Genomic DNA, 118372 nt, shown 5'->3' with positions numbered 1-118372 from the left:
TTTGGGTCCCTGCGCCACTCTAGTAAGTACCTAAGTAAGTAAGTACTTACTATAATTATGTTCAGGATATACCTACCTAGAGGAATCTTTCTCTCATAACTTGTTCTAGATTTACCTTGTGCAATATAAATAATAAATAACAATGCATTTATGTACAAATTAATATCCAATTGAAACGGACATGTACTTTGTAATCAACAATGTGGTGTTTATAATAATATATAAAATTAATATTAAGTAAATACCATATTTACTCCAAACGCAATATCAGTTGATTAGTTAACAACGCGTCCATTAATGTATTAGAACTTCAATACATTACTCTAATAGGTAATGTTGAACACACTGAAATAATATTAAATTAACAGCATGTTATAAATTATAATAATATCTAGTATCTACCGTAATTGAAAAGGGCGTAGGGATGTGACGACCCCATCGCCCACGGTTGGAATATCTATTGTCTATATGTATTGTGTAATAAATATTCCATCGGTGCAGTCAGTCAACCCGCAGGACACCTTATGGCGGGGTGTCGGGGAGCAGCGACCCCGCGGGAACTGAGTGCGCCTGGGGGATGCCCCTGTCTTCATCTCCGGCTTGCCTTCACCGGCCGGCCAGAGTGGAGTCGCGAGAGTTTTTAGCTCGAAGGGTGGATGCGAATCGTAAGTGGCGAGTGGGCACGTGATGCTGGACCCTCAGGGAGCGCGTGATCGTCGTTTAAAGTCCAAGGACGCCTCTCCACCCTTAGCTGCTCACAATATGTTGCCCCCTTGTCGCATCATTGCAGTGACTTATTTCGGGGACCCATACAGTGAGAGGGCGAGTCACCACCTGCCAACATATTTTTACTTTCATTTAGTAGAAAGGCAGGTGCTCCGTGCAATAGTTCCCAATAGTCCCCAATTACCGGCCCATTTAACATCCCACTCCATAGCCATTATTTTGTTTTCCATACCTCGAAATAGTCCTACATCGGCCGCGGACTGCCCAGGGCTGTATCTCTATAGGGCAATCATGGGCAGGCTGCGGCTGGTGTCCCACAACACAGTAAAGTTCTCTAAAGGATCTCTGCGTGTTGGATCTGTGTCCCCACGTAAGCCTTCCAAAGGACCGAGTACCTTCCTTATGATGGTAGTGATGGTACCCGAGTATTATGGAATTAAATATTTTTTTACGTTAGATATGTTTTTCTATTACACGAAATTGATATACCTATAATAATATATGTTTTTAGCATGTATCGTGACAGATTTAGGGTGGGAGGCATTGACCATGTACCTAGGAGGTGTTTGGGTCCGTCTTGTGAGAATGTTACTGGATATTTAAACCTAGCTGGGCTCCGCGAAATCACCCGCGTGGCTGCGCTCCTGTTGGTCTTAGCGTGATGATATAATAGGTATAGCCTATAGCCTTCCTCGATGAATGGGTTATCTAACACCGAAATAATTTTTCAAATGGGAAACTCGTCAGCTTTATAATATTAAGTTTAGATTATAGGAGAAATAATTAGTGGAAGTATTATTTTTTATGTTATATGACCAGGCAAACGAGCAGACGAGTCACCAGGTGTGATCATTGTCTTGCACCCACAATACCAGGCGTATAGCGAGTGAATTGTTAGCCATTACGGATGGTAGTTATTATCCCAAATTATAAGCAATTAATTATCTTGGTACAGTGGTTGACATGTGAGCGTAGTACCGAGGGCTACTGGTTTCGATTCGCGGTGGTGACGAAGAAAAAAAAGTCTGCATCAGGTAAGACACAGAAGGCTGATCACCTACTTGTCCATAAGCGTAATATGTACCACGGGCGAAGCCGGGGCGGACCACTAGTTAAAAATATGTAGGTACATTATGTGAAACCACAAACGGATAATGTGACAAATGGCATTTAGCTTATTGCATTTATAAAATAACAGAATTAAAATTGAAATAACTTATTTAATTAAACCTACAAGTTAATTATTATTATAATTGCTAATCAAATCAGTAATTAATTAAAACATATTATACCTATAGGTACATAGTTAACTAAAATTTACATAGGTCAACGACATAACAATATGTACCTAACTGTGATTTTAAAATAGCCGTGTTTGTTTAACTGCATGTACCTAATCTAAAGTAATAATTAAGTAAGTGCAAAAATATAAACATTTTTTCTTTTCTTTCTGTTAATGTCTGAAATTTAAAATACTTATTCTGTATAAGACTTTCACTCGAGTCTCGAAATCAATAATATTGTAGAAAAGTACATAAATAATAATATATAGATAATTTTTAAACTTAGAATTCCTATGAAATGCCAATTAGGTACGTGGCAAAAACGTCTTATTTACACCCACGTGAAACAGTCGCTAATTAACAAAATAATATACGTCCGATATATACCTATATCCAGCTCGGAGCTCCTAGGTTGTTACAAGAATATGGCTTCGAAATAGGTACACAATAAGAAAATTCTTTTTTCAGACAATTTTTCAAAATTTTAAGGCTTTTCTTAGCGAATAGTTAGCGACGTGTGTAATACTATCTAATTGCTTTATAGATAGTATCGGTCATTGCACGCTAAAAATGAACTAATTTTACTATAATATTGTATTTCTAGATTAATTTTATGAAATTAATAATGAACACATAGATATCATACAGTTGATAACAATCTTTATCAATATAGATCAATCTCTATCGGGGAAAATTAAGGTAGTATCGCGTATAAAGTGAAAGAAAAAAAACAAACAGTAGGTAAACGTAAATCTTAGGAGATCGATACCTCAGCGTCCAGCGATCATTGAAAAATTGGGCTGTGCATAGGTTATAAAAAGGAAAGAAAACATGCTACGAATTGAGATTCGCCGTCGTTTTTTTAGATTATCAGTTAAAAACCGATGTGAGAGCCGAGAGGAGGTTCCTACCTTCCTACTAAACATATACATCATCAGCTTTACTGAAAATATCAATTAATAAAATTATATTATTTTTATATAAGAAGATACCTAAGTACCTAATTTATAAATATGTGCATTGTACATACATTATATAGTTTATGATGATATTCTATAAAAAAAAAAAACACAAAACAACCGAGGGCGCCTCTAAGATTCTGAGCGAAAATGAAAATAAAACATTTTTTGGAACAACATTGTAGCTAGGTAGGTACGTACCTTCAATCATAATCACAATATGATAATGCAAGATTGTAACAACAGGTAAAATATATTATACAGTACTCCAAAAGTAATAATGCGCATAGAAATCTTCGCCTCTGTTCGGAAACTGTCATACCTACCTATTCCCGGAGCGTTCAAAGACGATATGTATATATATCGAGTGGTTAAATGCATTTTCTTCATGCATAATTTAGTAAAATTATGTTTTTGTGCTAAAAGAGATTAACATTGATTTGAAAGTAACGGTTTTGTTTAGATAATTCCTTGTAAGTAAATAGCGAGGATAACCCCACGATTGCGAATATAAATTATCTTTGTTGGATTGATTTACTTGGAAAATTTTATAGTAGGTACTTTTAAAGTGTCTTACTGAAACTGGTGTAATGATGGAAGAAAAGAAGGTTAAAATAACACAAGATTTATATTGTAAAAAATATGGTTTTCAAAAACAGGTTTACATTTAAATCATAGAAATCTAATCATTAAAATCTCAGTTCGAAAGTATTTACAGTACTGATCATTCCACAATATTATTACAATTACATATAAATAAAAAAACACAATGAAAATCAGTGTTATCTTTATTTCTGACATTGTAGATACATCGGAACTTTCATTATGCTCTTCTCTCTCATTTTCACTTTCCCTACTGCTATCACCTGTTACACCAGGGTAGAAGCCTTTAAGAATAATAAAAAGTGAAAAAAAAATCGCAGTAGGATGAAACCCATTAGAAAATGAGGAAAATATGATTAAAATGTAAGGAAAAATAAATTACTTATTACGGTCAATCCGAGTTCGGGAAGTAGGATTGAACTTTTTTCTGTAGGACTTGTAGTTTTGTCGGAAATCGAGAGAAACCATTTTTTTCTCTTAAAAGCTCCCCCCTCCCACTTCCCGAACTCGGATTGACCGTAATCTATTTTTCCTTATATTTTTATGATATTCCGGCCCTCCTTTTCTAATGGGTTTCATCCTACTGCGATTTTTTTTTGTTTCAAAAATTATCTACCCTGGTATGTATGTGTAAATAATCATATCATCGATTAATTCAATTCAAATTTAAAAACAAAACGGAGAAGGGTATGTAATATGTAGCAGCTCTATATAATTCCATACAGAGAGAACACGTGCAGTCACTGCCAATATTTAAAGACGACTGGCGGATATATTGTGAGTTTTTTGACTGAGAGGCTACCGTCACCTACCGCCCGAATTGTTTTTGATTGTGTATCATTTATTTATTTATTTATTTATTCATTTATTCAGGAAAACATTTACAATTCTTAAATACTAGACAGTTAAAAAGAAGAAAAAAACAAAATACACTTAAAATCTAAAATTAAATTAAATAAAAATGAATACAAGAAATGTTCCCTGAAAAGGTCTTGGCTCAGCACATTGTCATAGTTCTGAGAACCATAACGCTGATATTCTGCCAAGACCCATACCATACCCGTACCATACATAAAATATAAATACTATAGATAGTGTGAGAACAATATTAGCATATAATATAATAGAAAAAAGTAAGTTGGTTTATACAATAAAAAAATAAATGAATAGATAGTTACATAAAAGTGATATGAATAAATAATATATATAGATAATAAATAAATAGTAGATACATAAAATACCGATCGGATAGTATAGCAGTAAAATTTGAACAGATTTAGGTATAATAAGATAAAAAAATGGTTTCTCGTAGTAATATAAATCTATTTTTGATTTTGCATGTTAAGCAAGTGGATTTTGTACATTTTTTTAAAAGAGTACTTTGAGCACACTTGTTTAATTGGCGGAGGGATATTGTTCCAACACTTTGTAGCACAGTACTTAAAGCTACCACGGAAAGCTTGCGATCGATGCAGAGGGACTGAAAGTGCGCTAGTTGCGCTCCTTACTGGGTTCCGACCATTATCTTTTCTCCATCTTAATTTTTCGTACAGATACGAGGGACGCTTGGATTTAAACAGGTCAAAAAGTAGACAAGCCAAATATAGATCTTGTCTACCTTTCATGTTAAGCATTTTGGCAGTGTTTAAAAATGGTGTTATATGTGATCTCGGAGGGACATTAAAGCAGTACCTAACACAAGCATTCTGTACTCTCTGAATAAGACGTTGCGAACGTTGAAGCAAACAAGGGCCATACACATTTATGCAATAATTCAACTTAGATAGAACTAGAGATTCAGCTAAAAGGATACGGAGATTAGTGTTTAGGTAAGGCCGAAGTTTGTAAATAACTTTTAATCGGTAGAAGCAACTACGCACAACTTCAAGGACATGACTTTCAAATTTTAGATGTTTATCGAAAGTAACACCTAAATTACGAGCCTCATTTACCTTATGTATGGGAAAATTTTCAATATAAAGAGAAATGTTAGAGTTCTCTATTGCTTGTACTTGTCGCCTGGAGCCAACAATCATGTATTTCGATTTATTAGGGTTCAACACTAATGAATTATTATAAGACCAATTTGATACAGCACTTATCACCGTGAATTGACTTCTGTTGTTTGGAGCTCTTACGATTCAATGATTCGGGTGTTTTTGGAAATACGACAATTAGCGAAGATCTGCATTCGCATTGCAAGATAATTGAAATTTTGCAAGATAATTGAAATTGAAGATGCGCATGCAAATTAATAAATTTTGGAGTACTGTACTCAATTTTACATTGTTGTTGACCATTTGTTGACAATTATTTGATAGCAAGGGCTATTTCAGCGTACAGCTATGTCAAAGACAAAATCTATTCACTTAATTAACTCGCATGATATTATCTCACATGAGCCGATATTAATTTTCGAATGTCGAAATAGACGATAATATATTTGAAATTATTACCTATTTGTTCCAGTGATACGCCCCATATGCAATTTGCATGCCCGTTTTGTTGAGTGTAATATAAATGTATAACTCATTTGTACATGTAGAATGAAATTGGGACATTATGTCACTAGGTTGTAATTAGGAAAAATATTGTTTCTCTATATTATTTTCCAAGAATCCGTTATTTGTTATGGCAATACATAAATATCAGAAATTATTTTATTTAAATCTTATTGATGGTCACTACATTCTCGTTAAAGTAGTGGGATCCTAAATCTCTTTCTAAACAAGTATACCTACCTAGGGGAGAGCGGGGATGAAAGTCACATTTTTTTCTTTTTTTATGTAACTTCCAAAATACGTTGTTTAGGAATGATATTTGTATACCAAAGGATAGTGTAATTATTCTGGTACAAAATAAATAAACGTATTTTTGCATAATATTATCAGTTGTAGAAATATTTTGTATTTTCACTCCAAAGAAAAATGTGACTTATAACCCCGGGTCAGGGATGATTGTCACAATGCCTAGGGTAGGTAGTCACATACTAAATAACAGGGAATTTATAAATAGAAAGTCACTTTTTGGTCTTATAATTTTACGGAATAGTTTTTAATTAAGAACTCTTAACCTAATGAAACCGTAGACAGTCTTTATTTCAGTCTGAACATTAAGAATCACAATTTTAGCAAATGTAATTTATTTATTATATTTATTTATTTATAACTCTTTATTGCACAAACTAAAATATGACAAAAATAACATTAATACATAAGAAAGGCATAGTTTGTACAAGAGGCGTCCTTATTGCTAAGCAGCAATCTCTACCAGGCAACCTGATGGAAAGGAAATGTATGAAGTTAATAGGATAGTGCAAAAAGAAGAAAAAATTTAGTAGACCAGATGTGCATGTTTCGTGAGCCCAAAATATACAATCCTGGCATTGTACCCAAACCTCTAGATTTGCTTGCTGGGTATGGCGACAAACAGACTAAGCAGAAATCTTCATTCTCTTTCTCTTCTTCACTGTTGTCAGATTTCTTCTTGTTTACATTAGATTTAGAAACCTTCTTCTCTTATTTCTTCTCACTCAATACAAGTTTTGATACTTTCTTTTTCTTAGCATCTTGCTCCTTCTTTTTCTCTTCTAAATAGGTCTTTTCCGGTATATCTGTCAGAATGGCCAATTTACATTTTCTTTTATCATCTTGCTGTGACTTGCGTGGAGGTGCTTTTGGTAGTGGTTTCAAAATAAGCGGGGATACGTTCAGAGTAGATTTTACACCACTAAGACCTGGTATTGCTAGGGGCTCCCGGGTTCTTACTCCACTTGGACCTTGTATCGCCAGAAGCTCATTGGGAACTTGATTCTACAAAGATTCCCCTAGCATCGGACTTTCTATAAAATTTTCTGGCGTTAGGATAGATGGACTTCCAGCAGGTTTGTTAGGGCGATTTTCCGGTGTTGATTGAAAATTAACGGCTGAAACAAACAAACTCAAAACGCAAATAAAGTCAGCTCGCATACAGGGGGCTGGTTGTCACATGTGACAACCAGCCCCCGAAAATTTGTGACAACGAGCCCCATAACACGTTTTAGAAAAATAACATTGAAAATAAATTCCGATCAATGAATATCTAAAAAACTATACTACGATATTATAAAACACATTTCATCATCATCAAATGAACTGAAAGATTATTACTGTAAAACAAGAACGTATACTTACGAGGTTCGACACAGCAGCACAAAAATTTACTTTTGCTATGCGAAAACAATAAACACGTGTGAAGCCCTCACGGCAGATCGGGGCGGTCTGACGCGAAGTGGGGACAGCGTTGTCACTATATCGCTTTTGCCACGCTGTTCAACAGACTTATTCGATAGTTCAGTTTTGTGTTAAGAGCGCTGTGACAACCAACCCGTGAGACAACCAAACCCGGTCTCCCCTACTAGAAAAGCGACCCAAGTTACTTCCTATAAAATGTTAAAGAAAGCATACATTATGTAGGTAGTTTACTTTCATCTATTTACTACGCCACATTCAATAAATTTGATAGAAATAAAGTTTCGCTTAAATGTTGATAGAATAATATCTACATTTAAGACTGAAACTCACAGTGCACTAATATATTTAGAGAAAACTTTTGGTAGTCTTGAATAAATTGATGGATGAGGAACATTGGATAAGTTTTAGATTTAAGAAATTGATTCATTTTTATTAAAAAAATAGATGTTATAGAATCAGGAAAAGAATTAGGAAGAACTAATATTAATTGTTCCAAAAATTATAAGAAACGTACCTTCACGTAAACGAAACCAAAATATTAACGACACGGAAGTAAATGATCTGATAAAAGTAAAATACCTTTTAAATATGAACAAAGAAATCAAAACATGTTATGTATGGGAGTCAAAAATGCAGGAGTTGAAAAAGATACCAGCAATGTGAAATGGATAATAGCAGAGGGAAGAAGGCTAGGTAGGTACTCATCTATACTTATAATAAATCTGTAGAGAGGCCAATTCTGTACATGAAATATATTTAAAAAAAAAACTATGAAGGGGTGATAAGGGATCGCTACTGATGCCAAAAATGCAATCAGTAAAATTTTTGTCTGTCTGTCTGTCTGTCTGTCTGTCTGTATATTCGCTATAGAAACAGAAACTACACGACGGATTTTAACCAAATTTGGCACAATTATTCTTCATACTCCTGGGCAGGTTATAGTAAAAGAATCATGTAAATCGGTGTAGAAACACCAAAGTTATACATGAAATACGCTATAAGTCATCGCGCGTGAATTACATGCCATAAGGATTATTTTTGTGTATCAGTTGCCGCGTTCGACGCGCTTCGCGGCGGGAGCTATAAAAAGGCGGCGGGTCCGCACCCGTTTCGCGTTGTCACGGCATCACGTGTGAACGGCTGAACCGATTTCGATAATTCTTTTCTATTATATTCCTTGAAGTACGAGGATGGTTCTTATGTAGAGAAAACGTATCTAAATATGTTCCACGGGCGAAGCCGGGGCGGACCGCTAGTTTCTATAATAAAACTGGGTCGAAGGAAGAAGGCTTTTAAGGATTCCTTTGTTGAAAAGGAAGAAAATTTTCCACGATTTTCACTGAAGAGTGTGGAACAGCCTTTAATTTTTCTAATGACTCTAAAAATATTTTGTGTTTGATGGTGAAGTACACCATACATAAAGATAAGAAATTTAATAGATTATCGTTTATTGCTGAGGTAAGTACCTACTAAGTATAGAGTAGGAACATCTCAGCCTATTTTATTGTTTTATTATTTGTTAGAGGAGACACAGTTCTCAAAGTGTCGGCGGTGTTACGTTACAATAAAATAAAAGCCTTTAGTTGGCATAGCTTTTTACGTTTTAATGATTCGCGAAAATTGCACCAAAAATAGCTAACAATATGAATGTAGTTAATGTTGTGTTGGTCTTGATAAATAGTTGTCATAGCTGGGAAATATCCAATATAACACCTATGGTTAACATTGGAATTCTGATTGTAGATAAAAGCTCGACCTCTGTAAATTCATAGACTACAAGCCCGCATAGGACAAAAATATGGGTCAAATGAACCACCAGGGGACATATCTAGAACGATAGCAGAGCAAAAAATAATAAGATTCATCACTATGCCGTCACTTGTAAGCTGTCCAACTGAGTGCAGATGAGAATTGAAAAGTACAGGTAGACTCGGTAAATTTTGGTCATATATTTTTGTACGGCATTCTTAACCATCGATAGATCCATTAAAAATAATAAGAAACCGCTCAGTGCCGTACAAAAATGTGGGTCCACCAAGTCGGAATTTTTATTTAATTTCCGAGAGTTACCGGGGGTAAATTTGGTCATTTGACCATGTACGGCATCTGTGTCATACTATTGCTATACTGCTTTTAATCCATTATTCCGCAACGCCGTACAAAAATCATGGGGACAAGGGGAAAAAATCGAGAGATGCAATCCCCTCTCTTTCCCCACTCCAGGGGGTCATTTGACTAAGTACGGCTTCGGTTCCAAAACATTATCTAGCACTCAAAAGTACTATTAAAAGCAATGCCGTCAAAAAATAATTGTTCTTTTAAATGTATACCAATAATCATCTTAATTTCATCGAATTCTTGATATAAAGAGCTGTAAGGTCATTTGACCCTGTACGGGAACTTTTTTTTTAACATGATATTGTAAAATTCAATTGTTGTATAGTATTGCCGTTCAAAAGAAACCGTTCTAAAAAAAGTTATAGAGAAATGCAAAACCAGAAATTTTGTTAAAGTTTAAACATCGTAGATTAATGAAATATAATAGTTTTCTACATTTTATCCGTTGTTTTAAATAGTATTAACATAGATAAATTAGGAAAAAACGATGCCGTACATTTTTGTGCAGACCACATCTTTTAGGCTGATGAAAGCGACGAAAGCTACAATTTTAAGAGTGCTTTATGGCCATTTGATACAGTACGGCATTAACATATTTTTACCCAACTACGGCAAAGCAAAAGGAGGGTTATGGTTGTTTACAGGTCATGTATGTATGTTCATCTATTCCCTCGTAACTTCTAAACTACTTATCAGAATTCGACAAATGACATATCATTAGAGGCGTCTGAATTGTTCACTGGATAACCAACGACCAGCTAGCTAAAGGCTATATGGGGTTTCACAAAATCTAATGTGGCGCCCTCTAGCGGACAAAACATACAGAGTAAAAAAATAAAGTTAAGATAAATATGCAGTGTTTGGTATCATTTGAAAGCGCTTTACTTGTACATTTTGAATATGTATATATTACTAGCATTTGCTTGTGACTTTACCTGTATTCATGGACTGATTGCATATAATTCACATCTTTTCGTTCATAGCTTTTTTATTAGTTCATCAATTTAACGGAGTCCATTCCACCTGACTCCGACTTTCCAAGGTGATAATTAACCACCTCGAGCTTCTTAATATTAATGTATATTTATATTTTATTATAAAAATACAAAGCAAACATTTCGTTATATGGATTTTTTTCTTTTTCAGATTTTTCCCCTTTGAACCAACGAAAATGTACGGCACATGAAAAAATATTATCTATGCATAAAATACTTTAAAAATAAATTTATTTCGTGTTGTGTCAAATGACCCCCTGGAGTGGGGAAAGAGAGGGGATTACAACTCTCGATTTTTTCCCCTTGTCCCCATGATTTTTGTACGGCGTTGCGGAATAATGGATTAAAAGCAGTATAGCAATAGTATGACACAGATGCCGTACATGGTCAAATGACCAAATTTACCCCCGGTAACTCTCGGAAATTAAATAAAAATTCCGACTTGGTGGACCCACATTTTTGTACGGCACTGAGCGGTTTCTTATTATTTTTAATGGATCTATCGATGGTTAAGAATGCCGTACAAAAATATATGACCAAAATTTACCGAGTCTACCTGTACTTTTCAATTCTCATCTGCACTCAGTTGGACAGCTTACAAGTGACGGCATAGTGATGAATCTTATTATTTTTTGCTCTGCTATCGTTCTAGATATGTCCCATGGTGGTTCATTTGACCCATATTTTTGTCCTATGCGGGCTTGTAGTCTATCAGACAATGGGCAAATTTCAATTTAATTCAAATTTCAGCATATTTAGAATTAATTGTAAAGGAAGCACAAAATGCAGATTTTGTAATTGGAACACAAATGTCGTTAAATCAAGAATGAGAAAAGTGAAACTTATTACTGACTTAAATTAGTGGTACCTATTTTAAATATTAGAACGTTTGTCAACATGTCGAAGAAAAAACAAAACCGCAAATATTTATTTATTATGTCATTGGTTGCTTTGGAATACAGGAACAAGTAAAAAAAGATATCAAAACCAATCAATCATCCGGGTTTTCTTAAAAAAGTAACAACATCCAAGATTTACTATTCATCACGAAGAGATAGCTGGTGCGGAATATTCAAGATACAATAAATAGCTCAAACTCGGCGCCGTGAGCTGTGTAACATGGATAACTTCTTAAAGAAGGGCTGAATCTTGTAAGACATCTGTAACGACGGCGAGCACTGTAAGGAGGCGACTTGTCTCACCAAATTTCGTGGCTATTGCAATACGGCTCCTCCTTTCACCGCTATTGGTTTCACGCGGGTAAGCTCCGCCAATGACGCCTCGGCTTTCCCCACTCGACGACAAATTATTAAGATTACGCATTTCTAAATCAACAAAACTCTGTTTCCACACGATTAAGATGATAAAAAGCAGCTCACGTATGCCCATCAGCCCATGGATAAGCTCGACCTACAATATGCTCATGACAAGATTTTCTTTTTTGTCATCTTCGTTAATATGAAGAATATAAGTAGCTCCAGTCGGCTCCATGTCCACGCTGAAGAATCGGCTAGCGTTAGTTTGTGTCGACGGCGCCACGCTTCAGTCGTATCGCCGAGCGCTTTTCACGGTTAGAGCTCGGCGCGCTTACACGTCCGCTCGTCCTACGTACACGAAACGCGTTCAAAAGTTTTGCCGCGTTCAAGTGAAAACAATTTTCTTTTGACATTTAATCCGGACATGGACATTTCTGAAACCCTTTGTGTTAGAGCTGTGTTTGAGTGAACAAGGATTTTTTTGTTTATTTTTATCGGACTACGGCAGAGGATTTAACTGAGTTTCCCAGGAATCGTTCGAGCTAGGTAAGGAGAAACTTTCTCTTGCGCTTCAAATTTTATAAGCTTCTTACTGTTACAAGTGGCTGCTAGTTTATTTTAGTAGGAATTTATTTGGCTAAAATTAGAGAAACTTTGTTTTCTTAAGCTTTGTAGGCGTAGATACCTATTATAGAGTTTTGATTTTATTAACTTTATTTAAGCTTTTCTTTTTAATATACAAGCAAGCCTCTTGGTTTTATATTTCCTATTCAATAAATTTACCTTATAATTATCACAAAGGTCGTATTATCTTTATATATTGTAATTATGTTAGTGGGTTAAGCGATTTATATGTGTGTATGTTATTTCGTCGACTTGCATATTCTTCACAACTACATATTGTCGTACAGTCACCGTTTTTCCTTACGTATCACTTGAGTAAGAATTTTTTAACATAACTAATCTAGCATAATGTATAGCGTCATGTTACAATGAATGAAATACCGGTAAATTATAATAAAGTTTGTTGACCTTTCATAAAATATTTTCTTTTGAAATCACTTTGCTTGAAAAGTTTGAAGAATTTACAGTCGCTGTATGTCAGGGAATATTTACCTAAGCCATCATAAAAATACACGTAAAAGTTTAATTTGAAAAAGAAAGTTACAATATAGTACAATATAAAAAAGTAAATAACTATTACAATTGATAACTTTTAGTTTCAGTCATTCCTAAATGATAGATACCATTAAAAAACAATTACAATTTATAATAAGATATTGAGAATAAGATGATTTTTACTGGACAAAAAATTACTATATATATACATATATATAGACAGAAGAATAACATATTTATTTGCGGATCACAAAAGTTCGTAAATACGACATGAAGCACTTTAAAAAGTTGGTTTTAGTTGGACGGGAACTTTCCTTCGTCATATTAACATGAAATCTTAATTGTATGTACCTATCAGTAAAAACTAATAAAACATCACGGATAATTCAGTATCAAGGATTCGTTACCTACTTGAAAAAAGGAAGGATAGGACGCAATTAATTAACATTGTTACAAAAAACCTTCCACAATAAACAATATACCTACTTGGACAACACGTTCATATTAGTAAAAATGTTATAAGACTTGCAATACCTAATAAGCGATACATACCTATACCTAACTACTCCAAAGTAGTTATAAAAGTATAATTCTGATCGATAAAATTACATATGATAAATATTTTTTATCCGAACCCAGAAATTTCAATGGAAGCGTACGTTTCATTTCAACGTTGTTTGCACAGAAGATTTATATTTACTTTTTTGAGAAAATACAGGAAATAAATTTAGTACATTTATATAAAGTAGGTCGTTGACGTATTGTACATGCAACTTGTAGGAAATAATAATGAAACGTGAGGATTTGTGCAATCAAATAGGTATATTCTCAACTATCTTCCGGCCGCTTTATAACACTGATACAGAAAAATTAGATCAGTTTTATATGTAATGCAAAATTATAAACTATATTACAAAATTTATTATATTGTATGAAATAGTTCACTATTGATTTTATAATTAGTTATTCAGTTCATTTGATACTTTTGGTAGATATAGAGTAAGCAACATTTAAAATAAACATGAGTTTGTATATCTGCTTAGAATTCTTATTGTAATTTAAAATATACATAATTAGTATTCAAAATCATATTGATTTCTCTCAACCCTTTACAGGGTTTTCAGAATATTAATACTTTATTCCACTAACGTAATATTTAATTCGAAAAAAAAAGCAGTTAGTAATCCTTATTAAATATACAGGGTTACTTGTAAAACACCAGCCACCTCGCAAGACAAGATAGCTAACATCATAAGTAACAAAATTTGTTCTTCGACTTTTGGCATAACGCAATAAATTATTTTGAAATGATTTTTTTAAAGTTTTTATTGTACTCTCCTAACATTTGTAAGTCTATGTTCTATTCATTATCGAAAGGACGACGCGACGCCTCCTTTCCCCTCTCGTTCGCTTCTTGTTTACGTAATTTTTGGGATGCGCGTACAGTTTATAATATTCAAACGGAAAATTAAATGAATATTTTATATTTATTTTTGTATGAAAATAAAATCTAACAAATTATCAAAAGTCGAAGAACAAATGTTGTTACTTATGATGTTAGCTATCTTGTCCTGCGAGGTTGCTGGTGTTTTACAAGTAACCCTGTATACGGCCGTTTTCATAATTAAAAGTAAGATGAGAAATACTGTCCAACATAAAAAAGCTTCATACTCTACGTGCTGTATCTTCGTTATCTTTAAAATAGTAAATGCCATATTATTTCTGCTGCCAATAGAGAAAAGATATACTTTACTAAAAAGTTAAATGTTGCCAAGACAACCAAACCATGACTTGCACCACAAATAAAACCGACAAAAAGTCGTCATTTTATGTTTTATAAAGCCTCGCGCTAGAGCTGGCTTCTAACTCTACAATCCCTTACTTGCTAAACTCTACCTTATTCAAACTCGGGCTTGATCAGCAGTACTTGTATTATAGAAGATCTGTTAGCAGTGCATATTTTTTATTATCTACATTAGTTGCTCAGGGTTCAAAAAAAAAAACAAAAAAAATCGATAGAAAAGATGCAAGAAGCAATGCTACGGCACTACTTAGCTTTTCGGGAGCTTTGATTCAAGCGCTTCGCTTGGCTTGGCTTGGCCCTTTCCAGTTTATTTACTCGCTAACTTTGTTACTTATATGTTTTATTTAAGCAATATATAGATAGTATTAAAATACACACATTTTTTTAATAAATGCTATATTCGATTTCCATAAAATTAAATGTCTTTCCCCTTTCACAACTCGTAGCAGCGGATAGAATAGATATGTAGTTGCTGTCTGGATTACCTTTAACTGAATTCTCTTTGAGCATAATACGGCTGTAAATGTGTTTAGAGTTTCTGAAAAATACGTTAGTCAAACATCCGTTGAGACAATTATCGGATTTTGTGAAGACATACGACATTTGGATAAATGTCTGCTATAGAAAACACATTTTTAATGTAATATTTCAGTTCAAATATCTTCGGATTTCTAATTTTACAGCTGAATTATTATTGTTCATTATAACAATTAAAAGTATTAACTCCTACCTGCAGTTAAATATGTTCATGTAATAATTGCTAAGTAAGTAGGTAGTGTAACGTAAGCGCGTGGGCGATCAAGTTCTCAGTTTATTATACCAATTAACAAGGGAGAATATAAACAAAATTTTTCGCTATTAATTGCTACTTAAAACTAATTTAATTTATATTTATTGCGATAAATTATAATCGATAGAAAAATATATGCACGTGGCGCGTGTAATATTGTTTTGTAGTGACATGCCATAAGCCATTAATATAAGCCTGTTTAGATTTTCAAAGATTATTACTCTAGTATCAAAGGGCATAATATTAATAAAGAGCTTAATTGATATTTTTATCTAATCCCATTTCGTATAACAACTATTAATCTGATTTTATGGAAGTTCATTGGTATTAGATTTTTTACATTACGTTGTTACGGAAATGAAACGTAACAATATTATCATAACAAATCATTGTAACAAATAAATTACGGTTATGATAATATTTAAAAATGATAAGTTTTACTATGAAATGTTTTAATTTATGATTATTATGGATTTAGTATTAATTAAATTGTAGAAATAATTAGAAATCAGGACAAGGGCTTCTCCAATAATAATCGTAAATAAAAAAATGACTAAAATGATTGAACGTTTTAATTAATTTCAATATTACTACTTCAATAGAATGTCATTAAAAGTGTGAATATAATATGCTATACATGCACATTCACTATTCAAAAAGTTGAACACCACATTGAATGTGATTCGCAAAATGTGACTATAAAACAAATGAATATGAAACATCGCACGGTTAAATAAACGGGAAATAATGATTTCGACGAATGTTTACATAATTTAAAATCAAAATTGCCCTTTCTACTTGACAGTCCACAGCGATTCAATAATATAAACTGCAGGCAGGCTGTCGAAAACACGCCTGATTAAAACATTTTTGTGATGCTCATTTTGTTTCTATCTAAATAATATCACGTCAGTTAAAAAAACTTTGTACCTACCGACGACTTAATTAGGATACGTTTTAATAATAAACATCGGTATCTGTAAGGCATAATTCAAATTGCCATAATATTAATTGGTACCATTTTTCTGACAACAATTATGACGATAAAAATATACTCGTAAATTGGAATCTTTTATATGGTATTTGCTGGAAATTTATCTTGAAGGGATTCAATATGTAAGAATACTTTAAATCGCAAAAGCAAATTGATGAAGCGGAAAGTTTATTTTATTACATATTAAATGTATCTATTTTCCTAGAAATACGCTGTTTTATTCATATATCCATTATGGATTACCAACTGCATGTGTAGTAATTCCTAGTCATTCAAGATTGTTTTCGAATATTATGATTTATAGATATGCTTGTGCATATTTTGAAAAAATAAATAAAAATTATTTGGGTATTTTTATAATTCATAACTATACAATGTGTAGTTAATAAATTATAAACTACTATAATAATACGTTTATTATTATCCTATATATTATTAATTATATTCACTTAAACAGCTTTTTTTTATTTTCATTTTTAGCAAATTCACATTCCCAATTCACATTTGCTTCACCAAAATCCACCCATTCATTCGGACGACTGTAGCAAATTTTCGTTCCAAACGCACGAGGGATCCCATACTGGCTATTTTTTGTATTGGATTTATGCAAGTTTTAAAAAGCTAATCCGTTCACCATTAGGGTTCGCCACCCGCAATGGTGAATTCAGAATTATATCTATAGCGTAGGTTGTACATTAACACCGTCGCACTCGACAATCACCGTGGCTCTACAAGCTTACTAGATGGAACATCCCTTAATTAGCCTGTAATAGTATAGTGTAATGATAATAACTTTTTTAACCGACTTCTAAAAAAGGAGGAGGTTCTGAATTTGGGCGGTATATTTTTTTAAGTAGGTATATCAAATATTTAATTATTTATTTATAAATATATTAAGTTTTCAGTCAAAAGCTGTTTATTTAGGAGGGAAAGTTCAATTTCACGTGTATTATAGCAACTCATTTGCACTAGGTATAGATAGTTAAGCTTTGCGCCGAAGGGCATGCGTTAGGAATATTATGTAGGTAATTTGAGTAGGTACCCATGACTGTAAGCAGATATATTATGTGAAATCAACCCTAATTAGTAGCACGTCTTCTCTTCTTTCTTTGAATCGCAAAATGTGTTGGTAAGCGCATAACTCGAGAACGGCTGAACCGATTTCGATAATTCGTTTTTTATTATATTCCTTGAAGTACGAGGATGGTTCTTATGTAGAGAAAACGTAAATTTGTACCACCCGCTAGTAATATATAAATGTAATAACTGGAAATCAAGTTGACCACCAGTTACATGCTATATTTGTGTTAGGCGAAGATGCCCAGAAATTCCTTTTTTATCTATGATATAAAAAATTATATAAACCTACCCGGCTTTAGGTATTAAAGCCGGGTAGGTTTATATAATTTATATATATATAATGACGTAGGTAAATATATTTTATTTCCTACTATCACACATATTATGGATCTGGATATTATTATGATAACATCATCAAAATTTGCACCAAATCGGTCCAGAATTTAAAAAAAAATACTTGGTTTATCCCTATATCGTGTGCATCAATTGGTCTGTGTGGTTTACCAACCCTATAAAAGTTATGCTACCTCTATTCGACTATTTGTAAAAAAATACCATACAGTCGAATCATCAATCATTATTTTTTTTGTGAAAAATCGTCGCCGAATATTGAGAGTCCGCAAACTTTATTTTTGCAAAAAAATACGCGTGTCTATTTTTACAAAAACGACTTACAGTGGTATATGATCCACCCTTTCAAAATTCACTTTATAATGAAAAAGAAGTGTACTTTTTTACAAAAAAAATACTTATGAAATGGACGAAACAAAAAAAAACAACAAACAGTCGAGTTAAAATCTCCCTTTTTGAAGTCAACTAGCAACAAAAAGATGGATTATATTCTTATACCTATAGGTATATTTCGTTTGAACAAAATCAACGTGTTAATAAGTCGCTTAACAAATACCCTTGTTGGCAGAGCCAGTAGCCGATGGCGCGCGGTCGCCCGGCGACTGTCCGCTGAACGTGCGAGCAGGCGGTACGATGAACGACATATCAGCAAGCTCGTACGCAGCTGATACCCGCAGGATGCAGCTTTTCTCGCATCCCCATGTTGGCCATCGAGTAAGTACTTACTATTTTTAGGATTCGAGAATCTTGCAGATACCTATGTAGTACTGGGAACTATTTGTTATGTCAAGGAGGATCTGATCCGATTATTCAAGAGAAATATGCATGATATATTCATATTCTCCTGGGAAGGAGCGGTTAAGTACTTGGAGTGCTTCTTCGTTGGAGTTCACCTATTCGTAGTCAATACTCATATTGTAACAACTAAACTGTCTTTTTAAGCGATGGATTTCCCAAATAGGAAAACTGAGCTTTTAAATTTTATTGTTAAAGAAGTAATAAAGACTGCTTATTTGAATATGCGGATCATTGAAGTAAGTATTGTAATATTATTTTAAAAGTATCTTTTTTCTGTTTTAGTAATTTCTTTTTTTTTTTCAAAAAAGCACAAACACCACCTTCAAAATTAATAAAAAATTAATAAATAATCAAAAATTAATTCGAACCTCGCCTGTCTGGTAGTTGTTTTCTTTTTGCAGTATTTACATTTTGAAGTTATTGCATATTTTTATCCAAGCGGATATAAATGTAACAATTTAAATATAATAAAAAGCCGTTCTGGAGTTAAGTGGTGGAAGATAGAGAAATAAGATATCTTATATTTTAATATAAAATGGATATTCTATTTGCGTTTATTGCACGTGGGCGTTAAATAAGAAGTTCATAATATTCAAAGCGCCTTCACCTCCAAAGCACTATTTTGTAAAATTACGTTTACGCAAAGATCCATTAAGTTATCGATGTACAAATTTAGCATCTTTATGCTACCAGTATCTGGTGAAGTTTTTGGGAACGTCGGTTGTGTCGCATGTAGCTGAAACCGCGGGAAACAGCTAGGTATAAATTAATTGTAATCTGTAACAATGGACTGTTACGTGTGACTGACGTGCGCCATAGCCAGCCTAGCGCTGGCTTTGTGCATAATGCACTAAAAACTTTTTGCCTGATAATATCTGCGTTCCTTTCTTGTATAATAAATTCTATCAATGCTGGATATATGAATTGATACCTATGATTTGGTTTCAAGGTACTGAAAACTTACTAAAAATGTCTAACACCTTTTTTATCCTTATTTTTATCACTTGTTTGAAACACCGCTTGTAATCATTTATTTTGTTTGTTTAGTGTCTTGTTAAATGTTACAAAATATAATTACATCAAGTTGGATTTCAAGGTTAGATATTTTATTTATATTATTTTATGAAAAACATTCTAATCTATATTTGCATCATTGGGTGTATCGCTAGGGTAATTAGTACTTCCATGTTTTTAGATATATAAGAAAAGCAAATATTACTATGACAATAATATTTACTTTAAAATTTAAAATAACTTTTTGATTATACACAAAAATATCAATCAGTCAATAGTTTAAGCAGCTAATTTGTGATCAGACGGTCCTGAGAAACAGTATTGCGTACCTTAGGATTATTTTTGTCCTCGACCTATTTTTTAAACTTGATAGAACTAATTACCTACCTTCCTACTAGTTCCCTGGACGAGATCTCTACTAAATGATAAGGCCTCTTAATACACTAAACTGTTTCAGATTTGTTATTATTTGTCATTTAAAAACTGTTTCTTTAATCATAAATGTCTGAAACCACAACTAGGCTCATCAATGGCAAAAGTTAATCAATTTTTTCATGTCGAACTCGCTATTATCGTCGCATCATACCTTAATAATTAATTATCAAGATAAAAAATCTAATATCAATTGAAGTCGGAGAAGTGTCAAGGTTAGAGTGGAATAAAACTGTTTTAGTAGGAGGTGCAAGTTCTAGATATTTGTCTTTTTAATCGTGTCCCTTTAATCACGGCGAGTGAAGTCTGTTTCACAAAAAATCAACATCAAAACGTAATAATAAGAATATACCGTAAAATCTTTAAACAAAAACCTTTTCTAAAAATATCAATCCATATATTAATTGAAAATGTTTACTCAGAGTTTAGTATATAATTTCATAAAATATGTGAACATAGAAATACAACCTCTCGACGGTATACGGATCATATTATATTAACCTTTTACGTCATGGCTAGAAATATTGTACCTATGTATATCTAATGCAACTATTTGCAACCCGGTAATATTATTTTACATTTTTGCTTCTACGACAATTTTGATAATAAAGCATTGTTTGCATTATTTTCTTTATGCTTCATTATTACATTTTAGTGCAGTACATTTCCTTCAAGTAGATACACGGCCGTCACGTAGGCGTAAAGCGTATTAAAAATTATTTGCAAATATTGTTTACAAAACAAAAACAGTATTAAACTCTCCATAAATAAGTTTAAAATTCGATGCGAAGACTATAAGATCTACCTATTAATAGCAACCCACATAAAATCTATCTATAGAGACTAAATTATTAACAAATAAGTATAAGACTCGCATTTTCCTGAAATTCTAAGTAGTGATGTCAACGTAAGTCGTAAACTCTTCGAGGGTTTCATAATTCTGCAATAAGACACCGATAATTGCCTTTGTACATATTTCAATGGAACTATTAACGATCAACTGATATTTACTGAAGTGGAGGCGCAAACTTAAAGATGCCGGCATTTCGCGTCTTTCAATAATTCTTTATACATATATTTTATTTGCAATTGTTTCTTAAACAACATAAAATACAAAAGATGCTTTTTAAGTTCTTAAAAACAGTAAACTACAGTAAACTACATTTAAATGATATAAAAAATAAATACTACAGTCTACACTTGCCAGAGAAAAGACATAAATTTTAAAACCATAGAATACCTACCAATAGGTACCTTAAATTTCCATTAAGATGAAAATAACATCAGACAACTCGAAACAAGTGGATGAAATTAATGAGGCAAATATCTTAAATTGGAATCTGCACAAATCTACTTATGACTACAGCTTACGTAGGCTCCTACGAGTTAGAATTCTTATTTTCACAGCAAGGATCACATGTTCCGATATGTATTTTCTATTTAATATGTTTTGCACGCTTTATACGAATTAGATCGAGTATCTGAAACGAAGTTTTCCGTACGATATGCACATGATTAAATCCTGAACTAGACCCATCCCGGATTCGCACGGGCTAAGCTATTTACGAGGCTTAAAAGGGGATATAAACTATCTGTGCGCAAAATAAACGTACAAACTTCCAGATACACATTAATAATAATAGCACTGCTAGGTACTACACAACGTCATCGTATTTCACAAAGTTTTCCAATGCGGATAACGAATGTTGGTGATGGAAAGAGCACATGTTTTCGTTTACACTTTATCAAATTAAAGTTTGTTGAGAATTTCCAAAAATCTCTGGTAATTAGAATTGAGATTTGAGATATAACTTAGTTATAATGAAATAAGTTTCTGCCCATGACTATATGCCATGTGATTATACAAAAATATTAATTTCAGAGAATATCGCTACTTTGCAACTTATGATACTGAAATTTATGAGTGTTCATTGCAAAAATGTACCTACTCGTAAAGTTCAAAGTTACAAATTTGACCTCGAATTGGTCACACATATAAAGAAATAGAATGGATGGACGAAAATAATGATGAATTTTATAATTTAATACTCGATTATTTCATATTTTAAAAAGAAAAGATTTATCGAAATATAATTCGTACATAACTAGTAGGTACATACACATTCACAAGAGCCGAAGTGAAGCGGCAGCAGTTTTCTAATTATTATTAGAATATTATTATCGCTAATCTCTAGCTTCTATATTGAAGAAGAGTGATTATCGCATACATGTATTGATATTCAGAGCGCGGTAAATGTATGACAACTTTAATAATAATACAACCGCTATGACGTTTCGTGGTCCGAAGCTATCAGCATGAACTTTTGTTATCAAGTGACTTCGTCACTGAAAATTACATCACCGACCTTGTTTATTTGACTTTGCTTGCAAATAACAACGAAAGTATGTATTAAATATAATTATTAATAAGAGAAGTGATTTTTATCCTAATCAATGAATGAGTGTGTGAATGTTTTTATTAGATAATAATATTGTGATGTATATTTTTTATTCGGTTGTTGATTATTATTTTTACAGTAAGTAAGCAAGTTATAAACTAAGTATATTTACTTATATACAATAAATGGTGGACGACTATAGGTATATAAATCAAAATGAACTTGAAAAAGATAGCCCGTTAAAATAAAAATTTGTTGGAACAGGGATTTCAATCATCATCAATATATTTTTTATGAAGCAAAGACGCTAGTATTCAAATATAATTTGCATAAATCTCCAAAACGAATTCGCTTAATATAAACATATCTTTTCACACATTCGACAGATATCAGAAGCAGTATCAGCAATATCAAATACGTTATTAAAAACACGTTGAATTTATTACAATCATATAAATATGGATTTGTTTGAAAACCTATCTATCACTTTAAAGATTGTTTATTTATCTTTAATAAATGTGAAATTATAAAAATCTTTCAAAATTTCATAAAATGTAGTATGTGCTATGTAGGCAGATATTTGTGCACTAACAGCCGTACAAATAAACGAGTTATAACATTTTATGAAAAGAATAAACTAAGAATAAAGAAAAATCATACAAATAAACACGTAATAAATGAAACCTAGTATAACTTCGTAATAAGTATTCATACTAATGCTATTTCGTCCTTATTCCGGCTACCACCCTAGTATAAGTCTGACATAACCGAGTTATAATCTATCTTTTAGTACATTGTGCTGTGTTTTACAAGTTTTAGAAGCAATTTTCAATCTAAATTTAAGATAATAGCAATGAGAGTAATACGTGAAGTAGAAAAAGTTGAGCAAATAAATAATTTCATTACGTACCTATTGAAATGGAAAATTTTGTATGAAATGTCAAAATATACGAAATTATGAAAAACCCTTTTGATATTTAAAATGATTTATTTATTTACAACATGCGCCAAACCATACATACATAAAACTTATTTCTAAACTTATCACAATAATATAAAGTTTCGTTGAAAATATAAATCTTCTAAGCCTGGAGTTGTATGTTTTGAGTACCAGTTATTTGGCAACTCTCTATCTCAAGGTGGGTTTATCTTCTGTTCTTCAGATATTGGATAGCGTTCTTTTTCATTTGCTTGCATATTTAATGATATATTTAAATTATTTCCAATAAATATTTAAAAAATAAATAGACAAAACATCGTATGATGAAACTTCACAACAAATTCGACGAAGTCAAACGAGCGTCAAAATGACAGCACCAAGGCATAACCGTAGACAATTTCAATGTTTTTCATAATTTTGTGAATGAATTGCTACGTTGCCGCTTCGCGCCTATTGCATAGCGTAAGCATAGTTACATCGACGTTATTCCAAATTTATTTGTAAGAAATTATGACATCCTTATTCTTTATTTATTCTTATCATATCTATTCATTGCATAAGGTTTGCATAAGCAAGTTTTTATTTGTACGGCTGTAAGTGTGTAGGTAGGTATATTATTTTCAAATAACAGTATTATAAGGTTGTTTCGCCAAATATTAGTTTAATAGATTTGTTTCATGAAAAAAAAAAACTATATTTTGGTCTAAAGAAGGAAAATTTAAATAATTCGCGACACATAGTAGAAACATAACAATAATTTGTGATAAATCCATAAAAATAGCAGTAGGTAATTAAAGATTTTGATTCGCGGGTTAAGAGGGACGTGACAGGTCAAACACTGATTACGGTATACTTGAGTTATATCGCCTTGTTATTATCAGAGTTTAGGGAAAAATCTCAACAATAATACCGTCCACGCCTTTAATTTATACGCTTGATTGTAATAGATAAGTATCCTACCATGTCTTATTAAGATATATTTTTGTTTACAACAGTTAAAATAAAGTGTTATATTCTGGAGGCGAGACAGACACAGGCCCAATTAAAAATTATCTGTAATTAGCACTTTGTTTTGTGCATTCGTTTTAATTATTGTTGACCTATCGATTTGGAATCTGTTATGTTGTGAAGATAATTGCTTTGTTTCATACATTTATAGCTTATATTTTATGTATTTGCATTTTCTTTGTCTGCATTTGAAGTTATCACAGCAAAGACGGTAGACGATCGTTTCTCTTTATATGTATATGAAGAAAGAAGTGTGCATTTCGGACCTATAAAATGGGTACCTAGCTGATGTACCTATTGACTCTATAATATTATGATGCCACCGATCTGCCACGAATTACAGTTTGGACTTGGTGCTCATTAAATAATGTAGACATTTAAATTATTATATTACAGTTGATAATTAAGTAACGGTAATATGAAAAACCCCTTGACACTGGCACTAATATGAAAATTAAAATGATTAAGTGAAGAATTACATTATCAGTCGACCGTGACACAAGTTCATCATGAGACGAAATAGATCGTTAATAAGATATCAGCTATTTACGACTTAATGTGATTAAAAAATTAAATGATGAAATAAAGAGCAAAACAATATCAATAAATTCATCTGTATTATATAAACGTAAATAACAAATAGAACAAATATAGACATAGTTATTAACACAGAACATATAAAGGAGGACCTCCTTTATATTTATATTTATGAACATCAAATGCTTTATTAGACAAGTGCCGATAATTTTTGAAACAAAAAAAATCACAGAAGGATGAAACCAGCATAGGATTTGTAGTTTTGTCGGAAATCAAGAGAAACGATTTTTTAGCCTTAAAAGCTCCCCCCCTCCCACTTCCCGAACGCGGATTGACTGTAATTTATTTTTCCTTTAATTTTTATCATATTCCCCTCCTATTCTAACCAGTTTTATCTTACTGTGATTTTTTAAAGGTTTTTATCATTTTGGACGGGATTGGCACTGGTCTATATTATATGATATATCCCATCGCATATCTAACCTCAATAATTGTTGCAATACCTGCTGCGATAACAAACTAAGAATATTGTTGACAAACAATGAATTTGTATTTGATCATAAAAATATTACAACTACGAGACGATTATTAAATGTTCGACGTACAAATAATATAAACACTTGAGTTTATTTTTATCGTAGCCAATCAACACGTCACGAATATGGTAAAATGTTGGTCAAAGGCAGCCTTTGTTCGAACGGAACTAAGCTGGTGTCGATTTGATAAAATATTGCTTCAGTATAAGAAAAAATTAAAGTATGTTCTGCAAGTCGCGCTGCGTTTGCATAATACGAAGTACGAACTTATGTTTGAGCGATGCAGGGCTACCTAAATTGAGTTTTCAACAAGTTTTAGTTATTGAAACTACAGCTAGAGTTCGATTGTTATTTACAATATCCACAATCCACGTGTATGTATAAATTACGAGTAAAAAACGGAACCAAAATTAATCGAATGTTACCAATTAACGTATGTCATTCTCTAAATTTCTTATAACTGAATCAGCTTTGAAGCGCAGTCATGCAAACGTAACACATACCTAGTTAGAGATGCTTGCTGTATTAGTAAGGATTATTGCCACTGAAGACAGAAAGCTTTGCAATGCTTGGACGATAAGCAATTAGCATATACATTTATGATTTAAACTTTAAACTTACCTAATATTTAAATACAATTTCAGTTAATTAGTCTTATACGACTTTAAATCTATATTAATTAAATACAGTAAAGCCGATAAGATTACATTGTTTATTCTTTTAATTTATATAACCAATCTTTATGTACAGTTTTTTCCATATTATACTTTATAACATTGAATACAATGCAAAACATACCTACAACAGTATAAAAATATTATCAACGCCAGAAACAATCAATTTATAATTTTAATATAACATTGTTAGTTATAAAGAAAAAAAATGAATGTAAAGGCAGCCCTAGTATTTGTGTAACTCAGCTGGTCAGAGCACGCGGGCGACTCAAATGGCTCCCTGTAATTCGAGCCGTTCTGTGACAAATGTGAAAAGTATTGCATTTTTTAAAGTGTGCCGTGCTCGACTGCCGTCAGAGCCGGTCTCCCGTTTCATGATTGCACACCATATAATTCGTCGTCTGCAATTTGTAATCGATAATCATTTTGTTTACTTGTGATTTAATTTTAATAGCCTGTGTAGCGAAATTGTATTCGCCAAGTATTTAATATTTATATAGCATTTGAGATGCCACTGCAGATGGAGAGCCCTTGTATCTTGTCTATGAATAGCATTATGTTTCTATTAAAACTGGGGAATGGAAGCTAATTACCCAGTTTACGTATACTAATTGTTAAGTGCTACATTGTGAAAGTTATATTAATTTAATCCTGACTATTATTTTACTAATGAACATGAATTTATTAACAAATGTTACATCGGTACTATAATTTAACGTTATCCGTGCATATTGGGTAGATCTTAGAATTGGCCAACATCTATTTTTCATACCCCTAAGTGATAAGAGTAAGCAGAACATAGTGTGCCGGGACAGTAAATTGTTGGCCAACATATAAAAAATAGATACTTTCCTGACTGTAGTATTCATTACATGTTTTCGAGTAAGACAGATAAACTTTCTTTTGGTATAAAAGCCTAATACGGTATAACCATAGCGCCACTATTTTATTTTCATACATCAATATTACGAGCAAATAAACTAACATTCAACTAAAAATTGTGAATTACTCCGCAAGAATTTTCTATAAACCAAATAAACGCCGAAAAAAAAATAACCATAAAAATCAGAAGAGGAACTGCGGAATTTTAATATTTCACTTTACAAATTGCACAAATACTAAAATATTTTATATAAAATTTGTTTAACTGAATAATGGATACTAAATCCGTTAATGGATTGGATTATTGTTTATGATACACAAGAAGAGTGTTATAAACTAGCTTTTTTCCGCGATGTTGTTTCTATTGCACGCCTCATAAGCGAAGCGTTGAGGTGGGTACTACTGTCACTTCGCGCAAAACATCTGATTTTTCAAACTTAAAATGTCTTTATGTATCATACATTGCACTTGTAAGATAATACATACACACACATATTAAGAAAAAACACTATTTTTAACGTTCATGATATTTTTGATGTCATTTTTGTTATTTAAACTAGTTAAAAAACAGTTTAAAAAAGTTCTGTCTTGGACGTCCGTGTGTCTGTATGTGCGGATCCTTTTTCTTGTTAACACGATAGCGACCGAAATACTTTACTAATCGAGTCTTTTTTTTTCTCTTACGCTTGAGTATGCTCAGGAATAGAACCCTTTCATTTTTCAGGGTCTGATTCGATGTGGTTTAATTGTTATTAAATAAACAAAAATAATAATTAATAAATATTTATTAAAAAAAAATTATGAGGCGTGCACTTTTGGATTTTCCAAATTATTTAGTTGTGCTTTCACAGCTTATGGCTCTCCATAAATAAAAAGATTGGAATAAAAATTATAAAATCATAGGTTTTACGAACATCGTGTTGACTAGATTGTGATATTATTTCTTTTCATAAAAACAATGCGGTAAGTGTAAAGGTGTAACTGAAGGCATTGTCACTAGATTGCGAGGTTTACATGATTTTTATTTTTATTTTTGAATGAATACAAAGTTTTAAAATTATTTTTAAAAAGAAGTCAATTGCGAATTTGCCCTATGGTTAAAACTCGTAGACTAGTTTTAATAATGATAATATCAATAATTACATTAGTAAATATATTCCTGCAGATTGATGGAATTTAACAATTAAATTTCTTAATTGCATTCTTATTGCAGTTCAGTTAATAAATGTGATTATTTGTATACTTATTGTAAATTTTAAACTACTTTACAATAAGCAATAATAAATAATCACATTTTAAAAATAAACAGCTGCCAAACGTAAATTGTGTTGTTAACATTATCACACCTAGCTCCATTAAATTTTCTGATGCAAATGAACTGAAACTTTAATAAGGTTTATCTGTAAAAACCTTCCAGAGTTCATTTGAAATAATTATGTTCATGTAATAAAGCATATTTTGGTGTATTATTCAATTTTGCAGATTTGAAAATTAAAGTTATTATAAAGATATTCAGAAACTTTCAATTTGACTTGATATTTAAATAAACACTTAACAATGGTTACTTAGTTTTTCAACCGTAATTGTTCCCAATTATGTTCGACGGATGGCTCTCAATTCTTTCACAGATTACTCAAGTCTTGTGTATTTTTTCTTAAATAAGTTCTTTACTGTATAAAATATATTGGTACCTATTACACAGTAGAAAATTAGAAATATAAGACTCAGGAACAAACTGGCTCTTTAAAATTCATCGCTTTTTATTGACTGTTGAAAAATATGTATAAAAGTAATATAACATAGAGGTAACATGAAACATAGAGGTTTTGTTGGTAAAACATGTATAAATGAAAATAAATTTGATACTGTTTTATTACATAGTTAACTACTTACATTTATTAAGCTGATGTATGATAAACATTTTGGATACCTTTAAACTAAAACATTAAGAATTACTCAACAACTTATTTCACGAGTACTTTTGAATACTCCCCAATACGTCATACCGATTACCGGTTTAGCTTCGCTGATTCGTTGCAAGTATCGATAGAATAGCGTCTGTCTGTTAACTTATCGCTACTTCCCGAAAAACCCCGAGGCGAAAGGGTTGAAAGGAAATAATTAGAAATGTTTGATTTTTATTATTTAAAACATCAGACGTGTTTTTTTTAACGAGAATGACTGGCGCTTTCGCGAACTGAAGAAATGTACTTTAATTATAGTACTTGGATGTAAATACAGTGTCAATGTACCTACGCCATTTTCCTTTCAAAGGAAAATATTATACTTAGACTTACGATGATAGTGTTTCAGAAGCAGAACTATTTTATGATTAAATTTATGTAGTACCTACTTGCAATTGTTGCAAATATTGTAACTTACTGAGTAATATGTGCAAGATAACCCCAATAAGGCGTTTAAAATAAAACTATTAATAGTTATTTACGATTAAACTAAATAGATATTGGGCGAGATATTCCATCAAAATTGTCTTATATATAATATTATATTTTTAACTAAATTTTCTCAGCTTCCATCTCCTTAGAAATGTTCGGTATAGGCGCCAGTGAAAGCTTTCTCACAAATCAGAATAAATTAGCCTTTAAGCTTAAGCTAGCTCGATTTAAAACCTTGGAGCGCACGTGTGTTCGAACATATTAATGTTTGTGCAATTGTTCGGAATATTCACAGATCGTGGGTGGCCTGCCACATTTTTACATACATACAAGCAAGCAACTTTTATTTGAACTTGTGCAACCGAAATTCGATCTTACGAGGTGCTGTAAAGGGTCAAATAAGTGGTCGCCTTTTGCAGGCTTTGCTATTCAGCAGCTAATTTGACCGTTTCAAGTGCCTACACTGCACAATGGACCTATTTCACGAGCGGGTTGACTTTGTTGCGTATCTTACTTTTTAATACGAGCGAATATTTGATGCGGATATACCTAGTGGATGCTAAACTTAAGTATACAATAACTTACATAGTAACTTTTGTACAATTATTACTATCGATTTTTTCTAAAATGAAATAGCCAAATAGGTAGAAAAATTGTAAAGTCGCGCATCGATATATTCCTGCACACGTTATTTGTATCTTTTTTATTTACATTTTACTGCGTTAGTCGGAAAACATACATGAGTTTTATAAATTGTTAGCAATTAAACGATCATATTTTCGACGAAATGTTGTTTTTTCATTAAATACTACCAAAACCAGTGAAAATAAATAAAAGTATTCAAACGACTTTAAAAAATGGATTAAAATGAAACTGAAAAAATGAGAATGTTAACATTGAATATTAATAGTTAGTATTTTAGTTACATTATAGTTCGTATTAATAATGAAGTTGTTAATTTCGACAAACAACATCCTATACCGTTGTAATTTCAGATATACAATACTATTGTACCAACTATTTCATGTTTTATTTGCATGTTAATTTATTTTGTTAGATAATATTAACTATAATGAATACAAGCGTTTAATTAATTAGTTTTATGATGTGGCTCGGCTATCCGGAATTCAGTGTAGTTTTGTAATGTAATAACATGTAAAAATTAGGATTAATATTATTCTATTCTATATTCAGGATAGGTACGTAGGTGAATGACACTGAAATTAAAAATATGTTTAGATGATATTTAAAAGAGTGTGAATACAAGTCTTGAACTGGACGGAATTCTCAAATACTCGATTTGAGATTGTGGGCTTCGAAACATCCCATTAATTACATTGCTATTTTGGTTTAATCCTACCCCGCGAGCGTCTCCACGGTGCGAACATTTTTCATACAAAGTGTTTTAATTTACTTTATTCGAAATACTATTGGAATCCGATTATTGTATCAAAGGCTTTGTTCTAACTGTTCACTGACGTTCATTCGCACGACTTTAATTTATGCATACTAATTAAAATTTATTGTAATAATTATTGTCAAATTTTACATTTGACAATAATTCGAAGTGAAATTAACTTTTCTATTAACATTTGAAATGTTATATAAACGAATCACTTGTAGATATAATAATTCATTAAATAATCCTAAACTATGGAACTCCTTACCACTTAAGATAAGACTTGCTCCCTCTTTACCCTCATTTAAAAACCTTGTTCGGAAACATTTTCTTTTATCAGCCTTTAATTCGGAATAGTATATTTATTATATGTATTTACATTTATTAGTATTATAGAATGTATTTTATATACTTTATGTAGTTTTATGTATGTATTATCATTAATTATTTATTTATTTTTCTATTATGTATATATATTATGTAAGGTTATTTATAGTATAGTTATTATACATGTATGTATAGTTATTTATGTGCATAATATAATGTACTTTTTGTGTAAGTATCATACTTTTTTATTTTCATGTTTATATTTAAATTCTAATTTTATTTACAAAATTTTATGTATTGAATATTTCGCTTTTTTACCGCTTGGTTGCCTGGCAGAGATCACTGCTTAGTGATAAGGCCGCCGATTGTACTACATCTTTCTTGTACCATATTTTCTTCTTATTGTTTCCTATTATTAAGTGATTGTATTACAATAAAGTGTAATAAAAAAAATAATCCGTTGTCGCTGGACATCCGCAATTAATTCAGCTTGTTTATATAGTAAAGAACATTTGTTTATAAACTTTGTCCCGACACGCTGACAAAGTAAACCTTAAAGTTTTTGAACCTTGCCGGTCTGACAGCGAGAAATGTCTATGTGATTCGGTTAGGTATAAAATTGATAACATAACAATATTTACACCATCCAACATTATTAGAAAGTCGTTCCTTGACCAATATTTCTTTATATAGAAAGAGAAATGACCTGCCAGCGACATATCGCGTTAATACACCAATTCAAAAGTTTTTCGGACGAGAATTTTTCGAGTGTCACGATGCAGCAAATAAATATCGGCCGTGAATCGAAGAAATGAATCGATCTCGCTCACATGTAGATGATTCCGAAATTTTATCTCTCTCTCCCTAATAGCCGCCTGACAAACATGTATCAGCGGTTAATAGGTGCGCTGCAGCAGCTGTTGCGAACAAATCAGATCGGATATAACTGCCACTGTCAAAAAGCTAATACGCCGGCGTGCATTACAAGACGCAGCGGAGACGTTTTCTCATTATTGTCGTTTCTGTGCTCCATTAATATCGTTTGTAAACTATTTTCATGAATCAAAATTAAAATTTCATATTGACTGTTCAGTGAATTAATATTAAATTATACATTTAAAAGTAATTTCAAACAAAAATATAAAAATTATATACATATTTTATCTGCTTCAATCTTGTGTATAATTTTATCGTCACAATAATTTTTCACACATGCGCAAGTAGGCACAATATAGTTTGAGCGCGTCTAATTATATACGCACCAAGATATTTTTGTTCCGTAATCGCGTTGTTCTCATTGTTTAGACCAAACTTACAAACGTAGCTCAAGGAGGGTAGACTGTTCATTCAAGATTGGAAAAAGCATCCAACGTATTTAAAAATAGATATTGTCGAGTATTTATTGGCTATCTCTTCGTGATTCGATTTAATATTAACATTAGAAAAATATCGTATGCACGTGTTTATTCGATGGCTAATTTCTCCAAAGGCTTAAGGATCGTGTCGACTTAATGCAGCTAATACGGACGCGTGTGTTCAGATTTAAATGAGATAAACATTATTGCATGAATAAGAGCGTCGTTCACTTTTTATGGGAATCATTTCTAGCTCTACCTACAGCATACCTCAAAGCATATCTCGAATGACTTTAATATTACAGACAACACAAATGTAGTCTGTGGTTTTCAGGTATTAATTCACGGAAAGCATTTCATTCAATTTTACTTACCGGCAATAGAGTTCGTTTTTGTAAAATTGTGCAGTGAGACCACCGCAACAATTGGCAATCTACGTTCAACAGAAACCTTTGATCAGATTAATATCTGCGCCGAGTGCTATTGATTTCGATACTCCGATAATTTGCTTCCTGTATCTTTTTTGGCCTGCACTTACGAACTCTATTCTTTTTCAACGCCGTGCCGCGCGTAGATTTCCCATGCAATTCGATATTGGCGGAAAAGCGAATGCACTATTTCCGTGTATTAAATACGGCTTACTTGTGAGGCAATTCGGTCGATAAATGTTCAAAAAATACAAAAATCCTACACCTGTGTTAGATTAGTATCATGTTCGAGAGGCAATTGGCGGTCAATCAACGCGAAATGTTTGTCAGAACGTTATGCTGTGTTTTTACCGTTGTTTTTTTATTGTAGGAGCTTTCGATTCACGCTGTTTCTACACATGAGCTGCTCAAGCCAAAAGAGGAGCCGTCTTACAGCCTGGCTTCGCCGGAACATTGCTCCGTGAACCTCTCCCATTCAGGTTAGTAGTTTTTAATATAAGTGTAATTTTTAATTATAGTTAAATAATCTATGATCACACAGATATAGTAAGAAGAGGAAAGTTTTAGTGGATTTATTGTTATATTTTTAAAATATTACCGTCGTTCGTTTTATTATAGGTATTCATTTAACTTTTTTTTATTAATGAGGTAGATATTTAAACATTTTATCATATAGTCTACCTCTATTCTTTACATTAAATACATTTATATTATCCACAAAAACGTAGGAAATCGTCAAAATAAAACATATTGAAAAAAAAAGTCTAGCTAATTAGACAAACGATATCAACATCACCGAAATAGAATCCTTTTAATAAAGTGAGAGTGAAATTACATAATCACTTATTAAATGCGATAAAAAGCGGAGTAGGCATCGATACCGGCACGTGCCGTCAAGATGGGGCTGATTCTGCTAAGATTGAGTTACCAATCCTGGGGTTAATAGAGCATTCGACGATAGATATTTAATTACACTGCTTAGGTAACTAAATGGAGAAACAAAAAACGCATATTTTTCCTTTATACGTACTTATGATTTAATTGCCTATTGAATATAATATATAAGTTACTTATGAAATATATTTTCGTAATTGATTTTAAGAAATTGAGTTCATCACTCTACGTTCTACGTAGGCGTTTCTTTTTGGTTGAATATATTTAGCATAATTTATATTGATTTCCTTATTTTTCCACTTGCGTAGTACATAAACAAAAAAAATGACGTCTGTTTCTTTACTACGCTTTTTATTGTTTGAGTTTAGTTAAGTTTCTTTATCATTACTTGGGCGAAATTGATTAATTATACCGTGGCGGGTGTTTTAATGTTGTTTTGATAAAAAGGATGCTCAAAGCTTAATTATTACTCTATAATTAAACTTTGAGCATCCTATTAGATAAAAATATATCTTGTTTCTTTATTTAATATTTAATATCTACTAATAGAATGTTGCTAGCAATAACAAGCTGCACTTAGTTTAAAACTATGTTTATTAAAATATTATTAAAATCTACTTCAAATATGATTAATTAAAATACTTATAAAATTTCTCCCTAATATTTATCTACTGACACGTATAAACAAACATAATAAATCACCCCAAACTAAGAACACTATTTACTTTTTCACCACTTACAAGTTTTACAAGCAAATAGTTGACTAGCTTAAGCTTAAAGCTGTCGCGTTTAGTTTACGGCCGCTATTGTTCAATGGGAACGGTTTCGATTCGACTTCGATATTAAGTGTCAAGCTGCCGGAAACTCATTGATAGATTTAATCGTACTGGAAATAATTTGCGATTTGATTCGAGCACTGAATTGCGGAGTTAATGCCGTCCGGTCTTGGGCACTAAAAACTTCGTGCTATTTTCAGGAAGCCCGGATCCTGAGCAGCATTTACGTCATGTGGCTATTGTTCTGTGATAGGTTGTTTTAAATATGTATTTGCATATTTGCATTGTTCTTACCCACATAATATATTCGTGTTAAATAGTTTTTTGATGTGACACCTCTATAAAGATGAGAAAAGCTTTAAAGCTTCTTCATAATTTTATCTACGATGTAGCTATTAATCATTTTTCTTGTACCTTCACTTTTATTTTTACATATTGCGACCGAAAATGGACATATAAAGTAGATAGAGCTCTTGAGCTCTATCTACTTCAGCTTGCTGAAGAGAATAGTAGCTTTAATATTTTGTACTATTGTTTCTATGAAACATCATCTCATCACCATTTGCTAAAATACTGGGTAGGTATTTAATTTACATACTTTCTCCAACACCTAATGCACGTTTTGCGTTTTATAATTTTGTAGATACATACAACAATTTTAAATCGTACACCGAATACATGTGTACATCTATGTAGTTATATTATAAATTATAATACCTACTACTACTTTAATTAACTTTCAAAACAACGCCATTAGTTTCAATAATAAAAATACATTAACAAGAAAGCCATTCAATATGTAATATTCTGATTTTCTGGAGATTAGAATAAGAGTAAAAAACATGCATTGTTCCGTTGCAAATAGAATGCTCTCTACGGTTTTATCTGTTAATGAAATATTTGATAAGCTAGCAGCTTGCTAAAAAAGTTAAATCAAGAGAATCAGGTATGCAGATTAGTACTTTGTTGATAGAATAATAAAAGCTATTATTTTATGTAGCGCATTAGTATTTGTATGGTATATATTTTTGGCTTGTAATAATTAAGAATATATTTACGGTAGTCATCATAATTTAATACAGAATAACTCACATCACTCGATTTTATTTTACGATTTTCAAAGATAGATGCAACATGAATATTTTTGATAGTTTATTTCCTTTTTATGTGAAATATATATTTTCGTCTTATACTAGAACTAGAAGGCCTAGTTAGTGCCCTCATCAGTTAAGATGTTATAAGATAAGGAATCAATGGAAGTGTATTTTTTTATTTCCTGTCATCCACAACCAAGATATAGTCGCGTAATAAATTCCAGCACAATGTCTTTGTTTACGTTTCGTCCGCCATCTAAGGTATTCGCCGTGACATCATCTGCTATATTCATATGCAAACGACTCATTTCTTTCTCTTAACTTATTAAATCTGCAATGAGTTTAATTGGCCTAAAATCGTTTCTTAGAAACGCTAGGTCTTTATAAGGTGTAGTTTAATTTTTGGAGTCTATCTCTTTATAGTAGGTAGTCATAAGCAGATTAACTGCTTACAAATTGTTGAAGTTCTTTTGTTATGGTTTAGATATAGTATAGATATAGTATATTTAATTAGTATATAATATCGAGTATATACCTTTATATAGGTAATTTAACAGTAAAACTTTATAGGTGCCCAGCGTAATCTATCAGGACGTTGACATTTTGAATTTTTTTACAGAATTTATCATTCAGAAATAAATTAATAAGTATCACTTTTGTGTTGTCAATTAGTTGCCAATAACTTATAATAATTATTATATTATTATTGTATTCGTTATAGCCGAATAAATAAACCTATAAAATTATACCATTAATAGATATCAAGAACAGCAATTAATTGTATAAGGCTTAACACAAAAATTCGTAGCAATATCAGAAAATTTGGTTTTATTTAATGATTCCACGAATCGGATTTTATTGGACACAAGGAAAAATAACAGAAACGATTTTACAAGCATTAATAAACACATCGCCAACCGCACTTTTAATCAACATAATCGAGATGGAACCATCGCTTTTCATTCCCGTATCGAATCGAATACAAATAGGAGCGTTTGAATCGATATAGAGCGTAGTTTACACCTAAATCAATTAGATATAAAAAGAAATCGATTAGCTGTAACAGCGATATTTCATTTACGACGACATTATCACGCTCCTATGGCTTTTCAACGTATAAATATGCGGAAAAATATTATATTTGTTATGGTACCGTGTTGCATTCGCTGTTTAGGAAATGTTAACGTGTATTTGACGTTGTTTACAATGGGAGTATTGAGGGTACCTACAAGTTTCATATTAACTTACCGTAAACTTGCAAATGGTTTATACCTACTTTAAGACTGTATGTTCTCACTATTTTTGGATAGTTGCACGTACGTTTATCATCATTGCTAGGTACATATCTTCTTAAAACGTTAATATTTTTCGGTTTAAAAGCCGAATCGCTACTTCCTTTGTATCGGCTATATCATGGCCCCTGTAAATAAGTACTTATTGCTTTAAATCTCACACACGTGTAGCCAATAAAACTCGGGCACAGATACGCTTGATTGGTTCTGAAACTGCTATAGACTCTGAAAATTGCATTCCGTGTGTGGGATGGTTCCATACCATGTTAATGATTGTGAGGTCAAAAAGAAATATTGACGGAAAAAGAATTCGATTCTGAAGCTATAGTCCAGTCATTTGGTTCAAAAAATGAGTTTTCCTGGAAAGCTTTTCGGTAGTTTCGAACGTGGGCGATGTTATAGATTTTGAGGTGCTCTTTTCGAATGTCCACTGCACTGTCACTTTGTGTATTTGCCGCGCGCGCCGTCATATTATAAAAAATGGCGTGGTACAGCGCAGCGCTTTTAACATTTTAAGGAGGTAATAATTATTATTCTACATTCATAAAATTATGGCGGAGAGAAATTTTTTAATAATTTACCAACCTAATTGCAATCTTTTTATAAATAATAGGTATAATATGTATTAAGTATAAAACTATAGGTAGGTAGGTAGGTAGATATTCTTTGTACAATTTTCTGTAATTATGTGAATGAAAATTCAAGTAAAAAGGTGTCAAGGACATGTCAGGGACCCGGGACATTATCAGTTAGCAGTCGAAGCGGCCTTCAATTTAGAAATAACAAAGAAATCAGATTAAAATTTAATGTCACATGACACCACGTGTCGTAAAAACTTGAAAGCAAAAAAGCATTGTCACGTGTTATATAATAACTCTAACAAAATATGTATAGCCAAGGACTGTGTTTACGCTGAATCACAAGATTAAGGGTGCACTCACACACATCAGTCACCGTCAAGTCACCGATGACTGATCGGTGACGGTTTGTATACGTATCCACAAACACCAGTCACCGTCATGTTGTCCGTCAGTCACGTCGCCGGTTTGACTGAATCATTGAACACATACATCAGGTTAGTCAGTAATTAGACGTGTGTCACGCTAGAGAACATGTAGCAATTGACGGTAGCACGACGCTGACTGAACTGAGACGTGACGGCACCGGGTGAGTGGGGATAAAAGTATGATACATGTATGGAAAGATTATTTGACGTGCCTGACCGGTGACGTCACTGATAGATTTCGTGCCGGCGACTGTCGTGTGGGAACAGAGTCATACTAGAACTATTGATACATATTTTTTTTTAATCCTATCCGGTGACGTGCCGTGACGGTGACTGATGTGTGTGAGTGCACCTTTAGCGCTTATCTCAGCACACTATCAGAGCTTATCACAGCACTAGAGGGCACTCGGTTCTCGATTCTCGAATTTAACACGTCACTCGGTTATGTCCTATTAACCTCTGCGATGCAAACCGTAGTTCATTGGATAGCAATAAAAATATCATATTAATAGCTTATGTATGTAAGGTATTGCGATTATACGGGTTTACTGATTATTATAACTACACATACATAGATTTAATAGAGGTGGTACCTCTTTGTATTTTTCTTCGTTATTTTTGTGTGTTTAATATTGTTTTTAATATAAAATTATCGTTTCGTGCAGCTTTTATTCCTTATTCATAATAAAGTTATTATCTTTGTTAGTATAATATGTATAAATTACTAACTCATTTATTACCTCTATAGTATAGGGAGATATTATAATTCTATAGGTATATACTATAGAGTGTATAGGATTATAATATCCAAACCAATAATATAATGTATCTCAATATTATAAGTCATCTCCGCAATATAACCGTACATAATATAGATACAGTGTCATTCCATTGGCTGTTCTCAGCGAAGGTTCCGCCTATTTTACCCTTTTCTTAGGTAATTGTGAGTCACGCGACCGCGGTTAACTTAAGAAAAAACCTTATACTCGGCAAGCCAAAATAACCCGTCTTGCACATTCAATACGGTCGCGTTCACCCTGCACATTTCATAGATGTATTATCTAACATTTTGTTCTTACGTATGCAATACTTAAGACCTTACTTTATTGAAGTTTATTGTTGAACAGAACAATTACCTTTTGTATTAGTTCAGCACATTATCACGGCTCTATCACCGGTTTCAAATTCTGGATACCGAACCGATTATTGAGCTCTTAATAACTCTTTGTTAGCTTATCGGCGTCGGATGTGTAACTCTAGCTTCTTAAGAACTTATAAAAAGTAACCGTGATTTATTAGAAGATTCTCGCTACGAGAGCTACTTCAATGTTTGTAATTTAACCAACCTTCAATTCGATAAGAATGAAACGTCTGTACACACCGTGATAAATAAAACACTTTTATTTTTGTAGTTAATTACAATCACACCTATAACAATCTGTTTTAAAAGATTGGATAATCTAAATGGTCAAATGAATAATGTAACTAGAATAAAATATATTTGTTTACTACAAAAACATCGTTCCCTCTTAACCAGTTGTTTGACAGATAATAATGCCCCGAGGAAATCTTTAATTTATATAAGTACCTACCTATTGTGAGTTGTTAATTGAACGGAAAGATTATGTTTCCCTCCTCTAGGCATTTAGATCTTGTCCCTTTTACGTTCTTACGATTACATGAAAGAAACTTGAAAATCACGTCTCATTTTCCCTTAATTATCGTAACATAATACGACCAATTTGTGTTTTTTTTCCTAAGCAACAATGCCTTCATTGTACCTAACTCTTTAATTTAATCTTCTTTGTAATAGATAAAAAAATACATTCACAAAATATATCAATCATTTGGAATGGACTAATTAAACTAAGTAGGTATAGACTAGAGTAGATAATTTTTGAAACAAAAAAAAAATCGCAGTAGGTAGTTCATTCTACTGCGATTTTTCCTACTGATCAGGCACGCTTCTCGAACTCTATATTATCTTCTCTTGTATCGGCTATTCGGTAGTATTTCAAAAGAAAAAAATTATCTGTTCTAAGTCGATAAAAACATTTCAGGTAGTTTGAGAAGTGTGCCTGATTTAGTTAAAGCTCATTTTCACACTGTTTGTATGCATTTCCAATGTTTATTTTTTTTACACCATACGAAAGTAGAGATTTCAATGAATAAAAGGCTCCCCAAGTTTTTGAAAAAAGCTGATATTTTGATGGGTGTCTTTTCGATTGAAAATTAGGTTGTTTTTTGGTATTAATTCAAAATAAGGCGAAAAAATAAATATTTTGAATCAAATAAATTACAGTGTATTTGGGACATAGATAATAAAGTAAGTTTCCAACAAATTTCGTAGAAAAAAAACATTTTTGAAGTAGGTAGATAAAAATAAATAACTAAAAACTTGGTTTTTTGAATTTTTCACCTAACGTTATGTGAAAAAATTGTTAATACAAGAGTTGTAGATCCTTTTATTACCTACAACTTTGCCATTAAACTTTTTTCCGTAGGACTTGAAGTTTTGTCGAAAGACGGAGAGACCATTTTTTTTCTCTTAAAAAATGGTCTCTCGGTCTCCCCCTCCGACTTCCCGAACTCGGATTGACCGTAATTTATTTTTCCTTACATTTTAATCATATTCTACTGCGATTTTTTGGCACTTTTTATTATTTTTGAAAGGATCTACCCCAGTGTAGTAGGTTAATATTATAATATGTCTTTATAATGTGTAATATTTCCTTAATTTCTAATTTTTAAATTATGTGTCTTTGTGGTGAGTATAAAGTATTTTTGAATAATATCGACTAGAATATACCTTCTTACAAAATATATCTCAACCTTCTATTGAAACTAGATAACCGATTATTTGGAAATTTGTTGAAGCCCGACAGACAGCCGGGAAAAGCGATGTAGCGGGTATTTCCTTCGTAGATAGATAGCCTCAATACAACAACGTTCCATAAAGTCAACAACACGACGTCCGCGTCGGCGTCGTAAGCAACAGGTTGAGATCGTGTTCACAGTAACTATCAAACTGAAACCATTTCTCATAGGTATACATATAATATTATGTTGCTCTTATTTGTAAATAAAATTTTTATTACGGTGGTATAAATCTCAATAACTAGGTTACGCGAATCTGCATAATGCTCTAAAAATAGTTGCAATATGGCACTAAAAAACTACAAGTCCTAACAATTGCTCACATTCAATGTTATCTACGACACTGGTAAGTGGTGCGCAATACAAATCTTTCATAATCGTACGAAATAAGAGAAAACGTCGATCATTGTAAGTTTAGTTGCTCAACGACTCTGGTAATTCGCACCACACTCGAACTAACGTTTCACAATTGTTATTTGTTATTAATTTCACGAACGATACGGCTTTTAATGTTTTATAAATACGATGCATTGTTCTATATGCGACACAATGCAGTGCTGTTCGCAGCGTCGAACACGATATTCTTGCCGCCGCCTGACGCATTCTTTACATGCAAATTATACGATATATTCCATTTTAACACCTTTAATTTATTGATACTTTATACAGAATACAGATGTATCTCTATTGTGGTTTTTTTTGGAATCAAACATTGTAAAGTTTGCATTTTGTATTTAATATCTACCGGTTTTACTAGAAATTGTCACACAAATAGGTAAATAATCAATACATAGAATTACCCAAAATATATTTAATTTATAATTAGTTATTTTGATATACTAGGAATTGCCACACGAATAAATAATCAATACATAGAATTACACAAATAATTTGTTCAATTGCTATTTTGACAAATATATTAATTCTATTAGTTACTGAAAAAAAAACAAACATTTAAATGGCTGTTCCAAAATAAACATCATTAATTGCAGCATTATTTTAACGTAAAATCCCTTTGACAACTTCAATTACATATATAATTTATATTGCCAGTGATGCGATGTGCGTTAATTTTTAACTTAATTCTTGTTGAAATATTCTATTTGTGCATCGTTAAAGTGAAATATTTAAGATTATCAGATGTTATATATTAAGCCTCATTAAACCTACCTACAGGCATCTGACCGCCAATCGCCATGTTAAGCCAGTAAAAATATTTATCGAAATAATGTAATATGTAATTGTATTCTTAACAATTTCACGGGTTATTAATTATTATCATAGTATACCTACTATTCATTACATTTAAATTCCTTATATAATATAGATATTAGATCTCGGAGGTTTGCGTTATTACCGTGATATCAAGTCCCACATAATATATTATTATGACTGTATTTTGTCAGAACTGAAACTTCTTTGTATTTTATTGTGAATTAAGAAGAATTGAGAATTAATGTAGAAAAAATCATGTGTCGCTAACAATGTAGCCCCACTTAATTAAGGCAATTTTTGTTAAATTAAGTAATTAATAAATAATTGCATTCAACGCGACCCACACTTTGAGCAGCAGGCAGAAACAGGTAGTAACACCTCTATTTTGGTCGGGTGGCCATATTTTAACCTTTATTTTTAATTGTTGTATCATGCATAAATATTTCAATCATAAGTTGAAAAATCTATAGACACATCAAATCAATCAACACATCCTGTTCGTATATATTTTCATTCTATTAAATTCTCTGATATTTCCATACAAAAAGGAAAAAATAAACAAATAATCTATGCCGAATTGAATATGGGTATATTCAGCTCATTATATCGTCGTATTACCAGTGTATAATCTTTTTTGAACATACAAAATTACAGGACATCAATACACCAATCATCTATAAACGCGAACATTTACGATATGAATTTTCAGTCCCATTATTAACAAGCACAGTTATGTGACCCTTTCACATACCTAACATTTCTGATTAAACGTGTATTTAGCTAGTTTATTACATTTACGTCGAGCATTATTTGGTGGATTACAATCGTTCGACACTTAATCCGTTTCAACAATAGTGCGAACATTAGTTTTTCATATATGTGGAATTAATATTAGCGGTGGTGTATTTTAGTAGCCACGAGTGCGCATTGTTTAGTTTTATCCACTACCTACAACGAAACGATGGATTCTTAGAAACCCGTATTCGGAGGCACGTTCGCGATTGCTGAGACTTGCGACTAGGGTTACCAGATGCTAAATTGGAAAGTCCTGACGTAGCCTCATTTCGAATGAATTTCATACCCTAGCAGATATTCCATTTTTATTCCCACGTGCTCATGACTCAATCTGCAGCCAATTTGCAGAAGTTAAGTATGTATTTGAGGCAATATTAAAGTATTGATTCCATGGATAAATCCGTTGTAGATAATACGTGATAATACTTTACCGTGTCGATGCTGATTCTGTTATAAACATATGATGCTTAATGCTATGATTTATCAAAAATTTCTCCGTGTTTGTCATTATGTCTGCTTGTCGCAGGATTTTTTTTTTGTTTATGTTTAGAGCTACTACAAAAATAATGCTCACAATTTACTCAGATTGAAATAGAATTCATCTTTAATAAGAAACGCTCTATATAAAAGAAATAAATGATAATCCTATTATGAAACAATTGTATTTTGCCGTAAACTGAGCCACTCCAATTATTGTTATTTCCTTCTGTGAAAATATTATCATTATCCTATCTATATCGTTTTTCTTGTGTATTAGAATTCAAGAGAAAAATTGCATACAATTATTATAGGTAATATGGATCTGTTCAACAACAAAATTCACGGTGTGTATAAACATAGATAGGTCCAATAATTGAAATTTACCATGTAATTTTTAAAGGAAATGTGTCTATGCACAAAATAAAAGTTAGTATGTAGATTGTAGGTACCTAAGTAAGAATTTCGACACAATAAAGTATGCGACTTAAATCGATTTACATGAAGTATGACTGTATGAGGGATTATATCTTCTTAGCTAATTCGTCAGCAACCAGCATCAATTATGATTTTTTTGTTTACATTATTTATAGGTATTTTCATTTAAATAAATTACAAATAACGGAACGATTTTAATCACGTTTTCCTCTGGGGTATAGGGCTGTAAGTACCTACGAATTTATTTGCAACATAACCTTCACTTCACTATTTTTATGAACAAACAAAAAAAGTATTATTGGTGGAAGCGTTAGTGCACTAACAGTTGTAATAATGTCGCAATCATAATAAAATATACTCTGTTTCTTTGTTTTTATTAGCCAAGAGACCTGAGAGGCCAGTCCCCTGCAACCACTATGAGAGAGTCAATACTCCCCTGCTATCCCGAGTCAAAACTATGCCGACTGTGGCTACATCTCTGCCAGAAACTATAAGGTAATTACTTAGCTTTTTATTTTATATCAATCTTTTGTGACGTCGGACAAAAATATAAACCCCTTTGACCTGGTGTTCACCGCATTTGTTTTATTTCAGTAAACCCAAAAAAAATAGAGCTGTAAATAAATAAATTGTATTTTATTGGTTGGGTACTTCTATTTTTATAATTGGTTTCGAACCATAATATTTTATTCTGTATGTGAAGGTACTATTTACCATGCAGTATTTCATAAATAATTGATTTGAGCCTAAAATGAAATCCCCTTTAACGTTTTTTACTGTTTACTCAGTTATGCGTGCAATATTTTCCTATAATAAATAATCAAAGAGCGTAATATTGGGAAGGCATTTAAAATTTCAATATCTCGAACATGTTCATCAATATTGGGCACAAAGGGACGTAAACAAACGCACTGCATAAAACCACAACAGATCCATGAAGTGACTGAATTCTTTGGTTTGCATGACATTTGATGTTTCGAAATTCCTGATTGCACACTGTGGTACAATCTGGTCAAGTCAATACTCCATAACGAACTCTCTTCCAATCTAAAACCTGGTTATTCTTTTTTATTATAACTTTTGAATACCTTGTCATTTCAGTATAGAACAGTATATTAATTCTTCTCTTTAATATTAATTGTACCTAAATATTAAACTGTGTCCTTTTATGTCTAGAGGAAGTATAGAAGCTGGGTTTTTGGTGACTCTTTCCTTAATAATTTTTTTCATATTGCGAAATTATAACGAGCGAAATATTTTATTTTATTGTAACTAATTTGTACTTATAATCAAACGCGTAGTGCGAATTTACACTTATAAATTAATAAAAAAATATTTTGGTAAAATAAATAAAAATAAATGTTATGTGTATAATATTATGTTTTAGTTCTTTAAAAGCTGGTCAAGCGCTTTTTACGTCCTCCAGTATGAAACCAAATTATAGTCGAGATGGAATCTAGTCAAGTATCTCCTAGTTATTTTTTAGACAACGCTCTATCAATGGTCCTCACGACTCCAATAAAATATTTTTCAATACAAACAAATACAAGTTTTGTATACGTAGGTACGTCACTTTAATAAAGTCAAAAAGTCGTCAGTCATTTTTCTTTTTTACGAGAGCTTTTGGGTGCACTCACACACATCAGTCACCGTCACGGCACGTCAACGGACAGGATTAAAAAAAAATATGTATCAATAGTTCTAGTATGACTCTATTCCCACACGACAGTCGCCGGCACGAAATCTATCAGTGACGTCACCGGTCAGGCACGTCAAATAATCTTTCCATACATGTATCATACTTTTATCCCCACTCACCCGGTGCCGTCACGTCTCAGTTCAGTCAGCGTCGTGCTACCGTCAATTGCTACACGTGCATTGCATTTTATCCGTCAGGGCAGTATCTGTTCTCTACCGTGACACACGACTAATCACTGACTAACCTGATGTATGTGTTCAATGATTCAGTCAAACCGGCGACGTGACTGACGGACAACATGACGGTGACTGGTGTTTGTGGATACGTACACAAACCGTCACCGATCAGTCATCGGTGACTTGACGGTGACTGATGTGTGTGAGTGCACCTTTTAACGGGATTCGTATTTCAACCGATCTATCATTTTTTTGAAAAATATATTTTTTGGATGGCAATAACTTTGGATTTAAGATACAATATTTTTCGATCTATTTCTATTTGCTATTTTCTAACGAGTACCATATGCGTTTGGTATGTCATCGTATTCTCAATAATTATTATAGTAAGCTTTCATATATTATGGGCATATTTATCTTTAACGTTTTGTTCGCAGTACGGAACCCAAGCCGGAGCCGGCATCGAGCTCGAGCTCAGGGAACTCGGCGACCTCGACTCCCACGTCCGAGGCCACTAAGCCGCCATACTCCTACGTGGCTCTGATCACCATGGCCATACAGAACAGCGAGACCAAAAAGGCGACACTGAGCGAGATCTACGCCTACATTACCAAGGAGTTTCCCTACTTCCAAAAGAACAAGAAGGGCTGGCAGAACTCGATCCGCCACAACCTGAGCCTCAACGAGTGCTTTATCAAGGTACCTCGCGAGGGCGGCGGCGAGCGTAAGGGCAACCACTGGATGCTCGGTAAGTTTCTCAGCGTTTGCGACGGTTTGTTAGAGGGGCCCTTCGTATCGTTGCGAATGTTACAGCTGTGCGATTGTCTTGCGCTGCGACGAGACTGTGTGTTGTGAGAAAATAATTGTTTTAGATCCACAATGCGGGGACATGTTCGAGAACGGGAACTTCAGGCGACGCCGTCGTATGAAGAGGCCTTTCCGTGGGCCGCCGTACGCGAAGGGGCTGTATGCTGAGGGCTTCCACGGCGGGGCCATGGGACAGGCGCACGTGCAGTCGCTGTCTATCTCGGCTAACTACTTCGGCCCCGGTACATACTCCTCGACGTACCCGCCTTTTGATCCGTAAGTTTTATTTTTATTGCGATTATATTTGTCAAATTGATATTATATATTTTTAATTAATTAATTCTTTAGTTAAATTATTTATTATATAATTGAATATGTATTTTTGTTAATTTGATTGTGGTGGCATAATTTTTGAATTTAACGTTATGGTTTCTCTCATGTTTATGCTCAATGATGGTTGTACTGGGAAATTAAAGTTTACATTTTTGTTATTGTATTGTCCGACTGAAATTTGGTATAATTCAGACAATTTGAATGTGGTTTATATTATTGTTAAAAATAATTATAGTAATGTATTATTGTTTCATTATCGTTTCGGCTTACATTATTATTTGCTAAAGAGAAAAAAGGAAACAAAAAAAATTATGTAATAAAAATCATGTAATAAAGATTAAATGTAATCTTATATTATGAAAAATTTATACTTTATCATTTTTTGCGTAGAAATATGCAAAATCACGTTGAGGGTCAATCGTATAGTTGCGCTACAATCTCAATTATCAAAGTCCCCTTTATAATATACGTGCCATAACAATATTTTTACACATTTTATTTATTATTTAAATCGTACCTATTGTAAATGAAGAATTGCATAAAAAGGACATCACCTTTTTGTAATTAATAAAGAAGAATTGTTTTTCTTTGTGTCAAAACAATTTCAAAAACGACATGATTTATAATTAATAGCAGATCTACACAGTAATATTAATCTACCACATTACAAACACATAATCTTAATAATATATTTTTATAAAAAGCTTAACTTATTATTGGAAAAATGCATAAATTGAAATCAACATTATCAGAAGATCCTCAACAACAATAGCTCAACAAATGAAAACGTTTCTATAAATAAAACTACAAGTAGGAAAACAATGCATGAAACATAATAATGTAATATAAAATTTTAATGCATTAATAACTTGATGCAATATTATTTTAATATTTTAACGAATCTTTTCAGCGCTGATCAATAGGGTTTGTGAGTGGGTAGACAGCTTGGTATAAGCTTAAAATATAATGTAATACCTTTGTAATACCCTTGTTTGGAAAACTTGTAAATTTGTGTAACAAAAACAATGCACAGAGGATTTTCCTCTTTAATTTTACTTGAGCAATACTTGACGGCGAACGTGGTCTCGGTCTGACTGAGATGTTACATGCTTTGATGATAATTGTTATAATGAATACGTATAATAAACCGCGTTTAAAATCCGTTAAAAGATCGTAAGTTTCTAAATGTACCTATATTATAAAATAACTGTACCTACCAAATCTTATTCCTATGTTACCTCTAAGTCCAGGTCATTTCATTACGTGGTACATGGGCGAATAATTAATTTAGATACAAACCGATACCTTTGTTATCTTGCTGGTCAAAATCGATTTGAGACGCTATTTCGTATACTCAATAAAGTTTAAAAACAATATAAAACAAATTTAGTAATAAAATACAATTTAATTACATATAAAAGTCATTATATTGTAATTACTTATTGTTCCTAATACTTTTTATCTCTACCGTTTATTCAATGAATGTTGAGCTAGTCTCGGGTGCGGATACGAACTCATACAGTACTCGTTACGTCATATTCACGAACTGTGACATACAATTAAATTAATTAATTAATTACAATAAATATTTACGTTTCGCATTCTCAAGTTTACAAAACAAACGCTTATATATTACGGAATTTTGTAAACTATTCTTATTTCTACTTCCCACGAGTTTCCGTCTGTATCAAGTGCAGTATTTGATAACTAAGTGATATTATGCGGATTTGCTTGTTTATATTTTTTTGCAATTTTTCTATCGTACATCAAAGCAAATTGTTGGAGAGTTACGTAACACATTTGATCTTTTTGCGTATAAAAGTTACATCGCGCAAGCACGTTCTAAAGGAAAAAGTATTTTAAAATTTTATATTGTACTTTTAAAACTGTAAGCGAGAAACATTTTCAGTAGATGAGTTAGTTAGCACCCAATGTAACTGTACTTATATCAGGATTTACTCAAGAGGATTTAAAAGAGACGTCATATTCAAAGGGTTTTTTAATTGTGTTTGTGGATAATTATTATCTCTGTGATTTTCTTGTATAAACCGCAAGGGTAAAAATAATAAAGTAATGAGTTTTATCACAATAATTGTGGTCTCACATGTATTTGCTTGTTATTTTGTAAAGTGGGATGATATTACTTACGATTTAAGGTCAAGAGGTGGCCCGGTAACCGATTACTATAAGTATAAACTGCTAGTTGAAGTAATAATAAACATTTCTCCCCCTCAAGATTAATATGTTTTCAATGTTTTTTAACCGACGCTAATGATTATTAGATAATTTTTAATGTTGTTTTAATTAGAAAATAGAAATTATCGTCATAAAAGCAGAATAGTAATTGGCCGTTATAAAACTAATCTATTGAAATAAATGAGAGCTAACAGATATGTGTGACGTCATTAAATTTAATGCAACGTAGGGTGTAACGGAAATAGCTTGCGTAAATAACAACAATATTTGTTGCATCGCATCGCTTATATATAATATGTTGCGTTAAACATAGTGAATTTCCTCGCGTCATATTTCTTATCGACGTGATCTTTGCTGAACTTAAAAAACATTATAATCGTATACGTGTTTTCCTTAACGTTTTGTAGTTTCATTATATTATGTATTATTATTTAACTTTTAAACTGTGACAAAATTTTAAGGTCATTGGGCAAATAAGACTTTTCATACAAGTATGTAAAAATGTATTCCTGTTCAACGTAAAAACAAGCCATCCCATTACTCCCATGTAGGTCATTACGTCATAATACTATATTATGTTTCAATAAATTTGTATAATTATTATTTATAACTCTATATTATATAATTCAATGATAGGTACAAATAGGTAGGTTATATACATAAAATGATAAATCGCACAAATTGTTGCGGCCAGCGCTTTTTCACCGAAATCAATGTTGCAGCAATGAGCAAATACCACATGGTTAGCGATTACGCGAATTTTTGCTAATATACATACCATAGTTTTTATTTATTTAACATCATAGATTTTTGTTGGTGTATGCTTTGAACGTTTTCAAAATATGCGGCACCGGATGAAAAATACCGTAGATAGTTGTTCTTTTTTTTGAAGTTGATATGAAAAAAATGCCTTGTGTGTTTAGCGATACCAAACCTCTGGCCATTCGGAATTGTATAGATATATAACAAGCAGTGCCGCGCGGTTTCACCCGCGTACGAACTCGCGGGTAAAATCATGTAATTCCCAGGTAATTCAAAACCTATATTATCTACTATTAAATTTCATACAAATCCGTTCAATAGTATTTTCGTGAAATGTAACAAACATATATCCATCCATCGATCCAACCATACTTACAAACTTTGGCTTTTATTATATTAGTATGATATTATCTGTGAAAACCTCTACATTGAAATAGTATGCCCACCACATATTAGAGTAATTATGTTCATTGGTCGTTTCTAGTAATCATGTTATTTGTTTTCTTTGTCACAAAAATGTGGGATTTAATAATAATTTATTAATCACTAGCGGTCCGCCCCGGCTTCGCCCGTGGTACATATTTACGTTTTCTCTATATAAGAACCATTCACGTACTTCAAGGAATATAATAAAAAAAGAATTATCGAAATCGGTCCATCCTATCACGCGCTATGCCGTGACCAAGGAAAATGGGTTTCATTTTTATTTATATAGATTTAGAATGAAATAAACTATTAAAATTTTCACATTCCACAGTATCAACTTTCTATGTTGAAAAAAAGAGTAAAATATCAAAGTAGTAGAGTTGAAAGTTTAACAAAGTTGAGTCTAATTGTATATTCATTAAAACGGGCGAAATGTTTCCTAATTATTATTATTGCTTGCACTCACAACTAATATGCATAGTATTATATGGGAATAGTACCTACAAGAACTTGTTTTACCAAAATCGTTAAAACGCGTATTTATGCTAAACAATTGTTTAGCATCAAACAAAATTAATCACACTTTCAGAAGTTGCTACCAACACTGCATGTTCAAAAGTTGAAAATTCTCACCGGAAAAGCGCCATTTAAACGGTCCAGTAACATTATTGATCTGCTCCATAAAATAATGTTTACAATAAGCACTCCATAGAAAAAAAATAGCAGTTTAATTTACCCACATCTACAAAAAAAGTTATACAGGCTTACAAAGTAAGTTGGCAAATTCCCGTTAAGCGACCATAGTTTACATCGTTTCTGACCAAAACGTAACAACTGAATTCGAATATCTCGAAAACGGCTTATATTATCAAATCAGTCAGAAACAATGCGTTCTTTACGGAAATTAGTCTATAACTCACTATATGTACACATTACCACGGATTTAACATAAAACATAAAAGAAAAAAGATAAAGTTAAGGTACCTCAACAGAAGTTGGTTGGGCCAGCCATCCTCAAGCCTCGGGTACGGCGGCGGTCCCCCGCACTCGAACATTCAACACCAGCCGTCACCATTCGGCTCCTATATTACACAGCAGTTGCAGGAACAGGTAAGTTATATTTACTTAGTTATTTAATGTTAACTAGCTGTTTAACACAATCGGGGAAAAATAATATAGACCGGACTCTCAGTGGAGTTTCGTTTGCAAAAATCGCGGACCTAAATCTGACTTCTGATATATATTGAATAGATCCCAGACATCCTATAGACAGATGTTGCCAACCAGTTTTGTGGTCCCCCTGCCCGCACCCCGGTAATTAAATATGGCATACAAAGAAAAAAATAAAAATTTCCAAAACATGCCGTGTGGGGTATCAAATGAAAGAGCTTATTGAGTAGATCACGAATATATAGCATACTATATACATTTCTTACACTTTCTCTAAGATTTTTAAGAAAATTTACGAAAATGGTCCATTTTTGAGTTAACTTTAAACCACTATAGATTGAAAACTCATGAATATATTTTTTAAATTATTATTTTAAATAATAAACAATAGTCCATTGTTTACGATTCAATAGTTCGTACAGTGAAATAGTTGCATGGGGGAGTGGGGGGAGCATTCAAAGATGGCGAGTATATTTTCAAGTTCATATAGTATATAGTTATTTTCATCAAATCCACCACATAGCTCACTAATATTATATTACGAACTATTGAATCATAAACAATGGACTGTTGTTAATTATTTAAAATAATAATTTAAAAAATATATTCATGAGTTTTCAATCTATAGTGGTTTAAAGTTAACTCAAAAATGGACCATTTTCGTAAATTTTCTAAAAAATCTTAGAGAAAGTGTAAGAAATGTATATAGTATGCTATATATTCGTGATCTACTCAATAAGCTCTTTCATTTGATATCCCACACGGCATGTTTTGGAAATTTTTATTTTTTTCTTTGTATGCCATATTTAATTACCGGGGTGCGGGCAGGGGGACCACAAAACTGGTTGGCAACATCTGTCTATAGGATGTCTGGGATCTATACAATATATATCAGAAGTCAGATTTAGGTCCGCGATTTTTGCAAACGAACATCTCCTTGGAGCCTGCTCTAATAAGCTTTCTGGTAAAATATTTTTTTGAATCGGTCGAGTAGTTTTTAAATTAAATCGTTACAGTGAAAATATGATACCTCCTAAAAACTAAAAGATAAATATATTTGTCTTCTATCCTAAAAAGCTTGTCATTCTTTGTTCACATTTTTTTATTCATTAAGGGCCGTTTTTTCAATCCCTGGTTAAAACTTATCCGCCCAATAAAGTATTACACGATAATATTAAAATGTCATCTGTAAACTGTCAATTGCGGGCCATAAGAATACATTTTGAAATGGTAGTTTTATACGTTATTCGACGAATAAGTTTTAACCAAGGATTGAAAAATTAGCCCTAAATAATACTACCTTTGACATAATATATCCGCTAAAATATATATTTTCTTATAGATTAATATGTTATAAGCCGCCATTCTTTTCCTCGATGTATTTATCAAATAATCATTTTATCAGATTTCAATCCACCGAGCGGTACTTGTTTTTCCTGTTTCCCACCAATGCTAGCTATAATTACCTATAACAGACTAATTACGAGCTTCATATAATATTTTATGGATTAAGCGACTTTGGTATGCGGGTAGAAGTATTTAGCCAATTTGTTAATCCGTGGAATATGTAGGTATCCCCGTACTAATTACCAAGGCTAACTTTTTTTTTTTTAACTATTTCCTTGGTACAGTGGTTAAAACGTGAGCGTAGAACCAAAGATCGATTTTCGGTGCGGACGGAGAAAAAAATATTACTCTAGCAGGACACTGAAGGCATATTATGTAAATAACGAAAATCGATCGATGAAAGAGATGTTTATTGCATCTGATCCATACTTCTCCCACGGGTTCACGGGACCTCGCTATAATTACCAAATGTAATAAAGATTCAGTTACCTAACTCTTTTACGTGTAAGCTTAGCGTGTAAGAGAGAAAAATCTGTTTATCTATACCCAAATCTTTAATATTATTTATATGTAATATTAATGGGACCTTTGATTTAAAATTTGAAATACGGTAACTTATTCTCATTAGAAAGAGGTACGATTAAATTATATTATTACTAAAATTGCAAAGCTTTCTAAAATATTACACCACCTTGTAAATTCTTAGAATTCATTATCAAGAATAGTACCTACTTAGTATAAAATAACTAATTAATATAAAAAGCGAAATAAAAATACCTTTATTTTATTTTTCTGCAAAACAAATACCTTTTACTCAAGTGTAAATAACTTTTTACTTCAGTATTCTCAGTAAAAGCTAAAATAGCAGTAATTAAGTAAAAGGGGGAAATTGGAAATTTTCATAGAAGACCCTTTTCCTGTAAAGCTCGATTCCTCATAAATCGTGTTACTTACTCGTGTTAGTAAATATTAGCTGCGTGAACAAGCTTCGTTAAGATCATTAAATAGGTACTATGACCTAAAAGAAAAATTAAATTTCACTGAAAAGTAAAATCTAGGTAGGTAATTTAATTACGATAGTACTTACCAAATACGACAGTTGCAGTTTTACATCATGTCAATTTTTTTCACAGAAGCGATAGGGTGCAGCACAATTAATCAAAAGAAAGTAAACTAAGGACTACTTTAAATTCTCATAAACACATACCGGTTCGAACGTAAAATCTTGGTCATCTGAAATTGAGTTATCCATCGTACAGTGGGCGTAAGTCCATGAACACCGATGACAAAGTTAATCACGATGATGTTCAATAGACACGCTTAATGCTTTTATTGAACACTATACTGTGACTATACTTTATCGAATTAAAAGGTACGTCAGATCTATCCTCCATTTTCAGTTTCATTTTCGCGCGATTTGCGGTGCTTTAAACTTATTGTACGTATTCAATTGAATTTTATAACGTCGATGATTTATTAACTCAAAAGAGAATCGCGTGAGCTTTTATAGATGATTTTATATTGGCAAAAGCTTAATCCATGCATAATTAGGATTGAACGTATCATCATACTGGACAACTATTATTTAGAAGTAAACTATTTGTAGGTGTTAATTCGTCACGCCACCTCACTTAACACAAATCCATAATCCCTTGACCCTTGTTCCCACAATTACACTGTTCATATACATATATTAAGATTTATTTACGTATGTTAATTCCGTTCAACTACCAATTAGTACGCATTAAATCACGTATAAAATCGCTATCATACATCATTAAAAAGTGCATCAGTGAATCTCTTTGGATATGACCAATAATTTCCGGGGCACTGCGATCCTCGGTTTTTGATAATCAAGCGTATCAATTACAAATGGGTTAACGTCGAGCGGCGTACGTTAGTTTTGTTATTGTTCAAACCGCTCGTATTATCAAGCAAATACATCGTGCAAAAATCGCTGACTATGTATAGGTTATCTATATCATTCCAGACACGCTGATGTAAGGACTACGTGTAAGCGGATACTTACCTAATAACCTTAATTGCGTTTGGTTTTTCGACTCAACGTCGGATTTATTGTGCATGCAAAATTCTTCCGCATTATTCTGTGTAAACAATTATCTTATCAAAATACATTACGCGTTGGGAGCTGATATAAAAAGCGTATTGATGAAAATGTTTATATTTCAAGGTAGGAACGAGGTACAATAAGCTTTTATACTATCAAAAATCTCGTTTTACATGTATACCCATCAATGAGTAAAGCTTGTGATAAATTTAAAGAGCGGCGTTGTTATAAAATACGATTGTGATGCGGAAAATATTCTTCTCTCAGCAAGTTCTGTTATATTAAAAATATCATCTTATAATAAAATTCGAAGCATATAATATTCCGATGAGATATGTGTATCGTAATAATATTATTCAGTGATAATGTACCTAGGTCATTTCGAGCCTTCAGAAAAGTAGTCATTTTTTTAATATAAAATAATTTATACTTTAAAGTTCTGATGAGATATACCAATTAATTATTGAAGATATCGTATTGAGCGCACAAATATTTTTAAATAAATTTAATGAATAATCCCGAACTCTTCGTGTCAAAGTGACGACGGAAATAATGCCTTTGATGACTGGCATCTGGCAATTGGCATACCATATTTTGAGAGTGTGAAAATAATAAATAATTCATTCATTGTTTGATATAAAGGATTTGCATCCAAAGAATTCATTAAAAATTATTATCACATTAATAAGCACCTTAATTTTGAGAAATTGGTAAAAGATGCAGCATTTCTTATCTCAATAGTGAATATATATTATTATGAACAAAAATTAACATTTTATAATAATTAAATTTCCCAGTAGTCCAGTAGATTTTCTTTCGACAAAATTTAAATACCTACAGCGTAAGGTTCACTCTATAGAAATGACGGTTCATCCTACTACTATTATAAAGGCGAAAGTTTGTAAGTATGGATGTATGGATGTTTGTTACTCTTTCACGTAAAAACTACTGAATGGATTTGAATGAAACTTTACCACAATATAACTTATACATCAGAATAACACATACGATAGGTTTTATCCCGGAAATCCTACGGGAATGGGAACTATGCGGGTTTTTATTTGAAAACGCGGGCGAAGCCGCGGGTGGAAAGCTAGTACTACATAATTATTGGGAATTGGGAAAAAATTGTGTTTATAATGTCTAGCTTTAAATTATTCTCTAGGCACATTATGCAATAGATACCTACAAACATTTGTCTTGTCAATGTAATGTAATCATGTAATGCGTATTCCAATTTTGATGACGTTTTTATAATGTTAAACTATGTAAACGTAACTGAAAATTTGATACGGGCGGCCTAATGACGCATTAGCATTCGATTGAAAGGATATGAAACATTGTAGACGTATTGCAGAAGACAGATCGAATTCTGAATCTGCCTATTTGCCTTTTTCATTATCAGTCATCAGAAAATATAAATGTAGGTCTAAAACAGCAAGTTATGCTCTAAAGGAGTTTAATGGCGTGCTAGTAGTGTTTCATTACAGATTAAAATTTTAGTACCGTATCAATAACCGATAAAAGTGCTTACTTGCAAATTGATGTATTTGCTATCGTTCTCGCTTTCTCTATGCATGTAGTTTACGATTACAAACGTTAAAAAATATTCTATAGATACTCAGAATTATTTTTAATAAATCCCGACGGTTTGTATTTTTGGGGATTTTCCAGAATTGTTATAGTGTATCCTGAAATAGTTCTGGTTAAACTCCTAAAATCACAAGATACACCAACTAAATTGTAAATCAACAATTCTACATTTTTAAACGAGTTCTAAAAACTATAGGTAGGTAAATTAAACCAGAAAATTGATTTTTTTGTTAATAATTTATTCCAAGAGATTAAAAAGTACTTTTTATATAGATAGATAAGTACTACAGATAGATACAATTTTTTGGTCTTTTGAATATTCGAGTGTATAGAGAATTAAGTGCTTAATAATTTTTTTATTATTCCAGCTGAGCCCACTGCAGCCCATCCCGATATCAATGAACACACCGTATTCGATGGGATTTCCAAATTTTGGTAAGTACTTAAAGGTATTTGTATCCCGATAATTGGCCTAATTGCTCTATAATTATTTATTATGAGAGTTAGCACGAAATCCATAATAAACATAAAGACAAACATAAAGTAGAATAAAGTGAACAAAAAATCAAGTCCTGAGATTTAAAAGGCAAAGGAATATCTCAGAAGTTCATTGTTTTAGTTGCAACTAAATCCAGTTTATTAACCCTTAGCAGGTATCGTGGGTCAAATTTGACCCAGAAGCGAACATTTTCGGTTATAATTCTTTAAATATTTATGCAACGACTGTGCGCTTTTACGTATTCTCAGTGCGTCGCTAGCTGCGGCGGGGGGTGGAAGTGCAGCGCTGGGACTATCTTAGGAGTGGAGGTAAGTAAGCTGTCTGGGTCACGTTTGACCCACGACACCAAATAAGTAACTTTTTTCACTGAGTGTAATTACTTACTTTTTTTGTTTTAGTGTTTATTAGTACTACAATGGAGGCTTTTTGAACGACAGACAATTCGAGGAGTTGAGATGGAAGACTTATGTGAGGATTTGGAATAGGAAAATGAAAGGACACCAAATATAAACCAACTTTGTGACGACGAAATCATCAGCGGTCGAGACAGTCCCGAACCTGTTAGTTCCTCAGAAGATAGTGTATTTGGAGTAAGTTCTGACGACAGTGAAAACGAAGAGGAGAATACGAGAATAAGATAAAATACGAGTAACAAAAATACGAGAGATGAGAGCGAAGAAGATGAGGATGATGGTTGATGGTAGAAGTCATTTTGGTTTTGGTTGTCATTTTTTTTATTTAATGCTGATCTCAGAAGTAATTTATTTTTTTGTTATTATAAAGATATGAGAAGTGCCATAAATATCTTTTAGTTAAATTTTTTCTTACATTTCTATTTTTTTTTTTATGTTTTAAGTTCACACTAACCAAAAAGTGCCAAAAAATAAGGTAAGTTACAAATCCGTGTAAAACCTGACATTTTTTGTTATATTTTAAAATTAAACAAAGTTAATTTGGTAAAAAAATATTTTTATATTTCATAAATAACCATATTTTATACAAATAATAAAAAATCAACGTTCTACAACAGATTGTTTGGTATGGGTAAAATTTGACCCACGATACCGGTAGTGTTGCCAAAAAAGGCGATACCAGCTAAGGGTTAAATTTATTAGAGATGGAACGCAACGTGTGGTTGACCTATATCCCTAGAGAGAAATAAATACGTTGTTTACCTACAACATTGTCAGTAATATGAACTTGTCGTCTTGGAAACGACAAGTTTCATTGCAATTTCCCCACATCAGCTACAGAAATAAGATTAAATAATAATATGCAATGTCGGTTACAATTCAATTGAGCTATTGAAGTAGAAATGAATAATAGTAAGTTACAATGGAAACTAAAAGCTGACAAGTCTTATGATCTCTCTCGTATATTTCATAAGAACTGGAAGTTGTCTCAAATGTTACTTCTTAAAAAAAATTTTTTTCTAGTGAATTTCATTTTTGTGTTTACCTGTCTGTATCAGAAACGTAGATTACTTACTAATTTATAAATTCTCGTTTTTACCTTTAACTAAGTAGGTTTTTATAGGAACGATAAAATGACGGTTACTATGTATAGGCGGATTAAATATAATACTTTATAAATAAGATTTTTCTGTAGTCTCAGATTTTCACTCCATAAACAATAAATGAGGGAAGCTTTTAATAAACAACCCTATCTCGATACCTTTTTAAAAAGATTAACATAGTTCTTTTTTTAGCCCCATTTATTATATTAATTTAAGAATATTTTTTTAAAATAATTAGGTACAGTATTCAGTTTGTTATTGTTGAATTTTAGATTATCTATAGACTACTTTAACGACACTTCTTAACGATCAGAAAGCAAGTACACATTAATAGGCATTAATAGGCTCACGAAGTAGTGCTGTGCCGCGCGGTTTTAATCACGGTCGAAGCCGACGGTTTATTTTTACTAGTATATTTTATTTATTTTTATCGCGTAAAAAGGGGGAGGTTCGTCTGATTAGATTATATCGTTTTAGACCAATCTCGATGATTGACTAATCGTTTTGTTAAAAAATTATGTTAAGAACATATAAATAAAAGTAAAATGGATTTTTTTGTTAAAGTATAAAAGTAATTAACCAATAATTTTGCTAAAAGTTACGTCTACATACATCCATAAACTAAATATTTAGTAAAAAAAAAATTGGTTGTTTGTAAAGTAGGTTTACGATCGAGATATTTACGTGATAACGTCTTATTGGTGGCAGCGCTCGAGATGAGACGGGAGATCGGTCCGTCTCTCTCTCATTATACCTGCGATCGCGCTCGTGAGGTTTTAATGTGACACAAGTTTCTGAACATGTCACCCGACTAAAACGATTTTAAAAACGTTATCACGTTAAAATATCGCAAAAAATAACAAAAAATGTAAAATATTTCAGATTCGCCGCCAAACCCGGCTCCGTCTTATTCAACTGACGGTCACTCGGTGTCGCACCACGATGTCGCTGCTGAAGCTTCTCACTATTGGGCTACAGGTAATTAATTGTTTTTACTTTTTAGTTTTATTTGGGTTTTGTTGGTACCTAATTTAATCTTCTAGTGATCAAATTTCAGCCATAACAATAAACAAATGAGTGTGACTGTGGTTTCTAAAGCATTTTCCGCTGCTTAGCTCGCTTATAATTTAGGGGTACGGTTCCCATTTCCAAAAAAATCACGTCAGAAACGTCACTGTGTTTTTTCTTTAAATAAATATTAATGTAAGTAATACATATTAGTAAGCTTAATACTCACCTGTTTTTGGTGGAGGAAAATCATTTTCTGATTAATTATGCAAATAGATACAAAAAAGTGTGACTATAAGTAGAAAATATTTAGTATTTAAGAAATTTCTAGCGATTTCATGCCTAACTGCAAGGGATTGGAACGCCTTACCCGCTTCCGTCTTCCCAGATAAAAACAATTTAAACACATTCAAGGCAAGAGTGAATAGGCTCTATCTAGGCAGGCATGTCCCTTCATAGACTGCATCACTACTTACCATCAGGTAATGGTGCAGACAAATGCCTGGCTATTTCTATATAAAAAATAATAATAATAACTACCGCTGCTACATAGTACATTGGCCTATTCGTAATTGGGACTTAATAAACAATTTGTAAAGGCTTATAATCATTTGTAGAAAGATTATATTAATAATTCATGATTTCCTATAAAATAATAATACATACTGATATTCCTTAAATGCTCCGAAATATTTCGGACGGTACTCAAAAACACTCTCTTCTTTCCACTATAGAGTGGAAAGAAGAGAGTGTTTTTGAGTACCGTATTATCATTAAGTTAATTTTTTGGATTTATTTAACTACTAATAGATATAAAATAATACTCTAATGAATTTCTGAAAACTCAAAATAATGTTCTACCAAATAAGCTTTTCTTATCAGCGCCATCTAGTAGAAGTTTCAATGATGAAAGGAAAGCATTTCGAAACCGTACACAGTTCAAAGCTTTTCCGAAGTATGACTCTGATGGCAAATTTTTTCACAGGACTAAACGAAGTAAAAAATAGCGAATAATGAATTCTGAACTATCGATATAAAACGAATAAAACGTTTTCAGTGTCCTAAAAATGGGACATAATTATCCTACTAATATTAGGTATAAATGCGAAAGTTTTTGAGGATGTGTGTGTTTGTTACTCTTTCACGCAAATGCTACTGAACCGATTACAATGAAATTTAGCACACATATAGAGGGTAACTTGGATTAACAAAACTAAAGGATAGGTTTTATCCCGGAAATCCCATGGGAACGGGAACTATGCGGGTTTTCTATTCCTATCTGTCAAGATCGAAATTACAGGACACTGAATAAATCTACTACATACGAAAGTTTGTCAGGATGGACTATTTCTTCTCCTATTCTAGGGATTTTTACGAAACTATAGTAACAGTTCACCAGAATAACACATGAGCCTCACAATAACTTCATTTTCTCCGATAGTAATATAATTATATATTTATTTCTTACATATTAAATTAAGTAAATTTTTTGTGATGTATTGTTAGCATGTAGCTATATTTTACTGAGGAAGAGGGAACTTCCCTACTACAGGTTTATATAACTTAAAAGGGAAGTTCCAAATGTTTGTGACCACACCGCCATGTTAACAAATAAATAAATTGTTTAAATAAAAAACAATTCCAGACTCGAACGCGAGCCACTCCCGAACATACGAGCACAGCAGCGTGCGACCCGCCTCGCACGATGAGGGCATCGATGTGGCTGAGTCTGCTGCTCGCTATCTGCTCTGGTCTGATGGTACGTACTCAATATTTAATAAAAAAATGTTGTGTGGTTTTATGAAACCACGGTAAAAGTGAAACTTAGGCACAAAATTATCGTATTTGTACGCCGAACACTGCTTTATACCTACTCGGCAGCCGACCGTCACGCGACATGCGCTACACAGACCAAAAAGTTTGAGACGATGTAATAAAAGTTTCACTTTAAAATAGTATTGTGACGATTTAGAACCTTCGATTTAGAACCTCTTACAAGAGTTCTTGTAAGATGGCTTCTAAATTGTCACAATACAATCTTCATCTTACAGAGAAAACTGCAACTATTATGCACGTAAGTAATTGTACGTGCATAGTTGCTTCAAAACAGATAGAGACGATAGGCACAACAACTAAATTATTTATAGATTGACACTCAGGCCGTTTTTGCACTCGCGGCCTCAATTGATTATTAGTTTCAACTGGTGTATTCACTTGTTATAATAGGGCACAAATAACTTTTTTCAGACCATTATCTGTCTGAACTTAATTTTATACAGATCTGATTTTTGCAAAACAAACAAAAATAGTGGTGGACGCTTCTGACTATAATTAAAAAGTGTTCAGATAATAGCTTGACAAAAGAGCAAACAATTAAATTAAGTGCCCAAGTGAGCTAAACAGAATCCAATATTTAAAGGAAAATATCTTGTGAAGATCCAGGAAACCAAAAAAAAAAGACGGGTTGCACTCCGGGAGTGCCGGCAGAAGTGAAAACTTGATTATTAACGTTGAGCATGTTTGATATTTTGGAATGGTATCCGTCATACGTTTTTTCGATCAGGCCACGTGTCCTGACGCGAGTTTGAGATTTTATACCCAACGCCGCTAAAGAAGTATTCACTTCAAAAATTACTCGTGACATCTGCCAATCCACACTTGGGCAGCGTCACAGAATACATAATAGTAGCTAAACGCTAGCAGCGTGGTGGATGATGATATAAAACATCAAAAGGGCCTGGGTCCCTGTAGTGGGAACAAATAAAAGCTGGTGTTGAAGACAAGCACATTACATAATTAATTAGAAAACCAAACAAATAGCTACGAACTATAGCTGTATCAAATTAAACTCAAACACAACATAGATGTCACGTACATAATATGAAATGTAAATGCTCAAAGAAGCCTTAGTGCTAATCCAGACCAAATAGTTATCGAAAAGAATGGAATCATTGATAATCTATATAATAAATTTTCCCTGGACCAATTTTCACATCCAAATCCAATAAGCCGCTTTGTGTGAAAGAAAAGTATTCTAAAACATTCATTAACTTAAACGTACATTTGTACCCGCAAACTTAATTTATTAGTTAATTCAATTAGAAGCACAGAGATTAGTAGGATAAAAAAGAAAGGAAATTTTCAGTACCGTTTAGCGTTTGCTTTTCTGACCGTCGCAGAGATGGCGCTTTTTTTTAAGTATAAACAGTACCTAAATATGTTATATTTTTATTTGTCACTGAGTTTAAATTATATAATCCCATATGTTAAAGTTTCTACTATCTTTTAGATAAAATTTACAGGCTTACAGAAAAATGTCAAAAAAGATGTACCTATTAATTTAAAATTATTTGGATCCAGTCCTGTCTCTCCCATATAATATACTGGATATTGACGAAATCCCCACTTATTGGGAGGTGCCACTAATTAAGAGATGAAGAAGAATTATTTGAGTCGAAGTTCCAGATTTGAGCTTTTGAAGATTTATATAAATCGGAACCAAAATTTTATTATACATCTGAGAATAAAATGGCTACAAAATGATTCTATTACCTTTTTTTTTCTAAGATTCCTTCCCATTGCTTCGAAAAATGACATAAATAAATAAAATCCTCCCAGTCTTACGGTAGTCTTTTTAAGCTTAGATCATTCAGGTGCAGCAAATACCGTTTTCCGAGCTTTTATGCATAAAGACGTTGATCGAACATACATACTACTACATACTACACATACATACTATAATGTACTAATAAGTTTGTTCCAGTAGGAAAAAACCTGATATCTCTACAAAGATTTGCCCTTTGGTTTTTTTTATTATTTGAGCACTATTTTTTATGTCCAGTTTGACCGGACAAATAGCTCTATCTATTTCTCGATCCAATCTTGTTTGTTTTTAAATATCTTCTTCTTTTGTTTTATATTTTAAATTATAATATTAAGGTCATAATAATATGTAAGTCTCTAAATATCTTCAATTTATAATAGATTGTTTAATTAATTGTATATTCGTATTGGATTAGTTGTTATTTCATTAGAACAACGAACCCCTATGTTCTGTAACCGGTGGTATTAAAATCATTCTGGTTAAATTCCTATCTAAGTCTTTAAAATTGGTGAAACTGATGTAAAATGTAAAACTCAAACAGAATTTTCTGTACAAAATGATTAGATAAACTTTCCATGGACCCATTTAAGGAGCTTAGAGAGATATTGTTTACTGTGTTATTGTCCAGGTTTCAGTTTATGTATATTATTCACGCATTTGAGCACAAGGTCGAGTGTCCAGGTATTATGGACTTTATTTATTATGTTTTTTTTTTGTTATACATTTATGTTTTAAAAGTCTTTAAGAGCTTCGTTAATCTCCTTTTTGTGTACGAGAGTAGGTATGTAGCTGTTCTAACATAAAAAAATAAAATTTGCTAAGTATGTTGTTTCGATACACAAATATTGTAGTTGTAAAACTTTTTAACTTGCACTATAAGTCTCCTTTATACCAATAGTCTTTGTTACGAACCTCTCAGAAAGTTCAAAGTTAATATTTTGCAGGCGCAAAGTTTTGATGGACTGATTTAACACTTAAGGAGGTTACGTCATGCTACTAATTATATTGTATACTGTTTCTTTATAGTTTGCATTAAAATGTTAAGCCATTAGCATGTTGTGAACATTGAGTAGACATGAATTTGTTGATGTGTTTCTATGTAAAGTTACTATTCACTTCACAGTTCCATTTCTTTGCCAAATTTCATAAAAGTTGTTCAAAATTTTAAAGAGGTAATTTGTGGATGTTCATATTTATTAAAGATATTTTGTAAAATTGTCTCCATTTCTCTATATGTATAGGCTACGTGCTTCTGGACCTCGCTAGACCACTTTTATCATGCCTCCGTTCGGTTAGCAAGAACATTATTTATTAATTTACCCTTCCAGATATGAATCATATATGTTGGAATATTCAACAAGGCAAATGGGTCGAACTACAATTATTACATAATATAGGAACGAACTAAACCGCTAGTTTCAAATTTAGCTCAATATAATATTTATTATCTATAATCTATAAGATTATAATGCATAATTGAATTGATATTTTTAAGAAGCGCTTTCTCATCATATTGCATTTTCATACAGTCAGGTTACAGTATTGTAGCTTTCCGTCCGCATCTTCGGTTCATATTAACGATTTCCAGACCCAAAATAACATGCAAATTCTGTTTATTAGCATCATCATAATCAATGGCCGGTGGCCCATATTTTAATATAATTTGTATGAGGGTTTGACAATAATTCAAATAGTTTGAATAGTAGATGTAACTTGATGTATACAATTTGGCGCTTGAATATGCCGGATTATGGCGATGTGGTACAGGTGCAGACAAATTGTAAAACAATTTAACTTTTTGCTCCTACGGCTAGTTCCGAACTTTTTAATCCCAGCTCAAGTTTTTAATGAATTCGTAATTAAACTACCACTGTCTCTATAATAATATTGTATTGAGAAAATATTATATATTGTGATTACTTAATACCTACTTGTTGCGATATCTCGTAAACCACGTAAAAATAATAAAAATATACCTGATTTCTTTTGTTCCAGTAGGAAAAGATGACAATTCCCTGAATTTTGCTCCCTGCGACACATAAATGCCTACATGAAGAAAAATCGGAGGGAAATAATCAGAAGGCAGAACACTCATTGCATTGAACCTAATACATCCCACCGATCACTTGCGGATCAACTGCAGCAAGTAATTGATTATAAGAAAATCTCAATTGTTTTATCATAAGTACTTAGATGTTTTACAGGCCATTTTCAGTTGTAGTCTTTCCAATTGTTCATTGTTTCTTAGCTCATGTCATATACAGATATGTGATCAATGATCATGATACAATTGCTCCCATGAACATCTGGGATAATTCTGTGTTGTGTCAACATTTTTGCCACAGAATTAAAATATCAATTCAATAAGCTAAATAATTCTTCAAAGATAATTTTCTAAAAAAATCATGACAAATCATCTTATTGAAAATGGCCGCACTTATTTTGATGTTCGTAGCTCGTTCGTGTTGTTACCAAATACAGTGTAATTCAGCCATCTTAATGTGTAGATCTAGTTGTAGGCATGTATCCGATAGTTGTCGTGTTTCAATGTTTGTGATACAAAACTCCTTCAATATTCATCGTAGTAATTTTAATTTTCCAATAAATATGTTCACTTTTGGTTAGTTATGATTTCGTTCTAGTGGCAATCACATCGAAGTGTGATAAAATAGTAACTGGACTGAAATCGGAAGCTATCGTTTAACCTTTACAATTTACAAATTGTAAATGTGACTAGATTACTTGTAATTTATTATATCTAATTTAATTTAATTATATAGAATAATATAAACCTTATAATATCTCGGCATAACTGAGTTAATTACCTACGTGTCAATAAAATTCTGTCCAATTTCCATTTTCGTAGCTTTTCTGACTGATATTAAATTTTGTAAGTTTGGACAGACTACCCAAAGAATTATTTTTAACTTTATTTTTTAGGTTTCCGATTCAGTCATTCAAATTTCAAATGTGTCATTAATTGATAAAGATCTGAAATATTATAGTTAATAACATATCATAATAATATACTATACCGCGCAAAGGAATAATAGGAATCATATAGAGATCAATGTCAGTGGAATAAACAGCAGTTGATTTATTTGCAAGTGAAGTGGTTGCAATTGATATGATTGAACTTTACCCGACGAGTAGTCTGTCCAAATGTTACAATCTTCTAGAACTTTTAGACGTATTTGGAATGTGAAATTCACAGGGTATTATAAGTAATCGATCGTAACGAAATTATCTATATGCGGCGGACTGAATTAGTGATTTCCCCTTCTCATAAAATATTCTTATTTTACTGTAAGATGTATTCAATAAGTTATAATCGAGATAATATTTTTCGATTTCTATTCAAATTTAACAAAATCGATCACTTGTCACTACGCCCTTATTCTCTAAGTAAAAATATTTTCGGGAATCTTTGAAAATCGGGAATCGTGGTCCAAGTTAGCATTGAAGATAAGGATTAAGATTAAGGAGAAGTATTGTTTGTAGGGCTTCTTGCCTCTTAGGGGATCTGATGATTGTAGGAGCAGGGTTAATTATGGTGACTAAATTACATATTATATACTTACGGTATATTATTGATATATTGAAACAGATTAAACTAAAATGTAAAAAATCAAATGATTCACCGATAACAATCAAAAATTTGATAAGTATTTCGATCTATTGCCACGTTTAATATTTTTGCCAATAAATCTTTTTTTTTTTTTAAGTTTTTTCATACATAGCTAAACGGCGCATCATAATATATTATTTGAACTGATTTTCTGTCCATTCATTGGTACTTGCTCAAGCAAGTTGCTCTATTATGTAGGTAATTAATAATTGTCTAATTGTGTCTAGTAAATCGATGTTTATGTATAATCTGTCATTAAACTTTATCGTGTAAACCCGTTTAGTACAATATGTCTGTCATTTCATAATTATACCTTTATTATCAAAATTGTCGTAAGCTATATAGCTATAAATAGATGTAATGATATTTATAAGAGCCGCTTTATCCTTTAGTTAACGCTAATTATTTAAGTGTGAATTCTATTATTGTAAATAATCGGTAGGAATAAGCTTTTGTCATTGGTCAATGGGTTGGTTTCGTGGCGAGTAGGTATGATTTAACCAAATTACTATTCTGTACCTGATGGAGGGAAAAATCTGTTGTGAAAGGAATCATAATACGAGAATTCCTTTTATTCGTGTACACGCTAATTCCGTGAAACAATTTATGAGTAATTTCAGCACTTTAAGGCCGGGCATTTAGCAAGAATTTAAAATTTCGATGTTCGTATTAAGTATAGGTGTCTAGTTGGTTGGATATTGTTATAAGTTTAATCTATTGTTTTGTATATTTTTTATTGTTCGTCTGTGTTTGTTTATGTAATTACGTCTACGTCATTTAAAAGTGTTTAAAATGTTATAAATGAGTTTGATTTGATATACAATCATTTTCTAATTACTATAATCGTCAATATTCCGTCAATTTCAATATCCAATTCTTTAAGTTAGTTGTTAAATTCCATAAATTTTAATCATAATACATACTTACGTGTAAAAGTAGATATTTTTTTGTAGGTGCTGTAGTTATAATGCCTTTCTCAGGTGACAGAATTACGAAATTTAAATGTGTTTACATATTAATGTATATGTTATAAGAATAATATATAAATTGGTGTTTCAGCTAAAATAATGTATGTTAGTAGAGAATCGATGTGTTGAATGATTTTTCCTTATTGTAAGCAAAAGCAATGGCTTTGCATTGATTCATTTATGATATGTTACTTTGTTTTTATGTTTAAATCTTTTATTGTTAGTCTGTTGAACAGATTGATTTAAAATATTCAATAAAAAATTAAATAAATTGAAATGCAATTATTTATACTTATTTCTTAAGGTAAGTGTACCTACATTAAAGTAACCCCATGGCCTTATTCAATTATTGTCTTCTTAAAAATATTGTCCAAATTAAAGAGTTCCCTTTTTATGTTATACTTGGCAAATGCTTGATGCTAAGCGGCAATGAATTTTTTTCAGAGGCAAATACATATTATGTATTAAGTAAGGCTGCAATGGCTTGACAAAATCTGTTTTTTAGTAGGTATTATCAAACTCAAACTCAAACGCACACTCAAGCACTTTCGAATCGTTATTACCTACTGTACATTTCTTTTTAATTTTATCAACGAGAATTCAAACATTTCAGAACTTTATAACAGAATAAACTATCAGATAACAGATGATCTGCTATTCTTGGATATATAAATAGAGAGTTCTAAGATTTCAGAGGATTATAAAGAAGAAACTAAGCTCAAAGTTGAACTAAGGTATGAATTTCACATGTATTCAGCTTTGGTCTAAAATTCCCTACAATTTGTAAGTTTCTCTTTATTTCTTCCGAGACTACTTTTATTTTCACTATTTTATTATAACGAAACAGTCATATTGTGTAGTAGGTACTTAAAAATATAAGTAAATAAAAGACGGACATTTAAAATCCTTTATTAGAAATTTTGACACCGAAATGTTACAAAATTCACATAATTTTGTTCCAAAGTACATTTATTCAATTACACATATAATATTATAGTAATACATGCTTAAGAATTATCACTACAAAGGAAAGCTTGAAGAAATTTTCTGGTTGCTCGGACATTTTTAAGCATAGAACAGGTTCCTGAAATAATACTATGTGTAACTAACTTAATTAGTATTGGGAGGATCATTTTAAATCTGCAGGATGTTATAGTGGTGGCCGCTTTTGCAGTGTAGTATTTTAAAACCATCTCATCCCAATACAATTTGACTATTCTATTAATGTTTCCACATTGATTAATCTAATAACATTCACTTAAACACTAGAAAATTAAACACAACGATATGTGGATAGACATTAAACACATACTTCATGATATATGAATATAATTGAATATAATAATAATGTTTCTTATACACTAACATTACTCCTTACATGGAAAAATCTTCTCCGTAAACTTCCTCTCTCTTTAAATACCCGTTTCCATTATAATACTAATAATAGATACTTAATAATTTATATAATTTGAATTTGAAAGAATATATAATATGTCTCCGTCATATCTGCTATTTGACTGAATGACTAGCGCGATCATTGAATGACGACATTCGATTGAATAACTAGGCCGAACGTTGATTTAACATACGTCACTCAACGTCCAATTAGTTAGTGGATAGGTGGATTGTAACAGCCCTTTGAACAGAGCGGATTTAACGTCCGGCATATTGTTAAATGACTAGCGCGTTAATTATATATAACTCTAAATATTAAGCAGTTAGTCATAAATTTTGTGTTTGCCTCCAGGCTATTAAATCTTCAGAAAAAAATTGTGTTTGCCTACGACTGAATCAGCAAATAAATACAACATCGTACGCATCCGCCATCCATCTCGCATGGGCCCTCTTCACAATGGGCAGCGTTGGGCGAGTAGAGGCAATCAGGATAGTGTAGAACTGTAAAGGGTCTACATGCCTTATGATTAGGGAATGCAATCCCGATCCCGCGGGATCCCGATCTCGCGAGATCTCGTGTAATTTTTCGGGATCAATCCCGACTCATCATATGACGAGATCCCGTTCGAGATTGACGGGATTAAATAAATAAATATTATAGGACATTATTACACAAATCGACCTAGTCCCACAGTAAGCTCAATTAAGGCTTGTGTTGTGGGTACTAGGCGACGATAAATATAATATTTAATAAATCTATACTTATAATAAATCTGTAGAGAGGCCAATTCTGTACATGAAATATATTTAAAAAAAAACTATGAAGGGGTGATAAGGGATCGCTACTGATGCCAAAAATGCAATCAGTAAAATTTTTGTCTGTCTGTCTGTCTGTCTGTCTGTCTGTCTGTATATTCGTTATAGAAACAAAAACTACACGACGGATTTTAACTAAATTTGGCACAATTATTCTTCATACTCCTGGGCAGGTTATAGTAAAAGAATCATGTAAATCGGTGTAGAAACACCAAAGTTATACATGAAATACGTTATAAGTCATCGCGCGTGAATACAGAATCATGCCATAAGGATTATTTTTGTGTATCAGTTGCCGCGTTGGACGCGCTGCGCGGCGGGAGCTATAAAAATTAAAAAGGCGGCGGGTCTGCACCCGTTTCGCTTTGTCACGGCATCACGTGTGAATGGCTGAACCGATTTCGATTATTCTTTTCTATTATATTCCTTGAAGTACGAGGATGGTTCTTATGTAGAGAAAACGTAAATATGTACCACGGGCGAAGCCGGGGCGGACCGCTAGTACATAATATATAGATAATAACACCCAGACCCAAGAACAAATAATTGAGTTCATCACACAAATATTTGCCCTGACCGGGGATCGAACCCGGGACCGTCGGCTCAGTAGGCAGTTACTTTACCACTGCGCCAACCGCGTCGTCGAGCAAACGGATTGGGCGCAGAGTTTCTTCTAATTCAAGAGGAATTAGAAGAAACTCTGCGAGCTTCTAAAAGTCCTTTTGCACGTATATCCACGTCCACGAGCTTAGACAAATTGGAATCTACCATTAAAAAAGAAATGGATTTGTTTGAGTGTGGAGGAACAAGGGGGCGATTTTTGCAGTTTGCATATAATTGCTTCGCCACGCTGTTGCCAACCAGCGTTTAGTCGGAGAGGGCATTCTCAGCAGCGGGGTACATTGCAACGGACATTAGATGCCGTTTAGCAGATGAAACTATTAATACCCTTTGTTTTTTAAGATGTCATTTTCAAAATCACTATTTTTCCTAATTCCCTTGAAATAAGCTTATTGTTTTGATTACCTAATTTACCTACGTTAATTTCCTTACAACCTGATTATTATTTAGTTGGTAAGATTAAAGAATAAAGGTTTTTAAACCTCACTATCACAAACAAGCAGTTATTAGCTTTTTCAGTCATCTGAATTCAACATTTTTTTTTAATTGACGGGATCCCGAAAATTCCGGGATCCCGCGGGATTGATATTTCTAATCCCCGGGATCCCGAATTTGCAATCTCGAGTCGGGATTGCATTCCCTACTTATGATAGGCCGTCATTATCATCATTTGGGCCAACGCTGTCCACTTTGAAGAGGGCCCATCATGATATACCATTACAATTAAATAGTTCGTATAGCTTTTAAAGTGGAATCTACATTAGCTCAGTCAATGTCCAAGATGTTTGCAGTAACTATACTCACTCAGTTGAAGGTCCGACAGTAAGATTAAGTTTAAAATTATAATAAAAAAAGAAAAAAAAGACGTGTGGCACTCGGGGACTGCCGCGATAAAGCTATTGCTTGCTATGCCACAACACAAGCTACAACTCCGGGCCCGTCGGAGTGGGGAGCGTGAGGTTTTTCATTACTAAATTTCTGGATTCGGTCCCCGCGCTCGAGGTCCACGATAGAAGCTATGCAATAGCTTAATAAAACCTAGGATAATATGCGAAAAATCTCAACAAATAATTGTGTTAAGAGTGGTACTTCCTCCAATAAAGAACGCATAACATGTTCTTTGGTAAGTTCTTCCGTATATTCTTTGAAGGTTCTTTGAAGATGATGTTTCTTATTCTTCCCCTTTTAAATTGTAATTCTGTTTGTTTTTAGGATTCCGTCCAAAAGCTGTAAAACGGGAACTTCGTTGTCTGTCTGTCTGTCTCCAGGCTGTATCTCTTAGGCCGGTTTTTATTTGTCGCATGTTATTTGGGATTATTTAGTTTTATTTCTGTGCGTTGGAATATACAACATTTAAAAAAAAATATTAACGTAAAAATAATAAGCCAACTAAACATAATTTTTGACAAACAAAATTTTTGACTAACTGCGTGCTATGTAGAGTTTACGGACAGGAAAAGAAACAAATATTTCTGGGCATTTCTAAACGCCATATGGTCCCGAAGAGATATTCTTTCGGTACTGACAGATATATTTTATGAAAATTTTATATAAATTTACTTTGTGAGAGAAATATGAAATGTGACTCGGCTAAGGAGCCATTCGATTAAGTGATATAAAAGTACAAATGATAGTAGATTTATATTTCTTAGAAAAAGATCTTGATTGTGGACAAGAGTAACTCCTCGATCGGAGTGTTTTGTTATTATTAAAGACATATTCACTAATATGTTTCTTATCAAAATTTATAGGTTAATTTCAATTTTAAATACAAGATATGAAATACTTTTCCAAAAGACTTTTTAAAATCCACGAAATATAAAGGATTACGTTTGTTTGAAATAGTATATTTTCTTTCGCATTAAAAAATCTACAAGATTGTATATTTAAAATTTTCAAAAGTTGGGTTATGTTACATTTCATAGATATTTGTATCTAAACTTAAAAAAAATTCAGATGATATAAAACATTCAGAATATATTAATATACTAATAAATATTATTATATTATAAATATAAATAAATATCAACGCCCTCCTTTAAATATATACCTACATATATACATATATAAATTGAAATACATAATAAGATATATTGACTACTAATAATCCATAAATTATTACAGCTAAATATAATTGATGTCGTAAAAACCGACTTAAATACTAAGACCCGATTCCATCAACAAATTGATTGATTTCCAAAATCTAATAATAAACTGTACGTATGAGTGTAACCATACAAAAAGGCCGTATAAAACGACTGTTCTCATTCAAAATTTGATTCTTGTCGATGGAATTGAGGCCAAACTTACAATTTTACAAACATCTTATACATTTAATAAGTTTCAAAATGCAACATTAAATCTATTCTCGAATTCTCACACTTAACTGAATCGTTCTGTTATAATGACACAGAATCCAACTCAACGTCTTAAAATCATCTTAAAATTGTGTCTACTTTGAGAATTCGGCTGCTAATCCACATCAAAACATCAAAATATCTAAAAGATCAAGAAGAAGGCCAGCAAGGATAGTAATAATAAATGGATATCCAAATTATTTCTACCCAACCTGTAACCGCAATAACGCTGATCTACACCAGGTAAGCAAAGTACTTCCAAATATTTTTATTAATACTTTGTTAATGAGATGGGGTTCTGTTCCATTACCAACATTTCATTCCTATTATACTGTCACTACTCTAATTCAATTTATCTACTTTATTATCAAAATATTACAGTCAATTTCAATTTTTATAAAAAACAATAAAAAAGGTATAGTTTCATCAATTTTTTTGTTGGTTTATGAAATTTCATTTCAAATTATAAGCTTTCTTAGTGTCTAAATGTATAACAAAATAAAGGAAATTACTTAAAAAAAATAATAATTTTGAAGATATCAATCTCTTTATTCTAACCACTAACCATATTATCACTTTCATTTCTTTCACTTTGGATTGTCTTTTTTCTTTAAGCGTAACGATTTGCTTCGCGGTTCTGGTGTAATGTGGAGTAGCCCTGGTGTACGGTCAACGCAAAGAGAATGGCCGCGCTCCCGGATCGGATGGTTGGTGTACAGCATAGAGACGTATTGTGTGGAGCTCGAGGGGACCTCGCGGTAGCTGGCTGCGTCGCATACTTTGATCACGTCGCTGCGCAATTCTGACGTTGAATCATCAGAAGTAGACTCTTCGTCATCCGTTTCTATTATTCTGAAATAACGTAATCTATAGCTTATTATTGTCAATTATAAATCGATGAGGTATTGATATTCGCTGAGCAAATATACCTAATGTCCAAAATAACATAAAAAAATCGCAAAATTACCTGGCCTCTATTTTGTTCAGCCGCTGCTTAAGTTTGGCTTGCTCTTGACCAACATCAGCTAATAGTCCTTGTAATCGGTTGTTTAAAAGATCGACAGTGGCTTCCAGTTTGCGAACGTTCTCTTCGATGCTGAGTTGAGTGGTCTTTGCGTTTTCAAAAATAGATTCGTCGAGCAAGCCATCCTTTAACAAATACATTTCATAATTAGATATAAATTTTAACAATTTTCATTTGTTTTCAAAACAATTAGCTAAACTGCTATTGTAGTGTAGCGACGACAAGCCAATTTATGAGTTATCGAATTTCAAGTGTAACGCTAAGAAAGTTCACACGGTAACTCATGTATAAACAGTTCGTGCGTTATGCATTGACAGTTAAGGGCTTGTCGGGACGCGGGTTGGTCGCATTAGGTCGAATATTAATTACATACCGAATAAATATATGTAGTTAACGAAATATAACCTTTGCGTAGTTATTTCATCTTTTATTACACCCGCACATAACAAGACCCTACATTGGTGACCCCCGACGAAAAGTGAACATTATTATATAGTGAATTGCATAGATATCGTTTGTTTAAAATTTAATTCAAAATGAATCCGGCAGTTCCAGTTACAGCAGTTTCGTCGGTACAGTTAAACCTTCTCGAGCAGTTAGCACAACTAAAGCAGCGGGTAAACCAGCTGGAATGTGCAGGCTCGAGAGGCAAATCGTTTAGCGGTCGAAAGTACGGAAATCGCACGCATCGCTCCGCATCCCGAAGTCGCGATCGTGCAGGGATATCAAAACAGAAAATCCCAATTGGCTATGTTTTTTCCATTACTGCTTTAAGCATATCGCCAGATAGTACTATCGTCAACCTTGTGCGTGGCAGAAGCAGCAGGAGAGCCGACTTTTAATAATTTTACCAGTGTCGAAAAATAACCAATCCGCGAGTGAGTGTACTGTGTACAGTGTAGTGATTATAAAGTGTAGTTTAGTGTAATTAAGACATTTGGTACTAAGTTAATGACTTTAGATCTTAGTTTACGGCGACCGTATAAATGGTTATTTATTATCGCCAAGGTAACTCAACTTATGTTTTTGTTTATAAAGTGTAGATTTTTTTAGCACCCTAAGGCCGATGCATCGCTCGCACTTATGACGGACGCATCGGATACTCATGTAGGTTATTTTTCTAAGAATTTATCTAAGATTGAACGCAAGTATAGTACGTATGATAGGGAGTTATTAGCAATTTACTTGGCTATTCGTCATTTTCGGAATTTGGTCGAAGGACGACAGTTAGCGGTGTATACGGATCACAAACCGTTAATTTATGCATTTTCTAAAGTAAATAGCGAGAAAGACTTACCCAGACGTACACGACACTTGATATTCATTAGTGAGTTCACAACGGATTTGAGGCACGTAAGTGGGAAAGATAATGTCGTTGCGGATTCGTTATCACGAGTCGCAACAATAAGTTGTCCCACTGTAATAGATTACGCAGAACTTGCTTAGAATCAACAACAAGATTCTTATATGTTACAATTATCTAATTCGAAAGACGCTAATAATAGGTCAAAGAAAATAATGTTACTTGAAAGCGGTACATTTATTTATTGTAATTTAGATAATGTTAAAATTAGACCCTATTTGACTGATAAATTTCGACGTATTGCTTTTGATAGTGTACATAATTTATGTCATCCCGGAATAAGGACTACACGCAAATTGATTGAAAATCGTTTTTATTGGCCAAATATGATTCGTCACGTTGGCCAATGGGTTAAAAGTTAAAACATGCATTGAATGTCAACGATCAAAGGTTAATCGACATACAATGTCAGGTTTAGGATCGTTTCCGCAGTGCGATAGGTTTGAACATATTCATGTTGATTTAATTGGACCTTTACCCACTTCACCCGAAGGTTTTAGGACGTATTGCCTAACCATAGTGACAGGGGGACGCGATGGCCAGAATGTTTTCCTACGAGATATATAACTGCTGAAACGATTTCGCGTGTAATATATGAAGGATGGATCTCTCGTTTCGGTTGTCCGAAAAAGCTTATTTGCTACACTAATGAAGTTATTAGGTATTAATAAGTTGCGTACGATACCTTACCACCCACAGAGTAACGGGGCGGTAGAGCGTTGGCATAGGTCGCTTAAAGCGGCATTAACGGCTCGTTTATGCAATATATCATCATCTTGGGTTACGGAATTACCAACTGTGTTGCTAGGACTTAGAACAGCAGTAAGAAGTGATACCGGCATAAGCGCAGCAGAAATTACGTACGGAACAACTTTACGATTACCAGGTGATTATTACGATAAAAAATCGAGTTTAGAAATAGATAGCAGTCTTGAGTATGTAAGTAAATTACGAGACTCTATTAGAAAATATCAGTCAATAGCTATTAGGCAGAATGAAAGACGGAACATATTTATTCACCCCGATTTGCAAAAGTGCGATTATGTTTTTGTAAGAAACGACGCAGTACGTAAGCCTTTACAACCAACATACGACGGTCCTTATCGTGTGTTGAGTCGAGAGGAAAAGGTATTTTACATTCAAATGACTGGCAGGAAAGTTAGAATATCTGTAGACCGTCTAAAACCTGCATATTATTTGAATGATGATAGTGATACGACATCTGGGGCAGATACTAAGGTTCCGATACTAATTCCAAGTAGCGAATTGCCTAATACACATACCACGCGTAGTGGAAGAGCTATACGATTACCAGTACGATTTAGGTAATAGTATTGTATTTGTAATTGTTTCAACTATTTTATATTTATTAGAATTACGATGATTATAAGTATTCTTAAGTCTTCTTAGAAATGTATAATAAATACTTACTAATCAACACATCGTATTTAATAAATAATAAACTTAAGAAATTTTGAAACGAGTTCATTGCTTAACGTTTTAAGTATGGTATTTCAAATTTATGTTTGTGTTGAGTTTTGATTGAAATGTTTACTACTTAGAAATTTAAGTACTTTTGATTTATGGCTTATGAGTGTATAGTAATAGCCTTTGTAATATTAAACGATACAAGTGTAAAGAACGTATTGAGATTTGAGATGTTAATGTTACTAAGTGTTAGATGACGTGTAACAATTATCGCACGCCACTTAGAAGAAACAACGCAAGTTTTTGTAAAAACATAAATAGTTTAACGAAATTAGGTGTTAACTGTTAACCACTTGTATACGTTATGATTGATTTATATTGTGAACATTTTTTATACTTTATATTGTAAACATTTTGTAATCTTATATAGCGACACTTTATATATACCCCTTTGTTTATTGTTTAATTTTATTGTAAGATTTTTTTACTTGTATACCATTTTTATTTTAAGGGGGGAATGATGTAGCGACGACAAGCCAATTTATGAGTTATCGAATTTCAAGTGTAACGCTAAGAAAGTTCACACGGTAACTCATATATAAACAGTTCGTGCGTTATGCATTGACAGTTAAGGGCTTGTCGGGACGCGGGTTGGTCGCATTAGGTCGAATATTAATTACATACCGAATAAATATATGTAGTTAACGAAATATAACCTTTGCGTAGTTATTTCATCTTTTATTACACCCGCACATAACAAGCCCCTACAGTAGGTACATTTTTTTAAATATTTATAAATAAAAACTAACCTTGCGCAATAGTTGACATCCGCGCTTGGTCAGAGTGGCCCTAGCATCAGGATAATCAGCTAGAGCTTCCCACAGATCCCTTTTGGCCAGACAGAATAGATCGGAATATCCTAAAGCCCGCACATTAGCTGTTCGTCTGTTCCCAGTTCTGTTGCCAGCAATATCAAGGACGCTCACTTCTCCAAACACCGAGCCTGCCCCTAATGTTGCCAAAACAGTCTGACCATCATCAGCTACTACTTGCAACCTCCCGCTCTTCACAATATACATCTCTTTGCCGACATCTCCCTTCCTGCATATGTAATCTCCGGGACTAAAGACTTGAAGTTTTAATTTGAGAACTAAAGCCTCCAGCAATCCTGGTTCGCAATCTTGAAATATTTGCACTTTACGCAATGTGTCCAAATGCACGCGAATAGCTATTTCAGCTTTCAATTTATCAGGCAAAGATGACAGAACATGTTCTTCATCCAGTGCACCACTTTCTGCCCACGTATAAGCAAACCACCTGATGACTCTGGCTTCTAGCTCACCGCTCACTTTACGAAACGCCATGTATTGTTTGACTCCATCCATTTTGTTTTGGAATTCCACTCTTGCCACATTCATGTTAGAGATCATGGAGCCGATGTTGCCGACAATCGTAGCGAAAATCAAAACACCAGCCAAAAAATCGAGGACCACAAAAATGTATTCAACGTCAACTTCTGGTTGGGGTGTTTCTCCAATGGTGGTGAGCGTTAAGGTAGACCAATAGAAGCTATAGATGTATTGATGAGCTAGAGTTTCATTGCGTGATCCTGTTATGTTATAGACCCAATTATCGTTACCGAAACCGATGGCATAACTAATTGCAAAATATAAGCAAGCATTCCAATGGATAAGTACTAATATCGCCATTACGACCTGGAAGGAAACAGAAATGTCTGTAAAACAAAAATAGATTTTAGTAAATTCTTTGACATAGGTGTAATTTTCAAGGTTACTGTAGTTATATAACCTTGCAAATCCTGAAAGCGTTCGGAAAGCTCGTGGCGGTTTCGGTACGATCAAACCACTCCCACATTCGAGGCAGTCGGAACAGTCGATTGAGTCGTACAATAACAGGGCACGGCAAACGGTCCTGGAACAGCCAATATTGACACTCAGTAATAACTAAGGTAAAGAATGTGTTTGGTTTGAATGTTTCTGTGTTGTCCTATTTTATTGGTGTAAGCTTGTAGTACGCACTCGTGTAGCAATATATCATTAGTTGATAGCGTTTGCATATTGAGTTACGTAGTTTCGGAGCTTAAACGATTTTAGGTGGCGATTTTGCCATTGGATTTTGAATATAGTATGACCTTAGTTCATTTTCTATTAGGATACTGAAATGTATTTATTCGTCTGAAGTAAAACAATATTCTTACCAAACTTTCAATGAACTTTTAATATTGGTTAGTTGCGTATTTATGAGTGTGTATGTAAGTGACTTAAAATTGTGATAAAATTAAGAACTTTAGAAAGCATTATTCGAATTAAAATATGTACACAATTTATCTATATTTTTCGACACACAAATTGTTTTTAAAATTCGGTATCAAATAATATTTTCCTTCCACTGGCCTTCAAGGCTGACATTGAATTAGTAATTCTGAGTACGTTGGTGTTATATTATAAGAGTTGATATGTTACTAACGAAATCGCAGAGTCCAGGTGACCACCAGTAGTACGCAATATCGGTTGGAATCAAGGAAATGAAATCATAGGGCCACCAATCTGATTTCATGTAATTGCGGCGTAGCTTCGCAGCATTTTTTACCATAATTCCTTGTTCCAAATAGCCTGAAAATGTATACATTTGTAAAAGTGCTAAAACTAGGGAAAGGTCTTAAATGAAAACTGGAAAATATAATTTTAATTAAAAAGCAATAGAAATACATAGCAATATAAACAAACAGTAGAAGTCGTTCGCTGCACTAAAAATATCTGATAAATTAAATGTTCAATTCTGAACAGTAAACATTTTATTGGCTTCATATCTCATTTCGCATCTCGACGAATAAAAATTAATGTAAATTCTTTTACAAGGCGGGCGCAAAGCAATAGTGTCCCGAGCAATGCAATATTTACGCGGAAAAAGCAACTAGGCAGGGTCGAATGTTTGCCTACACGTTAGCTAAATTTGATGACGCAAGGCGCGCCCTGGCGTGCGCCCGCGTGTGGGTGCCAAATTGTTGATTTGCGATAGTCAAAGCGACTCTCCTTCGCTACGATCCAATGCCTCCACTACGACTTCAAGTGAGATTTACATTCAGAAAAGTTCAATTTTAAGTTTTTCTTTTTTTGCTCACGGTGAGTTTTATATAACAACAGTGTAATCGAGTTTTATATAACAACAGTGTAAACGACAGTTTAATAATGATTGCATTGCATACATTTAATTATTGCTGTTAAATATTCAATTCGCTGCGTTACAAGTACAGTGCACACAAGTAATGTACCATTGCATTGCATTGTCTTAACATATTATTTATTATTAAAGCTAATTCTTGATGTGACAAAATACACTTACCTTCGTGCATGTGGACGACGGTGTCAATAAGATAAATAATATCGCAAAGGTAGTCCAGAGCGAACCAGGAAGGAATGGATGACTTATCGAGTTCCCAAAAAACAGCGCGGCCAATAACAAAAACTACGTTGTAGAGGATAGCCAGCGACACCACGGCTAACCACTGAACGAAAAGAAAGAAAGGTTATTGTTGTAGCCTCAAGTAGCTACGCATCCTAAATATCAATCAACTATGACATCCATTCAAAAGCATAGCTTTACATCGCTGAGAGCTTGCAGAGGATATGTAAAAATTTAATTGCAAATAGACTTTACGATGTACGTCAAGCCAGTATTGTTAGTGTTAGAGAAGAATAGATAAAGTTTAAAGTATTCGATGGTGACTGTGGATGTGAGACTGAATTGTTACGGCTACAATAAATAATTGATTTATCAAAATCCCAAAAAAATATATCAGTAAAATTTACTTTATATAATATAATACACATGAAAAATTAGTTTATCACCCCTGGCACTATGGGTAGTGTTTGTATTAGAGCAATCCGATCATCTTCAATGAAAATCTTAATTCTCATATTGTGTCAGTAATGCAATATGGGATATATTATTTAAAAAAGATTATAAAATATTTTTCTTGCTCCATTCTACCAATTAGTGCCGTGGGTAATAAACAATTATAATTCATAATTACCATGTAGCAGGTACGCGCAACAAGTTAGACATGTACCTATACAAATAACAATAATTAAATAACATTAGAATATTAAAATGGATATAATAATATTGTCTGTATAAGTGTCGTGCTCGCAAAGATCTACTAGTTAATTAAGGTTTAATAAATATTAATTAATTAACTACTCAGATAGCAAGATGGATTACAAATCACTCGACTAGCTCTAATCCTAGCGACTTGCAAAAAGATTTCTACATTTTAGCATTTAATTTGAAACTCTGACAATAGACACTATAAGTATAGAGTTACTAGTTGCAAGCCATTTTCTTTGGGATTAAGTTTAATGAAATTGTAGCAGGAATAAGCGATGAATGCAGAAAGCCATTCTATCAGTGTGTTGCAGTATTGTGATTATCAATATGAGGCGAAGACCACACTCTTATAGAAGATCATTGATGGAAATTGGGCACACATACATTTTTTTATTCTCTAAAACATAAATATAAATTTCAAACTTGTATACGTATATATTTCCCATAATTTTAACATAACATTCGAGTTTATGGGCGCCGATAATTGCCTATAAAGGTATATATATAACATATGAAACAGCATCAATAGCGTATTTGCACAGCTTTAGCTGATTAGTATGTTTGTGTAATTAGTGCTTCGTAAATAAATGTTGCATTGTGACGCCTCTTACATTACATGTGGCTCTAAACGTGCTCTCTTTGTGAATTAGTATTTACAAGTACATCTAGTGTTGAGTTTCAGCTTCGATTGACATTGTTATTCACATTCTGGTTACCTATTTGTACTGAATATTTACATTATAGTGAGCAGGGAGGGTAGGGTCGACACTCAGCCTGGCACCGCAGAGCCAGCGGCAGCCTTCTTCATCTGATTGATCATCATTATCATAGAACTCCTGAGCGGAGAATTTATCCAAAAACCAGTCAGTTGGCTTGGAGTGGGGGTTTTTGATCGGGATCCCCAACGCGCGGTAAATGGCGTTCAGCATACGACGCCACAAGCTGGTACCGGGCTCCATTTTCTTGCGAATCTGCTGCAAGTAGAAACATTAGTAAAAGTTTCAGTATAAGCCTTGACACTTATAATAAATATTTGAAGACAAATTAATTGCAACGTTTTCAACTTAGGTATACGTAGGATTACGTATTGATATAAAAAGATGTTTTCTTCTATTTTTTATACGTTAATACGTTAAGGTATTAAAATGAATAATCCGTGCGGAACCGTGCGATCTTTAATGACCCAGGGGGAGTATGAAAACTGCTACACATACATTTTTCATATGAAATCGAGTCGACAACAACCCATATTGACAGAATACTGACGATCAAGCTTCAAGCTGAGTTATAGTCACAAGGCTCGCATTGCACATGTTCAGTGACATGGAACGATAAAAACCATAAAGCATTTCGGCAGTTATTTTTACAGCGTATTCATAGCTATTGCATACATCAAAATTTATAAAGAATCCACTTAAAGTTTATATGTTTGTCTAGCAACTTTGGTTACTATTGTGCTTCATAAGCTATCTATAGAAATAGAAACAAAGATAAAACTTGGCTATAGAAATTTCCATGAAATACTTAATAAGTTCCCATACGAATTAGGGCAAACGATTCCACGTGTCCCCATTGAAAAACACCGAGCGTCAGAATTCATTACAATGATTCGCGGAGTGTTGCCTAACAGTTACTACACAGGGCTTGTAGAATAGAAATTAGCACGACATTCTTTATGTTAATGGGTCATCTGTACAAATTTACCTTTATAATATTATTTATATAGCATATTATATAATTTGGCAATTCTTCAGACTAGCTTTAATACGTAGAAGTCCTTTTTTAGGTCCAAATAAATTTTTAACTTGAGATCGTAAGTCTGCGTTATAAAAGGCGAATGAAACTACACATTATAATAACTAGGATATAAGTTAGCATCGCTGACATCAACACAGAGCGGTCAAGCCGTTTGCAGACGTTTACGATGACAATAACCGTAGCTATTTAATCATCCGGCAATGAAATAATACATGTATCATATAAGAGCATGTTTCTTATGGGTTTTCGGTAATACGCTATTACGGGTGTTTATATTGCGATCTAATATTCCTATGAATTGCTATGAAATATATTATGTTAGATAAACGTTGTTTGTGTGCTACTTACCTATATTACAAATGAGACCAAAAAGAGTTTATGATAGATAAGAGATTAAGAGTGATATACTATAGTCATAGCGCCCAGTGGCCGACCTGGCCATGTTGGAGACGAAGTACAAAAAGGACTGAACATTATTTAAGTATAAGGCGCCAAACGCAGGGCGCAATGTCGCGAGACCAAGACAGTTTTGGTATCTGAGGCCAAAATCCGCTTTGGGTCGTTGCGCCATCGAAGAAAGTAAATCCTCAAGAATATACAGTAAAATAAAGATGTGGCTAAATCAAAAACATATCCTTATTTGAATTGTTATTATGTTATTATTTACTACTTATTATATTAATATCACATTAATAAGTTATACCAATCACATGTCATTAATATCCACTGTCCATATTCCTCACGCAATAAAAACAACCCAGTATAATTTATAAATAGCCTCTTCGCTTTAAAGGGATAAGGATTATTTTCCTTAATATTTCGTAACAGATTCCTATTGTTACCGAATAGCATTGGAGACATCGTATTATGGTGTTCACGGCGTCGTGTACTATGAATTTAAATCAGGCACAAAATGACTTGGGTCAGTGAAATTACAAAGTTGACATCGATATTCATGCGATTTGCTCGTGATTTGATAACATGGCCAATTCCAATACCTACTCGATCAAATGCAAGCAATTGTAGCTATAGGTACGATTCCAATCATTTTCAAGATGAAAAATCCGATGCATGTTTCGTTTTAAGCCAGGAATCAGGATTAATGCTTTTTTGTGACCTATTTTACATTCGATGATAATTTTGATTAAACAACCCTGTTTATTTATTACCGATAAAAGTTTATTTATCGACTTTATTATTCATAAAGTTATTTAATAACCTCAGCAATGTACATTTCGTAATTAAATTAGGTAACATAATATTATATCTACATTTATCTATTATATCTACACTCTACAGACAACTAAGTTTGGAAACAACAAAATATTAACAAAAATGTTCTTTAAAGTATTTGAAAGGTACACAGAAAAATTTCTATCTATAAAATAATTTCCTCTTTGTGTTGATAATATAACATGAATTGTAAAGATGCAACGTGTGCAGCAAAAAGATATCAGTTTCCGATTCTAAAGGGAAACGGCAGCTTTTAATTATTTGTTTCCTAGTTACTAGTTTCTCTATGTAAATAAATGTATTTCTCCCATTAATGACGTTTTATACTAATGGAGCGCCTTTTGTTGTTTGTAAACAAAACTCGTCGACTACGAGTTCGAAAAAACACTCAGTTGCAAAAAAATCCACTAGAATAGGTGATTCATTGAAATTACTACAAATAAAGAGTCGGTTAGGGTTTCTAGTTTCCTATGAAAAATGTTAGAAGGCATCGCCTTTGGCCAATGAGTCTCTCTTTGAGTGCAATGTCGTTATTGTTCGAATGTTTCTAGAACTTTCCATAATGACAATCGATTCCATTGCAATTATTCCGTTACCACGTTTCCAATTATTTCTATTTATCCTTTGTTAACAAATCGAAAGGTGGAGAGAAAATTGAAATTTTAATATTATAGTTATTAAATTTTGTATCTTTGTGCACCGACCAGTATTTGTAAAAAAAAAACATGGTTTTCGTATAACTTGATTCATTTGGAGGAAATCAAATTACGGTAACATAGAGAATTACATTATGAGGATATGTAACATCAAACATGTTTAATTATATTAATGGCAGTGACCTTATGGCGTAGATGACCAGAGGAAATTCTCAATTTCCATTGCTATATTTGGACGAGCCTACAAGAAATGGCCATAAAATAACTACGTACCTATAATATTATACTGAACACATAATAATATAACACAAAGAACGTGAGTATGTTTAAAATTCGACAGCTAACAATGAAAAAGGAAAACATTGAACAATTTTAGGCGGTGTCATATTGGACGCTACGTATTTTCCTATTGAATGTTCAAGAGCGAAATATATTCGAAAATCGGCTTGACTTTACCACACACAATCCAGATGCCGACAGACATCTCAGTTTCAATTCAGAACTAGAATAATATTCTACAGAGAACCTGCAGTAATATTGTAAAAGCAGATAGATTTTTTTCTGTTTGTAATGGATAAACTTAAGAACTAATGAACTAACTTCATATGTTTTATCCCGATTAAACTCAAGCGAAGATAGGGTGAGCGGCTAGTCTTTGATAATACTGCTTACCTCTGACCTTGCATTTATAAGGCAGCGATAGCGATAGCCTGAGGCTCATATCTCATAACAATATAAATTGCATTTTTGTCGTTAAACAAATTCTAATTAAGATATCCTAAGACTCCCCTTTTTATAACTTTACTGTAACATTTATAAGTCTTCCACAATTTATTATCAGTGTGTGTCTAATAAATACGTAATAAAAATTCATACACACACAGTAATGACATCAGAACAGTGCATGGAGGGTTTTATTAGTTATGACAAAGTATTTAACGATTGGAAATACGTTTAATGTTTAAAAAGTGTCTCATTAGCCGGCGACTACGGAGCGCGTGTGAGTGCTAATTAACAAGCGTAAACATTTCGCGAGTTAAATTGTGTCATTTGTAAAAATTATAAAACCTACAACGATACAAAATGTCCAGCGCTTTCTGATGATTAAAAAGAGAGAACTGGCCATGTACAATATTAAAAAAAAAGAAAAAGGACATGCGCCTCGGATTCTTCGGGATTGATAGAATTTCAATTGAGAACCTCCGCCTGACTTCGGTGAAGAACTTTAATTAACGAACATGAAAATTTGTTACTTTATGAATTGCGCTATTTTAACATAATATGAAGCATGGAATATTCATATTTGTGGATAAAAATAAGCGCGAAAATCGGTACTGTTTGTAGGCACACTTCCGCTTTTCCGTTGAGGCTAGTTCCGATTGCTGCGCTAGTTTAACTTTTAAACTTTTTTATCGACACTATTTTTGTCCATAGAAAAAATTATTATTTTATATTAACAAAAGTCGCTAGTTTGTAGTAGTAGAGGCTGTGTTGCTCATAATACGAACAGTTCATACTGTACATAATGTAGACAAGTATAAACATTTCAAAATAAACGAAAATTCACGTATTAATATTACCCTTCCTAAATATTTGTTACTTAAAATTAAACACGTTTTTCATTTAAATTAAAGCTGTCGAAAATTTTAAAACGTTTTAAACCAAGTAGGTAATGACTAGAATAATCAGTTTAATTCCTGCTTTTTCTTGAAAATAGATCGTAATGCAAGCTCTTGAAGAGCGATGAATGGTTAACACGAATAGTCATTTGTTGTGTCATTAAAAGGCACAATAATTAACCTCTCGCCTGTGCCTGTAGCAAGGAACTTATATATTGATTCTACGAACGCATTTGGCCGTCGCAAATTTGATTATGATTAATTACTTGGGATTAACAGCACAACTCGTGTTACAGCGTAATTATCTGTTCGTTTTGGTGCGTGCCATAAAAAGAGGATTTCTTTTTTCAATGGAAAGATAGTCTAATTTATATGTAAAAATTCCACGTTTTAAATGAATAAGTAGACATAGAGAATAACTGAAAAAGGATTCAAGGATGGAACGACGCCAAACTAACATTGAATATATATTCATTTCACACGTCTTAACTTTTATGTAGATTTCATAAAAGACACATGAAACTAATATTTGTCGACTCACCATTATTAACACCTATTTTAAACCAAATGACAAATGCAACTTACCCCTTCCGTTCCGCTACCTAGACGAATTTTATGAATTGTAAAAACAGGGCTCATATTCCAACCGCAGACGAAAACGCAACGTTTTATTTCACTGTCTCTATTTCATTTACCCTCCACATGTACACCGCATACGAGTCCTCAAAAGAAATGAAGTCATTAAGACTCGTCGACAAATAGTACAGATCAGTATCAAAGTAATTGTTAGAAGGCTGGGTCACGATACCGCTCCGCCACGAACTTCAATTAAAGGAATTTAGTTAACACAAGTAATAGCTCGCACGAGGCTGATGAGACTCAATTAATTAAGAGATCGATATCACGGAATACGCTCAGGGAGTGCACGAGTCCAGGGCTTCGCCCGCCTCCGCGGTTGAAAAGTGAATGATCGTCAAGACCACGCTTAATGTGGAGGCGATTCGCGTTCAAGGCACTCATCGAAACAATGGCCCATGAACGTTACCGACTTCCCCGTGTCACGTATACGCCTTGGCTTCCGTTGTAAACCGTGATTGCTCTGCGGTTGTAATAGGCCTTATTGCCCCTTTTAAACCAATGCATTAGGCTGATCAAGATGTTACAACTTTGACAGTGGCCTGACAATTTTATTCAGTCGCTTTCAGAACTTTACAAACTGTGCGCGTTATATAATTTAATCGTTTAATTGTTAAGGAGTTTCAAACGTTGAAGAGTATTAATGCATTCGAAGTTAATAAGACTCATCAGGAATACTACATTTCTAAGCATATTTGATAAGGTTCGTCTTAATTCGAAGATTTAAATGTCCAAGTTTCTTAGAATTGAAGTCGAATTGATCAGACTCAACTCCGGATGTTTCGTGCAGTGGCAGCTTTAGCGAGGTAGTTTGTCTCTTACTAATTATTATCCTTTGAAATCCACATAAATTGTTCAAGTTATCTAAAATTCTTGATCTAACTCCACAGTGACGTATATTGAGCTTATAAAGTAGAGATTTGAGAAGTAAGTAACAGATGGATACTTTTAGACAGTAGAAACAATAAAGGATAATTTCGCACGTGCTTTATTTTTTTTAAATACAATTTTACTAGTGACGTCACATATTCTATTGGTATTCATTATAAAATATTATTATTAAAGTGTAATTTGCCTAGATCTCTAGACTATAACATTAATTTGAAAATTATAAAATGTGAAATAATAATGAAGGAAGCCGCCGTAGCTGACGTTAAACTTCCTTTAGGTTTCCTGAGGACAAAAATCCTTACCTCTTTATTCTTCAAACTTTCTCTGCCATCTGCCTGTCTTATAAAAATGAAAATAATATACTGCATATTAAGGCAACTCGTCCGCTACAAAAATCGGCTTCCACTCTATGAAGATAAAACAAATAAGAATTTAGAGGAAAAGGCATAAGAAAAATTCTAAAAATTTCACGTCGATGTCTATTGGCTAGAAAAATAAAAAAGCTGGCATAAAAAGGCGCTGTAGATTTTGTTTACGCTTCTGCAATTTAAAAACTCACAGATGTAAATTAAAGATGTGCCGCCTATTCTCAAACTCTAAACATAATAAAATTATTTTCGTCCTTTTTTGATGTTTATGTAGAAACTTTATTACAACACTTCCCTGTTTGGATTTAATACCGTTTTCCGCGCGTCATAAGAGGGAAAAATTGTCAGTTCAAGGACGGTTATCCTCGAGTCTTGTAAACTTTTCATCGAAAACAAAATTAAATCCTTTGAAGTTAATGTAAACGGAACAAAATAAGTAATATACATTAGAATTTAGATGTACCCACTCCAAGTTAAAAGGAAATCCTGATGTAGATACCTGTAATATTCTGTAGATATCAATTGCATTGAGTAAGTTTGTCCCAAAAGAGGATTGAACCGGCATTTTCCGATTGCAACTTCAAAGCCCAATCTTTGAAAGCGGCACAAATGTAATGGAGATATTAAACAAATTGTGAATACGGTCTATAAAATGGTGGTTAAATAGTTTTCAATGTGAAGAAATATTGAAGAAGTATTAAAAACTCAGTTCTTAAGTTTTTGTTGTTGAAGTAAACTGAAGCTCGCTTTGAAAGTTGCGCGAAAGTTGAAGTCCATGTATTTTTGAACTCGATCCTACCTCGAGCGTCGGGTAGACGCCCTCCTCCAGGCGCACATCCGCGCGGGGCCGAGTTACGCGCAGCGGGCTGGTCGGCAGGCTCAGCGACTTCTTGGTCGCGTACTTGCTGGGCTTCTGCTCCTGCATGCGCGGCCCGGTGGTCGACGGGCCCGGGTACGGCCCCGTGTACCTGCCAGACGAACTCGGAAGCATAAACACTTTGCCCTCTCGACATCTAAACGAGCACAATGAAAAAGAAAAACTAATTAATAGCATGCCTGTTTACGCATTCCCATTCGCTCCCGTGCTCCGACTCGGGTCCAATCGCTATGGAAAATAAAAGTAACTATGAATACCACATTAAATAGCGAACTACGAGCAAAAGTTTCTCTACGAACTACGGAAAGAAAAAAAATACATCATAATTTTATAGGATCAAAGGTTCTACGACGTGCAAACAATCTGCAAGTTACGAAACATTTGTTGCTCTAAAGCTCTATGCGACAAGCATTCGAGTTACAGTTACAGTCTACTCAAATAAAGCAGAAATCATAAAAGGAAAACAATCAGCTTTAAAATAAAGTTGGTATCAAAGGTTTCCAACGACGTGCATACAATCTACACGAGATGCACAAAACTTTCTTTGTTATTTTGTTGCGACTTTAAAGCACTTATGTTATAATGAATGTTTCCTTTTCATATTCTCGATTATAACGTTCTTTGAATCGCTTTTCAATGTGGGCTAAGTTAACACCTGCATAATGTAATAAATGCATATGTAAATTAAAATGTGAATTGAGTGGTGACGTACCTATGTATCTTGCACGTAGTATCATTGACGATATCGTCAGTGGTGCGCCTGGGCCGGTCTGGCAGATGCGGGTCTCCGCGGGACGCTGCTACTATATACGCCCACATATTCATCAGGGCTTTATGCCCGGCTTCGACTGGTCTACGAAAAAAAAAATGAAAATATTTGAATTGCAATTCGAATATCGAGACGCCGTCCCCAGAGCTCCTGCTAATATTATGCGTGGATGTTTTAATTTTGTGCTGCATTCGCCAAACCGACAGAATAATCATTGGAATAATCTACAAAAATACATCCAATAAGCTTATGCATCCTCTCGGGGGTATAAATCGTGATTAACGTTACATATTGCTATAGATTACGGCTGTCTGTAAGATATTTATTCCAATGGGACTTTAAACCGAGGTATTTTTCTTTGAAGAAATATCGAGTCGATACAAATAGATCAGAAAAGTTATTACACATTAATTCGAATTATTGATCATTATGATCAATTCGCTAATCCACTTGTTATTGAAGAGAGAAAAAGGGTTAGTATATTTATAAATTAAGGTATTCATTCATGAGTATACTCAAGGGAATGTATGATGTTGTAATTGATAAATAATGTTATTTATTTTATTTATTTCTTTACGAGCTTAATAAAATTGTTGTAAAGGAAAGAGGTTTGAGATAAAAAGCCGCAAAAGTTAGGCCTATGATTTCATTTGTAACGAATTGACTTAGAAGCGTAGGAATATAAAAATGCATTTACTAGAAACATGGTTCCTGTGTCTTCACAGGCCTTAGATTGAATTGGGAAATAGAAAATGCTTGCCGGAATCGCCTGGAAAATTGGAAATAGCTTTCCTTGGCGTTTCATTTTACAGAGTTAAATTGACTGTAGGTAAATGTAAAGAGTGGGGTCCATGCGGGGTCCTTGGCGTGCGAAGGGGACATATTTCTGCAAGTTTTCTTTATTGTAGTTCAGAGTTCTCACTCGCTGACCATCCCTTTGTAGCCTGTTGAACTAGAAATGATATTCGAAACTCCAGCGTGACCGATACATATGGCGTTCGAAGCCTTATAAATAGAATTTCCTTCAATTCCTACAACATATTTTGTAAACATTATATTCGCAAAATAATTTTGCCATGTTCAATATTCAGGCCAATGGTCGGCTTCTTCAATTTTCAGTTTGCGTTTTGAATTTAAGCCCCTATTATTTAGCCTGTAACACAGTTTTGAACTAACACAGGCTTTAATTTCCCCAAATTTTTAACTGTATTATTTTGAAACTTTTTCAATAAAGATTTTTTCTATTTCTATTTCTATTTTCTATTTCGGTGACTTCTCGTGAACCAATAGTGACGACAATTTTATAAAAAAAAAATAAACAATAACTTAATATTTTATACAATACGACTTAAAGTGAAAGGGGCCTTCACATTGATAGACATAAAGACGTTGCATGCTAGATCAAGATTTTAGTCCTCCATTTATACAGGTAAAACCATGGTAAAACATTCTGCTGCACAAAATACGCCAACCACCGAACCGAACGAATGGTCAGAAAGGATCAATTAAAACGGCATTAACGCAATTAAGTAAAACCTTTATAATATAAAATGCACTTAATTAGTTGGTAAAAGTCCATTCCCGAAAATTTCGCGTAATGGAAAATGGTTAAACATCAGCTTGTCGTGTTGATAGGTGCCATGAAAACCAATATGTGTGGGCATAAAATGATGAAAGTTTTAAAAGCTGCTCCGTTTAACAAATTTATTCCATGTTTTCAGTATTGACGCCATAAACAATATCCAAGTAAGTACGCTTTGTACTTCGGTATCTAAAGTTTCGGCTGGTCCGTGACGTAGGAAATATTCCTCGCTTGTTGAATATAGTGTTATATAGTGTATTGTGTGTTTACTACAATGCACTAGGCTTTACAAACTACGCCAAGGAAATTCATTTCTTTGTTTGAACAATGTTTTAAAAAATAGTGGTTTTTATTATGAATGATTTTTGATAAAAATATTTGCCTGCCCCATTAACTAGGCGTTGAAGAGAAATTAAATAATTATTTAAAATTAAAAAAGAAGTCTGGTTAAAAAATTTGTAAAAGTTATAATAATTAAAAATTTTCTTATATTCATATTATAAATCATATTGAGACACGAAATGAAATTTGAAATATAAAGCCGAGACTTCCTCTTTAAGAAATATAAATTCGCGTATATAAATCAGCTCGGACAATTCCTAGAAATGGATACTAAAATGGTTGTTTGACGGTTAAATAAAAGGAAAGTATGCACGAATGAAGAAGGATGTCTTTCTAAGGCAAGTGAACAAGATGACAAGAGTGCTTTGCTTACCTCTTAGATAATAAAATGGCTTGCATCCGAGCAGTGGTTTATAGGTAAAGGTCTCCACAAATAAATTGAACTGAAGTTCAAGGAATTGAAACACAGCGACCGAGAACGTCATACACAATTATTGGTTTAAGATTCAAACGGGAGGATTATGACGCCATCAAATCCATACAATGGTATCTAATGAAAATTATAGCAAAAATAGTTGCCAATTGTAGCCGGCATCGACCAATGTGGTGACCCCAGTCTGCAGTGGCAATGTTAATTGGATGTCGAAAATACTATTTTTACCTCGTGGCTTATGTGGTAACTACCCACGTCTATGCCAAAAATATAAATAGATACACTTGTTAATGTCTGCCCAAAAATGTGTCCGTAAATATTTGGAAGCCGTATTAAAAGAAAATTAGTCAAATAATTTACTGCTACTGTCTTTTTTTGCTACATAAACGTACTTCTAAGAATGATTATTTAAATCCAAGTGGAGATAAATACAATAAACTTAATAAAAACGTAAAAGTCCGTAATAAACTTAATAAGAAACTAAAACGACTTTCATTAATTTATTAAGTAAGATTTATGTTTAAAGATTAGAATTAAAGTTGTCCGCCCGGTCAATCAATAGCTGAAAAACAAATTTTTCCACTTACACGAATGTATAGATATTATGTTGCTTGAAAATAGAAATAATTAAAAACAAGTACCAAAAAGCCTACAAATACTTCAGGGATGTACAAAAAGCGTTATAGTGGTACCTCCGCGTCTATATAATGACGTCACAATTTTATTGGACGAAGGTCAAGGGAACAGTAATAGGGACATAATTTCATAAATCTGCTACAAAAATTAGATCACAAGTCGAACACACGTGACATACATTAATATTCCACTCTCGTCCATTGAAATTGTGAGGGCTTTGTAAGGACTGTCGTATTGATTATCGCGTAAACAGTCGTTTTAGTGAGCTGCATTTTATGGGAGTGCCACTATTCAATGCTACTATCGAAGATGTACGGCAAAATGCTTGTAATTGTGCCATTACTTTGCCTTCAAGTTCAAATATTTGACATGTCAATTCATATTTCTGTAAAGCTTGTTGGTCTATAAGAATGGTAAGAAAGTGTTTGATTTGTCGTAATGTTCTGCATGGAAAAATTCTTTTGTGTAAATTACACGTGTCAGTGCAACAAATGTAAGCCACTTAAGCACCGTGCGACTCCTGACGATTACACTTGAATGTGTTGCATTCACGTCGCATTTGCAATGAATAGAATGACATTTATTACATTCCCTCTACATGCTCTATATACTTTTTTACTAACTATTTATAAATGGATGGAAACTTCCATTCAGGATGGAAACTTCCTTGTTATTGTAAAGGATCAAGTGAGCACAGAAGGCGATGCTGTCAAACATGTCAACCAGCTTACAGCCGTATTCATGAACATTAGTGTGACGGCGCGGACGCATCATGTCGCTTTGAATTAAGCGACCTCGTTCGCCTGTAAGATCATGGTAATGTCTTGTGAATATGTGCGTTTTATATTTGGTAAGTATTTTCGTAAACAACTTGAAATACCCATTTAAATTACCTTTTCATTTTGTATTTGTGTCGGAAAATTATATGCTATTTTTTTACCTACTCATTTGTTTCATAACATTAAAATTTAATAAGAATATTATCCAGTTGTTCATGAATAAAATAATTTGTCTACGTATAACCTCTGTTTCCTATAAAGCGTCTTATAAATTATGAGTAAACACATTCTAATAATTGTATCCACTATTTCAGGAGAAATCCACCCAAAAGCCGTTCATGTACCTGAACTTGAACTGTACAGTGTACACGGTTCGGGTTCACACTAGGCAAATAGTTGCATCTAGAGAACCAACATACATCACGTACCACCATGATCCGCAAAACAAACAAGCGCTCATACGTTAACGATTTGTGTAGGTACTAAATAGTACACATCTCATATTACATACACCCCATAGATATATATACAGGGTGTACCGCTCTTGGTCTACAATGCTTGATGAAAATGAAAATGAAAATGAAAAATAAATTTATTTCATACACACAATTTTCAAATACAGAAAGTGGATGAGTCCTCCTAGTAAGTTTACAAAAACCTGTGTCAGGAGGACCCGCTCTTCCTTAACTAAAATTTACAAATATAATACGTGTGCAGATGTATATGTATAAGTGAGTGAATGAGTGTGTGTGTGTGTGTGTGTGTGTGTGTGTTTGGGTATGTTTAAGCTATTACGGAATATTATAAAATGTAGTGTAGAAGCGCCTCAGTATCCTCATAGGAAAGTGTTTTTAAATAATGAATAACTGTTTTTTTAAAATCACGATGATTAAGTCTATGTATATCCAAAATATTATTAAGACGATTATAGAGGTAAATGGACCTTGCTTTAAATTGGTGTTTAGCAAAAACTGTTTTAGTACATATAGTGTTAAAAACGTCTTTCTTTCTCCTTCTATTTTCAGTTGATTTGTCAAAAGGAGCCATTTTACGAATTTTAGTAGTAACTAAAAGAATGTACAACTGTCTAACTGTTAGAAGATCGCAGATTTTATATAGTTCCGAAGTTGAAAACCTTCGCGGTTTAAAATACATCACTTTAAGTAGACAACGATGGCCACGTTCCACGTCCAAGAGTTTAGTTTTATTTGCTCCACCCCAGATAGGGATACAATAGTTAATTACAGATTGCACAAGAGATTTATAAATTTGGTTAATGAGTTCAGGAGTGGTTATATGTCTTAACATTTTAAAAATCCATATAAATTTCCGGGTTCTTTCATTAATATAGTCTAGATGGCAATACCAAGAGAGGCGATAATCTAAAATTATGCCTAGATATTTAGTAAAGGAGACTTTTTCAATTAAATTACAATTACAATTCAAGTTATTTGTATTATTACATTCATGAAGTTTTAAAGAAAAGTTATTATTAGGTTGAGTTCTATTGTTTATTGAGAAACAAATATAATTCGTTTTTTTAATGTTTAATGTAAGTAAATTCAATTTAAGCCAATCATAAATCTTTGAGAGACCCAGTTGAGCAATAGAGTACACCATATTCCATGAGCACCATATTTGATGGAAATTATAGTTTTACATACGAAAAAAATACTTAAACAATAAAGAAAAGTTAAATATTGTTGACCCGATTTTTTTCCGAAGAATAACTAATACGTAGATATGTTACGTAAAAAAGATTATTCTCTATTTATGTCTACTTTTTTAACTCTAGAACGGCAGAACCGTAATTCCGTATAATGCATATTAATAAATATATACATATTATTATGGCTAATCATTACATTATTAGCTTTAGAAAAAGTGTAGAAATTTTTCTCTCCCATGAGGGTGTAGAGGGTAGTAATGAGTTTTAAACAAGAACATGCATATTGTTCGTTATAGTTTACGACGTAAAAATTAGTTCGAAACAAGTTACCGGTCATATTAATTAGCCACTCGTTAGATGTTTTAGAAAAAATCTTATATTTATATCATTTCATCAGCCTATGAAATGAATAGATTTTAACCTCATGAAATTTTTTTCCTTCGCATTTTGTATCTACAAATAAAGAGAAAACTCTATGTGTTGCGCTTTAAAAATCTTATTTTCCACCAAATCTCCTACAATCAAATATATTTAACTTTCATTAAGAAAAATGCAGTTCCTCTGGTGTTGTCCAGCAAAGACTGTCCAAGGAATGAAATATAAAACAATAGATTTACGACAGTCCAAGCAACAGTGGAATTATTTGTAGATAAACTTATATGCATAGTAATATTCGTATTTATAAACAATAATTGTGTGTGGGTTCAGAACAATACTAGCAAAATGAAGAGCTTGTATCTCAAACTCAAACTGTTCCTAGCGTTGGTTCCTAGATAACCATTGTCAATCTTACAAGTTAGTAATTTGCAGGTGAAGTAGTCGGAAATTGTAAGCCGTATAGACAATACCATAGTTATGCGTGATTCAAAGCGTCTTGTATTTGTCTAAGTCTAGTTTGACATACATTGTCTTATGTTGGTATCGTAATTTCAGTTTATTGTTACGCAATTTTCAATTGATGACAGGTAAATGTTTAAATAACTTCGCGGAAAAGCTACAAGGAGAAATTTAATGGTATAATTCGTATTATTCAATATTTTTTTGGAAACAATTATGTTTCAATGCAAATTAACTAAGAATCCTTTCCGATACTGAACTTGTATTTGAACCGAAATTTCTTTTCCAGCTTCGATAACGTGAATGCATTGATACTATACATGTAATTAATACCATAAAGTCTATGTGTTTATTATGAAAACATTTATTTTTATACAATTACCAATTATAAACTAATGTTGCCATAATCGATTAAATACACTTTAATAACGACACGATATATAATAACGCATAATTATCTTTTCATCATCCCATGTGATAATGACTGAATTAATACCAATAACATGGCTCATATTAATCCTTAAATTAATTTCGACAGCACGCACTCAAAAACGCATTCGAGTATTGTAAATTAATACCTACATCTGAAATCCTATAAATCGTCCATTACAAAATTCCAATAAATGAGTATTTGCATTAGGCTTTTCGTGTCTGTGGACTAAAGCTCATTGTACAATGTACGGGATACGTCAAAGAGAATTATTTTGACGAATGCATTGTATGGGCGAGCTGCAAAAATTTTAATTAGGCGCGCTTACTGCTCTGACCTTTATATTATATAATATTTTTAGTTTCGTTTTCAATGTCGAGATAATCTTATATTCCATTCCATTTAAAATCTCTTCATAATCTGTGAAATTGAAATCTTCCAATAAATTTTCCGTATAAAGTGAAAGCGCGGCGTGACATTCAACAAGTTGCATTGAATTATAGGTCGCAAGCAACGCTCCCGGCGCGGTTAGGTTCAGACAAAAATAAATATTATTGCTTTTTATTTTTTTCTGATTCAAGTTCAGCTTTCAGATATTCGAATATTTGCACGAGTTGTTGTTAATGAAAATTTTCCCTTTCAATATAACAGGTAACAGCATTACACGTGGACAGGCAATATGCGCTTATTGCTTTTCCAATTGTTAAACTCGAGTCAAGTAGTCAAGGTTTTAAAGTCTGTTCAGACTAGATTCCAGGTATTTTGATAAAAGTTTCGCGAGTACTTGTCTCAAATGATGCACCAGTACTACACCAGGTGGCACGTGTAAACATTACAATTGTCGACAGAAACTATCGGAACGTTCTGGAAACTAGATGTACCGCACACAATCCGTCGCGTCGCTAACTTAACGAGGTGGTGAGTAGCCCTTAAATTGCAATCGTTAATTAATATAAGCTTGAGGTTCAAACACGAGATATTTGATTAATTAATACTTAACGAGCTTTTGAATCACTGAGCGTAATATGCATTTGTTATCTAATCGCGTTTTACTCGGTTTACCTCTTCATCTTATTTGCATTCAAGAAATACAAATTATTATTATAATAATCGTAGTTAATTTTATTAATGTATACACAATACATTTATTGTGATGTAAATTTTATTAAGTTTCAATTTATGCAACGAATACACGAGTATATTTTGTGGTAACCATTGACTGATATAGAATTTCATGTTTTCGCTTAAAATAAATAAATCAATAGAGCCTACCTTGATTTAATATAATTTATTTATGCACGTAGCAAAACTAAACCGGGCAAATTAAAATATAATATAATATTTCGACACGTTCAAATATTAAGTTTATTTATAACTTAGTGATCTATCTTACGAATTAGTTTCAGTTAGAAACGCAAATCCTATAAGTTCCTGTAAATGTCAGTATAAAGATCGAAGGTTGAAAGTCAGAAAAAGTGAGGCTAAAGGATTTGGTTCGGATCACTCTCAGTCAAATAACGCAATTACGTGCCGGCGTCATGGGGAAGCGTGTATTTCGCACTTGACCAGGGACGGCCTGATCAATTTTCTCTACTGAATTTTAAACTCTTTTTTTATTTTTTGTTTGTAACTGTTTTTCCCTTCAAATTGATAGATAGCGTTTTTGCGCTTCCTGAAACATTAATTCATGAGCCTAACTAAATTTATTTCTGAAACGCTTTTGAGTTATAATTTTTAATATCAGCATGGTAAGAAAAACTTGATAATTTCGTCATATTAACTTCTTTAATCAGCTCAAGTAAAAACATGTGTAAACAACCGGAGTTGATTTTATTTTATTTTTGTTGATTCTAGTGCCGCGCGCTTTACCTACATTTTTTTATTAAATTACTAAGCGCGGCGGGACAAAATTAGCCTGAATATTTCTGAAAATTAATTCATTATTTATTTATAATTTTTTAATCATGGATTTAATTTATAATATTCGTTATTTTGTAGTCAAGGTTTTAAAGTCTGTTCAGACTAGATTCCAGGTATTTTGATAAAAGTTTCGCGAGTACTTGTCTCAAATGATGCACCAGTACTACACCAGGTGGCACGTGTAAACATTACAATTGTCGACAGAAACTATCGGAACGTTCTGGAAACTAGATGTACCGCACACAATCCGTCGCGTCGCTAACTTAACGAGGTGGTGAGTAGCCCTTAAATTGCAATCGTTAATTAATATAAGCTTGAGGTTCAAACACGAGATATTTGATTAATTAATACTTAACGAGCTTTTGAATCACTGAGCGTAATATGCATTTGTTATCTAATCGCGTTTTACTCGGTTTACCTCTTCATCTTATTTGCATTCAAGAAATACAAATTATTATTATAATAATCGTAGTTAATTTTATTAATGTATACACAATACATTTATTGTGATGTAAATTTTATTAAGTTTCAATTTATGCAACGAATACACGAGTATATTTTGTGGTAACCATTGACTGATATAGAATTTCATGTTTTCGCTTAAAATAAATAAATCAATAGAGCCTACCTTGATTTAATATAATTTATTTATGCACGTAGCAAAACTAAACCGGGCAAATTAAAATATAATATAATATTTCGACACGTTCAAATATTAAGTTTATTTATAACTTAGTGATCTATCTTACGAATTAGTTTCAGTTAGAAACGCAAATCCTATAAGTTCCTGTAAATGTCAGTATAAAGATCGAAGGTTGAAAGTCAGAAAAAGTGAGGCTAAAGGATTTGGTTCGGATCACTCTCAGTCAAATAACGCAATTACGTGCCGGCGTCATGGGGAAGCGTGTATTTCGCACTTGACCAGGGACGGCCTGATCAATTTTCTCTACTGAATTTTAAACTCTTTTTTTATTTTTTGTTTGTAACTGTTTTTCCCTTCAAATTGATAGATAGCGTTTTTGCGCTTCCTGAAACATTAATTCATGAGCCTAACTAAATTTATTTCTGAAACGCTTTTGAGTTATAATTTTTAATATCAGCATGGTAAGAAAAACTTGATAATTTCGTCATATTAACTTCTTTAATCAGCTCAAGTAAAAACATGTGTAAACAACCGGAGTTGATTTTATTTTATTTTTGTTGATTCTAGTGCCGCGCGCTTTACCTACATTTTTTTATTAAATTACTAAGCGCGGCGGGACAAAATTAGCCTGAATATTTCTGAAAATTAATTCATTATTTATTTATAATTTTTTAATCATGGATTTAATTTATAATATTCGTTATTTTTTACTTTTTCTATAAGAGGCATACTACAATTGTTCGGGGAATTCACAAAATATGGATATAATCAACATAAATATCTAATTTCGGCCAACACTCTAATTTATTTAGTACTAGCGGTCCGCCCCGGCTTCGCCCGTGGTACATATTTACGTTTTCTCTACATAAAAACCATCCTCGTACTTCAAGGAATATAATAAAAAAAGAATTATCGAAATCGGTTCAGCCGTTCTCGAGTTATGCGCTTACCAACACATTTTGCGATTCATTTTTATATATAAGATTTACATAGGAATATATTGAAGTTTATAGAAGTTATAAGTATTATTAATTAGATTCAATAAATACTGAAGTTAGGTTAGAAAGGTCTGACATACTATTCAAACAATTTTCTAGAGTGCAACGAAATAAATTGAGGAACGTAACTGTTTTGTACAAAAAATATTTTTTGGGTCATTTCAGTATATATGGGTCACGATATACGTTTGTTTGCAGATTATATGGTTATTAAAAGTTCGTGCCGATCAATATTCAGAAGCGTGATATTGGTATAGATTTTACGTGAAAAAGAGAAATTAAAAGAACGCTAATAGGAATACGTACTTGACTCAAACTGCAGTGGAGGCGCGCTATTTAGTCTTTGAGGGGTGTCGTTATCAGACCCGATTTCAAAGTAGCTTATTTTTCTCATGTAAATGATAAAACATGAGTTTTCATACACTTTGAATTACTATATTCTACATTCATAGTATGTATACTTGTCAAATTGTATAGGATATTTTTTACTCTTTTGATAAATTAAGAAAATTGGTAAAAATAATAAAAATATTGAAATGGGTTCATTGTTTTGAAACAAACGCTCGCCTTTCTATTCTTCTCTTCTATCAATAGGAAAAATGTTACCAAGTTAAAAGTAATTATGTAGCGTTGTTTTCTGACTTTGTGGCGTTCCGTATTTCAATAAGGAATCTATAAAAAAGTTATATACATCCATCGGAACGGAAAATTTTAGATATAACTAGCTATCCGCCCGCGGCTTCGCCTGCTTTGTCTAAAACTTAATCCATACTAATATTATAAATGCGAAAGTAACTCTGTCTGTCTGTCTGTTACTCAATCACGCCTTAACTACTGAACCAATTTGCATGAAATTTGGTATAGAGATATTTTGATACCCGAGAAAGGACATAGGCCACTTTTTATTGCGTAATATGTACCACGGGCGAATCCGGGGCGGACCGCTAGTAAATTATATACCTACTAAAACTTTTATCGAGAACCACTCTATCTATTAAAAAAACCGCATCAAAATCCGTTGCGTAGTTGTAAAGATTGAAGCATACATACGGATACAGGGGAAAGTGACTTTATTTTATACTAGGTATGTTAGTGATTTCAAATTTTAAGAAAAAGTCGGTATACACTTCAACTTAGGTAGTGTAAAAGTATTTTATTTTATAACTTACTGTTCAATTTTTTACCGTATCATTATTTTGTTATTATTTTGTTCAATCAACTTTCTGAAATTTAATAATGATTTTTGGATCTTAGGGAAATCTGATGATAATATAAAATAAACTGATAAGACCTTTTTGTATAAAATTGTTATTAATTATTATTGATATTAATTATTATTTTTTATTCTCGGTTATAGATAGACGCACAAACGTGTCGTGGAAACAATACACCAAATCCATAAAAAATAATCTTTGACTATTTTTCCAGCCATGACCAGAATTGAAGGGAATATTAAAAACCTCTTAAGGGGGAAGGTCGTAAGTCGCTCGGCATTTTAATGTGAATCCAATTTTATTATTCCATGAGGCGGTTAGGTAGTACAGGCTCGATTGGTTATTTTTAGGGAAGTCAATTTTTTTACAGGTAACTGGGGCATTATGGATGTTCTGTATGAATTTTGTAAAATATACCGAAATTGAATCAAAGAAACGGCAAAATGGATCGCGATATTCCGATGCACAGACCTTTGTAACTGAATGTCATTTTTCATTGAATTAAAGGTTACCTACGTCAGTGCTTTATAATTTCATATTCCATTTTGTGCTTCCCACACATTGCCTTTCAGGACAGAAATGAAATGCATAAGCTTTACATCAAAATTTGGAAGTTTCGAACTAAAATATAATTGTATGACATTATACAATACAAAAGGTGTTGTTTATAGAACGGCTTATCAAACAAATATTTTAGTGAATGAAAATTTACTAAATGCTCATTGCTCATGTTTATTTCTATCCAGCTAATGAAATATTCGCTGTTTTAGCTCATGTTAGTTCACTTTGATGATTGTGAAGCAGTATTTACAAAGCTCCAAACAGCCCTCGCGGAATGTATCCGGATTTCATTACACATCGGTTATTTCACTCAAAATCAAATTCCACAATTTCTATAATGACGTTGACCGACTAGTAATTTCGAAATGTCAATTAAAACTAAAATTGATGAACCGTATGTAATAAAGGGCAAAGCTCCACGGGTGATATGCGAAACGGCGAACATTTCCAATTTGCGGACGAAATGTAAAAATGATTATAGACACGAGTATCGAGATTGCAAGACTGCGCGAACTCCGATGCACCAACTTTGCCAGTTTAAGTTTGAGCACATTACATCTGGGCGGATATTAGGTCGCTCCGGATATGAGCTCCCCTTTATAGTAAAGACACACATCCGTTTCGATTTCAATACTCCATTCCCTCACTCGTATCCCTTACGCGTCTTATTATCTTGTTTGCTTTCAGTCAGCCACTGAATAATGTACTTATAACTTATGTGCCTATTGAGATGCTCCTAAATTAAATATCCGTCAATAATCGTTGCATATGCACTATGCACTCGATGAGCTTCGGTATACCATGGTGACATGCAGTGAAAGGCAATTAGGACAGAGACAGAGTTGGATGAACAGATTATTAAAAAAATTGGTTGTCTGTAAAGTCGGTTTACTGACGATAGTTGAACGTGACAACGTCCGATTGCGCTTCTTTGTCACTCGTTCCGCGCTCTTGCTTGCACTTCAAGCCCATGGAACGCCTCAGTGCGAGATGACGCCGCATGAGTCATGTTTTTTTCGCGCGTGCAGCCGACGCTATCGAATTATAAGACGTTGTCACGTCAATAATACGTATAAAATATTCCTCGTTGCGAGATATTTTTTATTAAATTTATGAAGTTGCAATAAAACTATTTTGCGTTGTGATTTCTTTGCTCTAAAGCAGTTACTAAAATGTGCAATTCGTTTGATCCTTAGTTTTTAGAAATCTAGTCAACAAATTTTCGCCAAGCATTTACATGACAAGTTCACGGGTGTCGTTTGACTTTGAACCAAGTGCCACGTGTACTATTTTTTCTGTCTCATCAAAAAGGAAAATGCACGAATATGTGCGGCAAAATTCGACGAAATAATGGACTTTTTGTTCCAGAATTTTAAGCTAATTTGTTAAAACTACCCGTATCCATAACAAAGTTCCAATACTATCTACGCGAATAGACCTTATTACATGAACTAGATATATTATTTTTGAATTCCCATTTATCACAGCTATACTAATATAAAATTTTAATTAATACGCCGACGCGAGTGGGCAGATTCATTGATAGCGTATGAACTACAAAGCTTGTGAAATGCTCGCTCGCAAAAAGGGATTGTAAATTAAATAATGACAATTAATTAATTAGGAAAATTATTCTCGTATTACAACAGACAACAATATAAATTCTTGGCTCTTTATAAAGCACAAATATGCATCGTGAAGCACGAGTTAGAAGATATATCGAGTTATTTATATAAAAATAAGAAGTTAAATGAGACGTGATCTATTTTTAAATATGCTTCTGAAGAATTAGTTGTCCCGTTAATCCCATATTTTTAACGAAAATGCTTTTAAAAGTATTTTAGTAAGATAAATTAGTAAGTAAATATGCATACTGCATAGGTATATTGCGCTGCAAAAAAACTTCATTATCTTTCTTTCTTTTTTACCACTTAACTTTTCGCAATGAATTTTAGAAGTAAGCAATAAAATCACTCAAGCTAAGATGTCTCAATTCTTAAACGTTGCATTGTTTACTTTGGGAGTGCACCTTCAGTTTTATTGCATTGTTGACGACGATCTAGCATCCGACGATTTGATAGAAGCTAAGTACATTTACATTCTTATATTTCTTATTTCAATTGTGTTATTGCTGTATGAAATTCATAAAATTTATTTTGTAAATTTTCCTTCGCATAATATGAATTTATTTATATGACATACTAGCAAACCGGGTGAACTCCGTTTCGCCACCAGAGACACTTTTTCTTTGCTATAAACCTCACGGAGCCCGAGACCTTTCCAACGAATGCAAAACCGTGGAAATCGGTTCGTGCGTTCTGGAGTATAGCGTCAGAAAGGAAAACCCGACTTACTTTTATACAGTAGATTACGTTTACAAGGAGCCTTTTTGTAATTTCGGAGTAATTAATAAAATATAATTACTCTTTGCCTTTTGTGTCATTTAACGGTGCTTTATTTAACATGATAAATTTTATGCTGATTTCGAATATGGGCATTTCGCATGGGCTCAATTTCGATTTACGTGTTAAGTCATTCGATAAGCAACAGTTTATTTATTTTAAGCGAAGTTTGGACTATTTTGTTTATTAATATGTTCTTACTGTGAGTGAGGTCAGAGCCAGCGCAGGTTGACAGATATCGAGTAAAATAAATGAAAGAAAAACGCAGTTATAATGTAATCATATGTTGTTTTTGTGGTTGCCTGGAAGAGATTGATTTAAGCAATAAGGCACTTACCATATTCATATTTTCTTGTCAAATTATGTTTTTATTACTGGTACTTGTAGAATAAAGTGTCATGAATAAATAAATAAATATATATGTTTTTATATGCCTCGTTTCATTTGTTTTGTGTCTTTATGATAACAGTAAGTATTTGATGATTTGTAAAATATTTTTGTCATGTTATATATGACCAAATTTCAGTGGCAAAACATAGGTGATAAGTATGTATAGATATTTTTGATTTGAAGATAAACTCTCAGAAAAAAAGAAAAACGAAATGCTTAGTGATAGCATTTTTTTAATAAAATAATTTAATATAATTAAAATCATTAAAGGAAATAATTAAACCTATTTTTATATTTTACAAATACACAATATAAACTTAAAAGCTCATTTGTATGCCAGGCTCTTGTTAGCAATAGCTAACATTGCATTCCTTTAGCTTCGCTTTATGATATTTTTATTAAAACTATCTGCTTATGAAAAAAGTATAAATCTCTTTGAAACGATTTGTTTGTGTACATGTTACCGGAAATGTATGAAATCAGGGAGTTGTATACAAATCCTAGGAAATGTGTACAATTCCGATACTATTTAGGAAATGTATAAAAAATTGTATAATTTTCCTCGGAATTGTATATAATTCCAATATCGTATTAGGAAATGTATAAAGTAAATGCTTTCTGTAATAAAACACGTTGATCTATTTACTTACGTAAGTATTACAAAATCAACTTAACTATATTATCTATTCTTATAAAATCAAATTTTCATTTGGCAAGTAATCAGTCTGATTATCGAATAATTATAAATGTCACATTTTAAAAGAAAATCTTTATATTATAACACTTTGTCAGTCCATATAGCTATTTATTTTTGCAGGGTTAGCTCGAATGGGATTTGAAAGTGCATAATACTTTATTAAAAAAAACCGACATCTTGCTGTAGCACAGTTTTTATTGCAAAGGCTCTTCTTAAATCCCTGGCCGGTTCCAGTTGATTGCAAGTTAACAACTAACCGTAGTGCGAACTCGGTACTCGGTACATCGTCTGCATCAAGAAGAACTCTTGGTCACACATTAATCTGAGACACACCCTTCGTCCCGCTGTCCCCGCGTACCTTCCAATATTTTAAATGTTTTACATTTCCGATTGCTATTTAGGAAATGCATAAATTTCCTAGGAAATGTGTAATGTGTAAGTATAAAATAATTTATTTCACACATTTCCCTGCGATTTTAGGTATTACATACATTTCCTAGGAATTGTATACAATGACGGATTACATTCATTTCCATTAACATACACAATAATATCTTTCGAATGGCAATATTAATATTGTTATTAATGGCTTATCGGTATAATCTTACCAATAAAATATTTTACAACTTTTTTATTCGTAAACTCTTTTTGATTATATCTTTTTTACAAGTTGCATGCACTTCCGATAGTTTAAAACATAATATATTGATGAAGAAAGTATAATATTCAATTCAGTCGATGTGAGTATTTTTATTAATGTTTATTTAAGTTATTACGAGCATTGTATACCTAATCACGGTTCTATTAGGTTGATGAACAAGTTTCTATTTGAGGAAAATTATATTTTTTGTACAATCAATGGTATTATGGAGTCTAATTGACTTATTCGTTGAGCCGAAAATAACTTTATTTATATTTTTGTCAAACGTTGTGGTGATTTTGAGAAACCCAAGAAAAATAGCTCAAGTTATTTATCAAATATAATTTTATTTATAGAAATTGCGTACAAAATTGATTTAATAGTGAAGGTAAGATGATAAGATAATTCACTGAAACTTGCAAGTGTATTCCTATAGGTAGGTTATGTTGTAGCTTAACTTTAAGATAATAACGAAGTCTACATAAGATTCCGAAGACATAATATTATTAATTGCTCTATCATCTCAATTGTTGTTTGTTTAATTTTGCACGCCTCATAAGCGAAGCGTTGAGGTGGGTACTACTGTCACTTCGCGCAAAACATCTGATTTTTCAAACTTAAAATGTCTTTATGTACATTGCACTTGTAAGAGACCATACATATAGAGATCATACATACACACACATATTAAGAAAAAACACTATTTTTAACATTCATGATATTTTTGATGTCATTTTTGTTATTTAAACTAGGCGTGCACTTTTGGATTTTCCAAACTATTTTTATTTGTGATAGCTGTACAATTCAAATGACGACTAAATCAAAGACCACTTTATTCTATATTTATTTGGATTCTAAACGTATAAAAATAGCGTTAACTCCAGAAGACGTCTTTTTTCTAGCCATTATTTAATTTGCCTTGGCCGTTTGCAGACTGACGTTCCGGATAAAAATCTGTAATCCATTTACAAACACTTGTTGGTTTCCGATTGAGGTAAAAATGTAGATCTTTATTTAAAGAAAACTAAATGTATTTGATACTTATTTAGTTTTAAAACATTCAAATGCTTTTTCTATTTTAAAATTTTATACAACTCAATATAGTTCTCTATCATCAATCTCTTACAGAGCGGGAAAGCAGTGATACATTATTCAATTTTAAAATACAATGCGTGTTTTATCAATTTCAGAAATTATAGATGGAACTTGCCACGTGTAAGTTTTTATGAACATACATTATTTTCCGTTTAATTAATTAATTTTCTAATGCAGTTAACGGTTTATGCATAGTTAAGATTGACCGCCTCCTTGGTACAATGGTTGATGCGTGAGCGTAGAACCGAGGTCCTGGGTTCGATTCCAGGTGGAGACGAAGAAAAAAAATGTCTTGGTCTGGTAGGACACAGAAAGCTGATCACCTACTTGTCCCTAAAGAAAATCGATCAGTGAAACAGATGTCATCTGCCCCTTACCCCAGTTGGGGACACGGGACATCACTTTTATAGTTAAGATTAAGCTTTATTACATTCCTCTTCGAGTTAAAACCTGCAAGGCGTTACAAAAATGGAGATAATACCTACCACATCATTTCTGATTTTGTATCTTTAAATTTATTATTAGATTCGTAAACATAGAAACAAATTCCGCACCCACGCTCAAATTCAAATTATTTTTTTCTTTTTTTACAATGATTTTTTACGTTTGAGATTAGACATATTTTTTTCTTAGTTTTTATTTATATGATGTTTTACCATACATATTATATTGTAGAAGCATGTATTTAAAGTTTTCAGTGAATTCGTAGGTACTCTAAACATGTGACATGAACTATTAACAATGAAGCAAGATATTCGGAACAAGTTTTGGAAGCGGACATGTGTCCCAAACACATTGACAGGCTATTATCCAGTATTGAAATTAATGCAGACCATTAATTGCTTTAATTATTAATATAACCATCATATTTTAAATACTAAGAAATTTAGCTAATTTAAAGGTAACGTTTTATTTTACCTTAGTTTATTCTTTCTCTTCGCAAACTTCGTGTTGTTTTAAAATATTTTATTAAAATGTTAAATAATATTTAAAAAATTTTTATAAAATTAGCAACCTAAACCATATTTATTATTTCATCGCTTTTAAGGCTGTTTGTATACAAATAAGTAGACGACTTATCTTTGATGTTTTAACTTAACGCATCTATGCACATTGCACACTCATAAAAGTTCGGAAGGGAAGACTTAGAGTGCATTTATATTAACTATTATTTATTTATTTGTTGTTTTTTTTACTTTGAGACTCTATCTATTTATTTTTTGCGCTATTTTTTAACTTGATATGCACCATAATGTGCACCTTTTAAAATCTCTACAATTTTCTAAAATAATATTTTATTGCTTTTCAAGAAGTACATAATCATATTAAGTACTACAACTTTTTAGAGCTTTAGCAAACCTGAAGTTGAATATAATTTATTATACATTTTATAAAATATTATTATATAATTAATTTATAATGATGAAATATGAATAATTTATTACTAAATAATTAACCTATTCACAATAAAAATATGACTTACAAGAAGCTTGCATAACTTTTACAAGCCACTACGACTACGGCAATCATGGTAGAGCAAATTTAACTTCCTTGATCTTAGGTTATTCCGATGCAAACTTTTCAAATCTTGCTGGGAAGTACATAAATAAGAAATCTTCAATTTTCTGTCTTCGTGTTTACACTGAACATACATTTTACTATCATTTTATAGACCTGAGACTGCTCTTTTTTGAACTTGTTAGATTTGTCTCCAATTTTCGAATTAGGCCCAAAATAGGTAAGTACTTTACTATAATTTGTGTAATGTTGGTCAGTAGTGTATGTAAACTTAAACTCAATTATATGTTTATTTAATTATACTTTAAGCAACGCATTTGAATCGTCATACCTGTATACTATAAATTACGTATTTTTTAAGAAAATTATTGTACAATTTTCAACTTCATTCTATTCCCTATTTTATACTAGTTTATTTTAAATATAAAACCTTCTTACATACACAATATTTTTTATAAGATGCTCTTAAAGTTTGCTCCATACATTCAAGTTCTATGACACGAAAGCGGTAGGTAAGTTGTTGGCCTCTCCGGTAGTAAATTTACAAATTCTTATATAGTAAAATTGTTTTTGTTTTATTTACCTGAACACCGTATTATGTTAGGTACCTTGCACTAGCTGTATTCACTATTAAATTTCAATATAATATAATAAGTATGAAAACCTAATTTCATATAATATAATCTATATATAAAACTCAAAGGTGACTGATATAGTGATCTTATCAACGCACAGCCCAAACCACTGGACTTATCGGGCTGAAATTTGGCATGCAGGTAGATGTTAGGACGTAGGCATCCGCTAAGAAAAGATTTTATAAAAGGGAAAAACGGGGATGCACGTTCAAAGTCGTGGGCGGAAGCTAGTATATTATAAGGCTCAATACGTAGTTCTCTTTAGGTAATTTATATCTAATAATTAGGTTAGCCGTTATTAGACCTGTGCTTCCTATACGAAGGAAAAAATAATTATTGTGGCTGAAGCATTAAATCGTTAATACTAATAACTATCTTTTGAGTTATAATAACGATCTTTCTTGGATTATTTATTAATTCTCTTATGAATTAAAAATTTATATCACTGTGATGAATTATTACCTTGGATTGGATACCTAGGATGGATTGGATGGACTATTACCTTATTGATAGACTTTGTTAAACATATTTCTCTTACAGTTTCGTTGAATAACGCATTAAAATTTTTGCATATGTAATTCCTAGCAACAAGCCGAGTTTTAGGAAGAGTTCCAATTAAATCAAGATTACTATTGATACAAAAGCTTATTGATACAAAAGTTTATTGTAGAGGAACCTATTCGCTTTTAAATGGGTATCAGGTTAATCCCTTCTTGATAATTTCCAGGTATATATCTATTTGTTATTTTAAAATGAAAAATATTACACGTAATTGCAGTTTTTAGAAACTGTGTTGAAGAGATACTGGGTATCGCTTGATTTTTTTTTAGTTTATTTTTAAATTTTCGAGTTTCATATTTATCAAATTTTGAAATTGTTACAAAGAAATAATTAGATATTTAACGATTTGCATGTAATTAGTACATGTTTCTAGATATTGTATTGCTGTTCAATATAAATTTGTTTTATTTTATTTTGTAAGTTGAAATCATACAATAATTAATTGTAGTATTTAGTTTCATCAATCAGTATTGATATTATGTTTAAATAATAGTTCGATCTAATTGTATGAGTTTAATGCAAAGATACCTGTGTACAAAATGGTGATCGTCATGATTTAATACCCCAGCCACACTACTCGACGAGTGGTATGGGAAGTGACGAGGAAAGTAGGCAGAGGCATGTGGCCACGTTACTCGTCATGCCACTCGTCGTGCTCATCGTCCTGCTCACTGCTCCCTATTTTGTCGGCTTTTGCGCGCGAGTCAAAGTACCGGCAATACGAGTGCGAAATGAAGAGTGTCCCGGTTAATCGGGCAAGTAGAGCAGTGTGTGGCCAGAGGGTAATGTCACGGCGAATATCGGCAGCGCGATGAGCAGGACGAGGAGCATAGTGTGGCTGCGGCATACTTACGTAAAGTATGCGATTATTTGTTCTAAATTTCTTTTTTCAATAATTATTTTTCTTTTGTTGAATTTTTTTTCGATTTTACTAACTGTTAAATATAACATTGTGATATATTATGGTGATAAGTCGGGAGTCGAGAAATTTTTAAGCCGTCGTTCCCAAAATTGGCCGGAAGGTTCTGACTTCGTAGCGGATGTTAGCACTTTTTGGTAAAGGAAAATTTAAGTTTCCGTCATGACGTCGACATGTGATATGAAATTTCACATTTTAACACTAAAATTCAAAGTAAAGTTTTCACTTCTTGGTAGTCACTGAGCTTTATTTTTGTTTTTTATTTGTCTATGACCTCTAGTATCTTTCTTTTATCGATCGTAATGATTCTTTTTGTATAGGTCGATTTTTTTTAATTGATGTTATGTTTTGATGTAAAGCTGCACAAAAAGCAAAAAAATGAAGCTTTAATTTTGAAAGGATTTTTTTGCATAATCTGTGGCGCATTAATATATAGTTATATATGGCGTAATTATTTCTGTTCACTCATCCGTGTGCAGACGAAAAAATGACGCGAAAAAGCAGATCCCTGCATTCTCTGAACTATGACTTTTTTATTATGAACATACCTACCTATGACATTTCTTTATTGCATACACACGGACTAAATCGTTAAGCTCGCATAATATCTACTTATATTAAATTTATTTTAGGAAAATACTTTTATGATATTGTTCCAAAGTCCTCCGAAAAGAGAGATGTTTGTTGTATGTTGGATAAGTTTTGAGAATAGGTTGTTAACTATTTTTAACCGACTTCCAAAAATAGGAGGAGGTTATCAATTCAGCCGGTATATTTTTTTAATAACTGCTATAACTATATTATATATTTTTTTAGTAAGAATGGTGTCCTAACAAAAAAAATTAAATTGTCACAATAAATTTTTACACGTCTAGTCGGCAATTTGACTAAAAGCGATATTCGTATAGGTAACAAAAAAATTTGTTATTTTTTCAAGAGTTTGGTCCGAAAAGATAATCCAAGATATACATAGGTATTGCGAGATCTCTTTTTCTTTTGAGCCTATCAATTTTTGTGTGATTGAAACTGTTAGGTATGGGCTTGAAATAAAAAAAATGTTATTGGTCGCTAGGAAGAAGTGGGTAGTTTTAAAGTTAGTTTCGTATGACCACAAGAAGTTGCACAGTTAGAGTCCGATTCGTATTTGGTTATATTTTTTTTTATACTAGCTGCTCACAGGTTTTTAATTTTTTAATAACAACTCCAATTTCCATTATTTGTATGAAAAGTTTTCTCGACATTGAAAAACAAGCAAAATATTTGTTTCCGTTAGTTAATCCATCCACACAGCGAGATTTATCAGCGATTATAGGATTAAAAAATAATGCTCTAATACTTTGTAAGTAATAGAAAACATTTTTAAAATAATAACTCAACCGTGACATTGAATTTTGTTATATTTAGATTTGAAAGTTCAATTTAATAACCCTTTGAAATATTTAATTGATTATTTATTTTTTGACAAAACCATGTTATTATGAATCCGAAACAACAATCAGGCAGATTGCCAAATTTTCTCCAGTATGGTTAAGATAAAAATAAATAAATTAAAATAACTATTGGTACGTTGCAGCAGTAATATGCGCTTGCGCACGTATATTTTTAGACTATTTATTGTTTCAATATCTTTTCCCATAATAGGTTTATTATTGAAATTCTAATAAATATTGGTTTAATTTTAAGCCGACCGCCTATTAAATGTCTCATATAAAATTAGATATAATGTATATACATCGAAGAGTCAGAACTCAGATGGTATTTGGTAAGGCAAAATGCATGATGATGCATGCATTTTGCCTTGCATACATCATCCAGGAACCGCAAAGCTCTTGCTCGCTAACGATATCTCTCCAGCCGTTCAATGGTTCCCATGCACGAGGGAACACATAATCCACCCGTGAACAAGCCCGCAGTGCTCATACTATCCTCTCAGCGCAAATCCCCATATTTGTATGGACGTGCAGATCTCTGTTGTTTCAAACGACTACTGAATTTAACTGACTGGAGTTTTACGTAAAATTAAGGACAGTTGTTTTTCCGGATTCCACGCGAGTTAAATTGTGTCTTTATGATAGTGTTGTAGCATAAGCGTGTGCTAAAAAGATTTTAGGGTGATTTTTTTGTTTGAAGTCAAAAATCAGAAGGATGCTTTTAAGTGAAGTGAAATGTGTGCTTTTGAGGATTTGCAACGTACTTTTTTATTATTTTAGTCGTACTTTTTAAGGCTGAAGAGTTCCTAATTCAAGCAAAAGGAAGCATATATGTATTAATAAATTAGGGAAAAACACGTGTTTTCTATTTGCGAAACATGTAAGTAAAAATTTAATATGGCCATTAACAAGTTAATAAGTCTATAAGGAACTTTTCTTTAAAAATATTCGTTCATTTACAGGAAGTATAAAATTAAGCACGTGTCACGTTTGAAACAGGATGGCTAATATGAAGTTAATTATCCTAGAAAATGGTCAGTCAGGTTTTCTTTTACAACTTTTTCCAGTTTCTAAAAGCTAAAAATTAAAAGCTATTCTCGAAAATGAATAATTAAAAGTGTAAAAAATATAATTTACAAAGGACCACTATTTCCACGAAGAAGTGCATATTAAATTTTGCTCTGACATAAAATAAGACGGCTTGTGAAATGCAACAGATAAAATGAAATAAGTAAGTGACATAAACAGGGCGATGCCGAGTCTACTCGCTCAGACGTAATATCGAATTATAAGGATTCTGCGAATATAATCAATCAAACGGCTGCATTGCATTTTCTTGGTGTTAATTATATTACTATATAAGATATTTCACCATTGTTAGCAAATAACTTCGTTGCGGGAAAACATTTGTTGCACTTTTCGTTATACATATTATTTAACAGGTTTCCCCGAAGTTTGTTTTTATTGGAGTTAAAGTTACATTGAGTTCATAATTTCAATGCTACATTTAAGTTGAAACCATACTTTCTATTAGTTGTTGTTTTGCCTTTACTAAGATGTCTGTTTGTTCGCGACTTTAAATTGATTTAAATGAACAAACGAAGTTTTTATTTTAGCTACGAATTAAAATATTTATACAAAATCAAATTACCTATCAAGTAGATACCTATTCATTATAAATTTTATAATTAAGAACAAAAGTTTTTTAATAAAATTATGATCACTACGATTTATAATGTTCTTATTCTAAGAAAATACAGTGATGCGCGTGAGTTTATCTAATTTTTTTTTTGGTAAATGTATTATGTATTTTAATAAACATCACATACCTAAGTGAGACTCTAGCGAGTGAATCGAAGCAAATTTAAAAAAGTTTATAGTTTTAAAATTGAGAGAAGTCTAGCAAAAGTTCTTAATTAGTTGTACAAGCAGTAGGTACATTTTTGTTCGCTTCCTGAAACTTTCAATAGAATTCTGTACAAATAATGAGTCCCTTATAAAATATTATGTATAAATCTTAAGTACTGCGTTGCTAGAGTAAGTTTTAATTTACTTCATACATTCTTTGTTCTTAATAAATTTATTTTCATATACAAGCGTTTAATTTATTTTAAATACCACTTTTAGACTCTATAGTTATATAATTAACTTCAAGACGTTACGCTCAAAGTATTATATTTTGCAGATAGCTGCGATGTAAGCTAACTCCTTCCAAATTTCTAAAGTCCCGTTTGGAAGTTAGCGTTCGCGTTGGAACGTCGAAAGCGTAATGGACTGTAGCTATAGATTTACTTTCGCATTGTTGCTCTTGCGATATTCCAACTACTTAGTATATCTTCTAATAAAATATATATTATAAACGAGACAATGGGAAAAAAAACTAAAATTTAACAATTTTTTTTAATTATGTTTAGGGAAAAGTATTAAATTTTCGCAGTCACGTAAACTTCTTTCCCCGATTGTCTTAAAAGAGGTCAATCCATGTTAGCGAACTATTCAGTCTTTCTTGTAGCAGTTAAAAATTATTTCCGGTTTTCATAAACTATCGCAGTCTGTTACCTAATCTGCGGTTTCCACTTAATCCATGATCGACGTTCAATGCGGGTTATTGAGACGATTGCGTTATCATTACCATTCTGCATACGTTACAGAGAACATTAAATTAATTATCTGTAGATTCCATTATATTAAAAAAGTAATTAATTAATTCCTATGGCTGAAGTATATTATATACCTAACTGTAGATATACTTAGGTGTATTCGAAAGTTCTGTTTAATTATGATTAAATTTATTTCATTTCACTCTATATTCATATTTTAATACGAAATCCCAATTCCAAAATAGGTACCTATTTAAAAAGACCTGTTATTATCGGTAAAAATTTCAAAGATCGCAATACATTTCACACAAGTAAAACAAGTAGATAGCAGTCGTCACAATTTTGTATGCACTTCTTCAAGTTGACAGTGAGGAAGCATTACATCGTCTTGTTGAATTGTTTTTGCATACTCTTATAGTAGCATGAAGATCAAGATATTAAACTCAGTCACTTATAGTCAAGTGAAAATTCTTTTCAATTGTTTTACAATCTCGACGATATTCACTACCGTTGAAGTTTTATGTTCCTTGTTATAATTTTATCTTATATTTTACAATATCATATTTTAAATTTAAATTTATTAAGGCCGACCTTTAAAGTTCACCCCTTGCATTCGCATCCCAGCTCCCACTACCACCTCTCAATTCCACCCCCCTTCCCCCCTGACACCACACTTTGCCCCCATACGAACTTCAGTTCCTCCTCCCCACCCCCTTGTAACAGCCCTGCCTCCTTGCTGGCTTTCAATAACTCCTCCTACTTTCAACCGTAGCCCACCCACTTACTGGTATTCAATAATTCCCTCCCCACTCGAACCACTGCTCTACCCCCTTACCAGATTTCAATGCCTCCCTCCCCCTTCAAACCACTGCCCCGCCCCCTTACTGGATTGCAATGCCTCCCTCTCCCTACGAACCACTGCCCTGCCCCCTTACTTGTTTTCAATGCCACCCTCCCCCTTTAAACTATAGCCCTGCCCGCTAACTGGATTTTAATGCCACCCTCCCACCTTGTAACCATGACCCTGCAACCTTACTTACACGTGTTCCCCCACCCCTTCTATGCTGCCCGTGAGTTAAAAAGCAACAGGATAAGAAACACAGGGCGTTACCAAGTCGCGTTAAAAAATAACGCTCGATATAAATTATTAGTCAAATAATTTCAAATTTTTTAATAATTAAAGGTCACACGTTCGCTATGCCTCACATTCGCTCGCGTCCCGATGCTTTTATTCTTTGTGTAAATTATCCTTACTTTCAAATCTATTATTAGTTTCTTAATTGGAGGTAATGAGTACATAAGTATCCCCCAGTAGCGGGTGCTAAAAGAGCGAAGCAGTGTCGAGTATCGCGCAACATGCGCCTACGCAAGTTGCATACCACGCGAGGTGCAGGTGGTGGGGTTGTTGGTTGGAGGACGTGGAGGCCCTGGATTGTGTGGGGTTTGGGAGACAATGAAAAAATTTCTACCCACTATATTCGGTATGGCTCCGCCCCATTGGTTCGCGCTCTGACGACCATTTTGGTTCGCCACCCCGCGCATCCCCCTCCGCGCCCTGCTCTAACTCCGTTGCTGGAGATTAACAAGACTGCTATCCGAAACAATTTTTAGCACTTATGCATGCTCGGCCAGGTACTTCATCAAGTTAAGCCGATCTAGTTATCTTGTTTACGTGAAAAATGTAAAAGCTAGTCTTCTTCGTCTGAAAACAATTTATCGCTCGGTTAAAGTTATTATCGAGCAGTTTAGTTTTCAATATTATCTTACTTCGCAAAAATTGCAAATTCTTGAAATAATTAATCCCTTGTTTCCTAGGCTTTAATGTAATCTTTTACAGCGCATGCAAATAGCTTCAATAAAATATATCGTATTCAATTTAGACATGAAAGAGTAAAACTTTTTATAATCCTTTCTGTTGCATACAAATATTTTTTCGCAGCGGTTTTTTAGGATAGTTGTTTTGATTCAATTATATCAGTGCGCTATGAAAGGGATTGTAAGGATTAAAAAATATTAACTGCCTACGGATTGGAGCGAATTGGAAATCCATTTGATACAGTTAAAGCCCCCAGCTGAGGTAATTTCACTTAATTGTCAGCTCAATTCTTTCGAAGTGACAGAGATAGCGATGCTAGACAACTATTAAGTAATTAACCGACGTAATACACTTGCAAGCTTACTTCAGCTCTGAGGGCCTCTTCGCCAATCACTTTAAGAACCTAGTTAATAACTTTATAGGTCTCTTAAAAGTTACGCATTTTTTTTTCAAGAAAAATAAATTAAAATATATTTTTTTAATTTAAAAATCCGACATAAAAAATAATATTTCATAAAGAGAAACAGCGAAACTTTCTCAATTTATAACTCCAAATATTTTTTTTACCGTAAATCGAATTTATAAAATAAATTAAAAACCGTTCAAAAATTCGCCAAGAATTAAAAAAAAATACGCGGTTCAAAAAGTTTGCGAAATTTCAGTAATTCTTACCTGGGCGACGTTTTAGCGCGTACAATCGACACAGGTGAAAACACAAACTGAGAGTTTTGAGAGTGAACCCGGGTGGTGACGAGACGTCGTCAACGAACCGCGACCGGAGAGCTTCTGACGCTGCGGCCCCACTCGCAGGGCTTTAAGTCTAGCGGCTGTAATGGCCGGCGCCGAACTCCCACTTGTTTCGAAGTATAAAGATGTGTTTGATTTTCGAGAACTTAATTACGTTACGTCCGCCCCAAACGCCCAATATACCTGTAAACGAACTAGGAATTTGTTCATTCGGATTTCCTCGCACGTTTGTTGAACTTGACACTGGCTGACCCGGAAACTAATATGGCACGAATTAAATCATTTGTTACGGTTGATATTTATTAATTGTTTAAGGTATTTTTGCATTCATAAAAATACTTTTAATTAATAATAAGCTGTGTAAAGACATATTTACCTTCTATAATTAAAGCGTGATTTATTGAATGAATGCTGAACATTTTAAAATTAATCTCTGCTGCAAGAATTTTCAGCCGTCGGAAGCGTACATGCAAGAATTAAAATGCGAAAAAATTGATTTTCCTGCTTTCAAATAGTCTGGATACTAGGAAAGTGATATTCAAAATAAATATAGATACTATTGAATACAGCTTTTACGTTTTTGATTAAAAAAGTTTGAATAAAACTATTTCTGTTTTATTCTAACAGGAATTCTGAGCTGATTTTCAGTGTTATAATTCTATTGTTCAGTTTAAATTTAGGACTAAGCTTCCTAAAAAAAGTTCATCGATAATCATTTTCTTAAGCATAAGTTCGACACCAAAATAAGGTGTAGTTTACAATAGCTAATGGTCTTTAGTTCTTGACATTGTTAACATCTCTTTTGGCCTATAATTTCAAGTATTCATCATTTCGACTAGT

The 118372-nt window shown here is 32.7% G+C and overlaps 2 protein-coding genes across 3 annotated transcripts; one reads left to right on the top strand and one right to left on the bottom strand.

Annotated features, from left to right (window-relative positions):
• Positions 1 to 12452: 12452 nt before the first annotated feature.
• LOC149910992 (uncharacterized) lies at positions 12453 to 65754 on the top strand. Of its 2 annotated transcripts, none has more exons than XM_090106339.1 (11): positions 12453 to 12718; positions 18879 to 19024; positions 33806 to 33914; positions 44680 to 44794; positions 46612 to 46922; positions 47047 to 47257; positions 51691 to 51808; positions 57245 to 57311; positions 59774 to 59869; positions 61545 to 61658; positions 65502 to 65754. In XM_090106339.1, the coding sequence occupies exons 2-11, from the start codon at positions 18944 to 18946 to the stop codon at positions 65543 to 65545; spliced, it is 1266 nt and encodes a 421-aa protein (XP_089962465.1). In that variant the 5' UTR covers positions 12453 to 12718; positions 18879 to 18943; the 3' UTR covers positions 65546 to 65754. The 2 variants fall into 2 exon arrangements, with proteins under 2 accessions (XP_089962465.1, XP_089962387.1); XM_090106261.1 differs by having other exon boundaries at positions 65499 to 65754.
• An 8079-nt stretch (positions 65755 to 73833) lies between these two features.
• On the bottom strand, positions 73834 to 87365 carry LOC149910991 (cyclic nucleotide-gated cation channel subunit A-like). The gene is made up of 8 exons (XM_090106150.1): positions 87083 to 87365; positions 81969 to 82205; positions 80467 to 80629; positions 79591 to 79736; positions 78913 to 79035; positions 77913 to 78818; positions 74256 to 74437; positions 73834 to 74140 (listed from the first exon to the last, which is right to left on the bottom strand). Exons 1-8 carry the CDS (start codon positions 87134 to 87136, stop codon positions 73876 to 73878), a joined length of 2076 nt encoding a protein of 691 aa, XP_089962276.1. The 5' UTR covers positions 87137 to 87365; the 3' UTR covers positions 73834 to 73875.
• Between the last annotated feature and the right edge of the window lie 31007 nt (positions 87366 to 118372).

This window comes from Colias eurytheme, chromosome 1, assembly GCF_061535395.1.
Source record: "Colias eurytheme isolate Ceu_HAF_F1 chromosome 1, ilColEury1 Martin Lab GWU primary, whole genome shotgun sequence".
Taxonomy (NCBI): domain Eukaryota; kingdom Metazoa; phylum Arthropoda; class Insecta; order Lepidoptera; family Pieridae; genus Colias; species Colias eurytheme.
Note: the sequence above shows the minus strand (reverse complement) of the source record. Positions and strands in the feature narration are given on the sequence as shown.

Excerpts from the sequence above, each read along its gene's own strand:
- LOC149910992 (XM_090106261.1), top strand. The coding sequence starts at position 18,944 with ATGAACGACATATCAGCAAGCTCGTACGCAGCTGATACCCGCAGGATG. Across the intron at positions 47,258-51,690 it reads ACGTACCCGCCTTTTGATCC|AAGTTGGTTGGGCCAGCCAT; the intron begins GTAAGTTTTATT and ends GTACCTCAACAG. Across the intron at positions 51,809-57,244 it reads CACAGCAGTTGCAGGAACAG|CTGAGCCCACTGCAGCCCAT; the intron begins GTAAGTTATATT and ends TTATTATTCCAG.
- LOC149910991 (XM_090106150.1), bottom strand. The coding sequence starts at position 87,136 with ATGAGCCCTGTTTTTACAATTCATAAAATTCGTCTAGGTAGCGGAACG. Across the intron at positions 80,630-81,968 it reads CCCTCCCTGCTCACTATAAT|TGGTTAGCCGTGGTGTCGCT; the intron begins GTAAATATTCAG and ends CTTTTCGTTCAG. Across the intron at positions 74,141-74,255 it reads CTGAACAAAATAGAGGCCAG|AATAATAGAAACGGATGACG; the intron begins GTAATTTTGCGA and ends ACGTTATTTCAG.